Source organism: Thunnus albacares, chromosome 8 (genome assembly GCF_914725855.1).
Source record: "Thunnus albacares chromosome 8, fThuAlb1.1, whole genome shotgun sequence".
NCBI classification, from domain to species: Eukaryota; Metazoa; Chordata; class Actinopteri; order Scombriformes; family Scombridae; genus Thunnus; species Thunnus albacares.
Genome location: NC_058113.1, coordinates 31,114,665 through 31,258,843, shown reverse-complemented (window position 1 = coordinate 31,258,843; position 144,179 = coordinate 31,114,665). Strand labels below are relative to the sequence as shown.

At 39.1% G+C, this 144,179-nt stretch overlaps 5 protein-coding genes, 2 long non-coding RNA genes and 2 other non-coding genes across 17 annotated transcripts in view; 3 read left to right on the top strand and 6 right to left on the bottom strand.

Annotated features, from left to right (window-relative positions):
• The window catches only part of bbs9 (Bardet-Biedl syndrome 9), a 205,347-nt gene extending 165,132 nt beyond the window's left edge, over positions 1-40,215 (bottom strand). Inside the window, exons 1-13 of the mRNA XM_044358108.1 lie at positions 40,092-40,215; positions 37,854-37,972; positions 36,777-36,933; positions 32,722-32,786; positions 32,410-32,523; positions 26,818-26,992; positions 21,025-21,109; positions 19,797-19,980; positions 13,236-13,365; positions 10,140-10,321; positions 9,201-9,277; positions 9,064-9,117; positions 8,818-8,920 (exon numbers count right to left, since the gene is read on the bottom strand). Coding sequence (XP_044214043.1) covers positions 8,818-8,920; positions 9,064-9,117; positions 9,201-9,277; positions 10,140-10,321; positions 13,236-13,365; positions 19,797-19,980; positions 21,025-21,109; positions 26,818-26,992; positions 32,410-32,523; positions 32,722-32,786; positions 36,777-36,933; positions 37,854-37,965 — 1,438 coding nt within the window. The 5' untranslated portion in view covers positions 37,966-37,972; positions 40,092-40,215. The remainder of the gene's footprint in view (positions 1-8,817; positions 8,921-9,063; positions 9,118-9,200; positions 9,278-10,139; positions 10,322-13,235; positions 13,366-19,796; positions 19,981-21,024; positions 21,110-26,817; positions 26,993-32,409; positions 32,524-32,721; positions 32,787-36,776; positions 36,934-37,853; positions 37,973-40,091) is intronic.
• A 2,338-nt stretch (positions 40,216-42,553) lies between these two features.
• trnap-agg lies at positions 42,554-42,625 on the bottom strand. The gene has a single exon. It is a non-coding gene; the product is annotated as a tRNA-Pro (tRNA).
• A 913-nt stretch (positions 42,626-43,538) lies between these two features.
• Positions 43,539-43,610, bottom strand: trnap-agg. The gene has a single exon. It is a non-coding gene; the product is annotated as a tRNA-Pro (tRNA).
• Positions 43,611-44,203: 593 nt separating this feature from the next.
• nt5c3a (5'-nucleotidase, cytosolic IIIA) lies at positions 44,204-62,790 on the bottom strand. Of its 5 annotated transcripts, none has more exons than XM_044359325.1 (9): positions 62,688-62,790; positions 62,070-62,314; positions 49,433-49,531; positions 48,547-48,616; positions 48,263-48,395; positions 48,020-48,109; positions 47,399-47,561; positions 47,038-47,238; positions 44,204-45,897 (listed from the first exon to the last, which is right to left on the bottom strand). In XM_044359325.1, exons 2-9 carry the CDS (start codon positions 62,205-62,207, stop codon positions 45,796-45,798), a joined length of 996 nt encoding a protein of 331 aa, XP_044215260.1. In that variant the 5' UTR covers positions 62,208-62,314; positions 62,688-62,790; the 3' UTR covers positions 44,204-45,795. The 5 variants fall into 5 exon arrangements, with proteins under 5 accessions (XP_044215260.1, XP_044215263.1, XP_044215262.1 ...); XM_044359328.1 differs by having other exon boundaries at positions 62,070-62,338; positions 62,688-62,770; XM_044359327.1 differs by having other exon boundaries at positions 62,652-62,743.
• Positions 62,791-67,586: 4,796 nt separating this feature from the next.
• On the top strand, positions 67,587-71,701 carry LOC122988118. Its single transcript, XM_044360278.1, has 6 exons — positions 67,587-67,786; positions 68,165-68,219; positions 68,467-68,540; positions 69,208-69,334; positions 70,572-70,837; positions 71,522-71,701. Exons 1-6 carry the CDS (start codon positions 67,682-67,684, stop codon positions 71,699-71,701), a joined length of 807 nt encoding a protein of 268 aa, XP_044216213.1. The 5' UTR covers positions 67,587-67,681.
• A 1,264-nt stretch (positions 71,702-72,965) lies between these two features.
• Positions 72,966-96,687, top strand: LOC122986902. The gene is made up of 4 exons (XR_006404410.1): positions 72,966-76,014; positions 87,851-87,861; positions 93,066-93,067; positions 96,677-96,687. It is a non-coding gene; the product is annotated as an uncharacterized LOC122986902 (long non-coding RNA).
• Positions 75,357-76,943, bottom strand: LOC122986901. Of its 2 annotated transcripts, none has more exons than XR_006404408.1 (2): positions 76,862-76,943; positions 75,357-76,543 (listed from the first exon to the last, which is right to left on the bottom strand). It is a non-coding gene; the product is annotated as an uncharacterized LOC122986901 (long non-coding RNA). The 2 variants fall into 2 exon arrangements; XR_006404407.1 differs by having other exon boundaries at positions 75,357-76,567; positions 76,862-76,941.
• Positions 89,179-96,464, bottom strand: dctn3 (dynactin 3 (p22)). The gene is made up of 7 exons (XM_044358407.1): positions 96,286-96,464; positions 92,830-92,914; positions 92,378-92,464; positions 92,024-92,107; positions 90,487-90,545; positions 90,317-90,376; positions 89,179-90,222 (listed from the first exon to the last, which is right to left on the bottom strand). The coding sequence occupies exons 1-7, from the start codon at positions 96,385-96,387 to the stop codon at positions 90,136-90,138; spliced, it is 564 nt and encodes a 187-aa protein (XP_044214342.1). The 5' UTR covers positions 96,388-96,464; the 3' UTR covers positions 89,179-90,135.
• Positions 96,688-97,756: 1,069 nt separating the features above from the next.
• Positions 97,757-141,273, top strand: atg5 (ATG5 autophagy related 5 homolog (S. cerevisiae)). Of its 4 annotated transcripts, none has more exons than XM_044358404.1 (8): positions 97,758-98,100; positions 98,484-98,668; positions 100,945-101,072; positions 102,525-102,603; positions 102,722-102,884; positions 105,313-105,407; positions 116,116-116,233; positions 119,100-119,488. In XM_044358404.1, exons 2-8 carry the CDS (start codon positions 98,561-98,563, stop codon positions 119,141-119,143), a joined length of 735 nt encoding a protein of 244 aa, XP_044214339.1. In that variant the 5' UTR covers positions 97,758-98,100; positions 98,484-98,560; the 3' UTR covers positions 119,144-119,488. The 4 variants fall into 4 exon arrangements, with proteins under 4 accessions (XP_044214341.1, XP_044214339.1, XP_044214338.1 ...); XM_044358403.1 differs by lacking the exon at positions 119,100-119,488 and adding an exon at positions 139,463-141,273 and having other exon boundaries at positions 97,759-98,100; XM_044358405.1 differs by lacking the exon at positions 119,100-119,488 and adding an exon at positions 134,861-135,957 and having other exon boundaries at positions 97,759-98,100.
• The last annotated feature ends 2,906 nt before the right edge of the window (positions 141,274-144,179 follow it).

Here is a 144,179-nt window from a genome sequence, read left to right as displayed (position 1 = left end):
TGCAGAAAACACTTGGAAATAAACTGGAGTTGACATTCGCACTTGTGCTGAACACACACACACACACACACACACACACACACACACACACACACACACACACACACACACACAGACAAGTGTGGATGCACGTCGAGAATCAAAGACACATGAGGCGGCGGCAGCAACACACACACACACACACACAGCAGCTGCAGCAGAAGGACAAAAACATATACTGTTCTAAGGAAAAACGATGACGCTTATAAGAGCGATAGTTCAGTGTGTGTTTGTTTATTTGTACATGTGGTTTGTTGTGTAACTGCATCTGTGCAAGTGTTTGTTAAGATGAATCTGTGTGTTGTAGGAAGGAGAAAAATGAGCACACACAGAGAGAGAGAGAGAGAGAGATAAAGATGATGATGATGATGAAAACCAGACAGAGGACGTGTCACACTAGCAGCGTTGTTCTTATTAGCGTCGCTTGTGTTTCTCTACATTACATTTATTTAATGCCACGTTTTTCCGTAACACCCGCTGCTCTGTCGCTGCTACTTGCATCTGTTCTTCTTCTTTGGTATTTCTATATTTAAAAAAAAAAAAAAGTTGCACGAGTCATCAAATGACAAAACAAAGGAGGATAAAGGAGAAGCTATGGGTTTCTATAGCACATAACTACATATATAAATATATGAGTAATAAGAATTAAATAGAGATTTTATGAAGTTGACATATTTATCTGATTTTACTGGAATCTTTTTTTCTTGAGTTTGAATAAAATAAAATCTTGCCACTGGATAAATTCCTGCATAAAAAGTCAAAAAGATTGATTTTTTTTGTAGATATATTTGTTTTATTGATGCCAAAAGTTTTCATTTTATCTTTAGTTAAAGTAAATAAACATGATGGACTTGATTTTTCCTAGTTACTGTTTTCACAATCTGTCATCACCACAAACTCTGAAAACTTTAACTCAATTTGTTCTGGAAAAAAACAAAGCAAAACATTTTTTTTTTAATCTATTGTCATTAAATTTTGTATTGTTTTGTCATTATTTGCATGATTTACATCTACATATATACTGTACTACACATACAGCAGGTTTTATTCCATATACAGCCACTTCAATCCATGAACTGTGTGTGATTTTCTGGACAAAATCACCCAGTAAACTCTGACTGTGTGACTGGGATCCAGTTCCTTTGAGCCAGTTCCCAGCATTCATTAAAACTCATGCAGACTCCATTAATTTATTTTTTTCCCTTAATTTTTCCAGGACTGTAACGGATGTAAATCACTCGGTTCAGGGGTTAAATCTGACCATTAAGGGTCAGCCGCGGTCGTCCGAGCCGCTTGCAAAGCTGAGCCAAGCCATTCCGGGCCAAAGCGGGCCAGCGAGGGGTCACATAGTTGGGGGGTGAGAGGAGAGGGGAGGAAAAAGAAAGAAGAAGAAAGACAGAAAGCAAGTGTGTGTGTGTGTAAGTGTGTGTGTGTGTAGTAGCTCTCATGTTTCACAGTAGAGCTGTTGATTGACTAGTGGAAGCCAGCGCCAAATTTCTGTGTGCGGGAAGACAAAAGAGCGTGATATAAACACACACACACACACACACACACACACACACACACACACACACACACAGAAGTACTTCACAATGGGTGCGTTTCTATATTTATACAGCTACATTAGGGTGACACATGCATGGGTTTATGCTTATGTGCCCATGGATATGTATGTGCAGGGTGCAATTTGTGCAAAAAATCAGAGGGGGGGGGACATTTTTATTCATGGAAATAAATAAGATGCATGGCGAGCCTATATAGACTATGAAGCGTATTAGTCTATTTCATGCTGCTGTTACAGCAACATTTATAAAATAATTATGAAATTTAACAATTACATTTTGCAGGAATATTTTAATCTCTCTTTTTTTTTTTAAAATTCATCAAATAGTGCGATATTTTCATTCTCAGGGACGTGATGTCAAGTTCATGACCTTTCCTCATCTGGACACATAGGAGATGTGATCATATACAACAAAAGGTTAAAAGTAAATCCCTCAACGATCCTTTCGGTGCTGCAGATAGCGCCGCTTGGCCAGACGTCCTGTATTTACACTTAACATTTTGAGTGCATAAGTGCGTTCACACTGAGAAGTATGGAAAAATGCACCCAGATGGAGCACTCAAAACAGTCAAAAAGTTGAGTGTAGAACTATGGACACTTCTCGCCCTCCATGGTCGCCATCTTGGCTACATAGTGGAAGGGGAGGGACCACTTTTCAAACTGGAAATGGTGGCTGAGTACGTTGTAATTACGGTGACCATCACCACATATTACAAATGTAAGTTATTCATGTATTTTTTAGCACTAAGCACCACTTTTTTGGGTTAATTTAGCAGTCTGTAATCATTTGGTGGCGCGAACGATAACGCGAATGCTAACGCTAGCTAATGCTAATTTGCGATCATCATTTCCGGTAAGTGCACACTGGCTGTCTTTGATTTGAGACGACACTACCCTGTAGAAATTCGCACACTACACCAGTAAGTACATAGTGTACACAGAGTACTACATGGAAGTGTATTTGAGACACAGCTTTAATGTCATTCTTGCTGAGTCACTGATAAATTCATCTCTATGCACTGCAAACTTCAGTATCGAATAAAAAATAATCACAACATGCTGTCATGAAAATAAATAGGCTATCTTCTTTTTATGCTTTCCTGTGGAGGGGTCAACTGCAGCGTGTCGCCCCTCTTTTACTCACATCTCTGCAAATCTCTGATCTCAACCTCTGGTCCATTTATTGCATCATCACGTAGCCTCGACGCCGCATCATCTCTATAGACTTTACACTGCTCTCACATTACAGCCCCCCTTTTTTTTTTAAATAGCCTATTTTTATTTGAGATATTTTATATGGTCTATTTGTGAAGCAACATAAATCACTATGAGGGGGATAAATTTTTGTCCCCATCGGGGATGAAAAATAACTCAGCAGAGGCAGGGATATATAGACCAGCGGGGGTTAAATCCCCTCCATCCCTCTCGGCAAATCGCACCACGTGTATGTGTAAGTATTTATATGACTTAGTTGTGTGTGTATGTGAGAGGCTTCTGAATCTGACCTGTGTGACCGCTACCTAAACTTGTGTAAACAGTGCAGTGAGTCACGGCCTCTGATCTTATATAGAAACAGTGAAACGTTGGGAGCCGCTGCCAAGAAGAAGAAAAAAACTCAGAACCAAACCACCGGATTCATCCAGAAGCCTTTTTTTTTTTGGCGTCTTCTTCAATGAATTTACTTTTAATTATGTTTGAGTTTTTGTTGGCGCGCTTTTCGTTGTCTCCTCAGACATGGATGCTATCACTGCTCATGCTAAGCCTCTGCTTAAAGTTTATGTTCATTCATGAGGTGGAAAATTGAAAATGACAAACGAGACATTCATGACACTCCTGTAACATACACACGTTACTGTATCTATGTTAATTGGCAAAAAAAACATGCTGATAGTCAACCTTAAAAGTGTAAAAGTATTAAATGTTGAGTGTTGGCTGAGTGAGCAGCCATGTTCATTTAGTATCACTATTTTACAAATTTCAGTTGGTCTTTGGATAGAACTGATCTGAATATGAGACCGTCTGGTTGTGTGTATTGATCTTTCTTCTTATCCAGCTGCTCTGCTAAGTCTTTGTAAAGTACACGCTCACATATAAAAAGCCAATTAGAAACCCAGTTACATACATACACGGCCAAGAAATCGGCTTTCTCCAGGAGGGAATCCGGTTTCTTTTGGGGGTGTGGCTACTTGTCTTAACCACAAGGCCACCAGGCCACCAATCAGGTCTCTCTGATCTCCAACCCCAATCACAGAAAACTGATTTCTCATTTACATGACGTATATAAACTAGGGATGTGCAGAGAGCCCAGTATTTGTATTTGTGTCTGTATTTGTTGAGGCAGCAAAATTATTTGTATTTGTATTGTGTCGCTTTTAATTTTAGAAAATTAAAGTGTTACAATAAGTGTTCATGAAGTGTGTGTCAGTAGCTCAGCTTTATCTCTGGGGAACACCCCCAATCCCAGGAGTGATGTCCTAATTAGGAAATGTGCGTCATGTAGCAGGTGGATGTGACTCCCCGTCGTTACTGATAGACGTCACAGCGGAGCAGAGGAGAGACACTGAGATAGTGATGTAACCGACCTGTGAGCTGGTATTTAACATGTTTTTTTTTCTCTTCCTGAAAACAAATCATTTTTAAAATATTTGTATGAAACAAATATTTGTTAAAAAAACTATTTGTGCTTTGTCGAATAAAGTATTTGTATTTGGGCACACCCCTAATATAAACACACTGAATAGGTGTTTAGTGCAGCAAATAATGATGCAGCATCTAACAGTAATACAATGCAAAGAAGAAAAATTAAATCTAAATGAAATATATGCTATATATTATATACAAAATACATGATTCTGACATTATAACATGTCTGGAAAAATGTATGGGGGAAAGGTATAGATTTAAACTGCTAAAATATGCATTACATCATATTGTAAAAAAAAAAAAGAAATAATAAATATAAAACATATGCCAGAATATGAAATGTAAGTCATATGAAAAAAAGTGTCATTTTAATAAATGGAGGAAACCGACACAAAAAGTTACAGGAAATATACTGTGTGTTGTGTAAAAAAAAAAAAAAGAAAAAAAAAAGTGCATCATGTTCGCATTAAGAGTTATAGAGGTCGTGTACGGTATATGTACAGATAAGAATGCACTGTGGTAAAACGCATTACGTCTCAGCATAGACACATCATGAATCACGGCAGAGAGCAGTGGTCAGTTTGATTCAGGGCTCAGAATAAATGGATGGTGTTCCAACTGCCTGAGAATGCTGCTGCTCACATCTTGAAATCATAAATTCACAATCCATACTGGTCCTTCTTTAAAAAAAAAAAAAACTTAGCAACTACTCCTCTGTGATGGATGATGGTTTCAGCGAATGTCGGGAGCAGTTTTGGGAGAAAAAAAAATGACATTTTTTTCTAGAGGTAATCCAGTTTCTGTGCCTCTGTGCTTCAAAAAATGACTCTAGTTACCATCCACATTATCTAAGCACGACCTTTAGCATTTAATTGAACTTATGACCTCGTACTGATCATTCTGTTGATAATTCACAATAATATTAAAGAAGAATAATCAAACTAACAAATGGAAACGAGGTCCAGCAGTAACATTCCTGTTGTGAATTCTGGGACATGAAAAAAGAATTTAAATTCATTCAGCTTACTAGATGTAAGTGACAACATGATGCTTAAAATGAAAAATTATTTTTAAAATGTAATGACGAGACAAAACTGGTCATTCTTTCTCTCCTCCTCATCTCAGTTGGTGACCAATAATGTTTGGAGCTGTTGCTTCTGGACATCTCGGAAGTAGTGATTACTGATGGTTTTTACACATGATTTCACACATGAGAATATTTCTGAAACACGGACTGATGGTGCAACAAGCATCTATGCCGACACTGTGCATCGTCTATATCACATACTTCAAAATAAAAAGGAAGACGCTTCTCATTTTAACGCTGTTGCTTTGGTTCCACCATGAAACAAAATGCAGTCAAAACTAGGGATGTACGATATTATCGGCACGTCATCGGTTTCGGCCGATATAAGGTGTGAAATGAAATATCGGCACATTTTCTACCGATTATGAGAGGCCGATTTGTTGCCTTCTCCTCCGACACATAACTGTGCTTCCCTCCGGTCATGCTGCTGCTAACGCTCCACTAGCCTCTCAGCTAACGTTAGCCCCCGCTCTCCATGTGGATCCAACGGGAGCACTAAGTCCCAGTCTGTTATTCAGGTTAAAGTGGGAAGAAGCAGCAGGTCTGACAGGCAGCTTGAGTGAAGTGGAGCCTGAGGAAGAAGCACCGGGACCGTCAGGGTAAAACAGTCCGTGGAAGAGCTGCTGTGTTCGGCTGCACAGATAGGAAACACCTTGACTGACTGGATGTACCACTCTGTTTGGAAAAAAAAAAAAAATCTTCTTTTTGGTTTATAACGGCGGTTGGCAACCAGCCTATTAGGTGCATTACCCTTTTAACAGCACTTTCTGCTCCGGAGTGTGGACCAGAGATTAAATCCTACACATTAATCCCATCTGTCTAATAAACTCAATGAAAACTCCATCAACTTGGCAGGTTCATTAAAGTTTTAACGCTGAACTCCTGAACTCCAGTCTTCCTAAATTCTTCCTTCATATATTGTCTTTCTCGATCATACTTAGTACAATCTATGATTGCATGTGTAATAGTCTGCTCAGCCTGCTGGAATAAAATATGTGCACATATCGGTATCGGCGATTGCCCACAATGAGTTGGAAATATCGGCATATCGGATATCGGCAAAAAATCCAATATCGTGCATCCCTAGTGAAAACTAGTCAGGTTTAGGAACATGTCTTGTCCTGATGCAGCAGCATTTTAAAATGTGAGAAATATGATAATGCAGCCTTCAACAGATGCTCATCGTACCATTAAGGTGGAAATGAGACACACTGTACTTGTGATGTTTGTTATGACATATAATAGTGTGTAGTGTGGTGTGTGACACTTTCAATCAATCACGTTATTCATTCGTGTGTGTAGAGCAGTTGGCTTCCACATCCTGGTAAACCACACCGGAGATCATTTTAAATGAGGTAAAAAAAAAAAAAAATAGCCAAAAATGGTTTGTTAAGTAAGAACAAATGTAGTTTAACTCTGGTGGACAGAAAATATATTTAAAAAAAAAAGAACTAAACAAAAAAAGCCACAACAGACGATTGATTATGGACAACATGGAGGCAAATGTCGACAGCGAGAAACTTCTCGTGCTTGGAAAGTTTGTCCAACAAACCTGGAACAACAGTTGCTTTATAATATGTCAACAGCAAGTTTAGAAACTGGACATACTTGTCTTTACAGAAATCTCTAACCTGGCAGGATGACAGGCGGTCTAACAATCAGTCTATCAATGAGTCAAAGGATTTTGCTTTCTGCAGCCAGACCATAGAAAACAAACTGTAGGTGCACAGCCAACGTAAAGAGACCCGCTCCATATGTAGACCGACAGGCGGAGCGAGGCACCGACACCGCCACGGTTAGCCTGGAGGTTCAACTCCCGACGGGGCCACAGATTTTAAAAAAACGTGTATTCTCATGGTGCTGTAAGGAGCCTCCGATAAAAGCCGACTGGTTTACATTACACACCCTGTAAATTTACGTTTGCACGTCTAAACGCAACACAAAAGGTGGAAAGAGTCAAACAGAGGAGAACAGACGTGTGTAAGCAGCTCGGAGCGAATGGCAAATGGTGTGTTACGGGATGGTTGATGTTCTTTTAATGAGCCGACGGCAGATATCAGTGTTTAGGGGGTTCGGAGGTTGTGTGTACGCAGCGTCTGGGGGCGATTCAGATCAAAGTTACCGACGTCTGGCCGAGGTGACCGACTCTCTCTTCTCTTACAGCTAGACGACTGAACACACAGTGTAAAGGCTGATAAGGGCTGAACAAACACATACTGACACACACTTCTCACACACTCACTCAGTCACTACTGTGTGTGTGTGTGTGTGTGTGTGTGTGTGTGTGTGTGTGTGTGTGTGTGCTTTAGAGGAGGACGTGATGAAGGAGGAGAGGAGGATAAACATTGGATAAATGTGTGTGTTGTGTGTACTGTATGGTGTGTGAGTGAAAGAGTGAGTGACAAAGAAAGGCTGAGAGGAGGGAAAAAAAAAAAGAACAAAAGTGATTGATAACATCAGATTATGGAAGATATTCACAAATCCAGCTGCACGAAAAACATTTCAAGGTTTTTCTTTTTTTAAAAAAAAAAGCCCTTAATGCTGCATTAACTTAAAGTACACTTGAGTTAGTTTAAGGGCTTTTAAGTGTTTGATCAGCAGCAGCAGCAGCAGCAGCGAGCTTTTCCTCACACGTCCCCGTCTGACTGTCTGTACTCTCTGCCTCGTCTTTTCCCCACATGTCAAAACTCAAAAGCTTTTCTTTTTCCTCCCCGACGCCGTGACATGCTGCTGTGATTAGAGATCGCAGAGCAACCGTACGCTGTGACGCTTCTGCTCTCTCCTTATCAATGAAGTTAACAGACGAAGGCTTAAACCATCACTTTTAATTAAATACGTGGTTTTTGCTGCCTCGTTTTCCTTGAAGCTTAATATTAAAAGTTTGAAATAACTTCTTCAGATATTAGCAAAACTATCTGCATGCAAAGACCACTAGAGTTTTTTGGTAATTTGGATAAAAATGAAGTAATTCTACTCTGTGTTTGTGTGAGAATGTAAATCAATTAAAATAGTTAAAGGGAAACTTTAGGATTTTTCAACCCTATTTTCACATATTTTTGTGTCTAAGTGACTAATATGAAGAACAGGTTTTTTTTAAATTGGTCCAGTATCCTGAATTTTCCCTTTAAATGGTTTTATAGACTCACTAGAGCAAGTTCAGAATGTGGCATACACTACAGACTGTTGCAAACTTTGTATATTTTCCACTTTGCTCACAACTCTTGGGATATTTCTCAAATTAAAAGACGTACTGTATGTTATTAAGTGAAAAGTTAAGAGGGAAAACTAAGTATTTACTGCTTGACTATAAAAGATTTACAGTAGAAGGGATGGACACAATATCCTAAAACCTGCACGATGGAATGTAAATGAACTGAAGCTTATTTCACTCCCTTATAGATACAATAGAGGAGGAGAAGTCAAAAGAAATACACACACACACACACACACACACACACACACACACAAAGAAAAGCTGACTGACCCATGGGTTCGAGGACAAACTGGTCCTGAGTGACAGCAAGAGGAGGCTGAACGCCGATGGTCAGTTTAGAGGACTGGACGACGCAGCTGGCCTTCACCTTCACCTGAAGGGAGGAAGATGATGAAAGTGAGAAAAAAAATAGGTAAAGATGTGTGAGAGACACAAATACAAAGGAGGAGGAAATATGTAAAGAAATAAGACGAAGAAAGAAAGACGACATGACTTGATAAGAACAGAAGAGCTCACCTGTATGGTTACTGACGGGATGGACAGACCGTTGATATCTTGGATCGGAGCTTGCTGTAAAAGAGAAAAAATAAATGAGTATTTATGTGTGTTTGTGCACATGGAAATATGTGTGTGTGTGTTTTATGTGTGTGTACCGATGGGCTGTCCATGCCGGGAGACACAATGGCCTTGACAGTCAGGTCCTCTTCAGTCTCAGTTTGAGGCAGGATGTCTGAAATGATGAAAACATCGTCCGTATCGCTGATGTTCATCAATATTTTTTTTTACAAATGCAGGTGATTAGATTCTCAAAACCAGCCCAAAAAACATCAAACTCAAGATGATATGTAACTTGTCACATCTGCATAACAAATGATTTGATCTTTTTAATGAAATGGATTGTTTTCAAAAATGATGTCACACTTTAGAAAACAGTCAATCAAATAGAGCTGAAGCAAATAGTTGATCAAAAGATAAATATTCAGCAACGATTTAATAATTAATCGTGTAAAGCAAAAAAAAAACACCAAAAATCTTCTTTTCAGATGTTCAGGATTTTCTGCTTTTCTCTATTTCATATCATTATAAACTGAACATCTGTTGATGTTTGATGATGTTATCTTGGGCTCTGGGAAATGAATCAATAATGAAAATAATCATATGACAATAATAAAATCAGTTGCAGCTGTAAAATCAACAGAAAAAAAAAACAATCAAGAACAATTTTTATTTCTAATTAATTGTTTAAGCAGTAAAAAACTACCATATGTTTGCTGGTTACAGTCATTATAATGATTATTTAGTTCATTTGAAATGACAACAGTCAATAACAATCTTAGGAAATCCTTTTGGATTCTGGTGACTTGTAATTTCTTTTAGACATTTTAAAGACAAAGATTAAATATTTTTCATTTACAAAACACAATTAGTTAAAAACTTTCTGTATGACCTTTTATCAACCAGGTGAAAAAGCAATGGCAGCTTCCATCACAGTCGGGCTTTGTTGAGATGTTAGAGTAGTTGTGTCTCATAGCTCCAGTGTTTTATAGTTCTAGTGATATGTTGAGTTGTTGTAGTTTCTATTAGTCTCCTACCCTGAGTCCTGGTGGCTTCTCTGATGAATCTCTGCAGCTTCTTCATCTCAGCGTCCACCTGCTCATAGTCTGCCTCTCTGGCATCCACCTTCGGCGTGGAGAAGAAGGAGGGATCCGTACCCATGTACGAGCACAGGAGGTGACCGTCTGAACTCAGACTGACCACCACTCCCTTCAACTCCCTGAGAGGAGGAGAGGAGAGGAGAGGAGAGGACAGGAGAGGAGAGGAGAGGAGAGGACAGGAGAGGAGAGGAGAGGAGAGAAAAGAGGAGAGGAGAGGAGAGAAAAGAGGAGAGGAGAGGAGAGAAAAGAGGAGAGGAGAGGAGAGGAAAGAGGAGAGGAGAGGAGAGGAGAGGAGAGGACAGGAGAGGAGAGGAGAGGAGAGAAAAGAGGAGAGGAGAGGAGAGAAAAGAGGAGAGGAGAGGAGAGAAAAGAGGAGAGGAGAGGAGAGGAAGCGAGAGGAGAGGAGATGAGAGGAGAAGAGAGGAGAGGAAAGAGGAGAGGAGAGGAGAGGAAGCAAGAGAGGAGAGGAGACGAGTGGAGAGGAGAGGAGAGGAGAGGAGAGGAGAGGAGAGGAGAGGAGAGGAGAGGAGAGGAGATGAGAGGAGAGGAGAATAAAACCTGAGTATGAATGTAGAACAAAAACTAGGAGAATAATTTGCACATCAGTCTCTTGTTTCCCCCCAAAAACCCAGAAATATGTTACTGTATTACTCTTACTGTGAAATCATTTCTTTCAGGAAATCTGTGTCAAGAAATGTTATCTAGTATGTCCTTTGCTCTTCAGGAAGAACTTAAAATTTGTCTGAAGTTGATAAAAAGTTTTGCAGCAGTAGTTCTTTTGCTTTATAGAGAATGTTAGAGTTTAGTAATGGTTTGTGATATGGAACGAGATGGAAAGAAGCAGAGTACGAGGAAATGCTGAGTGATGCAATAATGTATTTTAACAGAGTGTTTGTGTGTGTGAGACTGTGTGTGTGTGTTAACTGGTTGCAGATGTGTTGTAGTTCCAGTGCAGTGAGGCGGTAACACACACACACACACACACACACACACACACACACACACACACAGGAGGTTCAGGTCGAGAGCAGCAGCCGAGCTCCACACCTGCACAGGAGGGCGTCTGAGGGGGCATAAAACTTTCACTTTAACTGCTGCGGAAACCCTCTCTCTCTCACACACACACACACACACACACACACACACACACACACACACACACACACACACACACACACACACACACACACACACAGATAAACTCACATGCATACAGACATATTGCCAACTGCAACAGAAAAACACACACATGCATAAAAACAAAAGCTCTCTCACACACACACACACACACACACACACACAGTTCCCCTCTCACAGAAAATGAGTTCCCACCATTTGTGAGAGAAACACTGTTGATCATAAATATAAACGGACAAACAGACAAGAGAGGAAACACACAGCTGGTAGATACAGAAATAACACAACCATTAACACTAAATACTACAGTATATAACAGCTGTACCACCAGAGCAGCACAGCTAAGAGCTTAAATAAGACAATCTGAATGTGAATAAAACAATAATTATTATCATCTTCACCAAAGAGGTGATGCTACAGATTCCAGTGAGATTTGGAGGAAGGTTGCATCAAGGAGCAAATGATGAGTTTTATGTTGGAAATAAGCAGCATGGAAAAAACGTGTTAAATGTATCACATGACTTTCTGTCACTGGCGGAGGTTTGTTGTCTGAGTGTTTTCTAGTCTAGTTTTGCTTTGTTGTAACATTCAAGAACAACAGCGTCCGTGGACTCTACACTCGGTTACGTAACACCATGGCAGAGCTGGTGTTTTTTAAAATGAAACTGTCAAATAAAATCAATCAATCCATTAGTATCAAGGATCTGAGTCCAGATATATGACGGTACTGTTGGACCTGAGACCTGCTGCAGTAACCTGACTGGATGTGAGTGGATGGATGTGTTAACTATGATCACATTGTTTTAGTCTGTTTTGTAATTTTTTTTTTTAAGCAAAAATGCTAAAATTTTGCTGGTTGAAGTTTCTTAAATGTGAGGATTTTAAGTTTTTCTGTAATATACATGATTGTAAATTGAATATCTTTGAATATTGGACAGTTTATCAGACAAAACAATATATTTGAGCTCTAAGAAATCATATAAATGGTCATTTTTCACTATTTTCTGATATTTTAAAGACAAAGCGATCTATTTATTATTAATCAAGAAAATGATTGTTAGTTTTTTGAGGTGAGACAGTGACAGTTTGAAATGTGAGATGCGAGAAAAATGACAGTTGAGGAATCTAAAGAGAGACGGATCATTTTATTATGGGCTGGCAGAGCTAAAAGAAATAAAAAATCAACACTGCTTCCAAAAACAACAAAGCAAAGACTCCTGAAGTGCTGCTGCTGCTGCTGCTGTGATGGTGTGTGTTTGTTTTGTGTGCATTTGTGTGTGTGTTCCTCTCCCACACTCGGCGTCCCGTCAACACACACACACACACACACACCGAACAAAACGATGACTATCGAGTGCTTTAAAACAACACAGCCTCAAACTAAACCAAACAGGCTACCCCAGACACACACACACACACACACACACACACACTATCTCCATGATCAAACACACACACACTCACAGAAAAACCACATCATTTTTCACCCTTGTTTGTGTTTTTTGCGTTGTAATTGTATCAAATTGCGGTTTGATTGGAGTCGTTTTTTGGTGGGGGGGGGAGAAAAAAAAAAAAGACAATGATTGGCTACAGCTGGCCCCTCCCTGCTCTGCTCTGATTGGACCAGCTGGAAGACATTGCCGGGGTAATTTCCTGTCAGAAGTGACACGCTGGATTTCACATGCTGATAAACACGACGACATACCTGCAGTGTGCATTTATTTACCTGTTTATACTGTACACGCCGGTCTAATACACATGTTTATCGTGTCCTACCTTGATGTAGCAGAGATGAGTCTTTTCTTAATGTTTCCTCCTTCATTGTTAAACCTTTTTTTTTTTTGTTGCTACGGTGAAAACGGTGGCATCAGGTGTTTTGCAGAGGTTTATACTCACGGAAAGTTGGCGACGCGGACGGCCACGGGCACAAAGGGGAGCTGGGCCGCCCACTTCAGAGTCACATCCTGGTAAACCAGCAGCATGTTGGTATGGTTACCTAGCAACAGGTTGGTCGTGCCATCGATCACTATAAAAGAACAAAAAAAAAAAAAAAAAACAACATCTTGTTAGAGAGAAGAACAGAGCCCGCTCACGTCAGCCCGTTATGTTTATGAACATGAAATCCGTCCTCTTGTTAAATTAATTTTCCTAATTACATTTTATATATTTAGTTAAGTTGACTTACAATGACTTCAACGGTACAAGTCAAGGGTCAGGCTCACGTTACTAAGATCACAGGACGACTGTGGAAGGAGACGAGTTCAAAGGCATTTCTATGACCTTTCATAAATAAAGCAGAAAAGTTTTCATGACCTTCTTCCTTTCCAGTTGTTTAATGTCACTTGTCAGTCTGGATTCAAGCTCAGTAAAGACTGTGAAACACCTGTCACAATGAATATGTGAAATAATAATTACGCTTCATTATTCTACCATTGCCTCATTGCTAAATTTCCCTGAAATTCCCCGACTCCTCCCGAGAATTTGACTGGAGATTGAGAGAGCTGAAAGGATGACAGGACTAACTGAGACAAAGTGAGCCAAGCATTGTTGTATTTTCCCAAAAAAAAAAAAAAAAAAAAAAAAAATCAAGAATTAAAGCCTGCCAAAGCTTCACCTCCTCTATCTGCCTGGCTCTTTCCCTCAGTTTTAAAATTTGTTTTCAGGGCCCCTCTTGCAAAAGAAATCTTGACCTCGGTGAATACAGGATACAAGAAGTGGACTGTGTTTGTATGAACCAGAACAATTCAGTTAATACTCTTTCCTAAAATAACACCCTGAATAAATAATCATGGAATATGTGATGCAACTGGGATACAAAATCATGCTCAGACACAGATAATAAAATGATTTATTAACCCCTCCACCCCCTTTTCTTTTCACCTGCATTTAGCATGTATGCATGCATATGTATGTATATTTGTATACTGCACGTTATATTCAGCGTTGCTTGTGTTTATTGATTTGTTATATTATTCCCTTGCATGAGTTTTGTGCAAGCTTTTGCAGATGTGCACAGTATGTATTGGAAAGAATGAACCATTGGTATGACCATGTACTTAAGTAGACCAAAAGGAATTATTCCACTGACGTGTGTTCAGTTTCATTTAAAAGTCATAAAATAATAAATAGTCGATCACAAAAATGGATTTCTGTGTCAAGTTCTGACACCCAAAAATCTGCTCCCCTAACCCTTAGCAGAACAACAATATATAGTGATGATTCGTCTTTCACAGCAGCACAAAACTTGAGGATTTTGTCTCCTATTTTCAGCTTTTGGTGAATATTGACAAACTAAAACATGAAGAACAGAAATAGCATTCCTGCAGTGGGTGGCTTTTCCCTCGAAGATGAATGCAACATGTACTCTCTCTCTCTCTCTCTCTCTCTCTCTCTCCACTGTTAAGAAAAAAATTCATCTCTTCACATCTCACATGTGGTTTGTATATAGAATTCTGTCATTTAGATCTTTCATTTTAAGACACCTGTATAAAGTTACATATACTCACTTTCTCCCTGTGACTCATGGCAAGAAAAATTAAATATAAATACTAGTTATGCTTTACAACTTATGTTTTCACACACACACACACACACACATACAAATGTCCAGTTGATCCCACCAATGGTGCAGTTACCACCAGGAGAGATCTGAGGTGATGTGGCCACACGCAAAACAAACACGCCTCACTCACACGCAGTTGAATACACAAGGTATAATATATAGTAACAGCGGTCAGCAGGGTGGTACGGCGCAGCGGGGGTCAAAATGACAGAGTGTGTGTTACATGAAAGCAAATACACACCTTCTATCACAGCATCAGCATTATAATTACAAGCTAATTATAAAGGTCCAATCAGCCTTCAAAAAACAAGTATCTGGCCTCTTTTCTTACAATCATTTCCTGTTACTCTTCAGTCCCTCTGCTCTCATCTCCTCATCTACTTTCTTTTAACCTCTTTGCCTTTTTCCTCATCTCTCCCGACTTTTACTTCTCCTCTTTTTCCTTTCAACTTTCCTCTCTACTATCCTCTCACCTTTCTGCTCTTCCTCTTCTTTTATATTTTCTACCTTTATATCTCTCCATCCTCTCTTAAATTCCTTTTTGACCGTCTGCCTAGTTTCACACTTTCTTTCCTCCTTTCTGCCTTTTCATCATCACTGTCCTTCCTTCTCTCCTTTTCCTGATATGTCTTTCCACAAATCTTTTATTGTTCCTTGAAGGAGAAAACTATGTGAGGTCTATGTGAGAGTGGCTCACGATCCCAAAACCATGGACCGGTACCAGGACTTGAGGAAACACAATATGTATTGGCGGAAAATGGCTGAATAATAATTATATAACTTTATATTATCGGCTATTTTTGCTGTAACTACCTTGAACATGATGAAAACCGTCTTTGCTGCATTTTTCTGCGTCGCATCTCTCACAATGTTCCTCTTCTACATGCTGTCTCATCCCATTTTGATTATAATTTTACACTATTATTGATAATTATAAACTGTGTACAAGTCTCTAGAGCTCCATTAAAAAAATTCAAAGTCCAAAATCTCCCTTATGTGTTTAAGATCTGGTGACTGTGAATAAGCCATCAATATCATTTTCATACTCGGTGACCCTTAATGCCCCCGTATGGAAGCACCTCCATTCATTATGTTTTTCAATTCATTTATTCGGGTTTTTCCTTTAATTTGTCACCCGTCTGTCATGTTCTCAGGAGCAGGAATCATATGCTCTTATTTCAAATGGAGTAACTTTGTGTCCCGTTGTGGTCGGGATGAAGGAGTTGAACTTTGGTTAGCGTGTTTCTGTTGAGCAGCCATGCCAATAAAGTTATATGAGAAAAGAAAGAAATAGACGGACAAAGGGAGGTAGACAGAGAAAGAGAGAGAGAGAGAGAGAGAGAGAGAGAGAGAGAGAGTGAGGGCTGCGGTCCAGCAGAGGCAGCTGTGAGGCTGAAAGCCAGAAAGGGGAAAAGCGTTAGGAAACACTCAGGAGATCACTGTTGTCTCTCCTCCTCTTCTCTTAACTTTAAGGTTTCTGGAGAAAAATACACTAAATGGTTATTTGGCATTGAACTGAAGGAACCCTTTACTTTACGGTGGGTGGCACTTCTGACAGTCACAGTGTCACAATATGTCAGTCTGTTAACAATAAACTAGAGACCAAACACGGACACACAGAAGATTGCAGTTGTAGTCTGGGTCCAGGGAGTTGCACTCTTCTAGCCATGTGGGAATTTTTATGCGGTTTTGACTGTTGACAGGAATCATGTCCCAATAAAAGCTGCTTTTGTTGCGCTGGCACATCATGTATTGAAATTACAGCAGATATCCAAGAGTAATTTAAATAATCTAAATAATGTCTGGAACAGATAGTGGAGGGCACTTTGAAAGCTGAGACATTTTAATTCTAAAATTGAAAGCAGACATCAGTAGAGAACACTTGGCCGTTCTTACAGTTCCTCCATCAATCCTCCCTTCTGGATCCTTCCTCCGCTCTATATTTTTTAACTTTTTCTTCACATCCTTTTTAATTTTCTCTTTCCATCTGCCGGCTCTCTAGTATATTTTAGTTCAAGTGTAATAATCTCGACAAAAAATGGTTCTGCTGTACAACGGTGGTTAAACTGAACCAGACAGAAAAACATTTAGTTGCTGTGAAGAACGCCTATAAAAACGGTTGTTTATGGCTCCGTGCTCAAAAGGTAACACACACAGAACTTTTATTCTACTGTATTTAAACACCAGTCTTGGAGGTCCAAACCATATCTGGATAATTAGTGTTGCTTGTGGCGATAAGAAACAGGTTCCAGTCACTAACCATGAAAGAGAGGTAATACAAATTTACTCCTTTTATATAATATTTCTAACATCGTTACATTAGTATCATAAAACAAACAAAGATAAAGCTTTCATCATAATTTCATTTTGTCCCTCCACATCATTATAAGAGCTGGATGCCGGACAAAAAAATGGCAAAAAAGGTTTGCTTCCACGTTGTGCGGCCCACTGAATATGCGCAATAGTGTTTCCCCCGCTGGATCCGCCCACGAGTTCCCGCTCGCTTCCTGCTTGAGGAAAGTTTTACAAATATAAAACCTCCATGAATCAAAAGTTCATAGTAGAAAGAGTCATAATTGATGTTGTTTTACAATGGTGGTCTATGGGGGAAAATCCTTTATGGGCCGCGGGGGAATTTTTCGCTGCAATACCGTGAGTGGCCACTGGGAAAAATTGGCTGCAAGGCTAAGCGGCAGCGGCGCCCTATCCAGCTCTTATTATACATCCACGCTCTGCATACGAAGCACTACTTTTCTGCCGTAAATGTCTGTGTGTGCTAAAGTAAACAAAGTGGACATAAAGAAAGAGGGATGCAGTTTTAAAAAGGAGAATAAAACTTTAAACTCCTGCAGACTTTCATGTTTACTGCTGGTGTGTTTATTTATGATGCTTCAGTCTACACAACCTACGTCAGGGAGATATGCCTACTGGGAAGCAGTAGCCAGTGTTTCTTGCCTTTTCAACAGGAGATAACCAAGTTACTAGACAGCTGCACCATCATCACGTTACACATCATCTCTCTCTGTCTCTCACTCCTTCTCTATTCCTATCAGAGGTGAAGACAGGCAGAGGTGTACAAGTCTGGAACCCATTACAGGTTTATAGCTGGACTGTGCTGTACCACACATACCTGTTGGATTATATACAGAAAAGCTTGTGCTGTGTATTCATTATGACAAAATTATTGCTATGATGTATCCTCCAAAACTGTTGTGTGCATAAAAGTGTTTTTTAAATGATTTCTAACCAACAATTTCAGTGAAATATCTCAAACAAATGAAAGAATGCTTAAGTTACTGAGAGAGCTTTTTGTTTTGTCTTTGCTGCAGTTTGGGCATAAACTTTTTCCAACATTTTGGGCTTTTCAGTAAGTGATATAAACCATGTATTGATACTGTAATGTAATAGTGTATAATGGTGTATCTGCAAAATGTTACTTTTTAATGAAATAAGAAAAACAGCCTTGTTTTTATCTTTATGACAGTTAGAGCTGCAACAGTTAGACGATTAATCAATTAGTTGATCAACAGAAATTGTATTGTCAATTTTTAAGGAAATGCCAAATATTTTCTGGTTGCAGCTTCTCAAACATTAAGATTTAAACATAAAGGAATGTAATATCTTTGGATTTTGGACTGTTGATTTGACAAAACAAGACATCTGGAGACTTCTCACTTTGGGCTCTAAGGAATTAAAAAGAGCATTTTTCATTACTTTCAGACATTTTATAGACTAAAAAATGAAAATGCATTTTTAGATCAATTGTTTTGGAAGGTTTTTAGCCTAAACCATAAATGATTTGAACTTTGAAAACCTAAAAAAAAATCATCAGATACGGACATATACTGTATTCACAGGACATTAGCACTATATCATCTGTCTTATACATCAAACTACATATGTGTATATCTACATTTATTATGTTATCCATTCATCTTGCAGCACATGTTTATGTACTACAATGTATTTTATAGTCTGGTCAGTTTTGTTTTAATGCATGCAGCAGAGTTACTCCAGTTATTCCATCACGTTCTGCCAAAAGCAGCTTCCTGCTCAGCCAGCCATGTGGCATCGGGCCACTGCACAGAATGTTTTGTTTTTGTGCGTTTTATTCACTTATTTTCAAATGTTTGGTTGTGGCAGGTGCACTGATGCATGGTGAGTTTTGTGGTATTGCCCTGTACTTTACTCCAGGTTGAACATATTTGAGTTTTACCAGCGCTGCATTGGCTAAATTTGAAACCGTCCCCACACTGGCTGTGCTCAGTTTTCTGTGAGGCAACGCTATGTGTCCAAATCCTTCAACAACAAGGTTTTCTTGTCTATTTTTATTCTCAATTTCAAAATTCTGGTGATTCCTGATTAGCTGCAAAATGCTAAGAGCTGAAAGGTGTGAGTCCTAACAAGTTGAGAAGGATTTAACAAGCCATGTGAACTTTTGAACTTTTGCTCTCGGATACTAGTGAAGCTAAAACTTGAACTATGTACTTTCTTCTCAAAGCACGGTTTCTGCTGCATGATACTATATGTCCAGAGAAACAGGATGAGCATTTTATTTCCTTTTTAAAACTATTTAACCAGTGTTTCCCCATCCCTTCCAGTTTCTCTGTGTCCTCAGTTTCTGTTCAATCTTTATTCTTACACACCTGATCCAATTAAGGTCTACACACTTGGATGCTAGCCTTCTCCAGGAAGATCTGTTTCTACTACTCAGCCAATCAGTATTAAGTCCTTAACTGGATCAGGTGTGCAGGAGTAGAGCTGAACAAAAAGCTTGTAGGACAGGGGGAACATGAGGACTGGAGACGTGAAATATCTCTTTATAGTTTATAGGTTTATTTTGGGATACTTAACCTCTTAAGCCCTTGTGCTAAAGGTTCAGAGACCTGGTTTACCTGAGGAGTAGGGCAGGAAGCAGCTCGGGTTGAACTCCAGTTTCTTCATGAAGCGGATCATGCCGTTGTCACGGACACAGTAAAGGTTCCTCTCGCCCAGGACGAAGATAGAGGAGGAGGAGTGGGAGAAGGAGGGAACAGAGAGGTCGAGGGCCTGTTCTCCGAGGACCAACGTCCAGTCAGGCTGAAGGAGGATACACACACACACACACACACACAGTTATAGCACAAAAGAACAAGCATGACATATACTACTACACATGTACAGTCTGTACACCCTTCACAAAATGTGTATATAGTCACTGAAATCCACCTCTTTTGTGTGGTATTTTATGAAGGCATGAATCTCAACAGCTGCATCTCTATGCTCTATGAATAAAGACATGTAATCTGTGTAAATTGGCATTTTTGACTCTGTTGTTGCTGTGAAAAATTCAGACATTTGTTTGCTCCAAAGTTTTATACTAGATGATGATCCTACTGAACTTCTGTTGGTATGGCAGGAGTGCTAAAAGTGTGTGTGTGTGTGTAGACATTTTTCGTGATCGAAATTCAATACATTATCCAGCATTAAAAATTCAGACTTATTGTAAACATCAATATGATTTATGGTTATGGGTAAATGGCGTATGCATTGGTGCCTTTCATTTGTACTCACATTTCTTTAAAAGTCTTTATTCTGCAGTGTTGCTACTAATCTTTTGTCTAACTTTGCAGCTATTTCAGCAATTTTATTCACGTTATTTTTTATGTGATACACATTAAATTATGTGCAGTTGCACTTTGCTTACTTATCAATTGTTTTATCTGTATTGTTATTTTATATATTTATTTATTCATTTATTTATTACATCTTGGCCACACATGAATCACACTGCTCTGTTAACTTCCACCAGTATTAATCACCAGATCAACTTCCAGCTACAATGCAAGAAATCATGTATGAATGGTTTGACATTCTAGACAGGTGACAGGAAATTCCAGCTCTCCGACTCTGAACAGATGAGAACTCTTATGATTGGTTTAGAACATATTAACAACCTCTAACACACCTGATTCGTTCATGCCAGCGTTGATAAGGATCGTTCCTGGTCACAAAGAGGAAACTGCCAGTGTAACTTTCCCCAAAATGTTTGCCAGGAACCAGCTGCAGAACCTTATCGTGCGCACATTATCAGATTTAAGTATCTGTTCATCGCTGGCAGGTGTTTGGGTGTTTGGGACTCACCATTAGCCTCTTGCCTCCGGACTTGAGGGGCAGGTCGGGATCCTGTCGACTCTCTGCTTCTGTAGCCACGGCCAGAGTCTCATACCTGAGTGTTAGAGAGAGACAAAGAGCTGCTTATACAAACAAACTGGATCACATTCAAACTACTGTCAGTGTGGAGCCGGTTGTCGGCCATTGTTTCATAAATGTATGTTGTAAATCATTTTCTCAGCTAACTTTGAAAACAAATCTATAAGCATATTTATGAGTCATATTTTCCCTAAAATAATCTCTCAGGATGGATTTTTCAGTTTTTTTTTCCTTTGAGTGACAATTTTGCATCTTTATTTACATTGGATTTCATGTGTTTTGCCTGTTTTCAGGTCAGTTAAAGTTACAAGTGAACAAAGAAACAAAGAACTACTTCTGTTCTCTGTGCCCTTCTGCTTTAATGTGGCGGGGTAGGATGGTGGAGGAGCTGGCAGTGAAATGCCTTGCTCAAGGACACTTTGCACTGTGCAGGGAGCTAATTAAAGTGCTCTCATCAGACTTCCCCAGCTAGTCTTAAAACTCAAATTAGAGACTCTTTAGTTACAAATGTGCTTCTTTAACCACCGGCTCAAAACCAAAACAATGCCAGTCATTTTCCTGAGGGAAATTCCGTCTGTTGAACATATCCGTCATTAACAAAAATCCACAGCGCGTCTTATATTCTCCATCTCCTTTACAGCTTCTGTCAGGTCAGTCAACACACCGCTGACCCGCTGTTCCCCGGAACTGCGGTCTATCAGTTTTAATCAGTGAGCTGTTGGCAACAGATTGAGGATAAAGTGGTCAGACTGATCTGTGGTCAGTTGATTTTGGCATCTTCAGCATCAGGAGTTTTCCAGTAAGAAGTTGGCAGTCACAGCAGCCTGGCGGGAATCTGTCCTCCTCAAACACCTGGATGAACAGAGAGCTCCAACCCAACCCAGCCGGACTCCCAACTGCAGACCAAACACTAAATAACTGCTGATTTATCCACTCACAGTTTTCTCACTCAATATTGCATATTTGGACCACAACCCTGCTGTGAATCAATGCTGGCAGGTCTGAAATAGCTTAAACTGTAAGAGCCGTTATCCAATATGGATGCCAAGTTGCGTGCATCGCTATAGATTCATACCAGCCACCTTAATGTCAGGAAGACACAGATTTCTCCTTTTTCTATTTTTTGTTTAGTAGTTAACACAACACCTCGGTGATGTGAGAAAGCTAATTAGACAAACTGACACCCTACATATACACACATAATGTATTATATACCAATTGTCATAGTATACTATTTCTGCAGGTAGTATACAAGAAATCAATGTACTTTAGTGTTTTGTACTAACAATATATGCATTGACATCAATCAAACTGCTAAATAAATGTTGTTGGTTGGTCTGTCCACCACTTTGGTTCGGACAGAAACATCTCAACAACCAATGGATGGGTTGCCATGAAACTTGGTACAGTTGATCCTGTTCCCCTCAGAATGAATTATAACAACTCTGGTGATCCCCTGACTTTTCATCTATTGCCATCATCAGGTCAAAATTTGCCCGATACTTTGGTTTAGGACCAAATACCTGCAAAACTAATGACATTCCCATCAGCCTCAGCTGAAGTTTGTGTTTACTGCTAATTAGCAAATGCTAGCATGCTAACACACTAAACTAAAATGGTGGGAATGGTAAACATTATTTGCTGAAAATAATAATAATCTAATATATTTTAAAACAGAACTAGAATAGAATCAGATTTTGTCCATTTCCATCGTTGTCCTTGATGTTTTCACAGTCCATCAACCATTTAACAATATGGAGACATAAATTAATTTTCTGACATGAAGAAATATTACAATATAAGCATTAAACATAGATAATTAAATCCTAAGAGCAAATAATTGATAAAATGTTTTAGGATGTACTCAAGATACAATGGTAACAAAGACTAACAACTTAAACACACAAAAAACATAAGATGTCATCACTCTATTAAGGTACTCTGTCTAGAAGCCATTAATTTATCTTTGACTTTAAGCTAGAAGGACTTGAGAATACCCTAAAAAACATGTCTAACTGAATATGAAGACCAGTGTCCTCAACTGGGAGCCAGTGAAGTTGGAAGAACATTTCAGTTTTACATGTGGATAAAGCTGATTATGATTCATGTCCCTAAAAGTGATGCTAATTCCTCGTAACACTGTGTATAAAGCGGTTGTAAAACAGCAAATGAACTGTTCTAAACTTTGATTTTCGCAATACAACACAAGATTTATAGTTCTGAACTCATCCGTATCGGAGCCGTACCCACTGAGCTTCTAGAAGAAACGTCGAGCAGACTAACGAGCTGCTTTATGGATGACTGCCAGTAAAGAAACTTTTTTTCATCATACCGTGACCATTTCCTGGAGAAGAAAACGGACTAAAAAATATATTAAACATGTCATGGGTTTTAAGCGTTTAAAGTAACACTCGATGGATCGACAGGCTGACTGCTGCATGAGTGACTGGATTAAATTCAGTCTAATAATACTAAAATAACACCGTGAAATAACTATTCTTTCACTCTGATTTTTCTATTCCACCCTTCAAATAGATGTTTTACTAATGGGATATGAGGTAGCATGAATGAATTAAAACTGTATATGCATGCGTGTGTATGTGTGTGTGTGTGTGTGTGTGTGTGTGTGTGTGTTCAGTTCCATCCATCAATAGCTGGTTGGATGTTGATTTAACGGTTATGAAAGAGGGTAAAAATCACATAATGTCTGTGTGTACAAGAATGGAAAAACCACAAAAATCTGATTATTCACCTGCATGACTAAAATATGAGGAGGGAGAACGACACACACACACACTCCTACACACACACACACACACACACACACACACACTACTGATTATTTTTTGTTTGTTATTCAAAAGTGTTTGTGGTGAACATGGTGTGCTCTCTACGTAGATACAGTTTCGGTAAGGCCTTACTGTGCGTACGTAGGAGTGTGTGTAGGAGTGTGTGTAGGAGTATGTGTGTGTGTGTGTGTGTGTGTGTGTGTGTGTGTGTGTGTGTGTGTGTAGGCGGTATCAGTCATCATGCAGAGTTTAGGACACTGAGGTTGAGGAAACAGTGTTCTCATTTATATGAAAGAGGATCCCTCTGAAAAAAAAAAACCCTCCACAAACAAACACACTCATTTACCTTCAACATATACATCATACAAGCATATACATACACACTGTGTGCACACATGGATACACACACACACACACAAATTATACAAACACACAGTACATGCATATGCTCTCTCTCTCTCTCTCTCTCTGTGTCATAGATAAACACAAACTAAACGCCAACATACACGCAGCAACCAAATCAAGCTCTCATTCATCAGGGCAGGAGAAGGTCCAACAGGCTAAATAAACTGAGAGGAAGCAGAACAGTTTGACCAGTCATCTGATATTAAATGTATAACAGTCGGTGAAGTCCTGACCCCCGTCATCTGATATGGAATATATTTAACAGTCACTGAGACATAACACATCAGTGCCCCGGTTGTATAAAAGTTTCCCTCCGCAAGATTTTTCTTAGGATGTGAATCTGCACGGCTAGATACCGCAAGAGGTGAGTGAGGATGTTTTTCTATAATTTGGGCTTAACTGACCCAGGGAGAAGGCAAAATATGGAGGGATTTTTGCACAATCCAGCAGTAATCAAGCTCCAATAAACAGTGCTGTGGAGAATATGACCCTAGTGGACGCAGTCAGAACTGCGGGTCATGTGACAATCCATCTCATTCACACACATTCATACGCTGATGGCAGGGGCTACCACGCAAGCAATTTGAGGTTCTGTATCTTGCCCAAGGACACTTGGACATGTGGATTGGAGGAGCCGGGTATCGAACCGCCAATGTTCTGATTAGTGGATGACCCGCTCTTCCTTGTGAGCCACAGTCAGTCGCTCCTCTACAGCTGCTTAGTTTGTCCAAAACTAAAAGTTATTCAAGATCTTTCTGTCACATAAGACAAAGAAAAGCAGCAAATTCCCACAATTAAGAAACCAGGAAAAAGGAGTGTTTGGAATTTTTGCTTGACTGAAACTTTTAATCAATTATCAAAATAGCTGCTGACTAATTTTCTGTTGATCGACTAATCAATTTATCCACTAATCATTTCAGCTCTAAAAGCGAGTGAATTAATTATCACAACTCCATTAGGTCAACCTACAGCTAATACCTTTGATGTTCTTTTTTTCCCAATCAATCTATAATTGTTCAGACTATAAAATAAAACAACAAACAGATCAATAGATATCAATCATCAGTTTGCTATAACTGTCCTCTTTCTCACTCTGTTAAGCAGTTGAAGCAAAGTAGCAAATTCCAGCAATGAAGAAAATGAAACCAGCAAATGTTTGCTTTTTTTGAATTACTTCAGAATGATTCATAATTTATATTGCTGTTGATTAATCGACTCAAGCCAGAAGGAAAAAGGGACGAACTTCTTACGAGAATGAGCTGCTGTCTCATTTCTACTGAATGTTTACATCTATTAGGTCACATAAACATCTTAGATATATTTTTTTATGCTTTTTTTTCCAAACTGAGCATGTCAACACTTACCAGACAAACTACCTCAAACGTTGTATTTACAGTACAAAGCGAACATAAAGGTGCGGTAAGAAACAAATATTGAACAAATTCATCTGAACCGCAGCCATTATGTTAGTCTGAGGTGTATACACTCAACACTGTAATGGAAATAAACCTGTTGCTCTTTGTAATCCAGTGTTGTAGCAATCTGTGTCTGCTCTATGTAATTCACCAGAGAGACTGTGTGTGTGTGTGTGTGTGTGTGTGTGTGTGTGTCCAGGGAGAGTAATGAGGTCAGTGTTTCCATGGTGACCATCTAGTCTGGAGAATCTCTTGATACTGGTGGGGGGCATCCAGATAACAAACAGCTGGGAGAGAAAAAAAAAAAAACTACACAGTACACCCACACAACAGTCTGTGAGACTTCTAAAAGCTCTCCATGCCTCGGCCAGAGGGAAATGGGGAAGTGTGCATGTGCTTACATTAAAGTGAGGGTACTTTCCAATCAAACTGTGTGTGTGTGTGTGTGTGTGTGTGTGTGTGTGTCTGTTTCGGTCCATCCAGCGAGCTCCACAGTGAGAGTGAGAGCAGATGTCTTTAAAGATGGTAAAGGTTTAGTCAGCGCTGCCTACTAACCATCCGCAGCTGATACTGGAGACAGCGGATGACACCAGATAACCTCAAATAACTTCGTATCTGCTACAGTCAGCAGACATAGCGCTCGCGGAGTGATGTGTATTCATGTTGTTGACCCACATTAATCAATGTCTAAAATAGACCGATGGTCATTCTGTGAGCAAATGTTTTGATGACTCATAGCTTTAAAAGCTATTCAATGATAACCTCCCTTTCCTTTCAGCGGTGCTTTATCAAAAGTATGTCAATATTTTCTTATTTTTGGAATAAAATCACAGTGTTTTCTGGCGTTTGCTTCTGGTTTGCGAGAACTGTGGGGTGGAGAAGGTTGTTAATTATAAAAGAATGTCTGGATGAAGGTCTACTTCAAGGGTTTTAAAGTTTTATTAGCACAGAACAAACAAAAATAAAGCAATTCTTTAAAGAACAGATTGGTACGATGTTAGAACGATGAGGCTGATTAGTTCTGATTGTTCTGAAATGTCCCTAAAATAATGTAATGTGTCATTTTATAATATGTAAACCTCTTCTGACACTGCTGTATGGCCGTTTAAACCTACTTGTAGCTCTCCAGCTGGCGTGCGGAGGACACGGTGAGGAAGCTGTCTGTTCTGGGGTTGTAGATCAGCGGGCCCGGCAGCAGGAAACCAGGGAGGAACCTGCCGAAGGAGTAGCTGTCCTGCTCGAAGAACATCAGCATCCCGTCCATAGACTGGATGCACAGCGAGTGATGACCTGATGAAGAGATGACGGAGCAGATGAAGTGAGCCCATAAAAAACTGATATCACACAGGCAGAGATATGATACAGTGTGGACACATTTTTTTGTGCTTCGGCATTCAATATGATATAAAATAATGCATTAAAGTGCTAAGTCTCAGCTTTAAATTGAGTATCAGTATAGAAGAAGGCTTTTAACACATAGTGCCCAAGGGTTCAAACGCAATTGGACACATGAAAACCTTATAAAAACGTTTAAAAAAAAATCCTTATCTGTAAAACGACTCAGGTGTTTATTCAAACAATTAGACCAACATGTTAAATTACCATCACAATGTATGCGAGACAAGCAGAACCATCTGGGATTAATAAAGTCTGTTTTTTTGCAGAGAAAATTTTATTTGGACAAACAGTTCAGATGTGTATAAGCAGAATCACTGTTGGCTAGGAAAGAGGCATCATATTTTTCGAGTTACATACTCTTGCTTTATAAATACTAACTCTGACTCCGCTGTTTCAACTTTTTCGCTATTTAAACACAAACACCGGCGATCCCGAACGACATCCGTGGCTCCTGTTTCATTTCAGCACTGATGTGGTGGTGTGTGTTGTTGTTGCTGCTGCTGCTGCTGCTGCTGCTACGAGGTGAGTTTCTCCCTCTGGCTGAATCTGATATCTCCATTAACACCTCCACACACACACACACACACACACACATACACATACATACACCTGGCTCTGGGTATGAATGTGTACAAGAATGTGTGTTTGTTAGGGCTTAGTACATCCCGCAGCAGGCCCTTTCCCTAACACACACACACACACACACGCTAACACACTCAAGCTATAAAGCAGTGGGACTGTGTGACCAGAGAACTATAATTAGGCCTCAACGCGCTATTAAAACTCACACTGCCATCAACTAGAGGTCAGAGAGACAGCCACCTACAGCGCAACACACACACACACACACACACCATCTATCACCGAGGATTTAGACAGAAAAGCCGCACACTCCTACACACCTATTCTGTGTAAACACGTGTATGTTTTGTATGTGTGTATCGGAGTGATGAGCGGAGTTCAGGGTGGCCGTTAACACAGTGAAGGTCTCTCTCTCACACACACCGCAGACACACCCTATAAGTGCAAGTGTGTGTGTGTGTAACACAATGATTGATAAAGAGCCAACAGCATCTGAGTGTATCTACATATGGCTGGATTTATATTCATGCATGAGTGGGTATTTATATCTGTGTGTGTATGTGTGTGTGTGTGTGTTTGAAACACAGAAACTGCTCATGAGTGTGTTTGTTAGCATTATTGTAATTACCATTATGATAATTCTACTTACTGATTCTTATCCTGGTTTTGTCATTATTTTCCCTGTAATTATACCACATTTCTTTGCAGGAATTGTTCAAAAAAAAAAAAAAACACTGGGAAATTATCAGGAAATGAAAAGTCCCCATAAAATAGTGTTAGTGTGTATTTAAAATCTGTGTTACATCAAAAACATAGCGAGGCATATCAGTTATGAGTAGCAGATCAGAATTGGCCGCAGGGGCTTGTGGCGTAAAACAAAAACACACTACGGACAGATCAGGACTCCAAAAACAGCTGGAGGAGCGAAACCACCCGCCCAGACAAACACTTAACAGATTTGTCGGGTCGCGCCGTGATCGTTTCCCACCCCCGAAGAGCAAAGCGAGGGTCAAAAACAACACACACCCAGACGGCCCCGACACGGCGCTGTATCATCAATAATAGGAAAAGTGCTACGTACTGAAAAAAAAGAAGGTTGGAGGATGGAGGCTGTGCCGTAATAACGAGCGTGCACGTGTAATTTCACACGCCCACGCCCAGGTATAACGTGTCGAAAGAGGCCGGTATGAGAGCGCCGCTGCTCAGACACAGGAGAGGAAACAGGCCTGTATTAGTGTCATTAATAAGACATGTTGAACAAGCGAGCACGGAGCAGCCAACAAAGCACAGAGGCTGGCCGCACACTGCAGTGGGCAGTGCCTCGTGTGTGTGTGTGTGTGAGAAAGTACATGTGAATGTGTGTGTGCCAATTTATTTTGTGCATGAGTGTGTATATATATATATATATATATATATATATATATATATATATATATAAATGTGTGTCTGTGCATGTGCGATTATGTGTGTGCATGTATATCTATATGTGTCTGACCAAAGTTCGACAAGGTCAGTCCATGCTGTGTGTGTGTGTGTGTGTGTGTGTGTGTGTGTGTGTGTGTGTGGCCTGAATGTGACCCAAACCCAAAGGCAGCCCAGCTATTAGAGCAGTATTAGTACAGAGCTGCTATTACAGCGCCTACAGCACCGCTAAATGGCTGCTATTATAGACCTACCCACACACACACACACACACACACGCACACACACACGCACACATATTCACGTGTAACAGCAGACGTTGCAAATACAGTCCCACACACACACACACACACACACACACACACACACACACACACACACACACACACTCAAGGCTTTCCAAATCCAAACACACACTTTGAACATTGCAGAGCGGAGCGCTGTCACACTCTACTGAAGAAACACACACATGTACGCACACACACACACACACACACACACACACACACACAAAATTACACACACACAAAATTACACATTCAGACATTCGGCTGGTCTGGCCTCAGAACTGTGACCATCACTCTGTACTCAGTAAACCACCACAGAAATCACCCTCCTCTATGTGTGTGTGATTTGTTTGTACATGGACGTGCACTTTTGCATGTGTCTGCACATCGTTAAAAATGTTTGTGCGTGCGTGTGTCTGTGTGTAATGTCTGTGAGATTGCTTTCCAGCTGATCAGCCGTGAGATCGGCTTGTTTTTGTGTAAACTTTACGAAATGGTGACGAAAGCTCCGTCGGCGTGCGGATTCACACACTCAAACGCTCCCAGATTATCCCAAACAACTCATCTGACCTTAAAAACAGTCTGTATCTGCAACAGCTTTGACTATGAAGGAACGAGTGATGTTTTTCTGTAATTCAGGACCAGAATCTAAACCTCTGCAGCAGTAACAAGCAAGAATCTGGATAAAAACATTTCAAAATGAGGTATATAATAAAACACATGTAGCCAAAGATTTCAACACTACAATATTCATATTAGAGATAAGGGTGGTTAACATGACTATGTAATCATGTTATTGCATGATCTCCTGTTTGTCAAACGCCCCAAAATAGTATCATACATTTCAAAATAAAAGGTTAAAATCTAGAAAAAAGGTGTACATAACATGAGAGATTGGCAGATTATTACAGTGATAGAAAAAACCTACATTATTTTTCTCTTTTTGCTTTTATACAGTAACAAGACTACATAGTTTTACCTCCTGAAGCCTCTTAAATGATCTAAATGATATAGTCTGAAAAGGGAAAATTACTTTTATTGAACTGTTCACAATTTACAGAACATGCACATCACTTTGTATTAAGCCTCAGAGTGACTTTTGCCTGAGTTAAATCATTAGGAGGGTCTGCAGAACAGCAACAGCAGTGTGTGTAACTTGTTAAAATGAATGAGAATAATTGGTAAAATAATAAAATATATTTAGAATGAAAAGTGAGAATTTGTTTTTGAAAGGTCTAGACGTTATGTCCCTTTACATTCTACAAGTTATCTGTAAATTACAGCTTTCGTTTGCTCTTTTTTCAATTGGTTTTATTTTGCTCTTTACTATGATTTTATCCTACTTTTTTTTTTGGTTATCTAGAGCAACAAGGTTTATTGATTTATTAAAAGACAATTAAAACTTAATATTTGAGATTTTTTTTTTTAAAGTGAGGAAAAAAGTGTTTGAACTATTGTGATGTGGTTTTCCTTCAACCAAGCTGCTATTCAAGCTGAGGAGGTAGTTAAAAACTGCCCCCATCCTGCTGAAGTGTCCTTATGCAAGATAAAAAAAAATCTCTAGGAGATCCAGAGGTGCTTGTTCTGTAACTGAACTCTGACCTCCCTGTTGAGAGGCGAATAAAAAAAAAAGGGAATTTCCCTACAAGAGGCAATACAGGGTCCCCATTCATTCAATTTTGGTAATTAGACGGTACTGCGAGGCTTGGAGCTTAGCGATTCCAGGGCTTGCAGTGCCATCTAGTGGTGAAAACGGAGGAACTGCAGGAGAGGAGGACGCCATCAATGAGAGAGGAGAGGGTACTTATATGTGTTTCTATAGGTGTGCATGCATTTCTTCAAACAATACACACATTGATATTCATAGTACACACTACACACGTGCATCCAGTACGTGGATGGTTGGTTGTAAAGAGCCCACAATATTCTTTCTATCAATAACACACACACACATCACTATATAAACAGGGAGTGAATGAAGGGTCCAACACACACAGCTTGACAATACAGTCTTTATTTAGGATTGCCATTTTCTCTGCATTAAAAGGGGGTTCCCCGTGTGTGTGTGTGTGTGTGTGTGTGTTTCTTGGATGCTGGGTAGTCGAGGGCTTTCCCCTACTTGGTTTTTCCAAAAGCCCAATTGACTACAGAAAGAGCAGCAGCAATGTGACCTCTGTTTCTCCCTCTCTGTCTTTCCATCCTTTGCTCCTCTCAGAGACTTTTATAGTTTTATGTATTTGTCCAGTTCTGCCAATTACCACTTTCGCCAAGACACATGCACAGATGTTCACCCGTACACACACACACACATTTGTACTTCTACACTTGCGAGGACATTCACAGCATTTCATAGCCTCTATCTCTAACCCTAACCATCACAACTAACAGCCTAACCCTTACCTGTCCCTAAACCTAACTATAACCCCTAACCCTAAAACCCCAAACAGCCTTTTGAAGATTTAGCCCAAAATGAGGTCAGACCAAACTGTTCTCTGCAAAAATGTCCTTACTCCCCAAAGTTTAAAACTCTAATTGGTCCTCACAAAGACAGATGTGCAAAGGCAGGGACACACACAGCTGGTAAAATATTATAAATAGTAGAAGAAACTCCTTCCAGCTACTGTTCCTGGTGAACATAAAATGCCCTTCAGAGACCTGCATGTGTGTGTGTGACTGTATGACACTGCTGTCAGAGACATTACAAGTTATATGTGATGTAATTATGCATAAACATTCCTGCGTGACTCCAGGATGTTTGTTGTTTGTGTAAATGAAGACTGAAGATACGTTTTAATACTACACTGGTCTGTAGTTTTGACTTGTACATGGATGATGCTTTTTCTGATAAGCTGATCAAGTCCAAATCCCTGGTTGCAAATATCAATGAGTAGATGTAATGTAGATCAGTGATTAAACTAACAAGTTACCAAAAAATAAAAGAGTCAGACAGCTAGCATAATTCTTCATATCAGCTGTAACACGCAGCCAAATTAAAAGCATTTAAAATGTCAGTCGTACCTGTGACTCCTCCGAAGGTGCCGTAGGTCATATTGCAGGCTGTTCTCTGCAGATTGTGTTCATAAACCAACTTCAGCTGGTACTGATCACCGTGCTCCACGTTCCCTGCAGTGCCTGAAAAACACACACACACACACGACAAGTCCTATGTGATGTTTTTGAAGGTGAAAGTTGTTCTCACTAAACATGAATGATGAAGACAAACAGTACAGTACAAGCAAGCTCATTAAAAGTGGAAGTATATACAGAGAACAAAAGAGAAAAAAACAAAACATTTAGCTGCTCACATGTACAGTATGTATGTGTTCTTACCTGAAACAGAGTAGACTGAAAGCTTCCTGGGGTGAAGAACAGCCAGGTGAAGAAGCTCCGAACACCTGAAAAGAGAACAAAAGATTCTGTGTTACACGACAGTCGTCATACAGCTACAGAATCCTCGACAACAGTAAAACTAACGGTCAATAATAGGATAACCAGCAGTACTGAAGCATTACTGCTGGTGCACATTTCCTGTACATTATGTTGGATACAAACTTTGTAAAATCCACACAGAAGTTACAGAGTTTTGAAGAGAAGTTAAGAACCGAATCGACTAACTGTAAGATGGATCAACAGCTTTGAACAACAGGCTACAGAGCTGCAGCCCTGGAGGTGGTGAAGATTACATTTCTTACTGGGAGACACTTCAGCTAGGCCAGTGCTTCCTCCTATTGTGGTTGACAGCCGTTGGATTTTTTACATTGGTTATGGTTGAGGTTTAGAAGGATGGTCTCAGTGATGCTCATCCTAGATTTTCACTTATTTACCACAAACCCACTGAGAAGGAATCTGTCCACTCTTTGGACCCAGAACAGATGCTGTTTTACTAACTTTCAACCACTCTTGTAATGTTTGCCGAGAGAAAAAACAACAAGAAAAGAGAAAACTGGATCCCACAAGTTTTCTTTCTTTCTTGGAAAACCACGCTAGTCGGTGCTGAAACAAAACCTTTCACCATCTGCCCACCTCGGTCTGCCCTAACAATATTTACAACGTGCTTCCCTGTCAAGGCCAGTTTCCAAAATGCCCACCGGTCTCTGAAGAATGCTGTGGTGGAAACCGCAGGTAACTAAACACGACATCTTCCAAACAGACTGATTTAGTTGGATGCTGCTTCCAAGTGTGATGATGTGGGAAGTCTCTGAGGCAAACCTCCGGAGCTTTTCCCAGAAACCTCACTTTCCGGCACGTTCCTGTACACCCGCCGAACGGCGATGGGAGGTTTTGTGTTTAGATCGATGGCTAAAGCAAAGCAGCACTACTGCCAGGCTTAGAGGTTCAACTCCCTGTCTAGATTATGTCTAACTTACTGTATATTTCAAAGTCAGACTGGGTTGGAGAACTGAACACACTGTTCGCACAACAAAGACTAAGTGTAAAGGGTTTCAGACGTGGTGCAGACATTCTAATTGCATTGCATACTGTTGAAGCCGTGGACAGGCAAATTTACACAAAAAGATTAATTTAAATATACCACTGTCAGGGTTAGTGGTTCCAATCAATGTGTAATTCATCAGATTAAGCAAAGCAGTTAAAAGGAAATTACAGTACATTAAGGATCTTGTTGTCTGAAACAACAGACATCAGAGTGTCAGAACTATGGCCGAACTTTTGTCTATAATCATGAGTGGGCACACGCGCATCCATACGTTTTTGCAGATGCTGGGTAACAATAATCCTAAATAAACCAAATCCTGCTCTATCGTTCTCAGTTCTTCTTTAATTCCACATGGACATTACAACCTACTCACCACTTCTTCAGGTAAAAGAACATTTGTCTATCCTTCCCCTAATCTTTCATTAAGGAATATTTCATGTAGAGCTGCAACTAACAATTATTTTCATTATCGATTAATCTGCCAATTATTTTGTCAATTAATCGATTACTTGTTTTAGTCCATAAAACGACAGAAAATGGTGAAAAACGTCAGTCGTGGTTTCCCAAAGCCCAAGGTGACGCCTTCAAATGTCGACTAATTGTTGCAGCTCTAATTTCATGAAATGTGTCCCTAAAGCAAAGCTATGGAAATAGTTCTGAATGACGGCCACTGTGGCCAAAAATACCAATAATAGAAAAATAACACATGGAAAGTTGCTCTAATGGGACCCCAAGTAAAACAACGAAAATGTCACCTGGTGAGTTACAAGGCGTTTACGTCTTGTTTCACTTTTGTAATAAAACTATTCAAACTGTTTTCCATGACAGGCTTAAATGTAGTAGAGAAGAGTGACGTAGTTGATATGTAGTGGTAGTAATGTCAGTTACATTACGGCAGTATGTATTTAGAGTTTGCAAACATTCACCACCTTAAGCTACTTTTCATAACCGACCAAATAGGCTATAGATGCAAAAGTATAAGGAATCAAGTAAAGGTGTGTTATACAGCTCATGCATTCAACTTTTCAATTATATGAGAAAAATTGGGGTACCTATTCCTTATAAAGTTATGTAGTCTCGATTTAATTCTCTTTATCTGTCTTCCACTTTCTGCTCCAGTTCTGAATGACTACCTGGGAGTCACTCAGGCCTAAAATGTACACAATCAAGAGGTGTCTTTAAAAAGGGCACAAGGTTCAGTGTGTTTCCTTTCCTGCTAAGTTAAATACATTATACTATAAGGTGGATAAAAGTCTCCACTAAGTAACATATATATCACCACCATCCCATCATCTCACGTCATTACATTCCTCCCGCTCCTCCCGAGGGCTAGCTTAATCATCTTTACTCCAAAACAAGTCATTTTCACATTTCACTTGACCTTGACTCGTCGGAGGTCAGCTCTCCAGATCCAATTATGCAGTGCAATAACAAATCAGGATGGGGCTCTTGGGTTCCAGCAGCTATGCTAGCAACTCAGCGGTTAGCCTGACATTATAAGCGCAACTATGTTTGGGCCGCCTGGTGGCTGATAGATCGTGGTAAATCATGAGCATGGGGGGAGAAATCCTGACATGGTGGTTTGGGGTTAGCATGCAGTGCAGAGAGGAAAAAAAGGACATGTTAATGTGGTGGTAAGTAACAGCAGGGATGGTTTTTCTATGAATGAAAAAGTGGTGTGATGAGTTATGAATGGGTGTTTCTGCCTGGCAGTTTGAAGTAAGGCTATATTGTTAGCTATACTATGAAAACTTATAATTCACAGAAGGTCATGACAGAGTTAAAGAAAGACCAGTGATTCATTCCCAGGCAGCGCACATATGTAACACAAACAGAGGAGATATGGCTGCCAGAGTAGCCAGAGTGCTCAAGAGTAGCTGTCCTGTAATCTAAAGCTCAAATGTTCAATTCCTGCAGCGGGCCGATACATCTATCAACAGCTCCGGGTTCTGTCTAACAATGACCTCTGACCGCCTCACTAATAACAAGCCTTTGCAAATATGAGCATTAGCTGAATGCCTACACTGTGAATAGTCTCTAACATACTCAAAAGCTTCATAAATAACTTAGCTGATGATAGTAGCAATAGTAGAATTCAATTACAATTCCAGAAACATCAGAAAGCACCACTGCCCTGCACCCTGACTACACATCGCAAGAAATAACCAACAGATTTAGCAAAAAATATTAAACACTTGCTGGTTCTAGATTCTCAAATTTGAGTTTCTGCTTCTTTTGTCTGTTTTATATCTTTGTAAATGGTTTGGTTGAGTGTTGGTTGGACAAAACAAGCGATTTAAAGACATCTATTGTCTGACATTTATAGATGAAATGATTAATTAAATCTGAAAACATAAATTAAATATGTATTTCAAAATGGTAAAGATTTGATGAATCTGACCAGAAACATTTCTGTAAAAGTGACCAAACATAATTTACATTTGCTTCAGGGTCTAACATCTTCTTTGTGCCTTTAGTAGATGAGCGTAATCCGTTATCTGTCCTAAGACAATAAGGTACAGATCTGCATTCGTGAGATAGTGGTTTAAGGTTGCTTCCTGGCAGAGGGACATCAGGCTAATGCCACTCTGACCTACAAAACACTAAAACAGGTAAAGGCGGGAGGAAGGGAGCACCGAGAGATCAATCAATGATCCGTGTGTTAGAGCTCAAATCTGCGGTGACTCGATTTATCAGGAGTGACACATTCTTAACACTCAAACCAAAAGGCCTTTTTTTCACAGCAGACATATAAGGAAAAGAAAAGGTGTTACTAATAACATTAACGATGGCTGACAGTAAGCCAGAAATGAACAATACCAGGACCCTGACCCTACAGATTTTCTCACAGCGTGGAGGTTTAATTCAGAGAAAAGAAATATCACCAGCATGGCTACAGCACATCTCTATTTAAACATCTGGCGGCGTTGGCTTGTGTACGTTTACTTACGAGACGAACTTTCCCACTTCCACCTGGATGATAGCGTTTTGAAGCTGGACTTCCAGAAGCTGAGCCTCGGCCGAACCCTGGCCCGCCTCACTGGATTTATTGGTATGAGGGAAGAAGATCCGCAGCATCCCCATGTAGCTGCCCACCACCACCTTGTCTGCAATGTTATAATCACAGAGGAGGATAAATACAGATGTTGTATATGTCAGGAGGTTGTCACTGTCACTGAAACAGAGAACAGAACAGTTTTATTATCCCTCTCTTGTGTTCTGCCTACATTTTGGCCACTTCTAGGCTGCCTGGACATGACTTCTGACCAGGCAGTAACCTGAAAGATCGGGTCAGAGGTTTCAGTCCAGAGCAACTTGCAATATGTGTGTTCAACTTCCATAGATACAAGATGTAATCTAAAATTATAAAACAACTAAGAACATCGTCAGTGTTACAGTACAAGTACTTAAAATTTTTATTTTTTTTTTGACAAATTAGACATCAGTAAATGCTAACATGACACACTATTGAAATAAATGTAACTAAATCAAATCAAAACATCCCATATGATCACTGACTTGTGTTTAATTTCTGTCCACTGTAGTAAAAGGAATATCTCATTTAGAAGGTTTAGATGTAAAAGTGTTGGTCTGTGATTATACTGTATCTTTTTCTGTTAAGCCAAAGAAGAAAAACTGTCATTCTGGTGCAATTCAATAATTCTAATTCCCTATATAACATTATATACATGTAGATATCAGACTAGAAGCTGCTATCACCAACCAAATAAATGCAACTTCCTTTTGTCTGTGGCTGGTAAGTTTCTATTTACTCTAATGAGAAAGTGATTGGAGGTGGATACATTCTTCAATCAACCAAGTTATAATAAAAGTATGAGAGTGCACATTTAACTTTATATATTAATGTAATGGCTAAACCTCAACATGGGCTCATTTCATATGTGGTCCTGCAGTCTGTACGTTGTATGGTGATGCATCACTTCCTCATTAAATTACTATACATGACACGCATTTTCTGTATTTGCATGGTTCCACAAGACACCAGCAACAACACACACACACTGACCATGTCCGGTGCCGCTGTTGTCTACGTCTCCGACGCAGATGCATCCCTGGTCAAATTCCTCCCCCTCGCCAAGCACCGCCGACCACCAATCACGGGCCTTGAACAGAGACATCCTGCCTCTGATCGCACAAAGAGAGAAAGACAAAAAATTTCAAATGTTAAATCTCTTCTGCTATGAACTTGACATACAGTATATAAGGTGTATCTGTGTCAGATAGTGTTCGGTTGATGTGTTTCTCAGCAATTTGTGTCGTTAAATGTCAGTAACTTTTAATTAAATCTTCCTTAATGATTATGTGTAGAAATACAGTTTATTCATCAACTATTAATCGAGTGATAGTTAAACAAAGGCACATTAAGTTTTTTATTCTTTAAAAAACAACAGTAATTGAATTGTTAAGACATACAATAAATATAAGAACCGTAGTTGGGCTGTTAGCTACAACAACACCCAGTTTGAGCAGAAAGGTGTAGCTCAAGCTGTTCACATGGTGACAGCTTGGACCACTGTCCACTATGATCTCTGTCTGCTCTCACTCTGTGCACCATAACGACACCTGCAGCCAATGGCAGAGCAGAGGACCGGTCACATGGCTCCCGAGGATTGTGAGTGTGAAGGGGAGTGGGGGGGGGGGGGGGGGGGGGGTTGATGGGAGCAAGCAGCTTTTCTACTTGCTAAATGCTGAGCAGGTGGAACGGGCAGCTAATCCAGAATCCCTCCTATCTACGGTAGACTGCCACACAGGCCTGATAAAGGAATATTACAACCTCTACTAACAAGATATTCCATAAAAAAAAAGATTTGTTTAAAAGGTTGGAAATTGTGGATATTCTCTGTGGAGGTGTTAATATTAAATCTCAAAATTCTTACAATTTAAAATGCATGGAATAAAATTAAATATCAGACATTTTCTGCATTCATTCTGATATTACAGTATTGTTAGCTGCAGCTCCACATGCAGTCGTATTAATTCCTGACAGCAGTAACATTATTTCTAACAGGCTAAGTGACTCACAGTATCATCATGTGACTGCTTGGCTTTGTGCTTCATTGACTTTTCTTGGCACAACCTGTTACACATCTTATCAACTTTAATTAGCTGTGAATACATTTTTATATCAGCCTTGCCGAATGCTTTCTGCAAGGATAAAGCTGGAAGAAATTTCAAATAACTTTAACTCACAACATCCAGCTGTATAGTGACAAGGAACAGTGTCCTTCAGCAAAGGGATACATGTTCTTGTCCTTTAGAAAGATGCTGAATCTCATACTACCAGTGCTGTTTTATGGCAAAAGGTCTTTCACAGATAAAAAGTGAGCAGTTACTTTCTATTACAAGCAACCTCCACATGCTGTGATTGTATGGAATAAAATATCACAACTACCAGAAGACCTAACCTTAACCCTCTAATATCCATGTACTTTATGTCAGAATATCTGTTTAGACATGTTGAAAATTCAAATTTCAAGCGGTTTGACAGATGAGAATTTGTAGTCAGACTGGAGCTGTCATTTTCAGCTGGGATCTTTCAGTATTTCAGAGGGAGAAATTACTTTTTAGACAGATAAATAGATACTGTATTTGTCCCAAAGGGAAATTAAAATGCTAAAGCAGCCAACGGACATGAATCAAATCAAAGTACAAGCACAAAGATGTAAAAAAAGGCAAAAGAAAACAAATGCAATTAAAGGTGTTGTACAAGCAAATGCAATTAAAAGGCAATTAAAGGCTTCCATCTTTTTAACAGCCTTAAAGTGTTTAAGTGTTAGGAATCAAAAGCTACAGCATAGAGTCCGTTCACAGTTTCAGAAAGAGAAAGAGAAACGAGCCAGTTAATTAGCTGCTGTAGTCTTTGGTTGGTATTCAAGTTTATAGTCTCTTGGGCTTTAATAGCACAGAGCCAGAAACCTGTGGGTTTATTAGTGTTTAGTACCCAGGAGGACACATGTGAAATACTTCCTCTATGTTTAAATAATAAAAACTGTAAAAATAGTGAAGTATAAACGCATTCGGGGGCTATTTTAAGTCGGTTTCAAACTAAGGCATCCTGCATAGGTAAGTTAGCTCGCAGCTAAACGTCAAACAGGCTGAATTAACTTTAGCTTAGCTGGCTAATTAGCTAGCTCTCCAAGTTACCTGGATACGAGCTAGCAGATCAAGAAGAGAGACGCTGCTGTTTTCTCATCTTCTCCGCTGACGACAAAACATTTTAGTTGTATTCACGAGTGTTTCTTACCTCTGAGTTTACGAGCCAGTCAGTAAAATCCGACGTTTTGTTACTCCTGGTTCACACAGCAATCACATTTCTCACCCTCTTGCTTGTAGCCATCGTCCTGTTGTCATGGTACTGACGCTCAACGGAGAAGCTGGGCTGCAGTGCGCATGTACAGAAATACAAGGGTTGGTGGGAAATTGAGTTTTGGGAATACAGATTGTTTTTAGGGTCTTCTTAACTGGATTGGCAGTGGTGGAGGTAGTATTCAGATCCTTCACTTAAGTAAAAGTAGAAATACTGTCGTCTAAAATACTCCATACTACTTAAGTAAAAGTACATAAGTATTATGAGCTTGATGTAGTAAAAGTATTGCAGTAAAAGTAGTGGTTTGGTCCCTCTGATTGATATATTATTATATATGACATCATTAGATTACATCAGTGTTAGAGCAGCATGTTACTGTTGTAGCTGCTGGAGGTGGAGCTAGTTTCAACTACTTTATATACAGTTATATACAGATGATTAATGGGAGAGGAAAGAAGAAAAAACAAAGTTCTGATACACAAATCTGTTTTCAGTTTTTGGACTTTTTCTCTAATCTTTGATTTTTGCTGAAATATTGGATCGTTTGAACATTTACTGGAATGAAAGCATGTGAGAAGTTTAGAGGGAAAAATCACTATTTGGTGGAGCTGTTAACAACTCATAGACATGTGAAATGTGACCCCGACTACACACTGCTTTTTGTAAGATGTCAATGTGTTGTATTTTAAAAGCTTGTTATATTATCCATTGTGTCAAATCTTCGTCTAAAAAGTAACTAAAGCTGTCAAATAAATGTAGTGGAGTAGAAAGTGCAATATTTCCCTCTGAAATGTAGTGGAGTGGAAGTACAAGTACCTCAAAATTGTCCTTAAGCAGAGTACTTGAGTAAATGTACTTAGTTACTTTCCATCACCGTGGATTGGTGATCTCCAGACGGTAACCAGTATGGACAAAGTATTCAGATTCTTTACTTAAGTAAAAGTAGAAATACTGTTGTCTAAAAATACTAAATTACAAGTAAAAGCCCTGAATTCAAAATATTACTTAAGTAAAAGTACAGAAGTATTATCAGCAAAATGTAATTAAAGTATCAAATATAAAACTACTCATCATGTAGACTGGCTTCTTATGTTATGTTTCTTGTGTTATGTTATTATAGTGTATTATATTGTTTGTTTTGATCACTAACAAACACATGTAAGAGCATTTTAATGCCAAAGTTCATTAATGTGGATCCAATTATAGATACTTTGGGTAGATTAAAAGTAAGAGTAATGCACCATATTGCGTATCATAGTTTTTATATAATAATAATAATAATAATAATAATAATAATAATAATAATAAATTTTATTTGTATAGCATCTTTCACACAAACTGCATAACACATTTAAAACAGGAAATAGCTGACAATTTAAACAATTAGAATGTGAAAATATATTATTTAATGTAAAATGTTAATCTGAAAAGTAACTAAAGCTGGCAAATAAAGGTAGTGGAGTATAAAAGTACACAGTAGCATAAAATGGAAATACTCAAGTAAAGTACAGGTACCTCAAATGTGTACTTAAGTACAGCACTTGAGTTATTTTCCACCACTGATGGTAACTGTGGGTAACTAAAAGCTAATTGTTATAACTGTCACATTCATTTTTGATTAAACATAATATACATATTCAGGCTCATTTCAAATCTATAATATAAATTCCCATGTGAAAATACACTTTAATCAACATGTTAAACTTAAGCTTGATTTATTTGGTTAATAACCAAAGAAATTATTTTTTCAGCAATGTAGGCAATAACAAGAAATTTTGCAAATATTAATTTAAAAGTAAAAACTTTCTATATCCATAAAAATTATGGCAGTTATAGTCAGTTCAACATCTGAGTATCCGACTGATAATAAACTATATGACATAAAGCTGAATGACAAAAACATGTGAGTATTTCCTGAGAAATATTAAAATTTAAAATAACATGATACTGAATGTAGCATAAACAATATCATGTCATTTATGATATAGTACAGCTTATCATACAGCTGTGTTTTTTATTTATGTATATTAAATAATTTAATACAGTTGTTCTCAAACTTTTTCTCATCACAAACCCCTAAACTGACACAAATTAGACCACGGACCCCATTTGATAAGATTTTGTCTCAGGGTCTTGTATCTGGTAAGATTTTTACTTTTAGATGTTTTATTACAGAAAGTGTATTAAACCCATGACCAACATAGTCATATGTTCTGTTATTGTGATATTTATGAATGGAATTATAGTGAAATTATTGCCTTTTTAGTTGAGGACACCTTGAAACACTCTCAAGGACGCTTGCAGGTCCTGAACTCCAGTTTTATAATCACTGATTTAATCTGCAGTTGAAGATCAACCTTGTCCCGTTACATATTTTATACTTCATATAGAAAAGTTGAGGGCTCGTCCGGGATTTGAACCCGGGACCTCTCGCACCCTAAGCGAGAATCATACCCCTAGACCAACGAGCCACGTACTGAACGCACTTTGAGCCGTGACTTTCAGACTTAATGTACATGCCACGTAGTACAAAGTCCTCACAACTTTACAGCACCGTTATATATTTTCCGGTAACTGAGCGCCATCTACAGGTCTTTTATTGCACTGCAGCAGGCTTCATTTCTACCAGAACTTGCTGTTAATTCACATCACCAGAGTGTGTAACTATTTAAACAAGTAGTTTAACTCTTACACACTGTTCGGGTCAGACACTTGAAAGCAATGAAAACACCCTAAATGACATTCTTTACGTCTGACATAAAGACTTTATCTAAAGTGGCCCAGAATATACAAAAAATGTAGATATTCAAATTGATTAATTGTTGTGCAGCTGTAATACATTTTCTCACATCGAGGGTCAGTGTTGATTGATGGTTTTAATGGTTATAATGAAACCTACCATTCAAATATTGTCTATTTAATCCTGAAATAATCAAGGCTGTCATGTCCTATTAATTTAGAGAACATTAGATGATAATATAGTGTGATTGTGAATGTATTTACTCTACAGATATTTAGTGTCAGACCTAAAGAAAACTTTCTCTCTCTGCTCTCTGAAACATTAATAAAAGATCAATCACCCATTTATTAATGACTGATAAGATATCTATAGATGCAAAATACATTTGTGGTTCAAAATTTGGTAAAATCAGTCATGTCATTGATGTATATCACATTATGGATTAATAAACAGACATAATCCTGTTTGGTTGCTTAGTTATCTTTTTTCTCAACGTGTGTAATGTGTATTAACTTGTGTATTACTTCACTTCTATATTGAGAGGATGTATGTTTACTCTCCTGCTATAGAAATTAACACGTAAAATCTGCTTTAATGATAAATCTCCATTCATAAGCAGGTAAGCATTACCTTTCAAAAAAGGAGGGCTCGTCCGGGATTTGAACCCGGGACCTCTCGCACCCTAAGCGAGAATCATACCCCTAGACCAACGAGCCACATTTACAATACTTCAAGCAACTACTTCTGAAGATACAAGATGCCACGTTGGTGGGATTTCTGTTGTTTTCTGAACATATTTCCAGATGTCTTCAAGTTGTCACCGACCGCCATCTGTTGGACATTTAAGGTACTGCAGCCAGAAATCTGTCTTCATGCTGTTATGTAATTTATGATACCAGACAAATAAAATGTCACAATCATCATCATATTAGCAATCACTGTAGGTATATGTAGTCAAAGTACCTTATTTAAAGAACTGCTTCTTTGTACTTGAACATTTTCTTGGCATATTATTGTCTTACTCTAATTATAAGACAACTCTATATGCTGTTTAAATAATTTATAATCTATTATATATATATATATATGATATAATAAGGCTTCATCACGAGGTCCATGTTAGTCCGGATTTCTGTCCACTCATGGCCTCACAAAATGACATTTTATTGCATTTTCAATTTCACACCATCAAGAAAAGAGAGAAAGCCGTCCGTTCATAAAAATACAACACAGCTGATCTACTTCTGGAAATATTTCCAAATGCAAATAAAACAATATACATTTCCATATAATGTCCACATATACAGTATGACATTATCCCCCTGTTTTTATTGATATATATATATTTTTTTTTTCCTCTCCCATTTCTTTTGACATAAATGTAACAATAAGAAAAGGCAACATGCAGGTGATAGCAGCACATTTAAAAACACGTACATACAAATCCAAAGAGAACATTCAACGCAACGTTTTGAGACACACAAAGACATTTTAGCCTTGCACCTCCCAAAAAAAAAAAAAAAAACAACAACATGAGATTAATATTTTAGAGGTAGTGCTCAGTTTCTTAAAACCACAGAACGAAAATGTGATGAACTTAAACTGAGCCGCAGACAGCAGTACGTTTCTTTAATGTTTACTGAAATAGTGACAGAAACTATACTGTGATTTCGCAGCACTTGGTTGTACTTGTACATTGTATTACTTTGGTTTAAGGGGCTTTTTTTTTTTTTTTTTTACCTTCAGCATTAATGCCAAGTCTCTACACTGTCATGGTGACCTGTAGGAGAAAAATACTTGATTGCTGAGTCAGCTATGCAGTAAAAAAAAAAAAAAAAAAAGACATTTGTCAATATGCCTTTCAGCTGTAGAATAAAGTGCTTCTTCTTCTTCTGTGTGTTGATATGATGCCAATTGAGCACAGTAGGGGGGGGGAGGGGGTTGGGGGGGTTAAGAAGAGAGTTTATGTAAACATGGCTTTTCTGTGCAAGAACCTGTATATACATCCACAAATTAAAACTACTGACACGTGTGCTCGTGTGCAGGTGGACCTGGCCCCCCCCCCCCCTTCCCCCGGCGGACACAGAATTTAAAGTGCGTTTTCCTCTGATCAGCTGCGTTACATGTTGACATATTTTCTTAAATGAATACTGTGTCATCATACTGCTGCTGTCACCTAGCAACAGCATTTTTTAAACATATATATATATATACTAGGAATTATAATTTTCAAGGTCCTTTTTTTTGCCATTCAGTTACTTCCATAACCTCTTAAAACTGAAATTGCAAAACCTACCAGACACATAATTAGAGCAACTGAGGTCCTGGGATAGCTGCAAAGATAACACTGTGTCCGTCTGTGGGCACCAGCTTTATGGTAGACAAATATTACCATATCATAAATAATCCAATGAATAACAATGGTAACAATAATGTGCAAATTATAAAGATGGAGTGAGAGTTTGTGGGGCTTTTTTTTTCTTATCACTTTTGGTTATTCTTTTTTTCATAAATGACTTTGAGAGAGAACATCAGGAATTATTTGAACAGACAAAAAAAAAAACACCAGAAACGGGTTTGCTGCTGCTGCTGCATGGACTTTTGAAACAGTTCATTCAGGAGATGTAAAATGTCTTTTAAAAAGGCTTTTTAGAGGGTGGAGGGAGGGGGGGGGGGGGGGGGGGGGGATGGAGGGGGAGAGAGAGGAGTCAGAAGACGACTCTAGTGGGATCCAGAGTGAGTGGGAGGGGTTAGATAGTGTCCAGTCTGGGCCGACGACAAAGCTTCAGGTTTGTGTGAAGCGTCTGAAAGGCCGGCGGGGGGTGTGGGTGATGGGAGGAGGAGGAGGAGGAGTGGATTTGGTGGGAGGTGGGTGGAGGGGTGAACTTTTGGGGGGTGGAGTTATAGAACCTTCTGGAGAATGGCATTGGGCACTTCCAGAGTCTCGTCCTTCACCAGGACGATGTCATAAGAGTCCAGATATTTGTCCAGTCGCTCCTCCACCTGCGAGGAAAGACCGGAGGGAAACTGTCAGGAGAAGCTTTACATTTCACAGCATCGTAAATATCACAGCGGACAATGTTTTCAGCCCTCAAATGTGACTCGGGATATTATATACCGTATTTTCTCTAATAGTGGCCGGGGCCTTTATTTACCTCAACTGCAGAGAGCACCAGGCCTTTAATGGAAGCAGGCTTATATTAGAGAGAGGCCTTTATTCCTAATTCCCTCTGTTTGATAAGTATATTTGCTCATATTTTAGTTCATTGTTTTCTGATCTGCTTCTGTCTGCTCTGTGTAACTTTTGTTACTGTGTTATGCTATGATGAATAAAATTAAAAGCCTTCATTTCCCGACTTATATTGTGAAACATTAGACAAACATTTCAATATAACTAATGTGTGAAGTATGACCGGTCAAGTACAGGAGGGGAAATATGGCCAGTGTCAGTTAAAAACTAAACAAATCTGAGGTAACGTTACGCTGGATATTAACATTAATAGCCAGTTAACAGCACAGTCAAATATCAAATATCAATCAGCTGTCTCTCTAACGTTAGCTCCAAGCTAACTTTCTTCCTCCCACCTCCAGCTAGCTTGGTGCCATGTTCGCTTTATACAATGTTGTGGCATTGGTGGAAAATTTATGATACTTCAATTATAGCTACCGCCATCTTGTGGCACTTGTACATTACTACAAAACCACAGTCACATTATAACAGGCACCAAGAGGAGCGGGGGCGGACATTTCTTTTCATTTGATGACGTTAAAAGTAAAGTAAGGCTTTACTGTCGGTTTCCCAACTCAATTTAAAAAAAGAGGGAGAGGGAGCTAGAGAGTGAATGAAGAGATGGAGCTGGTAAGAAAGCAGTGAATCAGATCAATTAAAAAAATATCTAATTGTTTCACAGGGGTTAGTTTCTAGAGCACAAATAAACACCCCCCATCCCCCCCGCGCGGTGCGCCGGCCTTTATTTGTTCATGTCAACCATCACCCCGGCCATTATTGGAGAAAATACGGTATATATATATTATATATTATACTTTTTTAAGATTGTGAACTCTCTTTTCCAAACCTACAGATGTTCCGGGACATTTTCCCTATCTTTTAGGATCCGTGTTTGTGCATTGCGGCCGTCGTACCTTGTCGTTGAGGAAGCCGATCTTGAGGATGTTCTCCACGTTGGGCACGCCGTCGGCCATGCTGAGGTCCCCCAGCGAGTCGCCCATCAGGATGATGTTGCAGTATTCCCTCAGCTGTTTGAAGTACTCCGTGTTCCGCAGGGCGCCGTCGTGTTTGTTGTACACGTGGATCAGTTCGCCTTTGAAACCCTTCAGGACTCCCTGTGAGACCACCGTGATAAAAATGACCAACACAGAAAAACAACATGGTGGACGAGGATTATGTCAAGTACATTTTTGAAGGACTCCATAAATGTTTAAGATGTAGAATATAGAGCTGCTTGGTCGGATGAGAAATTCTGAAAAAGTAAATAAAACGCACGTTGTCGTCGAAGTCCATGAAGTTGGAGACGACTTTGACGTTGGGGTGGTAGACTCCGGCCTGGCGGATGATTTCCTCCAGGATGTCGCCCAGACCGGCAGAGAAGATGAAGACGGGGACGTTGTGCTGGTGCAGGCGGTCAAAGAACTGCTCAAAGCCTTCCCTGAAACCCAGCAGTGATTATACAGTACAGTCTTACAGTCATAACATTCACTTATCACTCCTATAAGTATGAATGTGCTACAATGTGCTGTTCTGCATATAACTAGTTTTCTACTGTACAATTTAAAAGCCCTGATTAGTGTTTTTTGACAGGTTTATTGATATACAGACTTGTAGATGAACAATAAACATTTTGTTTATTCATGGATGGTAATTGGAAATAAAAGCATGTTTTTCTCTAATTTTACAAATATTACAGATATAAACGAAAATTCAACACCATCAGAAAACATTAAACTAAAACTAAAATCCAGGTGTTGTTTCATATCAAAACACCTGTCAATCAAACACATCACATCTTCTAAAGCTTGTCTCTGGAGGATCCAAGACACCCTGATGTCTCTATAACATAATAATTCAATAATAATATAATTGATTATATCAAAGAGTAACAGATACCTGAGTGCAGCGTCAGACTCTCTCACCACCTCGGGCAGTTTGTCTTTCTCTAACCGCTGTTCCACTAGTAACGTGTGAGACTTAAAATACCTGCAAACACACACACACACACACACACACACACATTTTTTTAAATGCATTATGTTTATCTTTGCAAAATAAGTGTATTCTGCTGTTTGTGAGCACAACAGTGGATGTTTTTTTTGTGTGCAGGTGCGTGTGCAGGTGTGTGTGTGTCCTCACCACTCCACCATGAACGGGTATTTCTCCTCCATGGTGAGATGAGGGTCGATCTCAATGGGATAATATTTATTCTTCAGCTGCAGCAGCTTCTGCCTGCAGTCCTCCGTCACCAGCTTGCAGTTATCAATGATATCTGAGAGAAGAAGGATGAAAATATTAGAATTTATGGGTATGTATATGTATTCACAGATTACAGACTACGCAGGTTCCTCACATCCTCAAACCCAAACTATTGCATTAAACTAGGAAATGCCTTGTGTGTGTTTTTTTCTTGTTGTACTTACTGTGACACGTCGGACAGCGTTTGCCGTTGACGGCGAACTTGCTTAACGTCATGTCGAAGTCTGTGATGACCTGCAACAGAGCCAGACACATTAAATACTGAAAGACAGTAGAAGAAGCGGAGGAGCTCACAGAGAGCCTAAAAGAGTGAGTGACCTTTAACACTATACACACATACAGAACATAATCTCTCTACAATAACCCTGTAACACTAATCATATTACAGTTTAACATAAAGATTGTGTAATAACATGAACATCTTGCCCATCAGTGTCAAAATTAATGTAAATCTAAGAAAGCTCTTTATATTATACGGAAAACCACTTATTACACTTCCCGTACAATAGAACACCCCCCCTTACACTATTATGTCCCTGTTTAGAGTTTAAAGAAACTATTTCACCTGTATATATAGAGTGTGTGTTGTCGTCCATTGTTGTTTGTGTACACATATATATGCGTCTTACTCACTAAGCTGTACATAACAGTTTTATGTTAATGTTTGCTTGTCTTTGTTCAGCTTTGTTGTCTTAGTTTCGGCTGTATGTCCATGTGTTTCAACCTGAATATCGTTCTTGGAACTATAAGTACATTGTGAGTCCAGTTGCTCATATGCGTAAACATACTTTGCCAATAAAGCTGATTCTGAGGAGGACACTGAACTGTCATTGCTGATCAACCCTGATATTCTGTTTGGATGTAGAAAAGCTCTAAATAAGCAATTCTGTGTCTGTCTGTGCAGTGAATCTACTTTTCCTGGGCTTAAAAAAACAACCAGAGCTCTTCCTTTAAAAACACAAGTTGATTGTAAAACATTGAACCAGCTGTAAATCTTTGAGCTTCACTACCAGCAGGCGGTGCTGTTTTGCCAAACACCTGATGTCGTACCTGTAGTTTAGAAGCTCCTCCCTTGATGAGGCCACAGATGATCTGTTCAACCCTCTCGGGGTCCCTCATGTGGACCGTCGTCTTCTCAAATTGAGGCATCTGGAGGGAGAGAGAGAGAGAGAGAGAGGTTATTACAGACTAATGTTTACGTTTTTCAATATTATAGAGCTGGAGAATAGTGAAACTGTTGAAAGGAAGCATGAAGATACTTCATCATCATGAACTGATGCTTCAGTTTGGGGAGGAGGAAGAGATGAAGAGCAGGATGAAGTGTGTGTGTGTGTGTGTTGAGAGGTATGAAGACATGTTCCGACTTGATTATAAACTCATCCTTTCATTAAACTCATAAATAACTCAGAGTCAACTCTTGAGTGTGTTTGAACACACTGTTCCCTGGATCAGACACGCACTCTCCTGGAGGAACCCCTCCAGGAGAGTGCGTGTGTCAGGGTCATGAAACAGCTGATGTCTGGAATCCGTCGGTGTTGTATAACGAGCTGAACGAACACACAAAACAGCCACAGTGACACCGCGCGAGGAAACCGAGCGAGAGAGAGAGAGGGAGGGAGAGAGAGAGAGAGAGAGAGAGAGAGAGAGAACTTCAGCACGTCTAGGATTTTTAATTCTCTTTGCATCTGAACAGCATCTGTTTTACTTCCCGCCGCTGCAAAATGGACTCAAAACATCTCACTTCTCTACAAGTTTTATGTGAAATACAACAGGAATAATACATAAAAAAAGTTAGCAGCAGACCTCATTAGGGATGATGGTGAGTCTCAAATTAATTTATTCTGAAAATTAAATATCTTGAAGTGAAAACTTTCTAGTTTAGAGGCCGGTTTTTTATTCTGATTCGTCACTTCCTGAGCCCAGACGTTTCTCTCCGCCTCTTTGTGCATAAGGCTGATAAGGTGGACGTATTTTTATTTTTGGAAGTCTTGCCTGGTCCGGCTGTAACACTGCTGCCAGGTTGGAACGAATGGGATGAACGATAAAAAGAAAGAAGAAGAAGAAGAAGAAGAAAAGGGAAAACACAAAAGTATGTAGATTCCTGCTATGATTCCAGCTTTCCTGAAGAATACATCTTCATCACCGTCCAGGCTTCCACTGAAATATCTCTCCTTCCTGATCCCGACTGACGACGGACGACAAATAACAAAACCGGTCTCGGCTTGCTCTGGCTGACACGGAGCGCCGGAGGGAATGAGTGTATGATGCTAAATTATCCTGCTAAGTCATAATGTGGTTGGACTTACACCAATATCTCATGAGTGTAATGAGGTATTTTAAGCTGGTTATGACACGGTTATGTACCAATAAGATGGTAATAACTTGAAAGGAAACGTCTTTTTAAATACATTTATTACAAGCTAAAGACATTTGCTAGTCTAATAAGACTGGGTGCATAACTTGAGTAAAGTTTTGTTGCTGTTTAATAATTCCTTTTTTTTTTTTATTGATTGATGTAGAGGTGCAGATATTCACATTTAAGATGCTGGAAATGTTTTTTTTCCTTAAAAAATAACCCAAAATGATTAATCGATTATCAAAATAGTTGGCAAATAATTTAATTGACTAATCACTGCAGCTCTACAGACGTCTATCTACTAACATATAGGATCTATAAATCAACGTATACCGCTTATGAATGTATAAAAGCTTAAAAGTTCCTTCTGATGTGACAATCTTGTCAGTTGCAGGTGATCGTAGCGGCATACAGGACGTGCTAGATGTCCATAGCGCTGATGAAAAGCTAACAACTGAAAAACACACAAACACACTCTGCAAACACACTTCCCCCCCCCCCCCCCCCCTCACCTCGGTCTTACATAATCAGCATCAAGCTTCTTAGCACCTCATAAATCACTCTGATCCCTACAGAAACATAACACCCAGAAGACAAACTAAATATAAAACTTAGTTCCTTTATTTGTTTAAGTCGACTCTCTAATAAGACAAGCACACACACACACACTTTATCTCTTTAAAAAAAAAAACTACTCTCCTTCTTGGACAGATGAGCACACATTTGGCTGCAACAGGCTAAACATGTTCTGCATTCTTTTACAGGATCACACAGCCGTACGAAAACGAGTCAGGCGGCAGAGTTTTAGAGAATGTGTGTGTGTGTGTGTGTGTGTGTGTGTGTGTGTGTGTGTGTGTGTGTGTGTGTGTGTGATGGCAGAGAAATTCAAACTTGCTGTTCCAATGAGCAAACAGGAAATACTACTAACGCTACTTTTACTACAATTAAATACAACTATATCCTGAAGACACAGGATGGGAAACATCCAGATGTTCTTCATCGCATCGCTTTTGCTTTTAACAACATTTGCACAATTAAAACAGACATGAGAACGAGTTACTGTCTACCAGAAATGAATCTCAATTGATGGATTAATAACATTACAAGCCATAAACACTGAGGTCAAAAGGTCAAAGCATCCTAATAACAGCAGAAGAGGCAGATATTGTTATTGTTGACAGCAAGATTTTGCTTTTTTTTTTTTACAGTCCGTATGAACCAAAAATGTCTACAGCATACCGAAGGATAAAAAGTTACACACACACACACACACACACATACACACACACACACACACACACACACACACACACACACACACACACACACACACATACACACAAGCTTACCTCGGGTTTGTTGTCTCAGCTAAAACAAGAGTGAAGAAAAGATTGTGTGGCTGACAAGGGTTTATATATCTACAGCAGCAGCCAGGGAGGGAGGAGGGGGGCGTCACCCAAAATAGCTGAGACAACATAGCCCCTCCCCCCCATACGGAGGGGCTCACACACACACACACAAGCACACACACACACAAAGTTGACAATATCAGCTGACCAATGTCAACACACAAACAAACACACACACACACACACACACAGTTTCAGTATAAATAGACGTGGAATGGGGCCACTAGAAGAAAAGTGACATCTACCCCCTGTTCCAGTAATGTGACCTTTGACCTCTTGAAAAAGGAACCTTTAAAAAAAATCAATCAGAGGGCTGGACTCGCTTCAGTATTACTACTGCTGAGCACACACATTTCAACCCCCCTCCCCCACACCCCTCCACCCCCCCCCCTCCCCACAAACACACAGTAAATAGCTGTGTAGTAAATAAAGCAGTAAATAGCTTGACGCTACATGAAAGGTCACAAGGGTCAAGGTTCGGTGTGAGCGCCAGGCTGTTTGGTCAATGGTCAGTCACACACACACACACACACACACACACACACACACACACACACTCATATTTACAGTGTCTTATCTTTCTGCTGCTGCTTTGTTCTCACTAACGTACACAGAGAAACAAACTGCGTCTTCTTTCTGGTCGAGTCTGTCAATCATTCGGTTTTAATCTTATATAAACTGCCTGCTCACACGCACACACACGCACATACATTATTCAAGCTGAGCAGGTTCTTATGTTTAAGCCTCTGAAGGGCCCCGGGGCCCAAAGCTATCCACCCCAACACAACCCTTCTCATATCAGCTACAGAGTCCTCCGACGTTGTGTAAATCAATATCAAACCGATGGAAGTATCAATAAATCAGAACCGCCAACGTTTTGAACACCACCTCGACGACCTAGATGTGTCAGATGAGAATCACTGCTGTTCACACAAGGAATGATTGCACGTAGTTTGCATACATACACATAACTTCATCATTTGCATACATGCAGCAAGTCAAACAGACTGAAATAAGTGAAGGACGCACTAATACGGAAGTTCAAAGCAGCCAAAACAGACTTTTTTTTTTTTTGGCTATGATGAAATAAATATTTTAGAGCTTGTTAATACAACTGATCTCATTATACTGTCAGTAGATTATTACTTAATGGTATGATGATGTTATAATAATACAGCTGAAACTGTACAAGTTAGTCCTCTATGACAGTAAACTGATGACTCAAGAGAATAATCAACACATTAATTGATAATGAAAATAATTGTTATTTAAAGAGAAAAATAGTGGAAATGAGATGCAGCGATGATTCAGACAAGAGAAAAAGACATTAAATTACAACGTTAAAATGTCGAATGCTGCCTTTAACCTTCGTGCAACACTGAAAATTCATCCGAGGCTCAACTTCTGCTGAGTGAGACTCGCCGTCCTCTGCACTGTTGCTATCTCTTCTCCTCGCTGACCTCATGCAGCTCGCATACCACGACTCCCGAAAAAACTAGGTCGACGCTCTCCGATTACACATCAGCCACCACAATAACAGTACGTTCCCGCTGTACACCGGGCTCACAGACAGACCGCGGCTCCGCCGGTCGTTGCCAAGATTTACAAGAGGAGCAGGGAGTGTTTTCATTTAGTTTCCTGAGGCGTTCTCTCAGTATCTATCTGTTCAAACACGATCCTGTGAAATCTGTTTCTATCTGCGTATTCTAACGCTGCATGCAAACCGCAAGACGAAGCATCCATCCTCATATGATCTGGATTTTAACTTAACACGCTTGAAAACACAGTTACTTTGAGATGCAACAGATAAATCACAAACTTAACACCGACAGAAGCCTCTGGAGCACCAACTGGCTGAGAAAAATGTAGAATGACTGCAGGTTTATTCTCTTTTTTTTTTTGCATTTACTCTCAGTTTGTCGTCTGCATGTACGGTTCTGTCAAAACAATAAAGTCAAGTATTATGATTTGACCGTAATAAGATCTGCATTATGTCTATAATTGCTCACATTTGTGGCCAAAAAAATCTGACAGTTTGGTACCGCGGTATTAAAACGGGATGTGTTTGTTGTGCCGCTTTTTTTTTTGGAAGTGACTCCAAATCTTTTGAAACGTGCGCATGCTGCATCTGCACTTTGGGTTCTTCATATCTCTGAGCACCATGAGTAGAGAAAACTGTAACAGAGCAGATAAACACTGCGGCACCGAGGGAGGAGTTAACGCTACTGTGCAAAAAAAAAAAAAAAAAAAGAGTGCAGGGACACACGGACGGCTTGGAGGAACATTAGTGAAAAGCTCAGAGTTTCAAACAAGTTTCAGATTTTTTCCTGAGTACCTGAATGTAGCTGCTGTTAAAGTGACTGACCAGCATTTGTATTAACGAGTCTCTTGATGCAGAAAAACATGGCACTCTTTGCTTTTTATGCTTCCAGTTAGATTATTGTCTTATGGAGTTTCTGTATATTAATGTTAGAATGTCATCTAAAGCAACATCCAGTGGGTTCAGTATTCCTCTGGGTTTAAAAGTCTGGTTTTTCCCTCCAAAATAAGCATTTGATATTAAGTGTTATTTAAAAAACTGAACACTGTCGACCATCAACAGAGGAAAGTGGCTCGAAAAACTCCTTATACAAACATCTGGGTATTAATTCTGAACCAGATCGTCCTTACTAGCAGCAGATTGTCATGCTGTATTTTATGTAGTATTATATTCTGCAAAAAAAAAAAAACAAATCCCGAAACTAATCCTGGACGCCTACAAATCCAAACCACCAAGAATCTCACAACCTGCTCTGCTGATCTGCCAAACAGCTGCTACACTTGTTCTCTGCTTCTCTACTTTCCAAAAAAAAAAAAAAAGCAATAAAATTCTGGAGAAAACTGGTCTAACTCCGGTTCAACATGGTCGCACAGGCTTCACCTTTAAACTCCACACGCGAGCGAGGAAAAAAAGTTCACGATACCGTTATCAGTCGAGTGCGGTTACGTTTGTATTTTGGAGGTTTAATTGTTGATCCAGAGTGTGTTGCTTTAAGACAACCATGAAACAAAGATGGGGAAAAAGAGGAGAGTAAAAACAAGAAGTAAGGAGCAAAGGTGAAAGGTTTTTTTTGAATACTGCTTTACGAAACACACTCGCACACAAAAACGTTTTCACACCCATTGATTTTTCTGACAGCTCTCTCTTTCTCACAGCTTTATTTTGAAATCCCAACCCGCATTCCTCCGAAATCCCATCTGATCTACACGAGTCTGAACAAAGGTGACTGATAGGTTCAGGCTGCTGTGACTCAGCCTCGGCTTGCTGGAGTCAAAGGTCATCAAGGACAGGAAGGTGTGCCCCCCCCCCAGCGACAGGTAGCAGTTCATGTACTGAAGCAGAACAGCAGAAACAAAATCTGACTAAAAATGACTGATCCCGGTACTGTTTTAATAGAAAAGAGTTTAAATGTAGAAACACGTCACGCCTACGGCCGCACCCAGAATGGCTTCGGTTGTCATGGTGACAGCCATCTGTTGCTACTGATAACTCAGCATGGCCGCTGGGACAAGTGTTGGGCAGCCCTGTAAGAGGCCGGACCTGCTCGGTTTCATTTTCTTTGCAGTTCCCTCACTTTGTAGGACTCTTTACTTAAGTTCTGACAATAAACAAAAGCCTGCTGATTGGCTACCGATTGATTAGACTGATCAACTGACTATAAAGGAATCATATAATGAAAAATTATATGATAAAATATTGTGTTGTGAGAGATTCCAGTCAATTTCGACTTATCTTTTATTTAAACATGAGAACTCGTAACCATAGAACCGTAATATTGATGATATGGTATTTTTGTGAACACATGAATAATCTCATCTATCTTAAATACAGAAAACAATTAAATACCTTCATCTGTGAATGATCAGGGACACCACACATCACTGAGATGTCATCCTGTCCTCATCCTTTTTTCATTCACAGTTAATAATCAAAAATGTCATCTGAACCGTCTCTGTATGTCAAACTATAATTTCACTGCCATTGTAACATCATGTGAACACAATAAAAGCAATTCTTGTTAGTTAAAGCAACATCTGTGAATTATATTTTCACACAGGAAGCAAAAACTTCTAACAAACGTTCCTCCTTTAGTAGTAGTGAGTAGTAGTGAGTGGTAGAAAGTAGTAGCTGATTAACAACACTGGACATTTAAGACTTTGTTGTCTGGTTGCTAATCCGCCTGACAAGTAGCATCTCCTGTTTTTGTCCAAATAAACCTGTGATGTTGGTTAATTCAGAAACGAAGGCTCATTGTACTCAATTCTCAAGTAATTCTGAATGAAAGCATCAGTTAAATGTGACTCTTTAAATCTTCTCTCTCGTGATCTTTCTCAGGAGCACTTCATATGAGCGTGTGCACAAGCATCTTTTGTTAAATAAAACAAACTTGCAGTCTAAACCGGCTCTGAAGATGTGTACAGGAAGCTTCTGCAGCCCTTCAGACTAAAAGTCTATTCTGCCCTCTAGTGGTTAACTGGGTGAAACACACTCTAAGCAGGCCGCCTCCTCAATAACACAATGAGTCCATAAAAGACACCTCTAAACAAGCTACAAGGGCAATGAAGCGTTCAGAGACCAAACTGTAGCCAAAAAATCACAGGTGTGAACAGTGTGAGAACATATGCAGCCAAATGACCTGCTGCAGTGTCCTTCAGCAGTTAACATTGAGTCTATAGTGAAACAAATTTGAGAGCTGACTAATATAAATACAATATCTCAGAGTTGTGTTATTCTAAATTGAAGCATGTGATGGTCACTGGTTATTTGTAAAGGAATAGTTTGACATTTTGGGAGATACATCTACTCACTTTGCTTTCGAGAGTGAGATGAAACTCTGAGACTGATAGTCTAAATTTAACTTGTGTCATACAGACGGACAGCGTGGAGCTGACGTGGCCCTGACACGGTAAGTCCTGCTATCAAGTTATGACTAAATATCATGTCTGAAATAATGAACATCACACTTTCTAGCAGCTCTCTCTTTCTCACAGCTTTATTTTGAAATCCCATCCTGCATTCCTCCGAAATCCCACCTGATCTACACGAGTCTGAACAAAGGTGACTGACAGGTTCGGGCTGCTGTGACTCAGCCTCGGCTTGTTGGAGTCAAAGGTCATCAAGGACAGGAGTGCCCGCCCCCCCCCCCCACCACCATCCACCCAGTGACAGGTGGCAGTTCATGTACTGAAGCAGAACAGCAGAGACAAAATCTGACTAAAAATGACTGATCCCAGCACTGTTTTAATACAAAATGTATTGTAGAACTGATAATCTACAGTTAACTTGTGTCATACAGACAGACAACGTGGAGCTAACGTGGCCCTGACACGGTAAATCCTGCTATCAAGTTATGACTAAAATAATGAACATCACACTTTCTAGCAGCTCTCTCTTTCTCACAGCTTTATTTTGAAATCCCGCCCTGCATTCCTCCAAAATCCCACCTGATCTATACGAGTCTGAACAAAGGTGACTGACAGGTTCAGGCTGCTGTGACTCAGCCTCAGCTTGCTGGAGTCAAAGGTCATCAAGGACAGGAGTGCCCCCCCCCCACCCACCCAGTGACAGGTGGCAGTTCATGTACTGAAGCAGAACAGCAGAGACAAAATCTGACTAAACTGACTGATCCCAGCACTGTTTTAATACAAAATGTATTGTAGAACTGATAATCTACAGTTAACTTGTGTCATACAGACAGTCTTGCTATCAAGTTCATGACTAACAAACACGTCTAAAAGAATGAACATCACACTTATTTATCTATAGTCTGACTGTAGATACTGATGACACATACTGTACTGTAACACTGTGTTAAAGTATTTGACCCGGATCGACACAACAACACCAGGAAGATATCTGTTCAATCAATATGAAATGTTCCAGATGAAAACCAAAAATATAAATCTATGTTTTTAAGCACAAATGTCTTTCATGAGGCCAAAACTCTCATATTCAGTTTAACAACAAAACTCTCTGGATTACTGAATTATTTTCAAGATACAGTAAAGATGGAAGAGTTGTGAAAGAACTTCAAATACAAACAAACTCACAAAATATGAAAATCTAAACATGTGCAAAGTGTGAAATGCTTTACTACAAGTGTTTTGGTAACCTTTGCATGGTGTTGAATCGTACTGCTCTGATCTTGAACCATAAGAGATTAAAAAAACAAAGCCATAAAAAAGTCCTTTCTTCCTTTTTTTTTCATATCCTCACATTCTCTATCATAAATGATTATTTTAGGATTAAATAAACGTTTGTTTCTTCTGTCATGAAGCCGCTCTGAAGCTCTGACCCTTGACCTCTTTATGGTGCGGGACACTGGTGAGGTTCAGGAACTGATGCTTATTCCTACACTTGGAAGTGGCTGTAGTTTAACGAGTGAGCAAACGGACAAATATGGAACAACCAGTGAACAAAAGGCATGCTGGAAACGAGCGGGCCTGCTGTAAAACAAAAACCACTTCATAACAACAACAACAACCGCAATGGCTTTTGGGAACGAAGAAAAGAATGCACTTGTTTTTCTGTGAAGTATTTCTGAAAGTCGGCGGGTTATGAGAGTCTCTAAACTCACTCTAGAGGACGTTCTGTGTAAAGTTTCAACCCAGGACAGAGAATAAAAGCCTAACTGAGTTGGAGTCATGTGGTTTTTGGACTCATGGGGGGTTTCTGAGCGGATGTTTGTCCGTCTTCCGTGGCAACAGGCGACATCAAAAACAGATGATCACGAGTTTCCATGCTGAAGGTCAAGGAAGGAAATTAGTTTCCGTCCAAGGGTTTCAGTGGCTACTAAAACCCAGAACCAATCATCACCTGGTTTCACTCTTTTACCAGATGACTGGATTTTCAAAAGAGCAAAGCCGACAGATGACGACCTGTTGTCTTGCAGCTTGGTCGATGTGTCATTTTGTTCTCTTTCATTCAAGAGACTTTGATTACATCTGTGGAGGTTTGCAGCTGTGAATGAGAAAATCATCTTTACACCGTTTCTGTCTGTTGCAGACAAACAGACATGAGTTAGAGTAATAATTCTCTGGTTCCAGCTTCTCAAATATGAATATTTTCTGGTTTCTTTAATCTTATATGACAGTAAACTGAATATCTTTGGGTTTTGGACATCACTTTGGGATCTGAGAAAGGGTTTTCACCTCTTTCTGCCACTTTATGGACCAACAATTAATCAAGAAAATAATCCTCAGATGAATCAATAATTACAATAATCATTATTTGCAGCCCTAATTGGCAGCATTACCTGGAAATTAACTAAATAGGCTCAATGAAACTGTATCAATTCATTTATCTGACTGTCTGCAAATATAGCACTGTTAATGACGCTGAATCAGATCAGCGGGAAAAGAAGAAGATAGAAGAAGAAGGCGTCTGAGGGGCTTTCCTTGATCTTCTCACTCTGCAGCTCTGTGCGGGGAGTTTACGGACGTCAGGTGACCAGTTGAGGGACGCACACCGACACCGACATCAGTTTTACACATCTCTGACCCTCCCTTTCCCTCCAGTGTTTTAAGTCTCTCCCTCTCATCATGTTTACTTTGATATATTTCACAAACTGGAAGTCAAAAGTTTAAGTTCCTAAGTCAACAATGATGCAAGCAACCAGATGTAAGTCAAGGGTCAACAGTCACACTGACCTCAAGAAATGCAAACCACGCTGCAAAAGTCAGCTGTACACTTTAAGCTAGTGGACGCAGATAAACGTGCACTCACAATGACATAAGTAGATGAGGTTATCTAACTAGGAAAATTACCAGCAATAAAACGATAAAGGTTCGCCTGCAGCCAGATCTGGTTTGACTGCAGCTGCAGCTGATCGACTGTTTCTGATACAACAGACGAAACGTGAAAAGTGACAGCGGCTGAATTTGGGGGAATTCTTTTTGTTGAATGAGCTTGTGTCCGTGTGGGTAGACGGTTCATACAAACACTGTAGGTGTACAGCTGGAGCCGAGTAACTCAGACATGAATCATACAGATACTAGTACAACATATATCAACGCCTACTGACTAAAAGAGCGAGTTTAACATCCATGCAACACATTTTCCTGCAACTATATATTAACCATAAGAAGACGAGTGTACTCATCCTCTTCCTCTTTACTGAGCTACAAATGTGGTCACGTGGGTAGATAAAGATGAGATTTACTTTTACCCCCTTAATACCCATACAAAAAAAAATACATTTATATCTTTCCAAATGTAGAGAGGTGTTCATTAATAATGCTGATTTTATGTAAATAGCTTCCAAAACAGCCTGACGGAGGACAGAGGAGAATCTAAGTCAAAAATGGGCCATAATACCAAAAACATCTGTCTAGAAATGACTATATTTGTGACCTTCAGGTGCCATACAGTGAACAGTTATGAAACATGCTGTGTTTCTTCCTCTCATTTAACCTTTTTTTAAATTAATGAATCATATATTTCAACCTCTATTTCCGTTATATTTTGCGTTTTTTTGTAGAATGTTTACACTTGAACAGGGATGAAGCCCAGCCTGATTCCTGTCGGACCGGTTAGAGAGTTGGACTCAGTGCATGTTTGCTGCTGTATCTTGCGTAACCTGCATGCTGCCTGTTAAACAACAACAGTAGCAGAAAGCTGACTGCAGGATAGTGAAAAGGGCTGTGAGAGAGCATCACTGACACAGAAGCTTTCTGCTCTCAAACAGAAAGCTGCTGCTCTTTCTCTGTTGGGGAAAAGCTAGCTGGTGACCTCTAAAAAACACAGCTGCTGCTTTTTTTTTTTTTTTTTTTTTTTTTAGGGGAACATCCGCGCCTGCGCAAAGCATGGTGGAGTGCTACTGCTGTCAGGTTACCAAGAACACAGCGTCAAATTGCTGGTGATGGTTTTCAGAATAAAGGTGCACATTGCATCAGCTCCTCAGGCAGGGGTCCTTCTGGCTGCTCTCAAGTCAAGGTGACTGAGCTTGAACTGTCAGGGCCCCTCAGCTCTGAAGATCTTTTATTTTACTTCATTAACTCATTTTACATTGAGTTATATTCAATTGTCTGATGTTTCATTCCGGTTCCACCATGTAAAACGCTTTGTTATTACATTACAGAGTAAATGGGTGAACTCTTAATTCCTTACTGTCCACAAAAGGCCTCGTAGATCTGCTGGGTTCGGCCTGCTAGCTGTTCCAGACTCCAGGTTAAGGTCAAATGGTGATTAGCTTTTACTGGACTGGCACCTCAGCTCTGGAACAGTCTTCCAGTTCGTATTCAGTCTGCTGAGACTGTCTCAGCTTTTAAATCCTGTCTTAAGACACATTTATATAGACTCGCCTTTTTATCTGTCAACTATTATAATATTGCTTACATACTACAGCTCTGTTGTGCAACCATCTGATTTAAGTTTCTATTAATAGTTTCACTTGTTTTACCTTTCGGATGATTAATTTGTAAGTTTCTTCTATTCAGTTGTGTGCTTGTATTTTGCTGGTCTTGTGTTTTTCTTTGTATTATTGTCTTTTATGCTGTCTTTAGAAAGCACTTTGTGCTCCTAGTTTGTAAAGTGTTATTATTGTATTTGCAATTATAATTACTGTGGTAATGCTGTTAAAACTGTGAGTGTTAAAAATGCAACAGTGAGGGGAAAAAAGCAATAATAGGAATGAATTAAATTCCTTATCCGGATTTCAATAATAAACAACTGGTGGTTCCTACTAGTTAAAGACTACCGCTGTTGATTTCTACGTCCTATAACAAAATACGATGGTGTAATAACAAAACGTTGCACATAACAGCCTCTCAATGACACAACCGTCAGATTACACATTTTGAAGGCTGTGGCTCTCTACTTCCGGTCTCGTCTTATCTGCTTTTAGCCGTCTTGACGCAACTGGCGTGTGTGTCTTTTACTCACCATCTCTATGATCCTGGTTTTCTTGCCCGCTCGCTTCTTCTTAGCGACGATGTACTGAGCCAGAACTACGCCGCCGAACAGGGCGCAGACGCTGGCACTGGCCGCGGCCCCGACCTTCACCACGGCCGTCTTATCCATGACGGTCGGTCCGCTGTTCCTCCACCGACCAGCCCGCCTGCCGCTCGCTCGGAGGGGAGAGTCCCGTCCTGCCTTCTGTCAACAGCCGCCTTCCAGCCAAAGATCGTCTATATAAAACGAGACCGGTCACTCTGTAGAAAAGGCATTTTTGGAAACCGTCCAAACCCACCGAATCAACGTAATAGCTAGATGAAAAATAAACACCAAGGCTGAGAATAAATGTCAAATAAAGTAAACATGTCCCCTTTACCTTAAAATTAATACAAATTACATGTTAAAAGGATCCTAATTCATTTTAGCCATAATGCTAACATGATTTGGTGTGTACGTTACTTAGCAACAACACATAAGCTAACTGTTGGCTAGCGAACCTCTCCAGTAGGCTAACAGTAAAGTCCGACATCTTTTTTTAAGCGCATGTTTAAATTAAATCCATCTTGTTACCTCTGATGCAGGAAAAGTTAAAACAATGTGAGTTACCTCACTCTGCTTCAGGGACTGTCATTTCCCCATCACTATTCCCCCCCTCTTCACTCCAAAAGTTCAAAATAAAACACTTCCGTTCTTACAGGAAATTTCAAAACAAAAGTTCTCAACAAAATACAAGTCAATCAATGCAAACACAATGTTTACACACATTGTGTGTGCTGAAAACAAGTCAGTTACTAAAGCTATCAACAGAATTTGAAGTATAATATCCTTCCTCACAACTAACTCCTTAAAAGGTTGCCTTCCTCTATTACAGTTTTGCACTGATGGAAATAAACCAGCCTGCACAAACCAAGTATCAATGATATTGATGATAACGACCCCACAGTGGTTACGTACCTGGGACTCCCTGCCAGTCAGCTAGAAGTGGAGTAGCCTTTTGGATGAGAGGCCTAATGTCTTCAAGTATCTACAACCAAGTCCAGCTGCCCTTGATTCTTGGATGGCCTTTTCAGTTATTTGTTCTTAATTGGGTAATATTTAAAATCAGTTGGGTTTTTTTCTCATTTCAAGCTATTTGCACCCTCCTAACTAAGAGAGATGACTTCACAGGCTTGGGAGAACACTGTGCTCATATCTTCAAATGAAATACTTTTGTACTTTTGTCTGAGTATTTTTCCAAACAAGAAATCAAGTGATCAGTCAAATAAATGCAAATGTACTTTACACTTTTGAATGATCCCTCCTTGAACCTTTTTCACTCTTGGCAGCATGATGAAGCTGTGTAAAGACTGTATACACTATTGCAGTGGTTCCTAACCTTTTTGGCTCATAAAATAAAGCAAAATCTATCTGGGACCCCTTGTCACACATTGCATTGTAATGAAAGAGGACTTATTTTGTTTTATTTTAATAAATTTTAGATGGTTTATTGGATAAAACAGTAATTCACAATGAATAAAGCAAACATTAGAAGAAAGCTTGAAAAAAACAAAACAATTTTGTGTCAGAAATATGTTTTTTTTTCTGTTGTCCTGTCCTGTCCTATCATCTTGAGACCCCTCAGGTTAATCCATTGACCCCTTGCAAGGGTCCTGACCCCCAGGTTGGGAACCACTGAGCTATAAGACATGTAACTTGCAGTTTCCTACACTTCTGTAGGTCAGTTTTATTCAATCTTGTATTCATATCTTTAACATTATGTGTGAATGAGTAACTAAATGACTAATAAATCTTTAACCTTTCTGCTAAAGGTCCAAATGTATAACTTTAACTCTAACAAAACATGATAACATTGAATCTCAGATGAAAGAATAACAAGACTCTTTACCATACTGTTTATCCCTAGTTTTGCTTTTTCCATAGCTTTGGAGAATAATCTGCTGGGCTGTTTTATTGCACAAGGGGACATTGCTTATCAGCAGTGTCCAGGTTTTCATTTCACCAGTTAATTTCATTATTTTTATCACCTTCTCACTGGTTAAAAGTTTGCTAATCAGTAAAATCAACTGCTGTGCTGTTATATTGGAATAAAAAGCAGCAGATTATAGGTTCAATATCTTCCAACAACATAGAACTTGAATGCTACACCTTTTGATAGACAACATAGATCTGGATTTTTGACTTTCCCCATAACTCCTTACTGGCAGGCCTCCCTGCATGTACGTTAAAACCTCTGCAGATGACCAGAACGCGATGGCATGTCTGGTCTTCAACCAGCCCAGAACAGCATATTTCACCTTACTGTTCATTTCCCTCCACTGGCTCCCAGTTGCTGCCTCCATCAAATTCAAAACCCTGACACTCGCTTTCAAAACAGCACCTAAAACAGCTCCCGCCCACCTGAACTTCCTCATCAGGTCTACACTCCCTCCCGCTCTCTACGCTCTGCCAATGAAAGACGCCTGGCACCACCACCACAACGGGGTCCTAAGTCAGACTAGCTAGACTCTTCTCTTCTGTTGATACCCGGTGGTGGAATGAGTTACCCAACTCTGTTCGATCCACAGAGTCCCTCTCAATCTTTAAGAAAAGACTAAAGACCAAGCTCTTTGGCGAACACCTCTGCACATGATGGACTGAAGGTAGAGAAAAAACAAAAATACAAAAGATAAATAATAAATAAATTATGAATAATTATGAATGAATAAAAAACTGCTTCTATACGTTCTATGCACTCTAAGCACGTCCACTGTGCAGCGCCTGTTGGCACCTACATCCTATCAGATTCAAACTCAGCTTTACGGTACTTACTCATGTTCTCTCCTGACCAGATCCTTGTTTGTGTTGTATCAGCTCTCAGATGTAAGTCGCTTTGAATAAAAGCATCTGCTAAATGAAATTGTAAATTGTAAATTATAATTGTAAAAACATGAACACAAAATGAGACAAAATGCAACAAAGTGTTCCAGTTTCATACTAAGGAGCGAAGCATCTTTTTCAATAGACAATGTTTGACAACAGTTTAACGGCTTGTTCTTTGTCTCTGACGGCATTCACTGATCTCGTAGTGAGGATGTATAATTCCTCAAATATTTAGCCCCAAAACCACCAAATTAAACATATAAACTTTAAATTTAAGTTAGGTGATGAATGCAAGAAAGTTGAAGTTCATGAGTTTAAGATGGTCAACTGAAGTTCATTTCTATATCAAATCAGCCCGCATACCTGCATGCTTTTGCATGCTTGGCAGGTACTGAAAGTTATCTCCTCCCCTCCTGGCTCCCATTTCTGTTTTGGTGTCAGTCCTTTTTTCAAGACATGCACTGACATTCAACAATCATGGAGGGAGAAATAAACTGAAGAAGAGACAGAGAGAGCAATTTATACACCCACAGAGACAGAAAGTAGACCAGACAGATGCAAGACATTTTTTGAAGGTGGTGTGATGCATAATTTTACTTAACTGTAACTCAACTCCTTCAGCCTGATCACTCTGACAAGCCATTCCATGTCTTTTCATTTAATCATGAATCACTAAACAAATTGGAGATATGGGCAACAAACAAAAGTCAAAACCCCTCAAAGGGATTCAATTTACTGATATGAAACAGAAAGATACAGCAAATCCACAGAATCCACAAATTATTATTAAAATTGAGAAGTTATATACTGCAGAAGTGTGGTGTGACTTAAGTGATTAATCAAAATTGTCAAGAAATAATTTGATGTTGATTAATTAATTCCATCTGTTTAAGACATGGGTCCCCTCACAGAAATGCAGTGGATATTGAATGTAAAAATAAATCATTTTATTATTAATCATTTACTATTACCTCTATAGCCATCCCCATTATGCTGCGCTAATACCTAGAAGTTTAGGCCTCATTTCAACATTGAATTTAGAATTTTGCATCTGTAATTCTATTTCCAGTAACTTTGTAAACTTTTCCTTAGATGCTTTTTTTTTTTAAATGTTAAGAAATTCCTCATTGATAACTTTTAGTACCTTTCTATTTTAAACAATATTGTAGATTCTGGTTTGCACAGATGAGCACATAAATGTAGACTGTAGATATTTTGCTCCTGAAATATGACGTCGTTATGATGATGAAATTTGATACTTTTCAGGTTCTTTTGTCTCTGCCTGCACATCTCTTGTGATATTTCCTTGTATTTTAACCCTGTTAACAGACTTTTTATATTTTATCTTCTATTTTGATATTGAAAACATCCAAACAAACATTTAACACAGTGTTTACTAGTGACACTTACTGGTGAAAACAGTTTAAAGCAGTCAAATCATAAAACATGATCATGTGCTACTTCCACAGTGTAAACATCAGTGACACAGTAAACCATTGTTTTACTACAAATAACGACACCACTGATACCACCATAAACTGCAGTTAATATTATCTCAAAGCTAAGTTTAGTGTTTTAATCCATTTTTTCTCCAATATATAATATTGTTTGCTAAAAGAACATCTCAGGACATTTGATGAAAAACTTGCTCACACAGATACTGTTCATAGTGTTTCTCATGTGCTGCAGGGTTCTCCTTTGAATACTAGAAAGGAGATTTCACTGAAACGTTATCCCAGCGGCACATCAATAAAATGAGCTCTGTAATTTGACTGCAAACGACGTGCACCAAGTTGTGCATTTTTGCATGACGTACAATGCCTCATGTATCAATAGGCCGTTAGAGGATATCTATTTATGGTTGTCTGCTGGAAGGTACGTTTGTCCTCTTCAGTTTTTTTTATGACTTCCCTAGTGAAAGGAGGGGAAATATTTAAATGTCTTTATTGCTCATACTGGACCTTTGAAAGATACGTGTGTCTTTTCGTCAGCCATAAAGTAAAGTTCATCATGGTATTGTCCTTTGTCATTCAGCCTGAAGGATACTCTTACATTTGGGCACTAAAACCCAAATAAAGGAGTTCTGCTCCTTTCAAACATAAAGTGTGTGTCTGCTCCTGTCTGTAATTCTTGCAGGACATAAGAATCAAAATCTGAAAGCAAATTAAAAGGTCTTTTACTTATATTGTAAATATAATGAAGTTTACTGTCAGTGAGCCTCTGTGGGAGTTTTGTCTCAATTTAGGCAGGTAAAGACAGAAGTTAAAGGATCAGTTCACAGTTTTTCAAGTGTATTAAAACAATAGTCAGGTGTGCATATGAACAGTGAAAGAGGTTTTCCTCCATTCCTCCTGTTCATACTGGCTGTTAAAAGATCCCCTTCAAATGTGTTTTCAATGTAAGTGATGGAGGCCAAAGTCCACAGTGTGTCCACACAGTCATTTTGTGAAAAAATGATCAAGTGGATATCTGACACATTTACAGTCTTTTTAGCATCAAATTCCCTCTTTGTGTTTCCCTGTTGAGCTGCGGTGGAAGTATAGTAACATAAAGAGGGACTTTAGCACTAAAAAGACTGTAACATTGAAAGATATCTACTTGATTTGACTCATTTGGATGCTGAAGCTTCATATTAGAAGAGCTCAGCCAAACACAGGTACTGTAAGAGATAACAATATAACAATTACCTTTCACTGTGCGTTGAAATATTCAAATTAATCTGGGTTACACCCAGAGGAACAATGGGCTGCACAAAAACTCAAGACTATCAAGTTTTTTGTTCTGAGTTGTATATAAGGAGATGTCTTCCTTTGCTTCAACAGGCTTCCACCGTCTCTCTGAAGAAGGTAATTCTTTACACATCTTCTAATGACTATCACTAATAAAATATTATTGTATGATACGTGCAGGGTAAAAGCTTGGAGGTAATTTCTTATTCCAAAATTCTAACTGAGTTTAGGCTAAATGCAGCATTATAGATTATAGAAAAGTTAAAAATTGCTTTCAAAATTGGGTAAAAATCTTAATCATAATGAGTCTACTATGTCCTCACATGGTAACCTCACCTTATTAAGGTATTTGTTGATGATGCTTCAACTGAAGAGAAAATCTAAAAGAATTAAAAATTGGTGTCTTGAATGTGTACTGCATCAGTGAGTAGCATTGCTTTACACTAATTCCAAAAATGTGTGTGTGTGTGTGTGTGTGTGTGTCTGTGTTTTTAGGGTGAAGTTGCTTTTCTGTACTGCATTCAATCTCCATCTCTTCAGCACATCAGTGGTAAGTCATGATATTGTGATTTTAACACATTTTGCCCTTATTGTATCTGTTACACAGAGCATTTATCACGTTGTTTGCCAAATTCCAAAAAGTGGCTTTATTGTTCAGCATTTCTCAATTTATTGGGGATTTCCTCATTCCAGATAAAAAGAAGGATTAGTCGATCATGGTTTTAATTCTTTATAATGTTCAGTATGATCAAATGTTACATTTTCTCCTCTGTTCATCATGTCGATCTTCACTGCAGGAAAAATGAGGAACCTGATCTTTGTCGTCATGATTCTTCAGCTTACAGTCACCATTATAGGGATCAATGGTGAAGTAAGTTGCTTTCATTTATTTATTATTTATTTCTCATACTTTCATTACTCCTACCCTCTTTCTCTCTCTCTCTTTCTTTCTAAAAATGATTATTTTGCATTTTAAGACTGCTGGGGTAAACTGCATGCTGTTTAGTTTGCTTTAGACTGTTTTTTAGCCTAAACCTTTTGCTCAAACAGTTACTGATATTAATTACTGTTCTCAAGTTACCAGAGCCTAGACTGACATCCTCAAATTGCTAATTCTGTTTGAACAAAAGTAAAAAAAACAACAACAAAATAAACCAACAAAAAAACACACAATTCAGTGATATGAAAGGGAAACAAACAGAAAATTCCCACATTTGAGAAGTTACAAATTGCTAAAGTATTCTTTTTTTTTTCTTTTTTCTTTTTGGTCAAGAAATTGTCAAGAAATAATTTGATGTTGGTTGACTGATTAATTTAGTCTTTTTAAGACATTGGTTCCCTCTGCAGATGTTTCCCAGTAATGCAGGACTTGGATATTGAAAATATTGTAATTTTATTATGTGTTAATATATTACTACACTTAATAATTTACCATTACATTTACAACCATCCCCATAAGTCATGTGATTGATGTATTGTGCTGTTTGACAGTGAATGCAAAGTTGGTAAAATGCACCTCTGATTTCTTTCATTCACAGCTCGAGTTTGGAGATCTAATTGCCTTCCCACGTAAAGTATGTGGAAAAACCTTCAAGCACTATGCTGTTTATGTGGGTGAAAATTTTGATGAGAAAGACCCTAAGCACAACATATTTCATCGTAACGGTACGTGTATTTAATCTGAAAATTGCACATTGAAGTATTTGGACAGCGGTATCCACATACTTTTGTCCATATAGTGAATGTTCTTTCTCTGTTGGGAATTGGCTGATCCGCTGTGTGGGATCCAGTCCAAGATGCTCAGCAGGGTTTAGGGTGGCAGCTTTGCCCTTAAATTAATGGACAGGTTCACAAATTTCCAAGTCTTTCTTAAAATCCCACTCCACTCAAAAATGTTGAATGTTTGAGTTTCACTGTACAGAATGATGTATGTGCAGAGTTTGACACTAGGAGGATGTTTTCACATTCATCTGATGAAAGTGGAAAATTTCTCTGAGCTCATTGAAAATGCATTTTTAAGGCATTTTTAGTTTGTGTGATGGGTGATGTGGAAACTTGAAGCCATTAGAAGATCCCTTCATAATGTTCTTACAATGGAAGTGATGGAGGACAAAATCCACAGTCCCCCTTCTGTGCAAAAATGTATTAAATGTATTTAAAAGTTTATCTGAAGCTAATATGAAGCTTCAGCGTCCAAATGAGTCAAATCAAGTAGATATCTTTCAACGTTACAGTGTTTTTAGTGCCAAAGTTCCTCTTTTTGTTACTATACTTCCACCTGCAGCTCAACAGGGGAACACAAAGAGGGAATTTGATGCTAAAAAGACTGTAAATGTGTCAGATATCCACTTGATATGACTAACTCAGACTGCTGAAGACTCATATAAGCTTCACAGAGACTTTTAAATGACTGTGTGGACACACTGTGGATTTTATCCTCCATCACTTACATTGAAAAACACACATGAAGGATCTTTTAATATCCAGTATGAACAGGAGGAATGATTACAGTGAGGAAAACCTCTTTCACTGTTCATATGGACACCTGATGGTTGTTTTGAGACACACTTGAAAAATTGTGAACCGATCCCTTAACTTCTGTCTTTACCTGCCTACTTATCCTTTAAGTTTTTATTTAATCAAAATGAATCTATGAATGAATCTGACAGAAACAAGAGGCAGTGTTAGCTGTTAAGTGGGTATTGATGCTTCTTGAACCCTTCCTTGCTTTACTTTGAACAAAGTTAAAGAGTAGATACTTTTTGGATGCTGGGGGATTCACAGGTCTATTTCTTATACAAATTAAAATAAAATCAAATTAAATATAGGAGGAAGATATGGTGGAAGATTTCTTGTGCAAAATTCATAAGGCAATTCTGAAAGTTAATTCTCATCATGACAGGTCCAGTAATCAGACTCCTGCCGAAGCCGAGTTTATCTGACTGTATTTTTGATACACTCGACATTAACAAAGAACACTATGAGGACAACTACTTTGATAAGTTGGAAGAGGCTGATAGGCCTCCAGGCCTCAAAGTGGGAACTCGAGATGAAATAACTGCAAGGATTCGAGAGAAGCTTGGAAACTGTGGAACCTACGGTCCCTGTGGCAACAACTGTGAACACCTTGCTACCTATGTGCGCTATGGAAAGAAGATTTCACTGCAGGTAGGCAGAACCAACATGGGCCCATCATTTTTCCTACTGCCAGTTCTTTCATCACATGTATAGGGGCAATAAGACCATGAAAAAACAATGTTCTGCTACATACATACATTTGGATTAATTTTTCAGACTTGTCCCTAATCTTTAATTTTTTTTGTGAAATATTAAAGAGTTTTACCTCTTTGAGCCTCAAACAAAAACAAAATTATTTGAAATCATGTTAGATGTTTAGAGTGGAGATATTTTTTTTGGTGGAACTGCCAACTACAGTGTGTGTTCATGGTAATGAAGGAAAATGTCACCCAGTGCAGCAGTGTGGCTTACTCATGTGTTTTTAATAGTAATAATACTTGTTAGTAGATCAACTCATTGTTGGTTTGGACTTACCCTTTAATATATATTTAATATATATTTTCTTTTTGTTGTACAGTAATAGAGGATTAGCCTTTTTACTCACTACTTCTTTTCACCACATTCAACATTTATATTATTCAGAATTATAGTTGAAATGAGCAGTTATCATAGCTCATTAAACTAGACTAGACCACCTGTTGCCCACACTATTAACATGTCAGTTGCAACAATCAATGTAGAAGAGAGAAGCTGTTAACAAACTGTTTTAATGTATTTCATCTACAAAAGGTGTAGCGTAGTAGTTGCATCTAATGGTTTTTTTTTTCTTCACAGCTTGACACGGACGCTGAACCATACTGCAAAAATGATGACTCCTTCAACACTGACAAAATAAAGAAGATTTTAAGAGAATTATATCATTTTGATCAACAAAATGCATGCCCCTCAAACAGCGCCTCAAACAGCGCCTCAAACAGCGCCTCAAACAGCGCCTCAAACAGGGGTCATGGGTAAAAAGTGTCCTTACAGTCAGCTGACTCATTCTCTTCTGATATTTCCTTGCATGATATGAGGTCTTACTTAAAATAAAAAAAAGTGGAAGAGCTGTCAGTCTTTTGTTGTCTCTGTTCATTTTAAGAGTTGCTATACTATAAAATTACTCTGACCAGTCACCAGTGGGTTAGGATGATAGGTATACTGTATATACTGTAGATAATGTTTAGCAACATTCACACGCATTCCTTCAAGTCTCCCACCTCTCAAAAATGTGTTTTGCTATGTGTTCCTTCAGTTGGATATTTGAGCTTACTGATACAAGAAGGCTGTTTTCACATTCATCAGATGAAATTATTCCAAACAGAATATTTTTATATGTTTTAAAAGATGTGTGGAGGGGACATTTTCACCAAACTTAAGACATTATCACTCACTTTGTCTTCCATTTATGGCACTTTCATCCAAAGTGTGTTGGAGTAAGTGATCAGTTTCAGTTTCAGTGACACTTCATGGCTGTCAACAATCTCCTGCCGTGGGAACCAGTTGGTAACCTTACACCACTGAATCTTTTTGCAGTTTTAAACTCTTTAAAGATGTACACACACATCAGTTATTATTAGTCCAGGACAAAAAAGAAAGATTTCTTGACCTCAGCCAAGCTGTATGACACATGATAACATATTAGTAATGAGGCTACTTGAGCTTTTTTTCCCCCCACCTCATCCTGTCAGACATGTGACATACAGGGAGAGATCTATTGAAGGAGAGGCACAGAGGAGAATCTATACACCTCAAGAAACAGGAAGAAGATCAGAACACAATGCAGCTGCAGAGCATTGTGGGATGCATGGGTTTTCTAACTGGAAACACTTGAAAGTAAAGAAAATGTACTAACATAATGTCACTTGATTTCAATTCCTAATCTTTACTTATTCAAATATTGTATGTAGTATAATGAGTGCACTTCAGGCTGAGATGCAGGATAAAATCAAAACAGGTCAAGCACAAAATCAGGGTCTGGAAGCTGTAAAATGTTCTGTATATTTGTATTTTTTAAGCAGCAAAGTGTGTGCAGTGTATTTACATGCAGAACTACTTGGCCAAACCGACAGAAACAAGCAAGTCTGCACTGGGCTTCAACCCTTTAAGTTTGGGCACTGATCTCCCAAAACCTGCTTATACTATAAAAACTGTAGCTCCTTCTACTCTAAAAGGCAGCCATTAGCAAGTCAATTGGCTAACAGTATTTTCATATAATTTCATGTGGTAACAGTGAATAAATCTTACAAAACTTTTTTAAAACAATAAATAAGTGCAAACCTTCCCAAAAGACTTCAAAATCTCCCTTTCTGTAAAAGGGATCTAACGTGACTGATTCTGTTTTGGCAGTTTTTGGGTCTAGAATTTAGGATGGTCAAGGGCAACACAGAAAAGAGAAAAGAAACTCAAACACTGGTGATTCAAATGATGCTCTCTGAAACTTATAAAGCTTCCGGCCATTCATATTACTCAGTAACTGAGGCCTCATTTCAATGCCCAATTTACAATTTTGGATCTGGAATTCAATTCCCAGTAATTTTATAATAATTTTCTCATTGTTTACTTTTAGTACCTTTTCATTTTGAATATACATACAATATTATAAATTCTGTTTTGCACAGAGATGAATTTTGATTGCAGATATTTTGCTCCTGAAATATAATGATGTTGTGATGATGAAAAGTGATACTCTTCTATGGGAGCCACGCCATAAGCTTTTAGCTTTTTAGACTCAGCCTGCACACATTGTATACTACTGACACTTACTGGTAGAAACAAGATGAAGCAGTCAAATCATATATAATGACACCAACGATACCAATATAAACTGTAGGGACTGTAAGGTGGTTGGTGGGGAGGTTTCAGATGGGCAGTTCAGATGCTTATGTGACTGCAGGGCATTTCTTGGAAGACCAGACAATGATGAATGGATGATCTATATTTATATAGCACCTTTCATGCACAGAATGCAACTCAAAGTACTTTATAATTCAGCAGCAAAACAAACCAAGTTTAAAACCATTCATATACACAAGGAGGAAGAGAGAAAATAAGCACGAAGAGTGTTGCTATTTCTGAAATAGCATTTACACAGTGCATATAAAAGTCATTAAAATGTGAGAAAATCATAAAACATTAAACAGACAACCGCACTTTATGAACTATATTAAAATGATAAGTTTTGAATTGTTGTTTAAAACTCCACTGAGCAAGTAAGTCTAATATTTAACGGCAGTGTATTCCATATTTTTAGTGCGTAATGTCTAAAATGATGTGAGTCTCGATATTCAACAGACACATCAGAGCTTTGGTGTGATGTACATGAAGTGATGCTCGGGACCAGACCCTGATTAGGGGGCACAGGGTCTATTCTTTACCCTTTCTGTCCTTTCAAGACATATTCACATTAAAAATTATTGCAATACTGTGAAAAGATTGTTCTATTTCACTTTATTTAAAAGAACATCTCTCTGTCTTTCACTCAATGAAACGCTTTCACGCACAGATATTGTTTATAGTGTTTCTCATGTCCTGTAGTGTTCTCCTTTGATACTACAAGCAAGATTTAGCTGGAACTTTATCTGAGCACTGAGTCAATATACTTATTCAAATGAGCTGCTGGAAGGTACATTTGTCCTTTCAGTTTTGTTTTTTTTTTACAATGAACTCCCTCTTGGAATACATTTAAAGTGGAAATATTCAAATGTTTTATCATATTGGACCATTGAAAGATACGTGTGTCTTTTCGTCAGCCATAAAGTAAACTTCATCATGATATTGTCTTTTAGCAGCCTGCCTGAGGAACCCTGTTACATTTGGACACTCAAACCCAAATAAAAGAGTTCTGCTCCTTTCTGTCTGTAATTCTTGCAGGACATAAGAATCAAAATCTAAAAGCAAATTAAAAGGTCTTTCACTTGTATTGTGAGCATAATGAAGTTTACTGTCCGTGAAATGTTCCAAGCTCAGTATTTTTTTATCTCCAGGTCTCTCCTTGTAGTGACAAAAAGTGCACTCAGTGGTTGTCTTATTGGAGAGGAAAGAAAAGCTGCTGTTTATTGGACTTTATTCCATGCAAGATGTTCAAAGCGCTCTTCCAAAAAAAGCAAGATGAATCAGGTGCACATAAGTACACAAGCAACACACAAAACGTTTTAAAAATTCTAAAATCACTCTGAACAGTTCTTAATGATTTTGTTATTGCCAACCTATGCATGATACTGTATGTGCAAACTACAACACATCTGGTCACAATGCTCAGTGAGATTTTCCCTTTGCATGGATTGCAAAACACTGCTTTAATGTAATATTCACATCAAATCCTTTGAGTTGACTGAGACCAGATTTAACCTGCATATAATTTGTTTTGTCCTCAGAAAGGCACGTGGGCTTCTATCGTTTGCATGATGAACCAGCCTAAACAATGCAAGGAATTAGAGAATTTGATAAAGGCCATGGAAGAAAATGAAAAAATTGAGGAACAATGTGTAGGGCAGTAGCCTAAATAAGCCACTGGGTGTCATTGTTGCACTGTGTATTCCCCTGAGAATTTAGCATTTATCGTTGTTTGTCCCTTGCAGGACACTGTAGTTCTGTAATTCATTCTGCGCGGGACATTTTTTTAAAAGTTTATTTTCACTACTTCGTAAGGTACGCAGTGTTAATGGCGCCCTACATCATCCTAAATATCTGGGCTAAAAACACCTATCCAGTCGATATGTTCAGTGATTGTGTTTATTAAGATGTTAACCTAGACCTAAGTGTGAGTTTGAGAAGTAAGCGAGTGTGTTTTTGTATGTAAATATTGGCTGTAATGTTGACTAGCTTGCTGTGTACGAGCAGAGCACCCATTAAGTGGAAGTGGTACAGGATGAAGAATTAGCTTTTCATTTATTGTCTGCTATCGGTCCTGTTATGTCATTTAATTTATTTTTACACTAAATTATATGTTAAGAGTGCCTTATTTAATTTCAACATGCAATAATTTGTTATTTTCTGAGTAGGATTATTATTTTGTGCTATTTATTTTGGCATGAGGACATATTTTCTAAAAAAAAGTTTATTTTCACTACTTCGTAAGGTCATGGAGCCAGCAGTCAGTATAGCGGACCAGCAACAGAGATGAAAGCTGTCATTGTGAGCCAATAAAGTGTCCCCAGGTCTCAACCACAATCCAGAACCCCTGTGTTGCGTGTCTCCTTCTCTCCGCACACCACCCCATCTCACACCGATAAACACCACCCAGAGTCCCCGGGTGTGTCGAGAGGCTACGGCACGTTCGGGTTACAAATGTATGAAATGTACAGCCCTGGCTGGCTAAGAAGTGCCAACAAAGCCCATCAGCTTGTCCTGTTCTGTTGTTCATCTCTTTCTTCAAGTGACAGGGTCTTACTTGTAATAAAACACTGAGCAAGAACTGCCTTGTGATGTCTTTGTTAATATCAAGAATAATTTCTAGGAGACAGGGTTGCTGCTATACAATAAATTGAGTATTCCCCCTTTTCCATCTGTGGGATCAGAAATGAGAAACAACTTATTGTTTTGTGCATTGAAGCAGTGATGATAACAGTTAGACTGTACTTTGCTGTTCATACAGAGGAGGGTTTTAGATTTTGATTAAAACACAAGGAAATTTACTGCAAACATTAAATCAATATAGTCTACAGTGTGGCGCCTGTAAAAACAGCTCTTTAAATTTTCACCACGGCCGTCTTGTCCATGACGGTCAGTCCGCTGTTCCTCTACCGACCAGCTCGCCTGCCGCTCGCTCGGAGTCCCGTCCTGCCTTCTGTCAACAGCCGCCTTCCAGCCAAAGATCGTCTATGTAAAACGAGACCGGTCACTCTGTAGAAAAGACATTTTTGGAAACCGTCCAAACCCACCGAATCAACATAATAGCTAGATGAAAAATAAATGTCAAATAAAGTAAACATGTCTCCTTTACCTTAAAATTAATACAAATTACATGTTACAAGATTCCTAATTCATTTTAGCCATAAAGCTAACATGATTTGGTTTGTATGTTACTTAGCAACAACACATTAAGCTAACTGTTGGCTAGCGAACCTCTCCGGTAGTCTAACAGTAAAGTCCGACATATTTTTTAAGCGCATGTTTAAATTAAATCCATCTTGTTACCTCTGATGCAGGAAAAGTTAAAACAATGTGAGTTATCTCTCTCTGCTTCAGGGACTGTCATTTCCCCATCACTATTCCCCCCCTCTTCACTCCAAAAGTTCAAAATAAAACACTTACATTCTTGCAGGAAATTCCAAAACCAAAGTTCTCAACAAAATACAGGTCAATCAATGCAAACAGACAATGTTTACACACATTGTGTGTGCTGAAAACAAGTCAGTTACTAAAGCTATCAACAGTATTTGAAGTATATTATCCTTTCCTTACAACTAACTCCTTAAAAGGTTGCCTTCCTCTGTTACAGTTTTGCACTGATGGAAATAAACCAGCCTGCACAAACCAAGTATCAATGATATTGATGATAACGACCCCACAGTGGTTATGTACCTGGGACTCCCCGCCAGTCAGCTAGAAGTGGAGTAGCCTTTTGGATGAGAGGCCTAATGTCTTCAAGTATCTACAACCAAGTCCAGCTGCCCTTGATTCTTGGATGGCCTTTTCAGTTATTTGTTCTTAATTGGGTAATATTTAAAATCAGTTGGGTTTTTTTTTATTTCAAGCTATTTGCACCAGCTATTTGTACTTTTGAGTATTTTTCCAAACAAGAAATCAAGTGGTCGGTCAAATAAATGCAAATGTACTTTACACTTTTGAATGATCCCTCCTTGAACCTTTTTCAATCTTTGCAGCATGATGAAGCTGTGTAAAGACAATTTTGTGTCAGAAATATGTTTTTTTTTCTGTTATCCTGTCCTGTCCTATCATCTTGAGACCCCTCAGATTAATCCATTGACCCCTTGCAAGGGTCCTGACCCCCAGGTTGGGAACCACTGGGCTATAAGACATGTAACTTGCAGTTTCCTACACTTCTGTAGGTCAGTTTTATTCAATCTTGTATTCATATCTTTAACATTATGTGTGAATGAGTAACTAAATGACTAATAAATCTTTAACCTTTCTGCTAAAGGTCCAAATGTAACTTCAACTCTAACAAAACACGATAACATCAAATCTCAGATGAAAGAATAACAAGACCCTTTACCATACTGTTTATCCCTAGTTTTGCTTTTTCCATAGCTTTGGAGAATAATCTGCTGGGCTGTTTTATTGCACAAAGGGACATTGCTTATCAGCAGTGTCCGGGTTTTCATTTCATTATTATTAATTTCATTATTTTTATCCCCTTGTCACTGGTTAAAAGTGTGCTAATCAGTAAAATCAACTGCTGTGCTGTTGTATTGGAATAAAAACCACCAAATTAAACATATGAACTTTAAATTTAAGTTAGGTGATGAATGCAAGAGAATTAAAGTTCCAAGTATTAAGATGGTCAACTGAAGTAAATTTCCATATCAAAGCAGCCTGGGGATACTGTTGCATACTTTTGCATACTTGGCAGTCACTGAAAGTTATCTCCTCACCTCCTGGCTCCAGTTTCTCTCTCCTCCGCAAAAGGGCTGTAAAGGCATGTGCTGATATCTCCCAAAAAAGGCAGGCTACACAAGATGTCAGGTTCTGGTGTCAGTCCTTTTTTCAAGACATGCACTGACATTCAACAATCATGGAGGGAGAAATAAACTGAAGATGAAGCAGAGAGAGCAATTTATACACCCACAGAGACAGAAAGTAGACCAGACAGATGCAAGACATTTTGGGTTTGGAGTGAAGGCGGTGTGATGCATAATTTTCTCGACCGAAAACGAGCTAGGCTATTCCTTTCAACTGTAAAGAGAGTGTAGTAAGATCATTTCTCTTGTTTCCAAATTTGTTTCAAGATTCACACAAGATTCAAGTGACACAATATTTTGGGGCAAGGAGTTACAGTATGTGTTTCCTTCAAATACAGAGATTTAAAGCACAACAGGTAAAGTGTACCATAATTTCATTAAAAGACAGATTCACAGTTTTTCAAGTCTTCCTTCTTGGAAATAAATGATTTTCCAAACACCTCTCCAATACTTTTCTGGGAAAAGGGCAAAGCTGTATGAAGGGGCAGGATCATTTCATACTCATCCTTTAAAAAGATGAAAGACATAGAATTGGGACTTAAATTGGAAGAAAAAATAAAAGAACCTGAAAAAAACTTTGCGGCCAAAAAGTACTCTGTGAATTAAGAAAGTATAAACTGGAACTGAACGATTTCATAAACAAAAGTACCCAATTTCTTATAGAGAGGCTCAGACACAACAAATTTCAATATACAGTGGAAACAGCTTATAGTGATCACAGTTACAGTGATCAACTGCATATGGATTAAAAATTTCGGGACATAATCATTCCTATACGAATGCTGTTTAAATAATTTGCTTTTAGTAATCAAGTAGTTCACTTACAGTGTTCATTTTGGGTCTTTTCATACATAAAAAAAAAATTAAACTACGGTTTTTCTATTTTCTGTTTTACCTTACTCCCATAATACACGTATGATGTGTGTTTAGCGGTTGCAGCACCATTATCAGGCGTTGCGGCGCACCTCTGCAGGGTTGCCCACTGCATCTCTATTCATACACACATACATAGCACATATACAAAAGTAACAGTCATTGGGGTATTTTGTTTAGCAATGCTATGGCAGAGGGGACAAAACTCCTGCCATAGCGTGCGTCTACGACACAGCTGCAATCCCTCCCTCTTTCCTGTTTAGTCCAATTGACTGATAAAAATTATAATTTAGAGGAAAAGCCTCTATCAGTGTTGTTACACCAGTAGTGCTGTTTAGTCATGTCTCAACTAAAAACATGCAAATTCTTTTCAGTTGTCAGATCATTAACCAAGAAAGATTTGTTACCCAATGAACTTACATTAAAAAGAGCTCATTTCAACTGTTCAACTGAAACAGGTGCCACATGGTCTGTGACTGCTACGATGTGTTTGACCATGCTACCGCCTGTTTAAGATCACCAGTATGTTTAATGAAGTGGCATGGGGTCTGTCTCATCTCCAGTGGACAGCCTGGTAGTTTTAATGGACCCAGCGTGGATAATCATGTCCATATTATTTGGGTGTGTGGAGAGGATAGTTGGCAACATCTCTGTTAGCTCCCTAACAGATGAGTCATCCAAGGTTAGATTTCCATTTTTTTTTCCTTTCAATTTTTCATTTTTTTTACAGATTAGTGTCTGGCTCAGATGTGGAGTTCACAGTGTTTCTTCTGGCCCTCTTTTTTTTTTTTTTTTACATTTTTTAAGACACCGTCACTTGTTTGAAATAAATAAAAGCAGCAGATTTTAACTAAAAGTTAAATTTCTTGAACGTGTGGTAACCTCACTTCACATCATTAAAGAACCAGTCATAATTTCTTATTTGAATACTAAAAGAAAGGAACTTTATCTGACCAGTGTGTCAAGGTATTTATTGAAATGAACTCTTCATTTGACTGTCATGCACTAGTTCTTACCTGCTGCTGTATAGATTATAATATAATGACTTCCATATCAATAGGCAGTTAGATTAGCACACACTAGATGTCTTTGTCTTTTATTACTGTCCTCCGAAGGATACATTTGTCAATTGTTAGTTTAATGACCTCCGTATCAAAAGGTATTTAAAACTGAATGAATTCAAATGTCTTTATCTTTCATAACGGACATTTGAAAAATGACATTTGTCTCCATCTGGGTGAGCCATAAAGTACAGTAGCATCCTTTGGAGCTGGAAGGAAGCTAGTTTACCTAAGGGGCAACTTTACATTTGGGGGAATGGGACATTCTTGTTGTAGTCCTGCTCCACCCTAAACCGAATAACAACCCTTAATCTTATTGTGAAGGTAGATGCAGGCCATAAGGATCCTATTTAAAATGCATTGTTTATCTACTCAGATGTGAAAAAAACTTAATTGGGTGCACAGAGCACTTAAGTGATGCAGAATGAATTCTGGAAATAGCATTTACACAGTTTCTTAGGAAAGAAAAGAAGACGGTTCATATAAAAGTCATTTAAATTAGAAAAATCATGAAACATTAAACAGACAACTGCTCTTTATGAGCTATATAAAATGATAAGTTTTGAGTTGTTGTTTAAAACTCCACTGAGCAAGTAAGTCTAATATCTAAAGGCAGAGTATTCCATATTTTTAGGGCGTAATGTCTAAAATGAGGCTCACATGTCTATTCTTTACCCTTTCTGTCCTTTCAAGACATTATGTTTGCAAGACTGTGAGAATATTGTTCCATTTCACTTTATTTAAAAGAACATTTCTCTTTCTTTCACTCAATGAAACGCTTTCACGCACAGATATTGTTTATAGTGTTTCTCATGTCCTGTAGTGTTCTCCTTTGATACTACAAGCAAGATTTAGCTGGAACTTTATCTGAGCACTGAGTCAATATACTTATTCAAATGAGCTGCTGGAAGGTACATTTGTCCTTTCAGTTTTTTACAATGACTCTTGGAATACATTTAAAGTGGAAATATTTAAATATTTTTATCGCTCATACTGGACCTTTGAAAAATATGTGTGTCTTTTCGTCAGCCATAAAGTAAACTTCATCATGATATTGTCTTTTAGCAGCCTGCCTGAAGAACCCTGTTACATTTGGACACTAAAACCCAAATAAAAGAGTTCTGCTCCTTTCTGTCTGTAATTCTTGCAGGACATAAGAATCAAAATCTAAAAGCAAATTAAAAGGTCTAAAAGGTCCGTGAAATGCTCCAAGCTCAGTGTTTTTATATCTCCAGGTCTCTCCTTGTAGTGACAAAAAGTGCACTCAGTGGTTGTCTTATTGGAGAGGAAAGAAAAGCTGCTGATTATTGAACTTTATTCCATGCAAGATGTTCAAAGTGCTCTTCCAAAAAAGCAATATGAACCAGGTGCACATAAGTACACAAGCAACTCACAAAATGCTTTAAACCTGGTGTGGTTTTTTTAAATTTATTATGAAAAATTGCGGAACTCTAAAACAGGCTGACTCACTCAGTCCTGAGGTATTATCAACTTTTAGAGTTCTTAGGACTAACATGTTAGCAAACAGTTACCTATTTACACATCCTGCAGACAGAGAAATGTTTTCATCCCATTGGACTCCACCTAATGAATGTAAGTCTAATATTTACTCTCCTTTAAGTTTTGGTCTCCACCAACTCCTGAGAAAAATATTTCACTCTTCAGCTGCTAGAAGTTCCTTCACCAACTTCAATGAGCTGAAAACCAAAACTACAAGCTAAAAAGCTCTGCAGAGCTGCAAAATGTGGTAATAATTTGTGATAAAAAGTGATTCAGTGTTAATACAAAATACTGACAAACACAATGACGATGTGGTTGTTTTTCATTGTTTGTTAGCACATCATGTAATTTCTGCTGTATATGTTATGTAGCTGGGAGAATACGGGGGACCACCAAGGTGCCATTTGGCAAAGAACCTGCACCAGTGGAGGCTGACAATGGTGACCAGTAGGAGACTGTGGTTATACTGGACGACTCCATGTGGGGAATATGTGGAATTGCATGAGCGGGAAACAGGTTTTAGCACTAAAACAATGTGTGCTCAGGATACTGTTATCCTCTGGCTGCTGAAGCATTCAAATTAGTCTGTGATACAGATATAACAGAAATGGGATGGACGAAGTCTCAGTATTATCAGGTGTATTGTTGGAATTGTATATAAAAAGGTGCCGTCCTCTGACCCAACAGGCTTCCACTGTCTCTCTGAGAAGGTAAGACCTCTTATGCTGTACAATTCCTTTGAGAAGTTATTGTATGGCTATAACATATTGCAGGTAAAGCTTGGCAGGTATTTTCAATGCTCTGAATTCTAACTGTGAGCTGTTAATAAAACAATTTTTGATTGTTGGTTTTGCACGAGGAAATGACACTTTTGGTTGACACTGCACTGACAATTTTTTTTTTTGTGTGTGTAGTTTTAGGGTGCCGAGTAGCTTGATTTTACTGCCAACCATCTCCTGAACACCTTAGCGGTAAGTCATGATTTTATCTGTTCAGTGATTAATTCCTGTTTTATTTTATCTACTTTCTGTCTTTCATCAAACAGTCCCATGACTGGACTCTGCCATGAAAAATTCAGGATGCCTTGAGAATTTGGTTTAACATGGTTAATTGTCATATTTCCTCATCTGTTCATCAGGTTACTTTTCCACTGCTGTAAAAATGAGGAACCTGATCTTGGTTGCTGTGATCCTTCAGCTGGCGATCATAATAATAGGGATTAATGGGGTGAGTTACTTTCATGTATTTATTGTTTATTCTACTCCCAACACATTTTTGGTATTTTAAGACTAATAAAGTAAGGTTTAGTTTTAAGATATCCACAAAGTTTCTTTTGGCTAGAAAATCTTCATTGTTTGAAAAGCAGCAAACTGTAACACTCCATAAAATGTGTCGTCCTAAAACTCCTCCTAAAACTAAAGCTGTGAAGATTATTTTAATGAGTGAATGATTCATTTGTTTTTAACCACCTAATTCATAAAATGTCAAAAAATAATTCCTATATCAAGTTACCAGTCCAGGTTGATGTTTTTTGCTTATTTTGTCTGAGCAACAATCAAAAAAAGAGCTTCAATTTTCAATTATATGACACTGAGAAAAACAGCAAAACCTCACATGTCAAATAGGAAATGTTTGGCATTTTAACTAAATAAAATACTCCAGCGATTTAGTATTACACTTCCTTAAAGTTGAGGGACTCAAGATTAAAATAAAAATGGTCAAAATCAAAGACTTTTTGTTGTGTTGTGATGTTTTGATATCAATGTAAAGTTGGTAAAATGCATCTCTGGTTTCTTTACAGTACGAATTTGGAGATATAATTTCTTTTAGGAGGAGAGGCTTGACCTTCAAGCATTTTGCTGTTTATGTGGGTGACAAAGAATTAGAGGGTAAAACAGCTGGACAGGATATTTTTCACCGTATAGGTATGTGCAATTATTTTCTTCTATTAGAATATTTATAATATTTTCTTAATTGATTAATTGTTTTGTCTATAAATTGTCTATTATAATCCCCCAGAGCCAAAGATGATCGCTTATTTACCAACAGTTCAAACTCCAAAGACATTCAGTTTACTATCATGTATGACAAAGAAAAACATCAAATACTCACATTTTAGAAGTTGTGGCTAGTAAATGTTTGACATTTTTGCTTGAAAAATGACTGAAATGATGAATAGACCACATAGTTGCTGATTGAGTAATCAATTAATTTGACTTAATCATTTCAGCTCTAACAGACATTATTACACTCAGTGAGAACAACAGTAAAACCAGCTTCTTGAACACTGTGAAGTCTCATAACATGTTGTAGTGAAACAATCGTAACCCTTCATATATACAGTTGTGAACAAACTTCAGATAACAAGATCAGTTTCATGTCTGTGTGTCCAGTATTGAGAATGATCCCAGACATGTTTAGCCTGGTTTAGCACAAAGACTGGAAGCAGGGAGATAACTGCAAAAGTGAAAAAGAATATAGATTCCTTTGTCAATTTCTGCTTTGACTGCTGGAAATCATAAAGGCTGATACTGAAACCCTTCCTTCCCTCCAGGCTTTTAAAATCACTTTTATATACAGTGTTTTCTAAAAGTGTTTTCTTATTATCACTGCAGGTTTGGATGACAACGCTCCTAATCCTGACTGTGTGTTCGGTGTGCTCGCAAATGAGATCGGTGAACCACACGTAGAAAATTACTTAGACAAAGCAAAAACCTTTTCAGGTAAAATAATAAAAAGAGGATCTGATGACGAGATATCTGCTCGTATTAAGGCGATGATGGAAGCGGAAAATTGTAAAACATATAGGCTTGGTTTCAACAACTGTGAACATCTTGCTACCGCTGTGCGCTATGGATACAAAGTTACAAAACAGGTATGTGGCTTCTTCAACAGTCTTCCATCACTATGTTACTCTCTGGTCTATTCAGGACAACACATTGTTCATTCACATTGTGCATTTAATTGCTTTTATATTCTCAAAGTTGGTGCAATTCTATACTTTTTTTTATTGTTAGCAAATCCCAATGTCAATACTTTCTGAATTCTCTACCTTGTCTGTGGCTCTCCATTGCCTGCTGGTCTCTACTGAAGATGTAAATCTTTACAAACCTTTGCCCGTCTAGTTTAGCAGATTATAACAAACAATCCAAATAATTAAGCCTGTGAATATTCTGTGTGTACATTATCAAACCTCTCTATATCAATAAACGTGTACAACAAAAATGAAATAAGCAAAGGTCATCAAAAGTAAATATGGAACATATTATTATGATGATAATTATATATATTTTTTAAGTTATTGAAAATACTAATGAAGATGAAAACACATTTGCACATGACCCTATTTACTGGAAGCAATAAACATTGTGAGGTTTTCTGTTCCCGTAACTGAGACCAGATTTAACTTGCACATAATTTGTTTTGTCCTCAGAAAGGAACAGTTGCTGCTGCTGTTTGTTGGTGGAACAAGCCTAAAGAATGCATCAAATTAAACAAGCAGGTGGAGGAGATGTTAAACCGCCGTCAGCCAGGCTGCGAGCCCTATAATGGCTAGAAGGGCCAACCAAGCCTATCAGCCTGTCTTGTTCTGCTATTCTTCCCTTTCCTCAAGTGACAGGGTCTTACTTGTAATAAAACACTGAGCAAGAACTGACTGCCTTGTGTTGTCTTTGTTAATGTCAAGAATAATTTCTGGGAGACAGGGTTGCTGCTGAGTATTCCCCCTTTTCCATCTGTGGGATCAGAAATGAGAAACAACTTATTGTTTTGTGCATTGAAGCAGTGATGATAACAGTTAGACTGTACTTTGCTGTTCATACAGAGGAGGGTTTTAGATTTTGAACACAAGGAAATTTACTGCAAACATTAAATCAATATAGACTACAGTGTGATGCCTGTAAAAACAGCTGTTTAAATTTGACTCCTTCAGATTTTCATTTTTATCAAGTCCAATTTTGGTCAAATTGTTTCTCTGTAATATCCAGTAAATGTATTCATATTACTTAAAGTACCAACCAGTCAAAAATGTTTTTCCTCTCATCCTCAGTTGAATATTTGATCTTCACTGTGCAGAATAATGTACAGAATTTGACACTTGAAAGCTGTTTTTACATTTATCTGCCTGCCTGCCACTGAAAATCTGAGCGTTGCTACTTATGACGATGATTTTTGACAATTTTGGAGCCAATCATAGTCCAATATGCAGCTTACACAAGTGTGACGTGGAAACTTGAAGCTTTTACACATTCATAGATACTGAATTTTTAGTTGAAATAATTAAATGTTTATTTTGTGGGGGAAAAAGAAACACATGAGACACAAATTATTAGTCAAAGCATGTCTTTAAACATATGTGGAGGTGATGTTTAAGTAGGCTACCTTTGTACACACACACTTCCTGTTCACCGATCGCTCCCCTACAACCATAATAAGAATTAAATTAATTCAGCGCTGATCCATAGGCCTATACAACACTAGACATGGATTAAAGAGATGACAGGAAACGAGGGGAGAGATAAGGTGAACAACATGCAACAAAGGTCCAGCATGCTGAAATCCACCTGCTGACATTGCAGTTATGTATCATGCGTCTTCACCAGTAAGGCGGTAGGGTTTTTATTGAAGAATGGCACCGCTACTTTAACTTGCCAAGTTTTAATGTTAAAGATTCCCTCCAGTCATGTTTTAAGACATATAAATAATATATGATATAAAAATATTGTTCATTTCAAAAGTTTAACTGCTGGATACAAGTTGCCTCCGTCCATCCTCAGTGTACTGGAGGCTTACTGGAAGTTTCCACATCACACTTATAAGTTCTATACTGAACCACAATTGGCTCAAAATCACTCAAAGAACCATAATATCATTTTAAGCCTGGCGGGCAAGTTCAGCACACATAAAGTAATAATAGACTTTACCATCGACCAGACAGGGGCCAGATGCATAAAACTCCGTAGATTCATGACTTAAACTGTGTACAAAGACAAAAATATGAACACACATTCTTTTCATCAGATTTATAAAGCCGTGGGTACACATGTGTTTGTTTTTTATAAATCTCAGTCATTGAGGAACTGAGCGCACGTGCACGAGCCTCATTTCCATTCCCACAATTTGCCATAAAAGGATGAAGACACGCCCTTCACCCGCTGTTTTCATATCAATACGCTGCCTGCTCCACCAGTCTGTACACCTGTCAGTGAAACAAACGGGAAAGAAGAAGTGCAGTTTCACAGATTGTGTTGCACCGACGAGGTTCTCCAACAGCAGAACACCTGTAATTACGCACGACCAAGACATTGATATCATTAATTCATCACATGGACTGCAAACCATCGTCGGCAGTGATGTCTCAGATGTGTAATCAATGATTTTTGAGTCTTAAAAATCAAACTTATCAAACATGTAAAGTTTGGTGCAGACTGGAGCATTTACAATAAAGTTATAGCAACTTCCTCTGTCATGGCGAATCTGAACGGTGTGAGGATGAAAATTTTCTGCAGGGTGAGACATGTCTGTCTTGCTCACACCTGTATCATCAAAATTATGCAAGTTTTGGGCCCATTCACTTGAATTTCAATGAGTAAATTGAAAACTCTTGATGAGTTAGTGTGTAAAACAAATTAATTTCCTAATTTTCATCAAGTCTATTTTTTAGAAAAGTAAAGACTTTTAACCCACATGACCTGGTGAAAGTTTGATTGACATGTGTACTGTCAGGTGTGTAGAGACAATAAGTAACTGCAGCTGGACACAGAAAAATACTCATATATATATTTGAATGGAGAGTGTGAGCGAACCGCTAGGTTCTCAGGCCCTAATAAAGGAAAAACTGCAGTACAGAGCTACAAATTTTAGTTTTGATTTTATTTTTCTACAGCATTTTATCAATAAACTGTCACCCTCACTCCATTTTTCCCTTCCCCTCATAGGTCTTCCCCACTACTGAATTATACATATAAGACTTAAAATTATTGTAAAATAAATTATAATAACACCAAACTTCATACAAAGTTTGTATATAATGCACTGTATGTATATAGACCTTTCAGCTGTATCCTACAAAAATGAGCTGCATTCAACGCCCCCCCATCCCCCCCTCCTATTCTCTCTACCTCTCAGTTGGAAAGGAGAATTTCAGAGTACTCTTCTTGTGAAATCTCCTCATAAATCCCATGACTTTGGCCAAATCTTACATTAAAAATCATATTTTTAGTAGGAAATTTCGTGGTGAATCCATTGATACAGGTTTGAAAGTGGTCAGACTTATAGTTTAGACGTCAGAAGCCTCTGTTTGACACAAAGTCCATGCCTCCCCCATTGTTTTACATTGTAAGGGGTACGTTTGATGTGATGTGGCACTGCAACTTTCAGGGCTTATAAAGTCCAAACCGTTGGAGTTATTACAAAGTTTTTAACAACTTTTTTTCAGCACAGTGTCATAAGTCATCTATTAAAGTTTGAAGCCGATACCATTAACGCCCTCAGAGGAGATAGCGTTTGTTCAGGAGCCAAAATTGAGGAAAAGTCTTATTTTGAAAGGCTAATTGTGGACTTCCTGTTGGATTTAGGTCAGGGGTGTCAGCATATGATTTGTAGCTCTTGATGAGACGAATAATTCTGTTTTGGCTTGATTTCTCTACAACATTCCTACAGGCTGTGGTGGCCATTTTAGTTACATAGGTGGTGCTAGAGAGCACATTTTGGCACTTTGGGGGTTAATTTTTACATTTTATCAAATATTTCACCAGACCTGATGTGTGTGCCAATTGGGTGAGTTTTTGAGCATGTTTAGGGGGTCAAACTTAGGTCTGAAGTGGCGGAATAAGAAAGAAAGAAGAAACAAACAAACACACGAAATACAATAGGGCCTAAAAAGAATATTAACAGCAAAATAAAATGTTGACTCCTGTGTAAATTAAGAGAATAAAATGAATCACATAAATATGATTGATCAATATTGCACTGGCCATAGTCATTATGTTCATAATAGTGCACTGACCTGGGCCCTTGGAATAGCATCATTATTAAAATCAACAAATCAAATAACTTACTTCCCAAAATGTCAAACTATTCCTTTATGCATATTTAGCTTCACTCACAAGCACTCTTTTTCCTCTAACCATAAATTAAAACATCCTCAGTCAGTTCTCCGGTGCTTTGACATTCAATGTGACATTCAGTGAGAAGTAAGTGAGCATTTGGAGTGTCAGTGTCCACACGAAGACACTCGGTGAGAGTGGAAACTGAACCCATAACCTGTTGGAAACTGTTTGGACACTCTGGATTAACAGACACAGAGATTCCTGAATCTGTCTGTAGTTTTAAACAGTTTGTAGATACTATACAGAATAGACATCACACACTGGAATAGTTCAAGAAAAGTAATATTTATTGTATCAACTGCAGTGATGCTGTACGATAATGAAGCTAATTTAAGTTTATGCAACTCATCTTGTGAGGAGGCATCCAGAGGGACATAACTAAAGCCTTGAAGAGTATATGTGTGTGTGTGTGTGTGTGTGTGTGTGTGTGTGTGTATGAGGGAAAACGGGATAACAAGTCTTGTGACTGGCTTGCAGTAGGGAAGCAGTGATGGAATGCATTACAAGTAAAGTCAATAAACGGGCATAAAAAGCTCTACAGTCTGAAAAATAAATAACAACAGCATCTCGGAGCTGTCTGAACCACATGACACGTGATGGGAGCGAGTTCCTCCAGACGGCTGATGAAGAGTCACATGAGGGCGAGTTCCTATACATTATTTCCACCAGTCCTTACATTCCAGTTTTACTGTATGTATGACTGGGTTTTTTTATGAATGGTATAATATAACTGTTTGGGAAACACCACTATCAGATAGGAGACACATCAGTCTTTAGCTACAACAAGGCTTTGAACTCTTGAGAGACAAAATAAGTTGTTATTAATACAGACAATACAGGACATCTGAGCTCATATTGAAACCCAGATATTTCACTGACAACCATTACCAGCGGAGAGATAAAATCTGCTTGAAAAGTTAATAACATCATGGAATGAGGCAATTAATATATCAAGGTAATATCAACCGATTCAATTAAATCCTGGTGACAAAACGATTAGCAGTTACAAATAAAACAGTGAGATTTTGTGACCCCCTTTATCTCAGTTTTGTTGTACTCAATATGACTCAATATGTCTTTTTAGAAACTGACTTCTGTACAGTGAACAAGCTACATAAGGAACACTTGTCTGATCTAAAGCTCCCACCACAGTGCAGTCTTAATCATCTTAATCATCATCATCCTCCTCCTCCTCATCAGAAGTGTGTTAGTGTTGACAGTCACTACTCCACAGGCCGGATACCCTTGGCCTCCTCAAGCTTCCTCAGGGTCTCGTCCCAGTGGGTGAACTGCTTGGACAGCAGGAACATCTGCCAATTAGAGGTCAACATTAGATTTAGAAGAGAAGAAAGTCAGACAAGTTAGCTGCAAATTTACACAGAAATATAAAAAAGGTTAAGTTACCATTTTGTTGTATTCCTCAAAAAGTTTCTTTACTTCCTGGGACTGAGCCTCAGTTTGGTCCTGTAACACAGACAAACATGGAGGAGAGGAGTCGACAGATAAAAACCTAACGAGAGAGAGAGAGAGAGACATAAAGAGGCAGATGGAGAGCGAGATGGAGAGGAGGTTACCTGCTCTTTGATGTGAATCTGTGACAGACGCTGCAGCTTGGTAGCATGCTCGGGTACGCCTGTGAACAACAGAAACACCGTTAACACAGTGGTTGATGGGGTAAACATACAATACTGTAGCGTTTCCTCTCCGTTCACCACTGAAAAACTCGACATCACTGAATAAAAAGGATGGAAATTCAAATAAACGCATAAGTTACATTAATTTTCCTCCCAATGACAAAATGCTGCCTCAAAGTTTACAACTAATAATTTGTAGGGCTGTAGTCTGCTGGTCGACTAGTTGGTCGATATGCTTCTCGTCCGACTAAATTCTCATTGGTCGAATAATCGCCGTGTTACTTTCATGAGGAGCAAAGTGCGACACCAACAGCTTTCCAGGATTAATCCATTATTTCCTGCGGCGGAAGGGACAGACTAACAAATTACCTGTGAAAACGTATTCAAAACACCCCTGTTGTTTTTACAACTTTGAACTCGCCCGTGAACCTACTGGAGACTGCTGGGTCTAAGGCCGTATTCAGACCAAATCAGGCGGCGTGGCGTTCAGCTGCAGGGTCGAGCGGAGGTGTGTGTGTGTGTGGGGGGGGGGGGGGGGGGGGGTTGTGGGTGTGTTTATTTGTACTTTAGAACGTAACTGCTGTGAAACAATCAGAAAATAGCGTTTTATTGATCTGATTCGCCGGCTTTCTCGCTACCAGCTCTCCCTCTCTTCATTCACTCTCTAGCTCGCTTGACCACAGCTGCTCTCTCTCTCTTTTTCTCTCATCTTTGGTGGCCAATCACAGCCGGAGATCAGACTGATCAGAGTTGTAAACTCTGCCATGATGGAGGACAAAGACGTTACTAGGACGAGGGGAGGACATTTCTCTTTGTTTGATAATGTTAAAAGTAAAGTCGATTGTGCTGTCGGCTTCCGGACTCACTTTAAAAAAGACAAGAGAAAAAGAGAGACTACTGCCCTAATAATAATAATAAGCCCCAATAATTTGATCATGTATAAATAACCGAGATCTGAAATATGGTCAGATGCACTAGAAGCAGAGCAGGGACTACAGCGAACAGCCAGGACACGCGTGTGAATTGGAGATACACAGATACACAGAAAAGTAATATCGAGATATTCCTTAGATGAACTAACACGTCAAATTTAACCAGGCAGATACTGTTTTCACTCAGTAGATCTCAAACCTCTGCCAGCGCTGCATGAATGAGTTCTAAACTTTACTTTTCAGCTTCCAGGTTTAAATTTCCTACAAAACTGCACATGAATACACTCTTTAGCAGCAGACCTTGCAGAAAACGACACCACTTAATTGATGCATCTTGAAAAAAAAAAAAAAAACAAGCTGACAAACAAATTTCAGCTAAATCTCTTCTTTATTCTTTAATTCATTATTTTGAGACACTTGGTTACCAAACAGGCGAACGACAGTGAACCTGAGCGCCTTCATACTCTTGCTGTCAAGGTGTAAAATCACAGAGTAGCTGTTGATTTGTTATTGATATGCATGATGTCCTACCAGGTGAAACTCACCTCTGATGTACGAGCTGTCCAGCAGCGGCTGCAGGTTGCTGACCTGCTCCAGTAAAGCAGCCTGGGAGAGCAGGAAGTCCTCCTCTGTGCACACAAACACACAGCAACAGCATCAAAGTCAGCACTGTGTCCGATGTGAGTTTCTCTTTTAGTCTCCTTGTTTTTGTGATGACTTACACTAATATTATAGAATAAAAACATTGCAAACAACAAATGTTAGGCTATAATTAGAAATACAATTTGGCTTCATAGGCAGTAAATAAATGATAAAAGCAAACAATAACCAAGATAAATTTGAGTGCAGTTGTTATTTTTTATTTGATTTATCTATCCCAGAGTCCTCCTGGTTCTTACCAGCGAGGATGAACTCCAGCTTCATGGTGTCAGGTACAGTGATGTGTTCGGTGAACTGCGGGTCCAGGTACTTCAGCAGGTCCTCAACTGCACCACAGCATCAAAAAATATGATCAAAGACTCACCAAACACGGTCTGACTACAGAATAACTCCTGCAAGCACTGTTGTGACATTTTGAATTTTAGACCTTTTCACTTTATTTTGCTGCTCTTTTGCCATTTTATATCAGCGTTTTTAATGTTCAGTGAGCTCATTGAGTGACAATATTTCATTATTGTATATATTAGAGCAGCTCCATGGAAAACAATACACAACACGTGCATGGATAACTATAAATGTGAAGTAGGATCCTTTCTGAGTAACATGAAAAATAAATACATAAATGAACAAAAGTTACAACAATCTTTTAATCCAGGCTGTCAGGGCTGAACCAACCCAGCCCGTCACTCACTCTTCTTGTGCAAGATCTTGACTCGTTCTCTCTTGTTGGCCGTGTTGGTCAGACCCGCCTGAATCCTGGTCAAAGACTCTGCACACTGCGGGACAGAAGGTACACGAGAGTCATTAGAGCTGATTTCATTATGCCTTTTTGTGTAATATGTGGTACTATTCCTAACATAGTACACAAACACAAAAGCTCAAGTTCAAGTGTAGCAGGGCGCTACAGTAGGTGGCAACACAATGAAGTAGTCTTGTGCACTTTCTGCTCTGATTTGCCCTGTGTTGCCCCCTTGAGGACTGCAGAGGTCATCGCCGTCAAAGGAACATGAGGATACATGATGAGTCTGTCAAAGTGGGATGATCTTACTCCTTAGTGTTAAAATGGCACTAAGATCATCTTAAAGGGTTTTTCCACTAGCCCAGGTTGGTCTGCTTGAGCCGTGCCGAGCCGTGATAAAACGCGTCTCCATTACAGCCTCACAGCTGGGGTCCTGCTCGCTGGCAGGGCCGACCGCAGCCAACCTGTGACGACCCCCACTTCCTCCCCCTCAAACAAGCGGTATGTTGCAGACTCAACGCAGTCTGTGTCTGTGTTGGAGACCAGAGAGAAAGCTGTTTCTTGTGTTCAGCTCAATACTTTTGTGGCTTCTAACTGAATCTCTGGGTTTTTTAAAGTTTAGTTTCTCTCCTGTTTTTCCTTTTCAACAGCTGCTTTATTTTACTGTTTTCCGATCGGTTTCAGCTGTATCGTGTTAAGTTACTGCTGATGAAAACCCAACATTTGTTGATTTTGCTGCTTTGTATTAAGAGCTTTTAAATGACACAATAACTTTTATTGTGAAGAATTTATAGGAAATTAAATTTATAACCCAATTTGTGGAGCTTCCTTAGCTGTCCTAAAAACAGGTCTACACAAAATAAACAGGTCTACACAACAAGAGCCGTGGATATTTGAGCTATTTTTTTTTTTAAATGAATCAGTTAGAAATAATTCTAGGAGGAGAAACTGCCACAGTGAGATGTCCAATGAAGAGCTGCAGACGATGCTTATGCACACATTTGCTTATGCATATTTGTAGCATCTACATTTTAGGTCTCTCTCTGAATATATTGAGAATTAACATCTTTTTTTTCCCCCCCAAGTTAACAATACGTTAATACTTGTAATTTAAACTCAATTTAAACACAAGAATTATAAATGTAAAACACTACTTGAGTTAACATATTGTGGCACTTTCTCCCCTGAAGAAAAAAACAAAACAAAACAGGAAACAAGTCTACTTCAATGCCTCTTTTGTATGTTCAGTGTTTTTCACATCATATGATGCTCTGATGAAACATCCCACTCTGAGGCTCAAAAGGACCACACTTTTTAAAATCATACGCCAGAGATTCTGATTGATAATCAGAGACTCTGGAACGACCTGCTCAAGAAAATCAGGTTGGCTGAGTTAGTGATTTCTTTCTAAGTTTCTTCCTAAAAACATATTTTTATCAGAGAGTCTTTCCTGATTTAACTAGAGTTTGTATTTTCTTTGAGCTGTCTTTTATTTCTGCTTTTATTTCTTTTAAATTTCCTCTTGTTTTATCATACACTGTATTGGTTTTATCATTGTTTTGTTGCCTTTGTAAAGAACTTTGCAAAGTGGGTTTTGAAAAGTTCTCTATAAATAAAGATTATGATTATTATTATAAATGTGTTTTCCAAAAATCTTGGAAAGCAGTGACTTGGTTTCATTTCAATGCAGTATTACACTCAATCCTCAGAGATTTCAAACTTGCTTGAAACAGGTAATAAATCACAGTGAACATCATCTGAGCTTTTACTTTTAATGAGTGCGTCTCTCTGCTTGGCCGTCATATCTCATCATCATATCTTTTTTTTTTCTTCAACAGAGACCATATCATGTATCTTGTGTTTTTGCATTATTCATGTACCCCTTTAATCTATAAAAAAAATCCATTTCAAGTTCACCGAGCCCAAGGCCCTGTGGTTAATTTGCTTGTTTAGTCCGATCAATAAATCAAATCTAAAATTATGGAATTTACAATAGCATATCCTCACATTTAAGAAGCTGGAACAGCTGATGTTCAATTTTCCTGATTAATAAGTCATACAACAAATCCTTTCGCAAAATTGTATTTTCTGTCCATTGTTTAAATGATTAATTGACGAATTGTTCCAGGACAGCAGCCTTCTCTTGGTTTCATTAAATACATTATAAAAACTCCACCAGATATAGAGCTGCAATGATTAGTCAGTTAATCAATTAGCTGCAAGCTATTAAATGAATCACCAACTATTTTGATAATTGATTATTTGTTCTAAGTACTTATTCAAGAAAACAATGTCCAAAGTCTCTGGTTCCAGTTTCTCAAATGTAAATATTTTCTGGTTTCCATGATGGTAAACTGAATATCTTTGAGTTGTTGACTGATGGTCGGGACAAAAGGAGACATCTGAGGACGTCATCTTGGGGTTTGGGAAACAGTTATCAACATTTTTCACCATTTTCTGACATTTTTCTATGGATCAAACTAATTGATTAATCGACAAAATAATAGTCAGGTGTCCATATGAACTCTGAGAGAGGTTTTCCTCGCTGTAATCATTCCTCCTGTTCATACTGGCTATTAAAAGACCATTCAAATGTGCTTTTAATTAAAGTGATGGGGGCCAAAATCCATTTAAAAGTTGATGTGAAGCTTATATGAGGCTTCAGCAGTCTGACTTAGTCATATCAAGTGGATATCTGACACATTTACAGTCTTTTTAGCATCAAATTCCCTCTTTGTGTTTCCCTGTTGAGCTGCGGTGGAAGTATAGTAACAAAAAGAGGGACTTTGGCACTAAAAAGTACTGTGATGTTGAAAGATATCTACTTGATTTGCCTCATTTGGACGGCTGAAGCTTCATATTAGCTTCAGAAACACTTTTATATACATAAAATGCATAAAAGGAGAACTGTGGATTTGGTCACCCATCACTTCTAATGGTCAGTATGAACAGGAAGGATGATTATGGCAAGAAAAACATGTTTAAATGTTCATTGGTGCACCTGACTGTTGTTTTAAGACAGGCTTGAGAAATGTGAACCTGTCCTTCAATCGATAACGTAAACAATGGTTAGTTGCAGCCCTGCCCAGCTCAAATAGCAGCACAATAACGATACGGACGTGCATATAGCTGATCATTATGTCGGTATTTGTACTGAAAAAGTAGGAAAACGCATTCTTACGTCTAAAACAGTAACGTTGTATTTATGCCAACAGTAGGGTGAGTAGCTGTCACAATTTCTACTATAACTTATTCTGAATACTTGCAGCACAGCTAATGTGTATAAAATTAATAATAGGGCGTTCACTCATTACCAGTGACAGCGCTATCGTTAGCTCTGCCATGCTAACAGCTAGCTAGCTCCTTGACTCGCCACATACGTCACGACAGACATTATTCTGGACAAACCTTGACGGGTTTTCCACTTTTGTTTCTTCTCTCGCCGTATATACGACTCTCCAGCGCCTGTAGACGCATTTCCAGGTTATCAGTCTCCAGTTTTTTATCCATTCTTGAAGCTACCTGTGGACACAACGGAACCCAAACAGCCCGGTGTTCCGGTTAAACGAGTGACCGTGTTAACTGGTGACTGTCAGCCGGGTGCGTCCGTTGTTGCTCGTAGTGACGGAAAACACGAACAGATGTTCGTAGGTGTCCACGTGAAAGCCTTTAATTTTACTTTAATTCATATTAAATATATACTTTATGCTGCTCATTAAGAGGCATTCACCGCTCGCAACTTTTTTTTAATAATGTAGGAAACAAAACAGCCTATAAATTGGCAGTGCAGTTATAACAGTGGTGGAGAGTAACTAAGTACATTTACTCAAGTGCTGTACTTAAGTATATTTTGAGATACTTGTACTTTACTTCAGTATTTCCATGTGATGCTACTTTATACTTCCACTCCACTACATTTCAGAGGAAAATATTGTACTTTCTACGCCACAACATTTATTTAACAGCTTTAGTTACTTTTCACATGAAGATTTGACACAATGGATAATTTAACAAGCTTTTAAAATACAACATATTGTTAAAGATGAAACCAGTGGTTTCCAACCTCTTCCAACGTCTTACAAAAAGCAGTGTGTAGTCGGGGTCACATTCAGATGTCAATGAGTTGTTAACAGCTCCACCAAATAGTGATTTTTCCCTCTGAACTTCTCACATGCTTTCATTTCAATAAATGTTCAAATGATCCAATATTTCAGCAAAAATCAAAGATTAGAGAAAAAGTCCGAAAACTGAAAACAGATTTGTGTATCAGAACTTTGTTTTTTCTTCTTTCCTCTCCCATTAATCATCTCATGACCCCTCAGATTTATCTGCTGACCCTTTGGAGGGGCCCGACCCCTAGGTTGGGAACCACTGGACAAAACTAGCTAACTGTATATAAAGTGGTTCAAATTAACAGCAGCTACAACAGTAACATGCTGCTTACACACTGATGCTTCAGTATTAATAATCTAATGATGTCACATATAATAATATATCAGTCAGAGGGACCAAACCACTACTTTTATTGCAATACTTTAACTACATCAAGCTGATAATACTTATTATCACTTATTGTGTATTCTCTGACTGGAACTGTACGTGTACTTTTGTTAAAATGTTGTTATGTTATATATTGTGTTCTGTTATTACACTGTAGCACTTTGAGTTTCACTATGAATGAAAAGTGCGATAAAATTAAATGTATTATTATTATTATCATTATTATTGTTGTTGCTTTTGTTGTTGTTATTGTTATTATTATTATTATTGCGTTATTAAATTAAAGAAGATCTTAAAAAACAAAACAAAACTACGAGTAACCACAGGAAGCATTGGGCCGGAAGTCACCAGTTAACGCGGTCACTCGTTACAGCGAAACACGTGCAACGTCGCATGCCGGTGACGCGTCCGCAGTCGGTTTACAAATACGTCTCGGTTTTTCAATGAAAATATACGACCTGCATGCTCTTTAAAACATGTAAGACATGTGGTATTTAAATATAACATTGTCTTTACTTCATACGTACCAATAATGCTAAAAACATAGCGAAGTAAAACGTGTTTTTGCCGTTATTGCAGTAAAGAGAGCAGTCGCTAGGGGTTGCTATTCTGCGGTGAATGGGTTTTTTTTTCAGCTGTTTTCACGGTGACAGCAGGGGCATGACAACACCGACCGACACGGCCCTTCTTCCATTCAAGCTGACTGCTAAACATCAACAAAAAGTAAGGTTTTCTCTTATATCACCACCTCTTAGTCTCTCTCATACACACGACATTTCAGTTGGCGGGGCAGTAACAACTTTACGCAGGAGGCTAGCACGTTTGTTTATTCCAAGGTTTGTTTCCACTAGCTAAGTTAGCTCACCTAGCCGTCAGGCTAACGTCAGTTTTGGATTAAAGCTGCGTAGTTTGACAGTTTGGAAGTCTAGCAGGATTATAACTAAATAATAACTCCCCTGAAAATGAATAAAGACACATGTGGCTTATCGTTAGCTGGATTACTTGTGTCAAAGTGGTGGCTTATGCTGCATCGCCTGCTTGATTTGATGAAAGTTTCTCCTTAATGCTAACCAGTCTGCTCTGCTCTGCTGTGCTGTTGACAACAGGAAGCTCTCTGCTTGTGGACTTAAGGATCTGTGTTTGTAGCTGCCGTTCTTTATGTGCCGCTGGGAGCTGCAGCAGTATGGCAGATGACAAGGACGTGTTGAGAGACGTTTGGTTCGGCCGGATCCCCACCTGCTTCACCCTGAACCCGGATGAGGTTACTGAGAGAGAGGCCGAGCCCTACTATGTAAGTGCTGTCACTCTCTGACTTAACATGGCCACAAACTTTGAGATCTAAGTTAAAGGACGGGTTCGCAGTTTTTCAAGTCTGTCTTAAAACAACAGTCAGGAGCCCAAGTGAACACTGAAACAGGTTTTTCTTGCTGTTGCATTTGCATTCCTCCTGTTCATACTGACCATTAGAAGATCCCTTTATAATGCACTTACAATGTAATCATATTTAAAAGTTTTTCTGAAGCTAATATGAAGCTTCAGCGTCCAAATGAGTCAAATCAAGTAGATATCTTTCAACGTTACAGTCTTTTTAGTGCCATAGACCCTCTTTTTGTTACTATACTTCCACCACAGCTCAACAGGGAAACATAAGGAGGGAATTCGATGCTGTAAAGACTGTAAATGTGGCAGATATCCACCTGATATGACTAACTCAGACTGCTGAAGACTCATATAAACTTCACATCAACTTTTAAATGACTGTGTGGACACACTGTGGGTTTTGGCGTCCGTCACTTACATTGAAAGCACATTTGAAGGAGATCTTTTAATATCCAGTATGAACAGGAGTTTAGCGTTGCTTGATTTAAAGAAGTGAAATTACATAGATGCGGTAGCTACGCCATTGCTGAGGTTAACCTCAAAAATGTAACTACCCGTCAGAGCTACGGAGGCTATGCAGGTACCACATGGACACCGCAAGAACTGTATTTCCTCCTACGAGTTTCTGACGCTAGTGGAGGTTGTTGATAGATAAAGCAAGTTGAAGAATGGCTCAGTAATCTGTTCACTTTCAATAAACATATCTGCTTGCAGCCTTCCGCCACTATTAATGAAAGAACACAATTCACATATTAATGATTTTGCAGCAGTAGTCTCTTTTTATGTAGCGAGACAAAGCAAACCTCCCCATCAGCGCTCCACACAACAAAATGAATGAAATCATGTAAACACAAATACTTTGAGGTATGTAAGAATATTGCAGTACATCTGTATAGTACTGTGCTGGTGCTATCAGCGGGTAAAATACGAGTCTTTTCATCTCATAGATGATTTTATACATAGCTGTCTTTTATGTGGTTGTTTTTTAATCTCCGCCAGATGTAAGCTTATGTGTTTGGTCGTGTGTGTGTGTGTGTGTGTGTGTGTGTGTGTATGTGTGTGTGTGTCTGCAGCTAATCTGGCATACTACTGGACCCATCAGCCTAATAGTTTTTATGCACATTTATGACACTTATGTTGAAAAACCTACTTTATAACAGGTTTTATAACTGCCATTGACTGCTGACTCCTCATCCCTCTTAACCAGCCGGTAGAGAACTGCAGTAAAAGGCATCTCCGGCGATCAACGAGGCTAAAAACAAGTTTGTTACAGACCAGGTTTTGGTCTTTGTCGTGGTTCAAAAACAGACGTCTATAGAAAAGTTTGGTCTCATTTTGAACATCCGCAGATCAACTCCACACCCGATATGTTATGATCCACTAAAGTTTGGAACGATACGAGATGAATCAATCTGTGTTTTTGTTAGCTTCGCCTCCATATTGACTGTAAGGGAGCCGACAGGGACAACTGAGTGAGATTGAGCTCTTCTTTGTCTGGGAGGGGAGAGGAAGGAAGGGACAGGTTTTATTTTGTGTGGTGTGTCACAACAAAATGCTCTAAATAAATAACAAAATATTTAAATTGAGACGTTTGGACTTATTATCCCGTTTATTGTTACCTTATTAAGTTTATACAGTGAGGTGAACCCACTTATAATACAATTACATTATGCATCTTAAACACAACTTGAGACCAGACACACCTGGTGGAGGTCTGCACTCTATTTAGTGAACTCTTCTAGTTCTATGTATGACTGTATTTTTTGCTGTTGGTTTAATATGTGACTGTAAAGGATAATTCCACATTTATTGATGAGAAGTCATGGTTTAATTCAGATTAAGTATCTAAAGAGAAGCAGCCAATCTGCCTGCTCCAGTGCCTGTTGCTCATTTTGATCAGGTGACATTTATGCCAATGTTTTTATGAACAATTAAACTTTTATGCTTTCCTTGTTCCTTCATATAACCCAGAGCTTTGGATTTAAATCCGAATGCACATAAAAGCACGCAGACACAGACTAAAAACACATTCTGCTTATTTGTTAATGTCACAAAAGCTGCATAGCGACACTAAATTTTTAGCCCACAGTGCCAGTGCAGCATACAAAAAACAGACTGTACTGTTTTAATAATGTCTCTCTTCCTCTCTCTCTCTCTCTCTCTCTCTCTCTCTCCTCTCTCTCCCAGCTGCTGTTACCCAGGGTGAGCTACCTGACTCTGGTCACCGACAAGGTGAAGAAACATTTCCTCAAGGTGATGAGGGCCGAGGACGTGGAGGAGATGTGGTTCGAGTACGAAGGGACGCCGCTCAAATGGTGAGAGACTGATCAGTAGACGAACTGATCGCCAAAAACATCTCAGTAGAGCAACTTTTACATCAGGATCTTATCACGATCTCTTCTTATCATGTAAGATATAAACATTATCTAGTTTAGTAGTTTACTGTTGTAGAAATTCCCCTCAGAAAGCTTTTCTCAAACTATTAAAATCTGTTTTTTGTTCTGTTTAAATACAAACATTCACATTCTTGAACAAATAGCATCCACAGTCAGTATCATAACCGTCTATTCAAACCACCTGCAACTTGAGTCACTGGTGAGTCCATTCATTCACAGCCAGCAGAGAAGCCTCAGCTGGTGTTAACCACCGGTTTCCTGTCTGACCTCAGTCGCAGTAGCAAAGTTCTGCCACAAGGCGTCACTATTCGCAAAACTAGAGATAAAGAAGCTGTTTGGCCGGAGTCGTAGTTATACCAGTAAAACCACATTAGAGGAAATGAACAGATGTCAGTGTTGATAGTCATTCAATAATTTGTTATCATGGGAAAAATATGAAAATGTTGACTGAAGCCTTTCAAATTTCAAATCATTGTAAATGTTTGACCTTTTTAATTTTTTGACAAACAGTCCATTTTAAAGGACATGTTCACAATTTTTCAAGTCTGTCTTAACGGTCAGGAGCCCAAATAAACATTGAAACCTGTTTTTCTTGCTGTAATCATTCCTCCTGTTCATACTGACCATTAGAAGATCCCTTCATAATGACCTTACAATGGAAGTGATGGAGGACAAAATCCACAGTCCTCCTTCTGTGCAAAAAATGTATTTAAAAGTTTATCTGAAGTTAATATGAAGCTTCAGCGTCCAAATGAGTCAAATCAAGTAGATATCTTTCAACGTTACAGTCTTTTTAGTGTCAGAGTCCCTCTTTTTGTTACTATACTTCCACCTGCAGCTCAACAGGGAAACACAAAGAGGGAATTTGATGCTAAAAAGACTGTAAATGTGTCAGATATCCACTTGATATGACTAACTCAGACTGCTGAATCCTCATATAAACTTCACACAGACTTTTAAATGACACATGTGGACACACTGTGGGTTTTTTTCCTCCATCATTTACATTGAAAAACACATATGAAGGATCTTTTAATATCCAGTATGAACAGGAGGAATGATTACATGGACCAATGCAGTTTGATGGTTTTTTTGAAAAAGATGACAAATAATTGTATTAAGACCTTTGCTGCAAAAGGTTTGTTAGTTTTAGAAACTTTTGATTTGGAGGTCGTATGTGGTTATCAGGCTCTAGTTGGCTGATAAAACATGTGTAAAGATTATCCAGCCATTAATAGGAGTATAACACCAGTTTCCTGTCTTTCCTTAAGACCTACAAGAACTGAAGTCTTGACTGTGATGTTGAGTTGATAGCAGTCTGTCAGGGTTTTCACCAATAACATTATTTCCTATGTGCATTTCCTGGTTCAGGCACTATCCAATAGGAGTTCTGTTTGACTTCCATGCCTCCAACACTGTCTTACCCTGGAGCATCACTGTGCACTTTAAGGTAGGAGACAATTGCATGCACAGGATCCACAACACTTCAGTGTTCAGTGAAATTGGACAAACCCAGCAGCTTCTAATAAGATACTTTTTTTTTTTCTCCTCTTGTGAACGTGCGTCAGAATTTTCCAGAGAGCGACCTGCTGCACTGCTCGTCCAACTCCGTGATCGAGGCTCACTTCATGTCCAGCATCAAGGAGGCCGACGCGCTCAAACACAAGAGCCAAGTCGTCAACGACATGCAGAAGAAAGACCACAAACAGCTGTGGATGGGCCTGCAGAACGGTAAGACACACATACACACACACACACACACACACACACACACACACACACACACACACGTCGACACATTTCAAAGAAAAAAAGACCACAAGCAGCTGTGGATGGGCCTGCAGAACGGTAAGACATGCACACACAGACTCTCACAGACTCTCACACACACTCACATTTCAAAGAAGAAAGACCACAAGCAGCTGCTGCTAAGGGAAGTGACACACAATCATACAGTCACACATTCACTCATTAACACTCTGATGCACACATGTTGTCTCTGCAGCTCATACACCTACACTTACTTGCACACACGCTTACAAAGCTCTTTTTTTTTTTTTTTTTTTTTTAAATCTGATAGCGATCTTTGAAGCCTCCATAACGTCTCCCACCCAAAACACCCACGACACATCTACCCAGGTTTACTTCCTACTGGTAGAAGAAGAAGAAGAAGAGGGGTCACAAAGGGGAGGGGTCACTGTGGGAAGCTTGTGATGTGGGAGCAGGGGGTTTGATGAGGGGAGGGAGGAGGAGGGAGGGGGGTGATGAGATGGATTCCTGAGGTTGAGGTTTGAAGGTCTTTGAAAAGTAAAACCTGACATTTGGTGAGAGATTCCTGGAATCACTGAAGGTCAAGTTGATCAAATAATGGTGATGTAGCTGCTCTCTGAGCCAATCAGAAACAGATAAGTCACCTTGTTGTTAATCTATAATTATAGTGCCCCTCCTCCTTATGAATTAATAATTATCAGCACATGATAACTCTTTATTTTCTGCACCAATCATTTACTTTCCTGAAGCTGAAATGTGCATGAGGCTGCAACTGAGGATTATTTTCATTACTGGTTAATCTGCTGTTTATATAATCAATAAATCCATCAATTGTTTAGTTTATAAAATGAATAATATCAACAGTTTCCTACATGCATGAGTGCCTGAAGTTGTTTTTGGCTTATTATTTAAATAAACTGACATTATACTGTTTGGTGAAGTTTTGGTGAAAACAGTGAAAACGGTGCGTTCACTGCTCTCCTGTTGTGTAACGTCAGCGGTCCAGGCTTCCAACTCGATGATGTCACTAGCGTCTCTAATTTCACTACTTCATAAACTTGCAAATCCTCAAATAATAACGTGCACTACTGGGGTTTTTTTTTTTTTAGGATAAAGACAAAGAAAAATGTTTGGTAACACATGTAACACATATTTTGCTATTTTCATTCTATAAAAGAAATAAAAAGCTGATGTTTGTGAAACTAGACACTTCCTGAAGATGTTTCCTAACAAAAAGCCTTCCAGGGAAGTGAATGTTTTAAACTCCTTTGAACTGACTTTAAGGCTTTTAATGCGAACCAGGTGGAGGAAATGTTGCATTAACAGCAAACAGCAGCGGCATATACAAATTCACGTACGTTTTATTGGACAAATCATGAAATACGGTAATTAATAATGGGCAGAAAAATCCAGACGTGATCCCTTATTTTCTTTATGGGCGTGCATGTGACGCTGAGAACGTTTTGAGCGGGTTCGCAGCACCCAAAAGGCTTCACGCTCATAAACATCAGCTGCTTATCTCGCTTCCACTTTCCCCTGAAACAGAGTCCTCACGTAAAGAGAGCAGAAACAGAGAGAGAAATTTCACATCTTAATCCATTAAAAAAGACAAAAACTTGAATTTAGGACGCAGAGACGAATAGAAGACTGTGTGAACTGCTTTAAAATGTGTCAGGTGTTCATTTGTTTCTATTTTTAACCACCGTATTTCTAACTACAGCAAACAGAGAAGCGGACATGACTTAAATGATGCTAAGCTAATCCAACAGAAGGAGTCGGTCCCCCCTACCTGTTACATATGAAAGTGAGAGACGAAACCTTATCTAAACCAAAACTTTCACATCCAAAAGAGAGATCAGAAACAGAGAGCGAGAAAACAGAGATGGCTCAAACTTTCATCCAGGAGAGAGAGAAAAACAGAAGGTTTTGTATGAAAGCGAGAGGCAAAGAGGAGGATGGGACGGTTTGAAACCAGCACATGCTGGGGTGGGATTGTTTTTGGATGATGAAATCTTTCAACCAAAAAAAAAAAAAAGCTCGAGCTCTTGTGTTAGCAAGGACATTGATGCTCCTCCATCACTGACCTTTGACCTCCGTGTAGAGGGGCAGGAGTGTAGTACAACTCTTTATTCATATTTTAGCACATGCACACATACTTTTATCTGCTGCTGTTTTCCACAACACACACAGATTTTTCACTGCATTACAAACTTTTAAGTGACTTAAAGTTAGCTACAAGGATGTAAAAAACAATGTTGTTGTTGTTGATGCATCTAGAAGAAGGATGATGAACATTTTATTAAAGAAACATGTCTGGTTTCATCATTGCTTGGGATATATTTTGCAGTGTCTTTACGAGTCTCTATGTGTGTTTGTGTGTTTGCTGCAGATAAATTCGACCAGTTCTGGGCCATGAACAGGAAACTGATGGAATATCCCACTGAGGAAGGAGGCTTCAGATACATCCCCTTCAGGATATACCAGGTCTCTCTCTCTCACACACACACACACACACACACACACACACACACACACACGCACAAATAAAAACAACAAACATATTTCTTGAGTCTTTGAACTGTTGAAAGGAAAGTCTCTCCAGACAGCCCAGTAGATGGAGCCAGAGAGCTGCGTTAAAAATCCCTCCGTGTCGGTCTGATGTTGCTTCAGCGTGGAAATCACCTCCACAAACAAACACTGGTGTCTCACAAGCTGGTTCACGCTGCACTTTTAAGTCACCGACCATCAGAGTCACGTTCTGTTTAAAAGGTGCGGTCGGCAGGTGATTAAATTGATTGTTAGATTTGGGGTTTTTTCCTTCTTTTAATGTATAAAAATCCAAATTGAGTTGGCACCCACGTACGACAGTCTAGATATTAAAAAAACCAAACAAAAACCTGTTTCTTCACTTTCACGTCAGCCTTTCATACTGCGTAACTGAAGAGTCTGTGACCTTTTTCCTGACATATTCATCACTGTGTGTCACCGGCAATTATAGTGTCTCTTAGTATCTGAGGTTATAATTAAACCTAATTGTAGAGAAAGTCATAGTTCCTTACATATGATAAAAGCCATACGTGTCTCTTTGACAGCCTGATCAAACCTGCTCATGTGTCATTTCTCTAATTTCCACTGAAATCTTTAGAGAAAGAAAGATTAATATCGTTTATTTGCTTATCAGCGCTGCTTGTAATTTCTCTGTTTTACCGCTGCTTTCTTGTCATCGTGATCTCTGATAAAATACACACTCAGCCTCTTAACTCATAAAGGCCCAAAAAAAAAAAAAAACAACCAAATACCATCTGAGATGCATTTGTTTTTGTTTGGATCCGTGACATTTCCCCAAAGTTTGTGTGAAATTCTGGCGAACTGAGATGAGCTGGTCGAACGCAACTCAGGTCTGGGATCAGGAGGCGTAGGCAGACAAGTGGTCCCCCCCCCCCTCCCTCTTTAGGTTGGATCTTTCCATCAAGCCTTTCCGCAGCAGCTATATCCTGACTCAGGTGAAAATTTCCATCGGAAGACAAGAAAAAAGAAGAAGAAGAAGAAGAAGAAGGGATGAATAAGCGGTCGATCCTCGCCTGGAAAACATTAGCAGGCCACAAACCAGACAGTGGGGAGGAAAAGTGCCATGCTTTGAGTCAAGTGTCGGGGGCCTTTTCTTTTACAGATCAGAGCTGGAAAAAAGTGTAGAGGGTCAGGAATCGGACAGGATGATTCTTGTTTTTTCATGAAAACCTGGCACCGCGAAGGAAATATCTTTAAGCAACTTGTTAAAAACTAATAAAATTAAATGTCATTTATAAGTCCTGAGGAGTCACGTCCAATCCAGCCAATGAAATTAAAGATTCAGAAAACATCTGGGGTTTTTTTTTTTTTTGCTACAAAAACATGTTGACAGTCTGCTTTGAGTCTAGTGGCTGAACATGCGTTTCGCCTTGATCTCAAGTCACAGCAAACAGAAAGGCCCCCTCACTGTTATTGAGTCCTGTGAAAGGGAATTAAAACTTTTTAGGGCCTGTCAAGACGAGTTAAGAAAAAAAAATAATAACAAAACGGAGCAGCGAAACGGATGAGCAAATAATTCTGACATAGTTTGTTTCTTCTTATGAAACAGAAAGACTCGCAGATGTTCAAAAACACAACGGGACTTTGGTGTAATGGTTTAGTTTTGCTAGAGTGAACTTTCTTACCGAGCACATTTTTTCCGTCGTCATATTTGCTGTGACTGCTGGTAATTTCCCACCGTGATGATTTATTATAAAGCCTGTTAAGTTTTTAATCAGACCTACCGGGCTCCACATATGGCTGCATTTACTTTTTTTTTTTTTTTGCACCACACAACGAGGGCGGAGGAACAGCTGTCAATCAAATGTTTTCGCATGAAAATCAAAAAAAAAAAAAAAAAAAACCTCATGAATGCTTTTTGTTTTTGCTTTTACATCTTTATCACGTCAATAAATAAACCATTTTAAACTTTTTTTTTTCGCGTCTGGTGATAAATATGACTCTTTAAAGTGGCAGACTGAAACATGCAGTCCTACCAACACAACACGCCCACTCAGACATGCACTTGTCACAGCCGTAAAAAAAAAAAAAAAAAAAAAAACCTGCTGGCGGGTATAAGAAACCCAGACCGCTCCAGCATTTTGAAAGTTTCCACACTCGTTTATGAGTTGAGTCGGTTTCATGACCGGTTTGTTGGTGCATCAAAGCCTGTTAAAAACCTCATTGTGTGATTTCCAAATACATTTGGTGGCAGAGAGAGAAAATAAGTGTCATTCCTGAAAAGTCTGGATTGTTTTGGAGATGTGTGTGTGTGTGTGTGTGTGTGTGTGTGTGTGTGTGTGGTTTTCATCTTACAAGCTGCTAAATATTTACAACCAAAGAAGGTCTGGAAAGTCTGGAGAAAAAAACGGAAACTAAATCTGATCATTATGTCCTCGAAAATAGAAGTAATGGCAGTTTTTTTTTTTTTGCTGCCACTTCCAACATCTAAAAGTGCCTCGGTGAGTATTATATTATTACTAGTAGGAATGAAAGCCAAATCATGTTATAATAAAGCAGAATGATCCTTTAAATCAAAGATCACATTTGAAAACAAACCGCCAAAAAAAAAAAAAAAAACGGAACTTCACATTTTGTGCAAAATGGGGAAAATGTGTAGAAACCCGTCAGTTTATCTTGTTGCTAAGAGGAAAATCCAGTGTTTTGTTACGCTGAGTTGTTTTGACAAGACCAAACATGACTCGACAAAAAAAAAACCCCGTAAAGAAAAACTCAGAGCTTCAAGTAAAAGAAAGTAGATGTCGGAAGAGATGGAGGGGGGGGGAGAAACGCTGAGAACGAAGCTGTTTGTCGCCCAGAAGTCATCCTGGATGACTATTTTACAGGAGAGCGCCTCATACAGAGGATAAAGATCCCCCACAACCCACAAACACACACACACACACACACACACACACACGCATACACACACATGCTCCGGAGTCCTTCAAAGCCAGATTGTGGTATTTAGTGTAAATAACATGTGCTGTGTTTGATGCAGACAGAATTAATGACAACACTCAGTCCAAATAACAGAGGGCTCATTTCCGTCTGGCCTGCGCTCCTCATGGAGATGAAGACACCTCATAGGCATGGACAACATTTGTGTCTGTGTGTGTGTGTGTGTGTGTGTGTGTGTGTGTGTCTGCCTCATGTCCTGAAGGTTAAAACTGACTTAACCACCTTTCTCGGCCTGTTATAAATCTTAGAGATTCACTCGTAGTATCTATTAATGACTTTTTAATAAACAGGAGCATATGTGCAAGCGTCTTCTCTCTTTCATGCATCCGTCTTTGTCATTTAACATCCACCTGAGCCCTGCAGCTTGTGCTGCTGTTGTTGTTGTTGTTGTTGTGTGTTTGTGTGTATCGGCCCGTCGCGCCCTTGGCTCCGGCCGGCGGCGGGACTTGTTTGGCTGCCAGTGCATCTTCCTGCTCCAGCAGTGACGCCACTCTGTGATTCAAAGAGCCAGAAGGAGGAGGAGGAGGAGGAGGAAGGGGGAGGAGGGTGGGGGAGGAGGGGGAGGAAGGGGTGGGGGGCGACCGTCTCTCGCTGTGCGGAAAGTGAAAATTACTATCCTCCTTTTTTTTTTTTTTTTTTAAAAGACTGCTTACATTGTTGCTCTACAGGTTAACCTCTCTGTTCCCATCCCGTGACTCAGTGCTTACTCACAAAAAAAAAAAAAAGCAGGCAGTCCGCGTCCAGTCCACCTCTGTGTTGTGGTGCTGTTGGAAGATGCCTTGCTTTAAAGAATGCAGGTTTTTTTATTGTCTCCCCAGATCTCTTATAACAGCCGACCACGACGAGGGGGAGGCGGTGGTGACTGCATAGACAATTACAAAACACGGGAATGCTGGAAACATTTTGTGCGTAATCAAGCCAAAGGCAACAGGTGATATGCTTGTTGTACAAGAGAGGAATGTGCCGTGGCGTTTACAGTAATGGTTTCTAGTAGAAGCATGACTGTCAGTGGAAAACCTTTAGTGTTTTACAGTCAGTCTGCTACTAACAAGCAGCTAGAAGAGCTCCATGTTTCAACATAGATGATCTGCATCCTCACGTGGACTCAGATTGAGGTTTAATTTAATAATTAATTCTGTGTCTTTGCTTGGATGTTGCATTAAAGAGTTATTAAACCCAAAAACATTCTCTATCTTATGTCATACAGATGGTTTTAGTTGTATTTGCCTGAGATTTATGCTTATAGAAGGTGAATGAAGTGTTGTTTGTGCTGCTCACAGCTGTAAAAAAACACACAAAAAAAATCCAGCAACGTGTCCCCAATTACTCTGATAACATAATTGATTGATAACTCTATTTTTGTCGTTGTTTTTGCTGTGATTTTTTTTTTTATAGTACAGACACTGATGTCAAAGGTAAATTTCCCACCGAGACAATAAAGTCTATCTTATCTTATGATTCACAGAACGCTCTGTCAACATATTTTCCTCAGCAGAGGAAAAGTAATGTTGTCGAGCTGGAGGCAGAAATGTCAGAGATGATATCTTGAAAAACCTGTGTAGATAAAACCCCAAAACTATCTGCATGGGCTATTTACCATAATAGGCACGTAAGTGAGAAAATATGTTATTTTAAATATTTTGTGTGAACCGAACCATCAAATATCTGGAATGGTCATTAAAAGCAAACTGCTGTTGCGCTCCGGCTGTCGAACTGCAGTCCTGAAAAAAAAAAAATTATATTGATGTTGTTGTTATTCACCAAAAAAGACTTTACAATACTTTACTCACAATATCCTCATGAATGGAAGCAAGCGTAGTGATTAGTTGTGCTTCCATCTATTAAGATTAGACGAACAGGTGAGTATTTAGCTCTGAAATATGGAGATGTTTGAATGGTGGAAGCCCAACAGATCAATCTAGTACATAACACTTGAGTAATAAATAATTTAGAGTTCAATTCGGTGTCCCTTGATGGAGTTTCTCCTCTACAGGTGTTCATTTCAACTCCTGGGCGAAAATGAAGAGCGCTAAAAAAAAACGAGGTTGGAATTTTAATTTACGAATGGAAGGTCTCAGAGTTCAGTGGAAATGCTTTCTCTCTCTCCCATCTCGTTACAGTGGAAACTTATATTGATTGACGGTGCCGTACCTCCCCCCTCCTCCCCTCCCTCACCACCTCCTCTATTGTTTTACCATCACTTAGGCGGATTGAATCCTTCCATCAATTAGGCGACGTCTTGAGTTCCGCTGCTCTTTTCACTCGGCGAGAGCGAGCCATCCCCCTTTTTCACCTGAATCCTAATGACACCTCCTCCCTCTCTTTGTGTCGCCATGTGCCGCTGTGCCAGCTAAGGTGTCACGCCAGCTGAAAAGAAAGTGTCTTCATCCAAGCAGTATCACGCTTCTCTCCCCGGGGGAGGGGGGGCATCAATAGCTCCTTCTTTGTATGGCGACCGGCTCAATTATTCATGGCCGGCTATTTAAAAATGCAATGAAGTAGCTGTCACTTAGCGCACTCTCTCCGCTCTGGCTCCCGACGATGATCCCGCACGAAACGCCACGCTTCCTGTCGGTGACTCAGTCTTTCTGTGTAACCTGAGGATCAGCTTCACGCCTCCGCCGCCACCTTCCTCTTGCTGGTTCGCGCCTGGCTCTGTGGTGTGTAGTTACCGCTCTGTTACTCGATCCCTGTTCTTGCTGGTTTCCTTTTCACAGCTTCATGATTAGGTCCTATTGTGTGTCTCTGTTTGACACCTCAGGTTGGGTATCTGCAGGGAGCGTGTTCCTCTCTGTGACGCCACGGTTTCTCCCATCCTCCGATGTGTTCAGATGAGGGTTTGAATCTCATTTAGCCCCCCCAGTACTGTAAATATCTGTAATAATGGTAGAGCAGTGGTTCTAAATAGGATAAAATAGGATCATTAATAAACTTTTAATGGGATCAGTCAGTATTTCTAAATAAATGCGAGCTAAAACACAAAGAAAATTAGTTATTATGTTTTGTTTTCCACATGTTCCACATTACAGTATATTATTAGAACAGGGTTTATTGCGTTGAACATCAATTTGATAATTGTATGTGATTTTTTTTTCCATGCTGTGATATTTTCTGATAATGGAGAGATAATCTTTTTAGGGCTGAAAGAAATGAAAGAAAAGAAAATTATTATTTTAATTATTGATTAATTTGATGGTTAATTGCTCAACTTATACAATGTCAGGAAATAACATTATTAAAAATATGATTAAAGCTGGAGTGTGAGACTTTTGTCTCCCTCTTCTGGCAGTGAGAGTAATTACAAAAACACTGTTGACGTATGTTTACGTTATCGGCTCCACTGTAGCCTAGCTAGTCGCTACTGTTGCGGCTGTAAAACTGTGGATAAATTGTTTTAAGCGTTGCACAACTCCTGCGAAATGACTCGTTTCACTATCAAAATTTGATCCATTCAGTCTGATAACATTTGGAAAGTCTAGAAGAGCCGCAACATTAAATCTTTTTATTCCCATTCAAGTTAGCAGAGCGCTAACTGGAAGTTAGCAGGCTCGGTCGTCGGAAGTCTCTAGTATACATACTGCGCATGATCTATGGGCAGAGCAGTATGCGTCCATCAGGCTAGTGTGGGAATGTCAATCCTGACACCAGATTAAAAGCTCCGGTATACCATGAAACACAGAGAGATTTATCTGGTGGTGATAGACTTCATCAGCATTGTGTGAACTCATTTGGCAAGGGCTTGAATGTAAAAGTTTCACACTGCAGGTTTAAGTAATGTAATAAAATAATAATAATGAAAGTTCTCAGAGTCCAAGATCAAGTTTTTGAATGCCTGATGTGTCTGAACTGTTGAAACAGCCAACACTTGTTTTTATTGTTATTCTTTTGCTTGACTAATAAATTAATTGCATTGGCACCAAATCTCATTAATATTGTGACATTGATATCGACCATATCGCCCAGCACTAATGACCATCATCCATGTTTTTAGTCAGAGAAGCTAATTAGTGAAATTAGCTGGTGTAGAGTTGAAAAAACGTGCATTCATTCTGGCACGTAGCTAAGCTCTACATGATCAACCAAATAGCATAATAAGTCACCTCCTGACAGCGACTACTGGATGACGTCCAACGCTCGGCGCCCTCTCTCCTACCCCGATGACACGGGTCACCCGGTAACCAGAACCACTGAATTTTTAACTCGACTCTGGAGGTGATAGCGAGACTCTTACTCTTACAAAGAACAGACCTACATGACAAACCAGGACCAGGGTCAGGACTCGGTAAAAGCTTGTTTAACAGTTTGGTAGATTTTACTTTTGTCGGGCACATTGTGAGACCTCAGCAGGAACAGAAGCTCTACTAACGCTAATATTCTTTGACTTAATTGTATTTACTTTTACAAGGTGATGCGTCAAAAAAGTTCACGATATGACTTTCATTAAAAAACCTGTGTGTTAATGGATGATATGGATTGACAGGAAATAATCTGCTGAGCAATGTTTTACTCAGATTTTTGATTGGGACTCAGAAATCACTCAGCAAAATGTGATGATACCTAATACACAGCCTTTGGATTACAAGCTGGAAGGCATGCTTTGCACCAAAGGATTATGGGAGTCAGTGTATTCATAAGAAGATTCTGCAGGTGTAGCCATTTGCTTGGCAGAAAGCACTGCAAACACAGCAATATCCTAAAAAAAATAAGGAGTGTGTAGACCTTTTTAAAGGCCGTGGGACATGCCTTCATGTGCATTTGCAGATGTGGATTTTAGGTATAATGTTAAAAGTCTCCAGTTCAGGTCCAGTGCTCTGTTTCAAACCTGCCTGCCAGCAGTTAGTTGGATCATACAGTCAATTAGTTTTGACATATAGAGCTGCACAGTGTGAGTTGGAAGGTGTGCATTTTGGCTTCTTCACAATCCTGTGTGACCTTCAGTTACCCATCAACATCCCTCCGTGCATAACTCTTGAGTTTGAACTTTTGACACAGGTAAACATCTTCCAATAATCATCTCAATCAACTGATGATTACGCAAATGATGCATGATTTTAAAAAAGATTTGCAGGCAGATGTTAGATCTTTGATATGAATGTCACTTTAGTCAGCTGTGCCTACAGAGCACCAAAAAAAAATCTCAGGAGTCTTCCAACATTTTAAGCAATTTTAACAGCTTGAACTTGATTTTTGAATGGTCAGCCAACCTGAAGTTTATTATGGCATTCAAAATATGTCAAATAATAGGATACAGTCTTTAAATGTGTCTTTCATTTCATTCAATCAGTGACTCTTGTTATTAACTATTCTTTAACAAGTACCATCACTAATGTCTTAAACTGCTTATTTATTTTCCACAGGAAAAGGGTTCGGCTCAGTTTTTCAGACTTAAACAGACACTCAAAATAACAACTGATTATCTTAAATCAAGTGAAGTCAGTTTTATTTATTTAGCCCAATATCTCAAATAACAAATTTATCTCAGATGGCGATCTGCATACAGCACCCTCTAACTTGAGTCAGAATCCACTGCCAGCTCTGGACATGGTTTACTAGATTTTTTTTTTTTATCTGGTGGTAATTTCCCACCGTGCTTCCCGCATCTCTCACTCATGGGATGTTGTGGCTGCAGAGCCGCAAATCACAGCTGAACAGTCATGAGGATGTTTGCTGCTAACGTCACACTTGTTTAGCTGTCCCATCATGACATAGCGAACATTTTAGGTATTTTGCGGTCGCTCTTACTCAGAATGATTTACATTGTGGTCAGCAGTAGGATAAGCCTCAGGTCCTTGATCATTATCATGTTAAGCGACTAATAGTAAGGAGGTCAAAGGTCAGGGCCACATCATTGTGACAAAATGCCTCTGACTGTAAAAGGATCTGGTAGAGAAGAGAGTGGAGAAACAGAAATGAGAGGAATGATGAGAAGCAATTAATTTAAAAAAGATGATATTGCAAAACGGATATGATTAATCTCTGCTCTGCATTTTCCAAACGAGGCTGGAGGGGTAGTTTAATTTGTATCCAGCACACCTTCCCCCCCCCAACATGCAATCTAAAGAGCATGTTGTGTTTTTTTTCAATGAATGCTTTCAATCTTTGAACTCTTGTCCAGTTTTTAGTGTTAGTTTCACTTTGATGGAGATGCAGGATTGCGCACTTAGTTGGAAAACCTTGCACATAAAAAAAACATACCGTTTTGCTGAAGTGTCTTTGAGCAAAACGCTTGAACATTACCGGCACCACAACCTCGGAACTATAGGGCATCAATGGAGAACGCTTCATTTAATATTATGATTATTCTCTTGTTTTCTCCATTTGAGAAACTCAGGGGGAGCCAGATGAGTTTTTAGTTTGTGTAGAAGCTGACGTTTTTGCCAAGCACATACTCAAGCCTCAGTTAATGGCTTCCAGACTCATACTGATCAGTAAAACATGTCAGCGTCACTTGTAACATCTGTTGAAATGTTGCAGATTGCTTAATATCACATTCTGGTCAGTTGGGCTCATCAAAGGATCATGTTCCCGGCTCTCAGCTCAAGCAAGCTGTTCATTCACGTTGCATGTATTTCCGTGCAGAGTGGTGTGGATTGTTCCTGATATCCTAACCCTGTGACTCTGTTCGTCACTTTAAAATTTCCCTTTATGTTACTTCACATGGAACTGGTTCATTTACAGGATCTCATGTCTGCTTTTTCCCTCAATTCCGTTAATTGACGTCACATGTCTGATGAGTAAAAAAATTAAAATCCAAGGTGATGCTATTTTTGGCTTCATGTTTTAATCGGCTGGAAATTTCAGGGCGTCATCTTTTCATGCCCATATTAATGGAAACTCTGGTTTGGGGTGTGATTGGCTCGATTAAATATGTTTGTAAGGATGGAACTGCTACTATTGTTCTCACTAGAAAAACAACATTGGTTGTTTGTTCAAACACTTATGTTTACAGCTTCCTGATTACTAAGAAGCAACTTAACACCCCATCAAAATCTTGTTTTTACTGACTTCCAGTGGTTTAACTTCTCAACTTGTTGCAGTGACGCTCATGACACTGCTGGATGAGGTTACAGGTGCAACAAGGCAGTGATGTATGAAACTTTCTACCAGAGAGGGCAGTGAAAGGCTGGTTGGTTTTCAGCCTGGTGTTACTCTTTACTAATCCTTTCAGTATCCGTAGATGTGGCAGATCAAAAAATACCTAATGTTTTTTTTTTTAAGTCATAACAGTCATATGTGTTTTTGAAGACACTGACACATAATGTCAAATAAAGTTAGGCGCACCATGTCAAAAGATGCTCGTACTTGGAATTGATTTAGGTAGGGAATGATAAACAACCAGTTTCCTGCTCATCTCTTTTGTTTACTTCATCATAAAGCGTTGCAGATTGGCCGGCTGCAAACATGAGCTACTGTGTGTAGTTATAACTGACATTATCTTACCATTCGTGCAGAGATGCTTAAAGCAACTTACAGCAGTTCTTTTTAGTTTAGTTTTGTGAACATTTGAAACATGTTTCAAGTACTTAAAGTACTCATATTGTAATGTTTCTTTTACTGTATAATCTGTCATGTGTTTAATGTTATACACTCGTCCTGAAAGCTGCTTAGCTACATACAGAGTGCAGTGTGTTTTCTATATTTGTGTTTCTGCACAGTTCATTAGTTGTGCTCTAATTCATTACAGACGATGAGCGACAGGCCGTTCATCCAGAAACTGTTTCGTCCCGTTTCACCTGACGGCAACGTACACACGCTTGGCGACCTGCTGAAAGAGATGTACCCAGCTGCTATACCAAATGACGGTAGGTCCTAACACACACACACACGGTAGTGAACAACATAATCTTCAATAACATGTGTTAATCTCCTTCAGTGATCACAGCCAATAATAATGATGTCATCTAGAATAACACTAGTAAAACATCACTCACACAACACTCTCAGTCTTGCCAAACATAACCAGCAGCTAACAGTAAGGAGTACAGTAGCAACCATGTTTTGTTTTTGGTTCCCTTATCAAACATGGACCCTACTGTCTTCCAGAAGTGAGAGAAGAAAAAACAAGCATCTCTCCTCGCTGGTTTATTTTATTTACACAGCCACACGAGGCATGTCAGAGATCCACTCTCTCAGATAATGCGACCGATGAGGGAGCACGAAGAGGGAAAATAGTGGCAGTCGCCAGAACAAGTGAACAAAGATCTGGGGGGGTGGGGGGGGGGGGGGGGGGGGTAGGGTGGGGTGGGAGGAGAGGGAGATGATCGACAGATAGAGAGTGAAGAGGGATGAAAAAGAAAAGAGAATGAGTGCAATTTGGGATGGGATGTACAGTCACAGTAGGCTTCAACAGGAAGACGTGAAGAGAGCTGCAGTCTAAACAGGTAGATGGAGAATGTGTACCTGCTCTTAGATCTGTCTCTGACACGTCTGCCGGTATCCAAGTACAACACAATGTACCCTAACCCTAAACCTAACCCCTAACCCCTAACCCCTAACCCCAACCCTGAACCTAACCCCTAACCCTAACCCCTAATCCTTACCCCAACCCCAACCCCTAACCCTAACCCTGAACCTAACCCTAATCCCTAACCCCTAACCCCAACCCTGAACCTAACCCCAATCCTTACCCCAACCTCAACCCCTAACCCCTAACCATAAACCTAAACCTAACCCCTAATCCTAACCCTGAACCTAACCCTAATCCCTAACCCCTAATCCCTAACCCCAACCCTAAACCTAACCCCTAACTCTAACCCCTAATCCTAACCCTGAACCTAACCCTAATCCCTAACCCCTAACCCCAACCCTGAACCTAACCCCAATCCTTACCCCAACCTCAACCCCTAACCCCTAACCATAAACCTAAACCTAACCCCTAATCCTAACCCTGAACCTAACCCTAATCCCTAACCCCTAACCCCAACCCTGAACCTAACCCCTAATCCTTACCCCAACCCCAACCCCTAATCCTTACCCCAACCCCAACCCCTAACCCTAACCACTAACCTCAACCCCTAACCCCTAACCATAAACCTAAACCTAACCCTAACCCCAACCCCTAACCCTAAACCTAATCAGGGTTCCTATTTCCTGTTTCAAATTCTTTATTGTATTGCTCCTGATGGCCATTGGTGTGTGAGTGTGTGTGTGAATGGCTGAATGTTGACATGTAGCGTAAAGCGCTTTGAGTGGTCGATCGACTAGAGAAGCGCTATATAAATGCAGTTTATACAAACAGCATAAAACCGCAAAAGAACAAACCCAGAGAATAAAGAAATGAAAAAATTTCATTCATAAATGCAACAAAATAAACAACAATAAGAGAATGAACAGAACAATGCAGCACCAATCAGATGACAAAGACCATATTTAAAATATCCTTCAACTTCTAAATAAGTAATGCAAAGCAAACATTTTTTTTCCATACACAGGTGTATTTAAATAGACTGTGGTGTTGTGGAAAAATACACAAAACTGAGACTATATTTTTTTAGGGCAGACATCAAAGTCCATATAAGACATCAAAATTGTTACTCAACAAGAAGACGACCTTTTACGGTTACTTTAACTACTTCACTGGCGACGGCCGTGTTTGCACATCACTTCATGCACAATAAATCACAATCTTCACAATAAAAACTCCCACTTCCTCCCAATACATGATAACATGCACAAACAGGCAGTTATGTGACCAACTGGATACAATGTAAACAGTACCAAAACATCATAAGCATGCGTGTATATGTATTGCTATGTATTAATACCTGGAACTTAACAAATATCACAAAATACAGAAGGGGACTTGGTGCAAAATATCCCCTATCAAAAGCACAAAACAACACGCAACACAAGGTAACACTGTCAATATCAGCAAACTGTAGAATATTTGCTAATATACTCTATGTATACTATATATTATCCATGTCAGCATACATATAAAGAGTAGGCCAAACTTTTTAATATGTAAACACATGGACAGCAGATTTGACATATAAGCCTTGTGTGCTGTTGTGGCATACAGTTGAGTTGCAGCTGTGGCGGAGGTGTGGTGATAATGAAAGAAGAGATGAGAGGAAAGACAGAAGGGGGCGAATGGCAGTCTAAACAGGCAGTGTCTGCAGAGGAGGAGAGAGGAAGTAGATAAGGAGACAACAATAGTGTGTTGGGACAGAGGACCCGCAGGAGACTCACCTGCACCGAGGAGACACAGCCATTAACACCCCCCTCCCTCCCACCCACCCACCCACCCACCCCCGTCTGTCTGCGTACCTTTCTGTCTCACATTCACTTTCATTCTGTCTCCGTCGCCCTCCTGACATTTATATCTCACATTCACTTTCATATAATCCAGAGGTCCTTTAGAAAAATCTGAAAAGTTCTTAACTGAATTTAAAGTCTTATGTAACATTACAAATCTCTTAAATGCTGTTAGATCAGGATAACCCAGTATGCATCAGTTTTGTCCCAGTTCCATATGACACACCACGGACACACATACAGTTCCATTCATACTTTCTTTGGAAGTCTGTGGGCTCAGACCCGTTCCACATGTGCTCACTAGTGAACATGATTTCAGCGTGATAACTTTCCAGTCTGTGAATATTACAAACTGTCATGCAATGTTTTTCTGATGAACCTCTAAAAACAATACTGTTTTACTCCAAACAGACTTGCTGGATTGCATTTCATTGCCTCATAGGCACTTAAAATGAAACGCCAACGCAGCCCCTTGTATTGCTGTAAACAGTGCTGCTTTCAGTCTGAATGCAGCTGAGGAGTTCCTGTATGTTGCTGAACAACAAGTTGAAAAAGAAAAGCGACGGCTTAATGATAACAGGAATACAGTATATGCTGTGGCTAGGTATGCCTGGCTCTCCTGGAAGTGCCTGGTCTCCCGGCTCGAGTGTGTCATCACACTCGATCCGGGAGACCAACACTGTGCAGCCTAAAATGTTTGATCAAATTTAATGTGCAACGTGGCTTCCAGCTAGTGAGCCTCCCACATGTATTGCACTTTTTGTTTTCTTAAATAAAGTAAAGCCACAATTTTGAGCGTTCACCGTGGTCCATCTTTCACTACTGATGTGACGTTAGCCATGCATGTTCATATGTAAACAAATCAACAATCTGTTGTGTTGATGCATGATGTGGACAAGTTCTTGCACATATGTAGCATTTGTTTACAATAATCTGAAATGCAGAATTTTTTAATGTGTACCCAGTTCTTGACATTTTGAATTTGGTTCTAATTTGGAACTGGTTTTTTGGTTCCCAACCTTAATGGTAAGTGCATTAACAGGAGGAATGATTACAGCAAGAAAAACCTATTTCAGTGTTCATTTGGCCACATGACTATTGTTTTAAGCACTAACTGTTGCTTTTGCTGCTTCAAATTAAAATCGTCTGTTGGCAGATATTATCTGGTGTAATTAAATAACGTTAATGAAGTTATTTGCCAAAAGGCCAAAATGAAACCCTCTCTGGTAAATGTTCTGCCTGCAAGCTGGTGTACTCACTACACAGCCAAAGATCATTTGTGAGATAGAAGAAGCTCTACTCTTCAATATCACTCTATTTGTAGTTTGAGAATTTGCATTAATAGAAACGTGTGTAGAATAAATGTGGTTGTGGCCATTTTTTTTTTATAGGCAAGGCTGACAGTAAAAACATCTTTCTTCCACCAGGAACTCCCCATCAATCCATCCCTTGTAAAAGTCTCTGTCATGGTTTCACTGCCTTTAGTTTGTAGATTTGAAACCTGCCAAGTACATCTTTGCTTTTGGCTTAAGGCAGCATGAAATAGAGCCATCAGCTGATATCACTGAACAATAGCAGCTGCCAAATCCTACGATGTCATTGAGATATTCTCTTCACTTTCTCAAGGGCGTTTTTTTTGACACTAATCCACTTTAACCAGTTGTTATAATCCATCTAATTTGGATGATAGCTTTTGCCAGATTTTAAGGCCTGCTTAAAATTTGCGTGACTGTTAGGTGGAGACAAAGATATCCTCTTACTGTCTCTTCCTCTTTTCCTGTTTCTTTCTGTCTCTATAGTTTTCCTGATCTAAGACTCTTTTTTTTTTTCCCTCTTTGATCCTCTATCTCTCTCTCAGGTGTAGTCTTCAACATCTTCCCAGTCTACCGTAGATGTCTTTCATGTCTTTGACGTTAAATCTCTGCTTTTCACTGCTCTCCTCCCTCCCAGGGGAGTCTGCCAGCCTGCCTGGCTGATCAAGGTGAAAGTGGCCCTTTTGTGTCTTGTCGTTTGTTTAGTTTCCACCTCTTCCTCGGCTGGTAGATGAGTCGGCTGATAGCCGGGGATTATGGCGGCGTGTTTGGATTAGAGAGTCCGGGACGTGTGTTCAGGGACTGGGCGGGGCGGTGATGGTGGTGGGGTTTGCTGGTAGTATTGTTCAGGAGTTCAGAGGCCTTTTTTTTTTTTTTTTTTTCTTTTTCTGTCAGGACCCTAACATCAGAAAAAGAAAATCTGGGGTGCTCCACTTCTCTGTGATCTTTCAAACATCAAATAACAAGGTTTTTCAAACAATCCTCCTCCCTGTTATGTCTGAGAGAGGATCGGTGTTGACCCCTGCGGGACCCAGAAACCAGTCGCAGCAAACAAATGGGGGTGGCATGAATTAAAGGAAAAAAGACAAGGGGATTCCCGAACCATTCTCAAGCAATGGCAGAAAAGTCTGTGTTATAGTGTGACTGTCGTTCCCCCCCAAGATGCAGGAAAGAAACCCAAAACAACATGTTACTGGAACCAGCGGTCAGCATTGATGTCTGATGAAGCTGTAATTTGTTTTGCCAACCAGGTGTGTTATTGAGCAAGATTTTGGCAGGAATTTGGCCTAGGTTTGCTGCACAAATCACAGCCTAAAGGGTGATGCTGCCCACACATGACACACATGTATTAACACATAGTTCTCGTAAGCCATGCTTTCTTTGTTTTCTTTTCAGGTTTTATCGTAGGTGAGCCCAATCGTGAAAAAAACCCCACATTCATTGTTCAGAGGAAAGCCCCCACCCCATCTTAACCCCCCCCACAACCCCACCCTGACCCCTCCCTCCTCTTTGAGAGTGGCAAATCCACGCAAAAGGTACTTTAAGCATCTAACCTCCCCACTTCCCTCCTCCTCCCACGCACCCCATCCTCCCCGCCCCCCCCCCGCCCCCCCCATCGTAGTCGCATCTGTGGTACAGCCCACTTGCTATTGGCAGGCTTCCCCATACAGGCTGTATCAGGAGCCAATGCTGCTAGAGCTCTTCAAATGGGTCGGCTCACTTAAGAGACTCAAGGGGGAAGTGGAGGTTTCGGTGGCTGTTTTGATACAGTTGATAGTGGGTTATGGTTCATGTGCGCGGGCGTGTGAGATGTGCACCATTCAGGGGAATTCAGAATGGCTCGAAAGCCTGCTCGATGACTCTGCCTTGTTGATAAAAATGTGGTCAGAATAGTTCTTTTGCTTTCTAATTCTCTCCGTGCAACTTTACTGTAAAATGGCTGCGAAGCCTGTGAACGTCTCGGCTAGAATTCACGGAGACATGTGGGTAAAGATTTTGATTTTCTGGTACACTTTCAAATTTATGGAAAGTTTGGAAAACATTTTGATGTCCTCTCTAACACTATGCTATCATAAGATCTTGTCATTTGTCTTATGATGGGCTTGGATCAGTTTAAAAAGTCAAGTGAATTTTACTGTTTTAGCCCAAAACCAATTGGTTTTTCTGTGTAGATCGTTCAACACTCCCTATCTTCAGATCCTTGGTTCAGAAAGTGAGAAAAGCCCACAAAGAATAGTAAGGTAGGGCTGGGTATGAAACCTTTTGATACTGACTAAAAAATGTCTGTTGCACCAGGTATCAAAACTGCCAAGTACCAAAAGGAGGCATTGAATGTCTGGTCAGATTTGTAATCTTGTTTACTCATTCTTTGATCAAATGGTTCCTGATTTAAATCAAGAAATTGCAAATTTGAGACTATTTTTATTTAGTTTCTCCAATTTTAAGTTCTTGTACAACTGCTTGTGTTTATACAACATTTAACATTTGAGAACTCTGGCTTCTTTTGTCAAAAGTCAAAGGTTTTTAGAGAAAATGGTACTGAAACTCAGGTATAATGAAAAAGTAACGCACACCAAGGGTTTTAGTGAGGTGTTAATCACTGGAGGTAGACTTGAGAGTAGGAAAAAAGTGTCACTTTGGCTCCATATGTATTTCTCTTTCATTTAGGTGATGTTTCGGCCCCCAGGCCTTCTTCAAGATCAACATTAATAGTAGGACACAGGCACTGGTTATGTAGGCCACATTCTAGTAACACATCTGATGGTGATAAGAAAATCATGTTCCACCATTAGTGTCAGGAATTTCTAATAGATAAACAGAAAGTTCTAGATGAACATCATGAACAATTTAAGCTAAATATCCAATAAATAGAGGTCTATATTCAATCCATGAGGTGACAGGGTTCTAACACGGTGGATCCAATAGTGTTCCCTCCTGGAGAGTAAAACATCCAAGTTACCTCTTCTTCGGAGTAGTGATACCTTCTCAATACCAATATATCTTAGAGAGGAAACAGGATGATTAAATTCTATTGGATGCTCTTGGATAATTCATGTTTTTGCATCTAATAATGCTTCTACGTTCGTCAATGCCAGTTTTCAGTGTTCTACTCATCGTTCCAACATATGACCTACCACAAGGGCAAGTGATAAGACTCCTTTTATAGGGATCTCTATGCCTGTGTGAGGATGTTTAAAACTGTTACAACGGTAAGGATAATTACACTGACTACAACAACCACAGCGATGGTTGACCTCAGGGAAAGGTGCTGAAGTAGCTTGGGCTGGTACTGATTGAAGAGGAGGTAAATATGAGTGCACCAAGTGGTCTCACAGGTGTGTGTGTATATATATATATATATATGTATATATATATATATATATATATATATAGAGAGAGAGAGAGAGAGAGAATTTTATTATTCCCTATCCCTATTATCTGTTCTGAACACTTAGAATACTCTGTTAAAAATATTATACGGTCATTTGATTTCACTGTAAGTTTATTTTGTAAGAGATCAGACATAGATCTGTCTTTTATTTTAGTGGCAGCATCATTTTGGACAGTTTTCTTGTATCTTCTTTGTTGAAAGTTGTTTTTCATTTCACTCGTGTTCCTGTCAAAATCATCAGTTTTCTGGAAAATTCATTTTCGTCTGCAAAACTGACTGAAAGGGAGACTATTTTTTTTTTAACAGTGAAGGATGAGCAGAGTCTGCCCGTAGTGCATTCCTAGCAGTAGGTTGTCTGTACAGATCTGTATACAAGTCATTAGTCTCTCTAATGATCCCTAAATCTAGGAAAGTGATGCGTTTGTAGTCATAATTCATAGTAAAAGACAGAAATTCAGTATACACACATACCTCAGTTCATTCAAACATGACCCTTTAAACAAACAAAACAGATCATCCAAGTACCTCTTCCTTAAGAATATATTCTCCTAGATGCCATGATCAGAGTAAATAAACTGCAAGTTAGAAAATAAGGGTGAAAAGGAACGACCCATAGGTAGCCCACGTTTCAGAATATAAAAGGTATCTTGGAACATCTAATCCAACTTAAAGACAGTACCTTCAATACCTCCATCATGTGGTATGGATGTATACATAGAATTCACATCAAAGGACACTAAATAAAGTTCCTCCTTGTCTAAGAGCGGGTCGATGGATGCTATAATGTGTACTGTCTGTCCCCTGTCCTTTGTAAAGAAAGGAAGATTTTCAGCAAATGTTCTGATAAAGTAATCTAGAAAGGTAGAAAAATTCGGGGTAAGAGAGCCAATACTGGAAACAATGAGTTGTCCTGGAGGATGTTCAAGATTTTTATGTATTTTTGGTGATGTATAAAAAAGTAAGATTGATGATAGGGCGTTCAACTTCAACAAAGTCATATTGTTTCCTAGAAATCTCACCGTTCTGTAAAAGACTCTCAGTGGTTACATGAACCATATTCTTAAAAGACTGAGTTGACTGAGTTCACTGTAAAAGATATCATCAGAAAGTTGTCTGAGACAGTCATTAACGTAGTCAGCTTTATTCATGACCACAGAACCACAGTGACCTTTGTCTGCATAATTTATGATAATAGATTCATCTGACTCTGAGTCTTTAAGGACATCCTCTGTTTTTATAAGATATATGACTCTGTTCATTTTTAAAAAGTTTGTCAACATCTTGTTCTACTAGTCTACAGTTTGTCTCATTAGAGTAACTACGGTTAGAGGAAGGTACAAACACACTCTTGCCTCTAAACCGTGTTCTTGTTTCCATTAGGTCATGTAAAACTAGGTGGTTGAGAGCATTCGTTTTCTAGTTGCTCTGAGGCAGATCTATTTTGATAAAGATGGTGCTACTGTATACCTTTTATTACTCTAATCATGGCTTCAAGGAGAATATATTCTTATGGCAGAGATACTTGGAAGATGTGTTTTGTTTGTTTAAAGGGTCCAAGACCCAGCTAGAATAATTTTTTACATACATCAACTCATGTTCTAAATTTCTGTCTTTTACTATGGATTATGACTACAAACACATCAGTTTTCTAGATTTATGGATCATTAGAGAGAATAATTACTTGTATCCAGATCTGTTTAGAAAACCTATTGCTTGAAATACTTTGCTAAGAGCAGACTCTGATCATCCCTTACTGTTAAAAAAAAAAAAAAAAGTCTCCCTTTCAGTCAGTTTTGCAGATGAAAATGAATTTTCCAGAAAACTGATGATTTTGACAGGAACACGAGTGAAATGAAAAACAACTTTCAACAAAAAGGATATAGGAAGTCTGTCCAAAATGATGCTGCCACTAAAATAAAAGACAGATCTATGTCTGATCTCTTACAAAATAAACCTACAGTGAAATCAAATGATCCTATGATGTTTACAACAGAGTATTCTAAGTGTTCAGAACAGATAAAGCGAATAATAACAAAACACTGGCATATACTTGAATCTGATCACCTTCATGGTATATGAAAGGGGTAAAAACCTGAGAGACCACCTGGTACACTCATATTTACCTCCTCTTCAATCAGCACCAACCCAAGCTACTTCAGCACCTTTCCCTGAGGTCAACCATCGCTGTAGTTGTTGTAGTCAGTGTAATTATCCTTACCGTTGTAACAGTTTTAAACATCCTCACACAGGTATAGAGATCCCTATAAAAGGAGTCTTATCACTTGCCCTTGTGGTAGGTCATATGTTGGAACGACGAGTAGAAGACTGAAAATGGGCATTGACGAACGTAGAAGCATTATTAGATGCAAAAACATGAATTATCCAAGAGCATCCAATAGAATTTAATCATCCTGTTTCCTCTCTAAGATATATTGGTATTGAGAAGGTATCACTCCTCCCAAGAGGAGGTAACTTGGATGTTTTACTCTCCAGGAGGGAACACTATTGGATCCACGGTGTTAGAACCCTGTCACCTCATGGATTGAATATTTATTGGATATTTAGATTAAATTGTTCATGATGTCCATCTAGAACTGAGGCTTAACTTTTTCTGTATATCAATTAGAAATTCCTGACACTGTTTGTTAAGAGTTTTGATTCGCTGAAGGCCTCTTGATTGTTTTTCTCACCCTAATGGTGGAACATGATTATCTTATCACCATCAGATGTGTTACTAGAATGTGGCCTACATAACCAGTGCCTGTGTCCTACTATTAATGTTGATCTTGAAGAAGGCCTGGGGGCCGAAAGGTCTTCTATAAAAAAGAGATATACATATGGAGCCAGAGTGTGCGACTCTTTTTTCCTACTCTCAAGTCTACCTCCAGTGATTAACACCTCACTAAAACCCTTGGTGTGCGTTACTTTTTCATTATACCTGAGTTTCAGTACCATTTTCTCTAAAAACCTTTGACTTTTGACAAAAGAAGCCAGAGTTCTCAAATGTTAAATGTTGTATAAACACAAGCAGTTGTACAAGAACTTAAAATTGGAGAAACTAAATAAAAATAGTCTCAAATTTGCAATTTCTTGATTTAAATCAGGAACCATTTGATCAAAGAATGAGTAAACATTATTACGAATCTGACCAGACATTCAATGCCTCCTTTTGGTACTTGGCAGTTTTGATACTTGGTGCAACATGATTTATCTAATCACCATCAGATGTGTTACTAGGATGTGGCCAACATAACATACCAATGCCTGTGTCCTACTATTAATGTTGATCTTGAAGAAGGCCTGGGGGCCGAAACGTCACCTAAATAAAAGAGAAATGCATATGGAGCCAAAGTGTGTGACACTTTTTTTCCTACTCACTGAAACGCAGGTATTATATCACACTAAATACCTAACTCAAGTTCTAGGATATTAGGTAAATAATAAGTAAACTTTAATATAAAGGACATTAAGTATAATATCAAGTAAGGATTATGTGTCATACGTTTCCAGCACAGTGTAACAGCCAAACTGCTTACGTAATTGTTTTCTTTCACACATGTTTGAATGACAAATGATGACAAATTATTTACTCCCTAAATGGAAAAATACACCAGAGGATTAGACAATAATGGTGCATCACCAACTGTAGCTTTCTCTCACACATATTTAACCACTTTAAAATTAGCATCTTGTGTGTTTAAAAATACTGGAAGTGGGTTACTTAAAGTACAGCCTACATTTATATGTAACTTCTGAAACATTTTATTTCTGTATCTACAGTTGGTACTATATCTTGAGAGTGTACTTCCGAGTGTTTTCTTTTGTGGTTTTTTTTCAAGTGTTCTGTACTATTTTGGAGAATCTACTGTATGCGGACAGAGGTGTTTCGCTGTAGAGAGTTGTGGGCAACTTTTCACAGGAATTAGATAACTTGTCATCATCCCCAGCATCAACAAAATAGTGATGATCGCATACGGTTTTCAACCAGCGATAACATAGGTGCGGAGGCGTGCAGAATGTCGCTGCATGCAAAATCTGACTTGCAAAATGTTGCAGAAATACACCTTTTAAAATCAGAGCAGCTTTGCTTGCATCACCCACACTTGTCAGTATGACTACCTTCATTGAAACTACTGTGTGTGTGTGGCTGTGTTTTTGTTTTGGTCGACTCGACTATTGCCGAAATAATGAGGCGCTCTATCCATTATTTGATTTACTGAAATGACCATTTTGATAACTCATTATGTGTTCTTAATTGAAGTAAAAAGGCCAAACATTTGCCGGTTTCAGCTTTCCTTTGTTTTATATAATTGTGGATTGAATATATTTGGAGTTTGAACTGTTGATTGGACAAAACAAGCCATTTGAAAATGTCATCTTGCACTCTATGAAATTGTTATGTACATTTTTACTGTTTTTTTTACATCTTTTAGCAGTGTTTCCCCTAGGTTGACTAGTTTGGCCTGATGGGTGGGGTTGGGGGTGGGGAGCATTCTCTGTTAAGCATTGTAGGGCTAGGCTAACCCATTGTTGCTAACTTTAAGCTAACCCCCTTCACTTTTCCTGCAGTTGGGGAAACAACAGACGAGACATTTCTTGGTCTTGAGAAGCCGCAGCATTTATTAACTGACATACTGTCATCTGTACTGCACATTCACTGCCAGACTGGCAGCACAACACAACACAAACCCTATTGATTTCTGAATGAATGGGTATTTGGCGTTATTTGTTGCATTTAAAAAATATATTTTTTGGCCTGGCGGGGACTCTTTTTGATCTGGCGGCCCGCCAGGGGAAACACTGTATAGACTATTTGATTTATCTAAATGAATAGATCGATTAGTTGATTAATTGATTGGTCATTAGTGGATCATCAGAATATTTCAGACAAAGCAAGCAAATTGAAGACATTTTTTCACTATTTTTAACATCTCACATACTAAACGATTAATCGACTTATCAAGAAATAAATAAGCAGATTTATCAATAATGAAAATAATGCATTAAAGCCCTTAGAAAGGTAGATTAATAGATCAGAATAATCAGTGCTTGCAGCCCTGCACTCAAAAGTTTTCTCTCTCACAGTGCATGCCAGTTGGACAGTCTACCAGCCAACATCAGTCATTTGGTTTATCCAGCAGTCAGCCAGCATAACCAGTCAGTCAGTAAATGATCCAGTCAGTCAGTCTGACCAGCTGCCAGTCGTGCAGTCAGACTGTTTTTTTGCTGTGAAGAGAGCGTGGCGTTGCGGTCTTTCTAAATAGTGGTTGGCTTTGTTAGACTGACAAAACATGCCGTCTTGGCTGGCGGTCATATACCACTCAACCACATGGTGTGTGTGTGTGTGTGTCTATGTGTTTGTGTGCGTCAGTGGACATATTAATCCAGTTTTATACAGTTGTTGCTACTTTGCTGCAGTGCAAACCAGTCATTGATACTTTGATTGTGGTTGGGAGGGTGGGCGTTAAATATATGTAAAACGCTGGCTCCGTGTCTGGATTTGTTCTCATTAAAACTTTCCCAGTAAACAATGTCCACCTCCAGGACATTTAATGTGTCATAAAATACATTTATATGCAGAATAATTGATCTAGTCCCAGTGAAGGAAATGCCGTTGAAATAGTCAAGGAAACAATGATCTTTTCTGGTGAAAGTTCACAATCAGAGTTATGTAATCACAACAGAGCGTTTTCAGTACTTAAATCAATGTATGAAAATCAGAACTTGAAACTATAGTTGTATGCGAAAGTTTGGGCGCCCGTTGACAAATAAAATATTTTGTTTATTTTGTTTTTTTTGTGATTTTTCTTTTTACCTGAGAAGATATAAACACAGTGTCTCTAGGATAATGGGGGGAGGGGGAAAGTATTTTCAGCAAACATTCATTCAGTTACTTTTTATGACATCATTGTGGCATGTGCAAAAGTTTCGACACCTTTCATAGTCAGTGCTTAGTAATGCTTCAGATTCAAATTCAGATATGGCAGTTGGTCCATCAACTCACCGTACAATATCCATCATGCACCTCAGCCAAATCTTATATTTGGGATTTTCTCCCATTCTTCGCTGCAAAAGGCCTCAAGTTCTGCAATATTCTTGGACCGTCTTGCATGTAAGAGCTTTTAAGATCTACCCACAGATTTTTTCAATTATGTTAAGTCAGAGGACAGCGAGGGTCATTCCAAAACCTTCGGGTTGTGTCTCTTTAGGTAGTCCGTGATGGATTTCAGAGCATGTTTGGGATCATTATCCTGTTGTAGAAGCCATCCTCCTTTAAGCTTCAGCTTTTTTACGGACGGTATGATGTTTGCTTCCAGAATTTGCTGGTATTTAGTGGAATCCATTCATCCCTCCACCTGCGCAATGTTTCCTGTGCCACTGGCTGCAACACAACCCCAAAGCATGATAGATCCACCCCATGCTTACAATGCTGCTCCTTTTTTTTTTAATCAAACATACCTTTGCTTATTATGGTCAAAGAGTGCTATTTTAACTTCATCAGTCCACTGCACTTGTTTCCAAAACAAATCAGGCTTCTGTTGATGTTCAGTTGCATACTTCTGATGTTGGATTTTATGATGAGGACGCAGGTAAGGTTTTCTTCTACTGGCTCTTCCATGAAGGTATTGTTTGTGCGAGCATTGCTGCACAGTGGAACGATGCACCACCACTCCTGAGTCTGCTAAATCTTCCTGCAGGTTTTTTGCAGTCCAATGGGGGTTTTGATTTGCCTTTCTGACCAGCATACGAGCAGTTCTCTATCTGAGAGTTTTCTTGGACTTCCAGATCTCATCTTGACCTCCACAATAACCCCTAAACTGCCATCTCTTCTTCTTGTAGCCTTCCCCTGCATTGTGGGCATCAATAACTTTCATTTTCAGAGTCTTACACAGCTGCTTAGAGGAACCCATGGTTACTGAGTGCTCGCACAAGGTTTGAAGAGTCAGAGTATTTGTAAAGCTTAGAAATTGGCACCAGCTGACATTTCCTAATGACAATTGTTGACATGGCTCAGGCCTAACGAGCTGATTAAGGTCTGAGACCTTGTAAAAAGAATGTGAGACTTCGGAACTCTTAGGGTCCCCAAACTTTTGCACATGCCACAATGATGTTTTTATTTATCTATTTATTTTTTGTTCAACTTATGACATAAAAAGAATCTCTGCATTCATGTTTGCTGAAAATATTGTTTTTTCCATATCCTAGAGAGACTGTTTATATCTTTTCAATAAAAACAATCACCAACATATGTTATTTGTCAAAGCGTGCCCAAACATTTGCATACAACTGTACAGTAAGATATGTAGTGGAATTTGGATCACGACAGTTTCACATTATAAGAATATTAAGGTTGATCATGACACCAGGATAAAAAAGAGGATTTATGGCTTTAAACAAGTTTGGGCACCCTACATAGTCCCAGTACACCCCCTCTGGCAGATATCACAGCTTGCAAATGCTTTTTGTAGCCGGCTAAAAGTCTTTCAATTCTTGTATTTTAGATTTTCTCCCATTCTTCGTTACAAAAGGCTTCTAGTTCGTCTTGCAAGTACAGCTCTTTTAAGATCTACCCACAGATTTTCAATTAGGGGGACAGCGAGGGTCATTCAGAAACCTTCAACTTGCATCTTTTGAGGTAGTCCATGGTGGATTTCAGGGCATGTTCGGGATCATTATCCTGTTGCAGAAGCCATCCTCTTTTCAGCTTTTTTACAGACGATGTGATGTTTGCTTCCAGAATTTGCTGGTATTTAGTGGAATCCATTCATCCCTCCATCTGCACAATGTTTCCTTTGCCACCGGCTGCAACACAACCCCAAAGCATGATGGATCCACCCCATGCTTAACAGTTTGCAAGGTGTTCTTTTCATGAAATGCTGCTCCTTTTTTCTCTAAACATACCTTTGCTGATCGTGGCCAAAGAGTTCTGACTTCATCAGTCCATAGCACTTGTTCCCAGAACGCATCCAGCTTCTGCAGATGTTCTGTTTCATACTTCTGAGAACACAGGTGAGGTTTTCCTCTACTGACTCTTCCATGAAGGTCTTGTTTGTGCGAGCATCGCTGCACAAGTGGAACTATGCACCACCACTCCTGAGTCTGCTAAACCTTCCTGCAGGTTTTTTGCGATCAAATGGGGGTTTTGATTCGCCTTCTTTACCAGCACACGAGCAGTTCTCTATCTGAGAGGTTTCTTGGTCTTCCGGATCTCATCTTGACCTCTACAGTAACCCCGAAACTGCCATCTCTTAATTACATTTCGCACTGTGGAAACTGCAAGCTGACAACGCTTTGCCATCTTCTTGTAGCCTTCCCCTGCATTGTGGGCAACAATAACTTTCATTTTCAGAGTCTTACACAGCTGCTTACAGGAACCCATGGTTACTGAGTGCTCGCACAAGGTTTGAAGAGTCAGAGTACTTGTAAAGCTTAGAAATTGGCACCAGCTGACATTTCCTAATGACCATTGTTGACATGGCTCAGGCCTAACGAGCTGATTAAGGTCTGAGACCTTGTAAAAAGAATGTGAGACTTCGGAACTCCTAGGGTCCTCGAACTTTTGTACTTGCCACAATGATGTTTTTATTTATTTATTTATGTTCAATTTATGACATAAAAAGTAAATATGGATTCATGTTTGCTGAAAATATTGGTCTTCCATATCCTAGGGAGACTGTTTATATCTTTTCAATTAAAAAAATGACCAAAATATGTTATTTGTCAAGGGTTGCCCAAACTTTTGAACACAACTGCACATCAGTCATTTGATCCTTGTAAACCTTATAATAAAAATATTTCCCTGGAACTGATCACTCCCAGATATTAGTGGCGTGTTCTGCGTGTAAACACACTGAAAACACATGCTGACGCTTTAATGAATCACACAACCGAGTGTTAGTCAAACTGGGAAAACACCTTTCTAAATCTCTATTCCTGTATAATATTCATCACTTGTGTGTTCTTTCATATGACAAATCTGCTGCCGGGTGTTGTACCTGTATGTTTGGGCGGTCTAAGAGGGAATTGACCCTCACATTTACTGTAATCACAGCTGCTTTTCCCATAAGTGACTTACTGCTCTGATTTTTGTAATACGTCAAAATAAACCGCTAACTGGAGAGCTCATCATTTCTCACCTCAAGAGTTTAATATCATAATATATACACATCTCTTGAGCAGTAGCAGGAACACCCACAGTTCAGTTCACATCCAACATGTGTTTTGCTCATGTAGTCAGTGTGGAAAAATACCCTTTCAAAACTGGGTGTCCCATGTTGTTGTTGTTGTTGTTGTTGTTGTTGTTGTTTCAAAGACTTGTTTCCTGGTACCAATCCGTTTCCCAATAATCTCTAAATCAAATTTCAACTCATCCCAACCCACAATCAGATATGTTCAGATGTGGCTGATGGGAGGTGGCAGTATAGGCCAAAGCCCGGGGGCGCACAACGACCAGGAGAAATACATAAATTATAGAGATAATTTAAATGAACAACCCAATGAGACGTTTGAAGAAACAAACCATCCATGTTCTTCATTGTGTTACTATATATTTATGTGCCACTCTGCCACAACCTCCAAAATTATGCATATTTGAAGCACAGCAGGCACAGTGTGACCACAATTAAACCTTGTGACATAGTACCAGTTTAACTTCCTCTATACACTGAGTGTAGTGGACAATATTTTTACTTTGAGCAAATTTCCAAACCTAATTTTTAATTAGTTTGTTAAGTTAAGTCTATATAGCTTCAGGACTTTTATTTTGTTACATAAATAAGGCCTGATCATTCGCATATGGACTAATAGGGCAGCCTGGTCACCCGGCTGATAAAGTGTAAAGTTTTCTGTCATCTCTCTAGTGTCGGCTGTCTGATAAAGACATAAAAACGCCCCCAGAAAAAAAACAAAAACAGAAATGAGGCTTGTCAGATATACAGAGGAGGAGCAGAACCACAGATTTGTTTTTATTGTTTGTTTTTGTTTTAATTTATTGTTCAAGTGCACAAATGTCAACAAACATCTCTGGTATCAATGCCAGCAGTTGTGGCACCAGCAGCATTAGCTGCCTGTTTATTGTCAGTTGCATTCTCTGTGCTGCTTCTCACCTTTCAGCATTTAAACACATAAACTGTACAGTATATATAAAAAAAGAACATAATTAGCTTATTTTTTTAACCCCTCTCCTTCCTGAAAAAGTTTAATTTTGAGGTTTTCAGGGAGTCCTATACGTGTTGATTAACTGGTCTTTGTAAACCTTTTATGTGGCCTTTTTGCTGCCTTGAAGTCACGTCGTAAACATCAGAATTAAGTTGATCACAAATGTACAAACTAGTTTGATGGTAGGCTTGTGTGTGTGTGTGTGTGTGTGTGTGTGTGTATAACGAAGATTAGGGTGTGAGGGAACTGAAAGTTTTAAAGTTCACTCTGTAGCGTTACCGGCTCTGGAGATGGCAGCTCTGTTTTGCTCTAAGCAAAAAAACAAAAGTATTGTCTTTCTACCATGTATCAGTGAAAAAATATTTTTCTCTCAAGCTGATAAAGATGTGTTTATTGCAGGAATTCATACTGACGTTGACCAAACTACGGTAAACCATGCAGAGATATAACCGAGGCTGACCTCATCTCACATCTATCTATCTGTGTGTGTGTGTGTGTGTGTGTGTGTGTGTGTTCGTGAGAGAGAGTGATTAAGGTGCAGGTGGGTAATGTGAGGATCTACAGTAATATGTGTGTTTGTGTGTGCGGGTGTGGGTGATGGGGGGGGGGGGGGGCGTGGCACATTGTGAATTTCCCCCATTTCTCATAGTGAGACTGTGAGAATACACCTACTTCGCCCACTTCTGCCTGCCAGTTGCTGGGTAACACAGGGGCTAAAGGTTGGAGGAAATTGGTAAGAAACATAGCTCAGAAATAGACTAGCGTGTGCGTGCGTGTGTGTGTGTGTGTGTGTGTGTGTGTGCGAACCAGAGAAAGTGTGTTCTCGCTATTGCTGTCCCAGTGTGAGGATAACACCTTTTACTTTCGGTCTTTCTAAACTAATCATTGTCTTGAGATTCTGCACAATTTGCACGTAGTCGTCTGAGTTCATCCTCTCATCGGATGTGATCATCTCTATTGCATTTATTGACGACAAAATAAAAAATAAAAAAAAACAGCCAAACAGATTAAAAAAAAAAACAAACCTGTCTGTAGTTTTATTACTATAATAACACTTTTGTAGTGGTGTGCAAGCAGTAAGTAATATAATAAATAGCAGATGATTGCTGACTCATTTCTTTCAGCTTTTACCAATTTTTTATTACGTTAATTTTAAGTTGTAGTGTTTTTCTGCTGCCAGATGACACTGTTCAGAGAAAATAGACTCTTCTGGTGGAGAGAAAAACTCCACCAGAAGAATAAAAAAATGGATGGAAAAGAGCAGATGGTAGCAGAATTTCATTGATCTTGACATTTTTATGCCCTTATAGGAAGCCGAGTAGAGACGTGACAGGAAATGATGGGAGACAAACGGGGGAATGCAAAAAACAAAAAGTCCCAGACCAGGCCTGAATCGGGGATGTTTTGGTTCAGTGTTGTGGCACCTTAACCTCTAACTCAACCCTTTTTTTTTTAAATATTGAAAACCAGAAAATTTCCAGACAGTAAAGAAATTTTCTAACTACTCCTTTTTTAATTCCTGTTTTTCTACACTTCACCTTATGTCAGCGTTTACAGTTCAGCTCTTTTAAGTGACCTTAACTTCAAACACATGATGTGTGCCTGCATATCTTATCTGTTCGACTAATTTCAGCTAATACACTTCATCTGATACCTCATGTCCTTTTAGCACACTTAACTTTTAATTGCTTATATGTTAACTAGCCTTTCAACTCTCTCTCTCTCTTTCAGTATTTCATCTCATTTTAGTGCTGTCTTCATTTCCTCCCTATACTCTTCTTTCACTTCACCCTTTATTTCAGCGTTTTTTTTGGTTTTTTTTTTCTTACAGAAAATGTATTCAGTTGCCTCTTAAACAGTCTCACCTCAGTTATAGTCATACGGCTGCAAAGCAGATGAAAAAAAAACTGACTTCCTTCAGTCAAGAGGAAATCAAAGCAGTACAGTGATAGTTTGAATTGTAGCTGGTATCTTTTTTTTTTTCAAGCTTGTGGCAGCTCGGTGGTTTGGTGCAGTAAGCTAATGATGTGAGGAAACTGTTCTAGAGAAAGTGCACAGTAGAAAAACCATGTCTCTTCAAGTTTATTGAGTCTTTAAACTGTTCATGTGTTGTTTCCAGGCAAAAAAAAAAAAAAGAATTTAGTTGGATAAATTAGTTATAGTTTGTTGTTGTTTTTGAATCCACCAACAGCAAAGAAAATTAGGGTTATGGTTGGAGTTAGTCACTTTCTGCCTGACACTTTAAGGCCTTTTCTTAGTGTATTAATGAAAAAAAAGTATTTGTTGCTTGTGAATTTGCACAAAAGTAGTTTTCCTTTTTTGATTCTAGCAGCCCACAGGAAACTGAAGAATGTGAAGTGGTTTCTTCTTTTTTCACTTGCTTTGCTTTTGTGGTCTTTAAAATCCACTGAGCTGCTAAAAACCCAACAGTTTAGGTTTATTTTTTAAATTAATTTAATAGTCCATTTAATAGTCTACCCCTCACATTCTGCCTACAACTCTACAGCCTACATTCACTAAACTACAACTAAATTAGCTGCTGAAATAAAACCTTTTTTTTTTTCTTTTTATAACCATTTATAACAGCTTGTAATCCACCAAGCAAGACCAAATCATTTATCACCTTTTTAGCTTCATCTGTGATCTGCCTCTGCTGTGTTAAAAAAAATCACAAAAATCACATTAGCAGGTAAAATATTATATTATTTGCTTTGCTTTTGGTATCTAGCAGCTACTAGCCGAAGACAATCACTCTGTTATGGTTTATAATTGCCCAGATTTAGTTTAAAAAAAACAGTTTAGCTAGTAAATAAGAAATATTTACTGCATTTTAAAAAAAAAAAATAAAAAAGCAGCCACCAGCAGAGAACACCCACTCTGCACCTCTTCCACCCACATGTCTGGCCTGAATGTGCACATCTGTAGTTTCTAGAAGAGAACCTTTTTTGCTGAGTTAATTTCTTGCATTGTTTTCCTGGCATTAGTTTCTTGCACTTTGCTCAGCAGGTGTAGGGTGGAGCCGCTTCTCAGACCGTCAGTTAAACGCTCTGCCTCAACCGCCTTCTTGTTATTACGTGGAATTAAAATGTCATGCACCCGGTGGTTGGGGACGACCTCTAAGAGTGTATCTGTATGTATGTATGTGTGTGTGAGGTCAAGAGTGGCAGACGGTCTTTCATGTCTTTCTCACGCACACCGAGAACGTTCTGATCGTAAACGAGAGTCGTCCTAATTAGCCAGAAACTGAAACGTCATTTGCAAATACTAAAATATTTAAAAATAGTTACTTAGAAATAGAAATCTATATTTGAAACCAAAACCCTAATCTATAATTTTTGCCTCTTTAGACCAACCAAATTAAAGACAGCTGTGTTAAAGATTTTTATGTTAAAGCACATGTTAAACATAGTTTGTTTTACAGCAGAGTGAAACATTGATCACCTTCTGGGCTTTTCACTGCAAAACTGTCAAAATATTTGTCTTGAAGCATGAATCAATCTGGTAGTTAGATTAAATTCTTAATTATCTTTAAACAGGTTAACATTTTCTAAAGATTGACTGGTTTCTAGAAGTACCAAAGTAAAATAGAAACAGACTTCAGATTTCATTCAGCTTCCTCACCTCACCTGCACATTTCACCTAAAAAAAAAAAGAAGAAACAATTCAAACAAAATATGACTGAAAAACAAAATAAATTTTGTATTGTATAAATAAAGTTTTAGATTGTAGGAAATAATTAACATTTTTTGGCCTACAAGCCCTTTTGAAGTCCTATAATTGACCCCCAACTGTCAGAGAAACGTGAAACTGTCATTTTCATTGTTGTATAATTTTATTTATTACTCCAAGAACATGGAGGGAGCTCTACATAATGATATCCAGACATTATTAATTAAATTCACTGTAATAATCAAACAGCCAAGCAGCTGAAATCAATTATTTCCTGTTCAGTATGTAACAGCACATTTACACATTCACATTACCAACCCATTCTTTAAGAAATATGTAAAAGTCTAGAAAAAAACACATTTGGAAATATCTTAAATAAATACTTGGAGGTTAAAATGTCTGAAAAACATTTAATAACATCTAATAGTATTTAATATAGTACAATATTTTAATGTCAAATTGAATTTTAAAGGTCTTTAATATACCAGGAACACTTCTTTATCTTCTTATTTAGTGATGCTTTATCCATCCATCCGGTTTTCCACTTATCAGACATCCGTCACCCCGGCAACACCCTCCAGCTCCTCCTGGGGAATCCCAAAGCATTCCCAGGATGGAAGAGATATGTAGTCCCTCCAGTCCCTACTAGTTGGACGTTCCTGGAACAGCTCCAGAAGGAGGCGTCCAGGAGGTGTTCCCCCCGGGTATCTCTCAGGCTGAGAGGACTCTCCCTCTCTGCTCCGAGAATCGTCACCTTATTGTGGCGGAGGGCTTTGAGCTCCCCTTTTACCCCCGAGAGCTGTGTCATCGGGATCCATAGCCCCTGGTTTTCCCCCCAAGGCAAATTGGTCCCAGGTGAAGGTCCAGACTGAGAATGATTCATAAACCTCAATGAAGCGTGTGGGAACCTCTCCCAGAAGAGGGGAGACCAGGACACCCGTGTGGAGTTAATGCTTTGTAATCAAGAAATTCTAACTGCCATTAAACTCTTGACAGTGAGTTTTGTGGTTCAAGCTCTAAAACAATGAAACCTACACTTCCCACAATGCAGCTCGATAGTATCTTTCACTTCAAACATCCTTGCAAAAGCCCACAGTTATATAACGCTTTCTGTTTGTCATCATAGCCAAAGAAGACATTATATAAATATATATCACACTACTGCAGTATTCATGACAGTTAAAATGATCTTTGTGTGCCTCTTTGAAAAGGTTTCAAACGTTCATAGATCAAACTTTCAGGCTCCTTGAATGTTTCTAAAAATCATGTCAGAAATCTCCTCAGTGCGAATCACACACTCACAACCCTGGAAGGCAGAGAAAGTCGCTGCTTTTAACGGACTTTTTGCGGTCGTGGTCTTTCAACAGGAGGGCGGGGTCAGTCACATGGAGGCCATCGTATTTAGCAACACACACACACACTCTCACACACTTTCACACAGTATGAAACTGTCAAACTGTCAGAGTGAAAGTTTAAAAATTCGAATCTTGTCAACAACGAGCATAAAAACAATCAACTGTCACTTCGTAGCTGAAAGAAGAAAAAAAAAAAAAACACGCTCAGGTTTACCTTCGTACACTTTCTATCTTCTCTCACAACACATGACTCAACACACCCTCTCTCTCTCTCTATCTCTCTCTCTCTCTCTCTCTCTCTCTCTCTCTCTCTCTCTCTCTCAGCCACCACACCGATGAGTTACTATCGTGTATGATGTGGTCTCTCTCACCTCACGTAACCAACTGTTTTCCTCTTTTCTCTGCACCGTCTCTCCCTCGCTCTTCTCTCTACATCATTCTTTCCTTTTACAGTATTTCATTTAACCCGTTTCGCTCCGCTCCCTTCTTAATTTCCTCTTTTCTGTCTTTTTTTTTTCCTCTTTCTCTTTCACCATTTTTGTCTACTTTCCTCCTCTTCTTCCTTCTGTCTTCCCCTTTTCCCTCTGTGTCGCACCTCGTCGTTCCTCCTGTCTTTTCCTTTTTCCTCCCCTCCACTCTCTCTCTCCCACATCCTCTCTTGTTTTCTACTTATAATAATCTTAATAACTGTATTTTTGCAGCACATCTCTACACGAATGCACAAATTGTTTCAGTCAAACACGGTAAAACAGAGAGAATGTGTTAAAATAATGAGAGAAAACAGGAAAATATCAACGTGGAAAGCAGCAATAAACAATAACAACAACAAAAAGATGTTTTAAAAGATGCTACTGATTTAATTATTCATCTTTTTCTCTTTTTCCGCAGGTGAGGTGAAGCGTTACCAGGTAGTGATTCACGGTATTGAACCCCTGCTGGAGACTCCTCTTCAGTGGCTCAGCGAACATCTCAGCCACCCCGACAACTTCCTGCACATCTGTATCAACCCCACCCCGACCGACTGACTGACTGGAAAAACCCACCTCCTACCCCCTCTCTCTCTCTCTCTCACTGTCACAGTGACAACCGACCGACCAGCTGACCCACCAGCAGCAGCCGACTGGATGTCCCGCCCCACCCACCCCCACCCCTACCCCCTCCCCCCACCAACCACCCCCCCAGGAAATGTCAGCGCTTAGCAGGTGGAAACTCTGAACTCTGAAACGGACTCTTTAACGAGAATTTTGTCAATGATGCACAAAGAGGAGGAGGGAGAAAAAACCTCTGTTTGCATCTTATCTATTTATATTTCTACTCCTACTATTACTAATACTCCTCTTCTCACCTCAGACGACGCGTACAGGAGGAGATGAAAGGATCTTCTTCCTCCTCTGCTCCCAAAAGACATTTCTATTGGTAAAGAGGTGGCCGAATGAGCTTTTTTTTTTCTATCCTGCTATCTTTTTTCTACTCCTCTCCAAACAAACATCTCTATTGGAGTAGAGGAGGTGAAAGGATTGCTTGTCCCCCCTCCTCTCCCCCCTCCTCCCCCCCATTCTGCTACACACATCTTCCTCCTCATCTACTGTAATCCAAGACAGTCCCGTCGACAGGGAGACAGGATTTTTTTGGGGGGGAGGGGGAGAGGCGTATTAGTCATGCTGAAGTTGCCTTAGTTACCACGCTCACCTGTTTTCATCATCTTGACGTACATGAAGTTACTCTGAGTTTACATCACCTCAGCCTCGGCCTCCAAAAAACCCTCTATAAGACATTTTTACAGAGGACTATATTTTGGTTTGGTTGCCTGGATTAACTTTTTTTTTTTTTGGCTTCATTTGACAACGTGGTATAAGAAGAAGACTTGGACTAGGCGCCTGGTGCCACTTTTTTTTTTTTTTTTTTTTTTAAGAAAGCAATTTAACAAGCAGATAAAAAAAAACACGTCTAGTACTGTTCATGAATTAGCATTAAAATTGCAGCTTTAACTCAAAACGGTGTAACTTAAATTTTTTGTTTACTTTCATATTTCATCAAATAAAATCACATTGTTGTTTTAACCTGAAAATAAAAAAGGCTGTACTTGTTTGTTTGTTTTTTTCCCCGCAGCAGGATGCTAACTGTCGAGCTTGAACTAGCTTATTTATGAAGCTAAAGCGTATTGATTTAGGGTCATGGGGGAAAAAAAAAAACTCCATGTGTTTTCAATAGCAGGTGTTGAATTCTCGCCATCAATGAACACAGTTTTTGCTGTTTCACTGTCTGTTTTTTTTGTTTTTTTTTGTCAGATTTGGCTCAAGCCTCTTCGTCCGTGGCCAAACTTTAAATGAACATCTGGTTTGGACTCATTTGAGGAACTTCTCTCGAGATAATGAGACAACAACAGACGCATTTATCATCAAGTCTGCTGGCTTTTTAGGGACCAAAGTTGTGTAACATGTCATGTTGAATTTTAGGCTTGTGGAAAGAAAAGAAAACTGGCAAAAAAAAAAAAAGCAGGTACTGTGTGACTGTTGACATGATCGGACCTCTGCTGGTTGTCATATGTCATTAATCACTCGTTTGTTTTGTTTTTTTTTTTTCATTTCAGTATTTTGTCTTTTTTACATCTGTTCTTACTGAAATAAAATTACTCTAAAAGCATTCGGCTGACACTGTTATCCAGAATGACTTCAAATAAAAGTGAGTTGATTCAAATATTTAATTGTGAGAATCTATTTATTAATGAAATAAAAAAAGCTTTAATATGTGCTTAAACATATTTAAAGAATAGGACTCACCGGTTACATTCATGTCTGTAAATTTAGTGGATACTTAAAATAACCAGCTGTGGCGGTAAGTGTGAGTCCTGTTCACTATGAAAGGTCACAAAACCCTCAGTGCATCTTTCCAAAAATGAAAATTCTATTTCCATTGCAGGTAAACTGAACCTTGAATAGCTTCACTCGACAGATCTCACCTTCCTTATTATATTAAGAAGCTGGGTGTCGCAAGTTTTTTCATTACTGGTAACTAAATGTTACCAGTAACCACAAACAAAATTCCCTTCACCTCCGCGCTTTGTATTGGGGTCGAGACAGATAATCTCACAACCTGGATGAATGAAAGCAAAACTCTGCATAGCTAGAAGCTGCTAGAGGTGAAAGACAACATGATAAGTATGTTTCTGATATATTTAGATCGCATGATGTTACGAATATAATATCCAGAACGGTTTCTGTTGTGCAGCAAACAAACTGCAGTAATCTTCTATAATTTACATTATTTTTAACGTTACTTTTTGTTGGTTTGAGACACAATTCAGGGTTAAAATCTGGTTTAATCTGGTTTATAATGTAACAAAGGATTTACAGCTAAACAGAAACTTGTCTGGTTTCCAACGTGTTGCATTATTTCTAAATACTGAACATGTTCGTATAGAATCTACTGTAACAGGATATTGTGGCCGTGAGGTTTCTACACTCTTGCTGCATGCGCATCCTCCATTGTTTGTGAATAGGACGTGTGTCTATTGAGAGAGAAAAAGTAACACATCGTTTTATTCATCTTTTTACGGTTGGATTTGTTGATAATAAGAAACATATTGTAAAAAAAAAAAAAAAAAAAAAAAAAAAAAGTTCATGCAACCAGTTTGTAAAGCACAGTGGAGCTGGTGGTGTTGTCCAGTCTTTGAGAATACGTTTTTTTTAGCTGATACTATGCTCATCAACAGAGCTGCTTGTATGTGTGAGGGGAGAGTGAAAGCACCCAAAGAAAAGCCAAGTCCCCAATCTGACTGTATATGCATTCATATATAGATTGTTTTGTCTTTTTATAATCCTATTATTGATGGGTGGTGTAGGTGATATGTACCGTTATGATGTTTTGTGTCCTCTATACGTGGTTAAGATGAACTCCTCTCTGTTACTTCTATGCCTCTCTCTCTCTCCGGGCGTTGACTTTCGTGCAGTTTATATGAGAAACACCATTTTACCTTTTTTAAAGATGATATCAGCCTGAAGCTGTTCTCCTGTCATGCTGTTGATTATTTTAGGATGTTGTTAGTCTGGATGGAGCTCAGCTGGTTGGCGAAACAGTGAAAGTGTTTTTTTTTTTTTTTAGGGTTTCTGCTGTTTTACCTTCACTTTATCCATCATATTAATAACATCTCTCTCTCTCTCTGTGTCTCTCTCTTGTGTTTTACTGCTGACACTCACCCTCCCTCTCTCTCTTCATCTCTCCTGGATAATTATCTGTTGGCATTTCACCCGCTGCTAATGAGACCACTAAACTGTCCTGTCAGACAGGCCTCAGGCTGCTTTTTTGTGTGTGTATATATGTGTGTGTGTGTGTGTGTGTGTGTGTGTGTGTGTGTCTCGATGTGAGCAAGCTCGGTTTCGCGGAACTGAACTGTACAGCGTGAGTGTGTGTGTGTGTGATGTAGTGTGTGTGTGTGTGTGTGTACATAATTACAGACATCATTTATAGCCCCCCACAGGTGTGTGTGTGAAGACGTCTTCTCTCTCTCTCTCACACACACACACACACTCGTCTCTTGTTGCATTTAAAGTGTGTGTGTGTGTGTGTGTGTGTGTGAGTGATGTCACACATCATATCATCACGTCAGCCTTCCTCACCGCTGCCACCGCCGCCAACTATGATGGGACGGCGGGTTTTATGGAGTTGAGTCAAGACCCTTGGCTCGGCGTGGGGTACAGTATGTGTTTATGTGTTTGTGTGTGTGTGTGTGTGTGTGTGTGTTTATGTGTTTGTATACACACTGCAGACACATGATGAAAAGTCTGTCTCACTCTGTCATCTCGCTGACACACACTTTTTTATGGGATTTCCCGAGCTGCCGTCCGACCCCCGTACTGTACAACATACTGAGCAGAAGGAGAGAGAGAGAGAGAGAGAGAGAGACATAGGAAATAAAAGGAGAGGGAGGGAGGGAAGGGGGGGGATGTTTGGTGAGGTGTTTGGATGGAATGAGCAGAAAGTAAATTGTTAGCAGGGCTTCGTCTTTTTTTTTTTTTTCTTTTCTCCCTGAATCAGAGTGGAAAAGTTCACTTGTATTGTTGTATCTTCTGTCTTCGGATCATCACACTGAACAGATTTAAGTAAATAAAAGCTTATGAACAAAAGTACCCTGTAATTCTCAAGAACTCGATTATTGGACAGGAGTTTTTAGTGAACCAACATCCTGCCTGGTTCAGATATTTCAGTCAAAAAAAAAAAAAAAAAAAAAAAAAAAAAAGTCATTTACAATCTGTGTAAGACTGTCCACGTTTGTCGGCTGGTTGAATAGTTCGGAAACCCCCTCTCGCCACACGTTTCCAATGGCAGATTAGAGACGCCTGTGCAGCGGGGCCATTTCTGTAAATTTCCAAAACCAACGATCAGATTATTCACACCCACTCCTTACCGTGATTGGCCAGCTGGGCGGAGGTGAGAAAGGCGTGCGGGTTAAAAAATTCTTCACACGACTTTTTTTTTTTTTTCTGTTGCTTGTCATTGTTAACAACTGAGTGTCTGAAAATATGAGCTGTTATCAGCATATTTAAACAATACTGCATCTCCCCCCCCCCCCCCCCCCCCCCTACCTTTCTCTCTATGACGGCCGGCT

Coding starts and splice junctions, on each gene's coding strand:
- dctn3 (XM_044358407.1), bottom strand. CDS start 96,387: ATGGATAAAAAACTGGAGACTGATAACCTGGAAATGCGTCTACAGGCG. Junction 90,546..92,023: donor GGACAGCTCGTACATCAGAG/GTGAGTTTCACC, acceptor TGTTGTTCACAG/GCGTACCCGAGCATGCTACC. Junction 90,377..90,486: donor AGATTCACATCAAAGAGCAG/GTAACCTCCTCT, acceptor TCTGTGTTACAG/GACCAAACTGAGGCTCAGTC.
- nt5c3a (XM_044359325.1), bottom strand. CDS start 62,207: ATGGATAAGACGGCCGTGGTGAAGGTCGGGGCCGCGGCCAGTGCCAGC. Junction 48,617..49,432: donor GAGGAGCTTCTAAACTACAG/GTACGACATCAG, acceptor GCTCTGTTGCAG/GTCATCACAGACTTCGACAT. Junction 48,110..48,262: donor TACCCGTTCATGGTGGAGTG/GTGAGGACACAC, acceptor GTGTGTTTGCAG/GTATTTTAAGTCTCACACGT.
- LOC122988118 (XM_044360278.1), top strand. CDS start 67,682: ATGGGCTGCACAAAAACTCAAGACTATCAAGTTTTTTGTTCTGAGTTG. Junction 69,335..70,571: donor CAACATATTTCATCGTAACG/GTACGTGTATTT, acceptor TCATCATGACAG/GTCCAGTAATCAGACTCCTG. Junction 70,838..71,521: donor GAAAGAAGATTTCACTGCAG/GTAGGCAGAACC, acceptor TTTTCTTCACAG/CTTGACACGGACGCTGAACC.
- atg5 (XM_044358403.1), top strand. CDS start 98,561: ATGGCAGATGACAAGGACGTGTTGAGAGACGTTTGGTTCGGCCGGATC. Junction 102,604..102,721: donor GCATCACTGTGCACTTTAAG/GTAGGAGACAAT, acceptor AACGTGCGTCAG/AATTTTCCAGAGAGCGACCT. Junction 105,408..116,115: donor TCCCCTTCAGGATATACCAG/GTCTCTCTCTCT, acceptor AATTCATTACAG/ACGATGAGCGACAGGCCGTT.